The 140,493-nt window shown below is 56.8% G+C and overlaps 2 protein-coding genes and 1 long non-coding RNA gene across 6 annotated transcripts in view; all 3 read right to left on the bottom strand.

Moving 5' to 3' along the window:
- Positions 1-6,565, bottom strand: part of LOC106732325 (uncharacterized) — a 6,667-nt gene extending 102 nt beyond the window's left edge. The window contains exons 1-3 of the long non-coding RNA XR_016347098.1: positions 6,192-6,565; positions 5,550-5,675; positions 1-3,651 (exon numbers count right to left, since the gene is read on the bottom strand). The exon at positions 1-3,651 is cut by the window's left edge and continues 102 nt beyond it. This is a non-coding gene — a long non-coding RNA (uncharacterized LOC106732325). The remainder of the gene's footprint in view (positions 3,652-5,549; positions 5,676-6,191) is intronic.
- A 41,598-nt stretch (positions 6,566-48,163) lies between these two features.
- On the bottom strand, positions 48,164-98,848 carry PPP5C (protein phosphatase 5 catalytic subunit). The gene is made up of 13 exons (XM_075915268.2): positions 98,635-98,848; positions 82,148-82,389; positions 77,816-77,963; positions 72,427-72,548; positions 71,993-72,058; positions 69,345-69,443; positions 68,576-68,681; positions 64,927-65,069; positions 64,555-64,642; positions 54,094-54,134; positions 52,898-53,076; positions 51,787-51,868; positions 48,164-49,447 (listed from the first exon to the last, which is right to left on the bottom strand). Exons 1-13 carry the CDS (start codon positions 98,753-98,755, stop codon positions 49,385-49,387), a joined length of 1,500 nt encoding a protein of 499 aa, XP_075771383.1. The 5' UTR covers positions 98,756-98,848; the 3' UTR covers positions 48,164-49,384.
- Positions 98,849-103,560: 4,712 nt separating this feature from the next.
- On the bottom strand, positions 103,561-125,691 carry HIF3A (hypoxia inducible factor 3 subunit alpha). Of its 4 annotated transcripts, XM_075915266.2 has the most exons (16): positions 125,562-125,684; positions 123,861-124,105; positions 115,754-115,947; positions 115,223-115,359; positions 114,821-114,905; positions 113,984-114,093; positions 112,950-113,161; positions 112,371-112,477; positions 111,681-111,828; positions 111,040-111,200; positions 110,605-110,828; positions 109,512-109,589; positions 108,951-109,321; positions 108,571-108,682; positions 108,258-108,354; positions 103,561-107,514 (listed from the first exon to the last, which is right to left on the bottom strand). In XM_075915266.2, exons 2-16 carry the CDS (start codon positions 124,004-124,006, stop codon positions 107,363-107,365), a joined length of 2,334 nt encoding a protein of 777 aa, XP_075771381.2. In that variant the 5' UTR covers positions 124,007-124,105; positions 125,562-125,684; the 3' UTR covers positions 103,561-107,362. The 4 variants fall into 4 exon arrangements, 3 of the variants coding, with proteins under 3 accessions (XP_075771381.2, XP_089626055.1, XP_075771382.2); XM_089769929.1 differs by lacking the exon at positions 123,861-124,105 and having other exon boundaries at positions 125,562-125,691; XM_075915267.2 differs by lacking the exon at positions 109,512-109,589.
- Positions 125,692-140,493: the final 14,802 nt, after the last annotated feature.

Here is a 140,493-nt window from a genome sequence, read left to right as displayed (position 1 = left end):
ACTGGCTTACGTGAGGAGCAATGCAACCTGTAGGACCCTGAAAGGGCGTTGTGGTTCGGAACATGGACATGGCCTTTTAAAGGGGCTACATCAGGGGTGGGCAATCATTTTTGGAAGGGGGCCACTTCACACATTTCTGAAGTGGCCCTGGAAGGGGCGGGGCCTCGTGCAGAAGGGGCGGGGCCAGGAGACTGCTCCTGATTGGCCTGGGGGGTGAAGGAGCACATAAAGTCTTTCCCTCCCCGCCCCGGTGCCTAGAGAGAATCACCAGCTGTTTTAAAACAGCCAGCGGGTCCCTCTAGGCACCGCAGCGGGAGGAGACCTTGTGCACGCTCCCTTCCCGCAGGCCAATCAGGGCCGGCGGGAAGGGGAATACGCAAAGTATCTCGCCTCCTGCTGGTAGTTCCCCTCTGATGCTGTGCGCCCTATCAGGGGGCGGAGACTTCGGCAACTTCCCCGTCCCGAAGTCTCGATTGGCCTGGGGGCGGGGCCGCTGCAGGGCAGCCGTGGGCCGGATCTACCGGCTTGGTGGGTCGAATTCGGCCCATGGAGGTTCCTTTGACCACGCCAGGCTACATGCTTTATGGCCGAGCCAATTGCTTTGGGCAGATTGCATTTTTACCCAAGCAGGAGCAACCCCGCTTGTTCAGAGATGACTTCAGTTTGAATCCTAAGCGATGTTACCAACAGACGTATCATAGAATACTAGGACTGGAAGGGACCTCGAGAGGTCGAGTCCAGTCCCCTGCCCTCATGGCAGGGCCAAATACTGTCCAGACCATCCCTGATAGACATTTATCCAACCTACTCTTAAATATCTCCAGAGATGGGGATTCCACAACCTCCCTGGGCAATTTATTCCAGTGTTTGACCACCCTGACAGTTAGGAACTTTTTCCTAATGTCCAACCTAAACCTCCCTTGCTGCAGTTTAAGCCCATTGCTTCTTGTTCTATCCTCAGAGGCCAAGACGAACACGTTTTCTCCCTCCCCCTCAGGACACCCTTTTAGATACCTGAAAACCGCTCTCATGTCCCCCCTCAATCTTCTCTTTCCTAAGCTAAACAAACCCAATTCTTTCAGCCTTCCTTCATAGCTCATGTTCTCTAGACCTTTCATCGTTCTTGTCGCTCGTCTCTGGACCTTCTCCAATTTCTCCACATCCTTCTTGAAATGTGGTGCCCAGAACTGGACACAATACTCCAACTGAGGCCTGACCAGTGCAGAGTGGAGCGGAAGAATGACTCCTCGTGTCTTGCTCACAACACACCTGTTCATGCAGCCCAGAATCCTGTTTGCTTTTTTTGCCACAGCATCACACTGCTGCCTCATATTCAGCTTGTGGTCCACTATAACCCCTAGATCCCTTTCTGCCGGACTCCTTCCTAGACAGTCGCTTCCCATTCTGTATGTGTGAAACGGATTGTTCCTCCCTAAGTGGAGCACTTTGCATTTGTCCTTATTAAATGTCATCCTGTTTCCCTCCGACCATTTCTCCAATTTGTCCAGATCATTTTGCCGGGAGAGGCATAAGGATCTTGAGCAAAAAGAAAACCCACACGGCTTGTTTTTGCACAAAACCGGCTCGAATAGATTATGCAAATTAAGCATGACAAAATGCTAATCACCACTTCATTTGCATACTCCCTGCTGGCAAAAGCCGGCAATGTAGCCAACGGCAGGTTTTGGAAAAGCACCAGCAAACATTTGCCAAGACTTAGCCAGCTCATCCATGGTCTTTTGGCAGCCTGGGACAATTCAGTTGACACTGGGCCCGGTTTCTCCAGACTTGGACAGTGCTCACCCTACAATTTTACTGTGTGTCAATGGAAAGTGTGAGGAAGCCTGGCCAAATGAGTTGTCATGTGCCCTAAGGGTGCGTGCGTGTCAGGCCCACCCACAGGGATGAGAGGGGAGGGATAGCTCAGTGGTGTAGTTTGAGCATTGGCCTGCCAAACCCAGGGTTGTGAGTTCAATCCCTGTGGAGGCTATTTAGGGCAAAAATTTGTCAGGGATGGGACTTGGTCCTGCTGTGAAAGCAGTGGACTAGACTTGATGACCTTTCAAGGTCCCTTCCAGTTCTAGGAGATACACAATCTCCCTTAATTTAGGGGGAAGCAGGCACAATCTCCCTTAATTTAGGGGGAAGCAGGGCAAATTCGCCCTGGAGCACTGCTCCACAGAACTCTGAGGACTTGGAAGGAAGGGCCCAGAGTCACACTCTGGGTGGCCCCTAAGGGCTGACTGCCCTTGGCCCATCCCCTGAGGCTCTGCCCCTTCTAGGAGCATGCAGCTGGCTCTCCCAGGCCTGCGGTGGCTGCCAGCCCTGCTGGTTGGTGTATATCTGTATGCTGATATAGGTGGTATACAGATATTTGCAGTAAAACAATAGTTTGCTTTAAGCAGAAACGTAATGACTCCAAATTTCCCTGGGCTAGTAGATTATTGCCTAAAATAACCCCAACTTTTACGTTAATTGCATGATTGCATGATCTTGCCTCACAAGGAGTTTGTTTTGTGTTTACAGTGATGAAGAGGATCCCTTTGGACATGTGTTCTCTTGTAAACTGAACAATTTCGGCTGTCAATCATTTTTTAAAACAAAGAACAGGACTATGTAGCACTTTAAAGACTAACAAGATGGTTTATTAGGCAAGGAGCTTTCGTCACCTAATAAACCATCTCGTTAGTCTTTAAAGTGCTACATAGTCCTGTTCTTTGTTTCAGCTAGACCAGACTAATACAGCTACGTTTCTATCAGTAATCATTTTTTAAAAGTGTCTGTCAGTATCGTCATGTAGGGACCAGCACTTCCGTGCTGTACCAGGTTACACTGTGCTCGGGTTTCTCAGCGTGGATTTTCTGTATTAATACAATGCCCATGCGAAATTTCCAAAACATACCATTTGAAAAGCCAAAGTGACTTTGCTTTCACTGGTGGAAATCACCAGCTTAGCAGCCATGCGAATGCACAACACGGTTGTATTACTTTCGATGGACTATATGGGCCAAGGGAATTGACACAACCAGTGACTATCCAGCATTAAACAGTTTGCAACAAGGTGCAGAGCTGAGTAGACATCCGTTTGCACCTGCTTCGCCTCATGCCGTTCAAAAGCCTTGTAACCGTGTATTGAAGATAAAGAAAAGGAGGAAAACAAGCTGCAGCATTTGCCACGTCAAGTATGGACTTCGGTTTCGTTTGAACGCCGTCCCTAGTTCCCGTGAGTGGGAGAGAGCTTTAGAAGGAAATATTCCCTCATTTGAAATCCTCTTCCAGTGTTCGCAGCCGTGTTGTGACTTGCTCGTGCCAGGATTCGAGAGAAAAACGTGGATGAGCTCACAGTTTCTGTCGGTCCAATAAAAGACTTTATTTAACCTGTCTTGTCAGTCTCTTGGATGATACTCAAGATAACTCTCATGTGGGAAAAGAGAAGTTAGTGGAAATGAGCCAGAGCTACTGTTTCATTCCATGTCATCTCAAGTTGCGTGTAGGCTTCATCCGGGGCCAACAGGGGTCACAGTGTCATCTGGATCCTTCTCTCTGGCCTGGTCTGTTTCAAATATGTTGGAACTCAGGGTGACAAAAGTCCGGGGTCCCAGGAACCATGGTGGGGGCAGCTGCTGGTCTGGTGTTCGACTGCTCCAAAGGCTGTTGTAAATAAAAGTTGGCAAAAAGTTGTTTTCTCTCGTGGCAGAGGGCAGGACAAGAGGCAGGGGGTTCAAACTCCAGCAGGGCGAATTTAAATTAAATCTCAGGCCAAACTTCCTAACCGTAAGAAGAGCAGCAGAAGGGAACAGATGCCTCAGGAGACTTTGGAAGCTCCTTCGCTGGAGGTTTCCAAACAGACGCAGGAGCCGTCTGTTTTGGCTGGTTTAGACCCAACAAATGCGACACCTTGACAGGGGGGTAGATTGGGTCCCTTCTTGCTCATTCCAGCAGCTTCCACCTGTGCTTTCTTAGGGTCTGGCTACACTACCAAGTTTTGTCAACAAAAATCTGCCTTCTGGTGACAAAACAGCCAGAGCGCACACACTGACCTGCGACTTTTGTGGGGAAAACCACGGGTTTCGGCAACAAACAAACTTCCACCCCTACCAGAGACTTTTTCTTTTCTTTTCCCCGCTCTGTACTGTCGACAAAGAGCCAGTGTAAACCCTGTTGTCTGTTTTGTTGACAGAACCGGCTTCCACCAGCATCCCACCATGCCTGCCCTGATGACTCTACTCAGTGTTCTGTGATCTCTGCTGCCCTGCAAGCATGTGCCCCTCCCCTTTCAAACTTCCAAGAAGTGTCTGGCAGCTAAGTGAGCTGCTCCCTTTGGGGAACAAACAAAACAGAGCAAATCACTGGCATGCTCCTGATCTGGCCTGCCCTAGGAACACAGCAGCAGGCAGATGGCTGTCGCAGGGGGAGGGGGACAGATGCTGCGCTGCTCTGGAAAGTTCACCGAGCCACTAAGACCTCTCCCAGCAGCGGGGGAAGAACTCAGAGGGAAACCCAAGATGCGTAGGGATCCGCTCTGCCTCCCCACAACACTGCACAGTGGGATACATACTCACAATGCCTTGCTCACACTGTCAATGATGGCACTCTCCCTCCCCCACAACTTGGATGTGACCTGTTCACAGAAGGAACAAGTGTGAACGCCCTCCGGCGACTTTTGTTTTGTCGACTTCTGTGCATCGACATAAGTTTTGTCGACAAAATTTGGTCGCGTAGACATGCCCCCAAAGTCTCTTAAGGATCCCAAAGTCCCACCAGGGACTCACAGTGGGGCAGAATTTCTGACTCACTGAATTAGGTCCATTGGTTTCCGGGACTTACATGTTCTTGTTCATCAGGAACAAACTTAACCCAGTCCCGGAGTTCTAACAGGAGCTGGTTTGTGTCGGCCAGTTCTGGCTTTCTGTCTCCTTGGCACAGCTCTTCCCACTGGCTTTTCATCATAAGTTACTAGGACTTCTCCTGCTTTCGACAACTGTGCTCCGTTATAACAATGCCCCATTGCCCGTGGGCTACCGTAATACACAGAAAAGCTCTCCAAATGCACTGGGCCTAGCACAGTGGCTTGCTGGGCCATGACCTGGGTCCCCGGGCACTACCGTAATAGACCTAATAATAAGCAATGCTCACGGCAGGGGACAAGGTATGTCATTTTGTTGCTGCCGGCTGTCTCTCTGCCCTGGGTGAGGGCAGGCTGGCCTCAGAGCGCTATTTTTTGGGTGAACTGAACCATGAGCAAAAGTGTCAAACCCAAGTAATTTTGTCTGCCGTTCCCAGAGGCGTTTTCCTCCCCTCGCAGCCCCTCCAGGACTCTTGCGAGCACACCCTTGCCCCTGCCTGCCTTAGCCAGCTGCCCTCCTGGATACCCCCAGGCTCCTAGCCCCACAGCCTCAGTTCGGAGAGAGCGGAGAGGTCCGGGGAGGGGCTGAGATCATCTCCCCTTAAAGGGCCACTCAGCCTGTGATATAGTCTCCTCCTTTGCAAGTGCCTTCCCCCCCCCTCCCACCCCCCGCACTCCCTGCCCAGGATGCTCTCTCACTCACGCAGTAGCCCAGGGTCTCCTGCTCCTCCTTTCCAGCCCTGCTGGGGGATTTCAGTCCCAAACGCAGCCAGCTCTCCGCTGCACTCAGTGCTCCGTGTGCTCCCCCTCCAGTCTGCCTGCTCCAGACCTGCACGGGGAGAAGAGGCGACCGACGGGGGCTCATGTAGCGGGTGGAGCTGCTGACGCGTGGGGAGGTATCCAAGGCCACTCGTCCCCACCCTCCTGGCTGGGGCTACCCGCTCCCCCCTCCACCCCAGCCAGGGCAGGCCTCCCACCCACCTCCCAGAACTCCAGGAGATCCCCGCAGACTGTCCTGCCTGTGCCGGGGACGGCAGGCCGTGCCGTCCGTCGCAGCGCTGCTGCCGGGAGGGAGAGCTGGCACGGCAGCCAGAGATGCTGGGACGGGCGAGGTGCTGGGGTGGATTGGGGGGCAGGGCTTGGGGCCTGCTACCCTGCCCTGGGAGGACAGTACAGCCAAGCTGTCCCTCATGGAGAACACCCGGCCAGCCGCTTTCACCCCACGGGGCTCCGGCATGGGAGGGGGCCTGGAGGAAGAGTCTGTCAGCCAGGGAGCTCCGAAGCCACTTGGGTCTTTGCAGCCCCAACCCGGCAGAGAGCCGCTAGCCCAGAGGCATCTATTTACCCAGGGAGCAGGTTCGGCACAGGCCGGGCACGTCGCAGGCGGCACCCCCGTGGGAAGGCTGCAGCACATCTCTCAGCAGCGCCGTCCGGTCGCTGCCTGTCAGGGGCTGCGGGTCTCCAGGCTCCTGCGGGGGCAGCGGCGCTGTCTGGTTTCACACGTGGAGCTGTCTCCGTGAGCTCAAGTCTCCGCAGGAATGTCCTGGAGCCCAGCCAGCAACCGCAGGGCCGCACAGAGCGAGCCGGGCGTGGGGCCGTTGGCTTCCAGTGTTATGGGAGGAGGCAGAGGACTCGTCTGAGACCAGGGCCCCGACATGCCAGGCGCTGCCCTGACCCCGACCGAGACCAGGGCCCCGACATGCCAGGCCCTGCCCTGACCCCGACCGAGACCAGGGCCCCGACATGCCAGGCGCTGCCCTGACCCCGACCGAGACCAGGGCCCCGACATGCCAGGCGCTGCCCTGACCCCGACCGAGACCAGGGCCCCGACATGCCAGGCGCTGCCCTGACCCCGACCGAGACCAGGGCCCCGACATGCCAGGCGCTGCCCTGACCCCGACCGAGACCAGGGCCCCGACATGCCAGGCGCTGCCCTGACCCCGACCGAGACCAGGGCCCCGACATGCCAGGCGCTGCCCTGACCCCGACCGAGACCAGGGCCCCGACATGCCAGGCGCTGCCCTGACCCCGACCGAGACCAGGGCCCCGACATGCCAGGCGCTGCCCTGACCCCGACCGAGACCAGGGCCCCGACATGCCAGGCGCTGCCCTGACCCCGACCGAGACCAGGGCCCCGACATGCCAGGCGCTGCCCTGACCCCGACCGAGACCAGGGCCCCGACATGCCAGGCGCTGCCCTGACCCCGACCGAGACCAGGGCCCCGACATGCCAGGCCCTACCCTGACCCCGACCGAGACCAGGGCCCCGACATGCCAGGCGCTGCCCTGACCCCGACCGAGACCAGGGCCCCGACATGCCAGGCGCTGCCCTGACCCCGACCGAGACCAGGGCCCCGACATGCCAGGCGCTGCCCTGACCCCGACCGAGACCAGGGCCCCGACATGCCAGGCGCTGCCCTGACCCCGACCGAGACCAGGGCCCCGACATGCCAGGCGCTGTCCTGACCCCAACCGAGACCAGGGCCCCGACATGCCAGGCGCTACCCTGACCCCGACCGAGACCAGGGCCCCGACATGCCAGGCCCTGCCCTGACCCCGACCGAGACCAGGGCCCCGACATGCCAGGCCCTGCCCTGACCCCGACCGAGACCAGAGTCAGACCCCGACATGCCAGGCGCTACCCTGACCCCGACCGAGACCAGGGCCCCGACATGCCAGGCGCTGCCCTGACCCCGACCGAGACCAGAGTCAGACCCCGACATGCCAGGCGCTACCCTGACCCCGACCGAGACCAGGGCCCCGACATGCCAGGCGCTACCCTGACCCCGACCGAGACCAGGGCCCCGACATGCCAGGCGCTGTCCTGACCCCGACCGAGACCAGAGTCAGACCCCGACATGCCAGGCGCTGCCCTGACCCCGACCGAGACCAGAGCCCCGACATGCCAGGCGCTGTCCTGACCCCGACCGAGACCAGAGTCAGACCCCGACATGCCAGGCGCTGCCCTGACCCCGACCGAGACCAGAGTCAGACCCCGACATGCCAGGCGCTGTCCTGACCCCGACCGAGACCAGAGTCAGACCCCGACATGCCAGGCGCTGCCCTGACCCCGACCGAGACCAGAGCCCCGACATGCCAGGCGCTGTCCTGACCCCGACCGAGACCAGAGTCAGACCCCGACATGCCAGGCGCTGCCCTGACCCCGACCGAGACCAGAGCCCCGACATGCCAGGCGCTACCCTGACCCCGACCGAGACCAGAGCCAGACCCCGACATGCCAGGCGCTGCCCTGACCCCGACCGAGACCAGAGCCAGACCCCGACATGCCAGGCCCTGCCCTGACCCCGAGTAGGAGACAGTCCCTCCCCCAGAGAGTGGGGACAGATGGGGTCCTCTCCCCACTCCCGTGGTTGCCATGGAAACAAACCAGGAGAGGAATGAGCTGTTCCCCTTCTGGCTGTTTTCCTGCCTTTCCCCTTCATGCCAGGGGTGGGCCCAGATGTGCGGGATAGGGGTTGGCCCAGATGTGCAGGAAAGGGAGGGGAGCCCGACTCCCTGCCTAGTCCCTCTGGGGAGCTGCCAGCCTCTCTTCCGGGGCCGATACTGTGAGCTCATCTCCTGGCTGGGACCTCTCCCCCCCCCCCCCCGCCCCAGGGGCACGTTTTGTTTCCCACCTTGCAATGGGGCGTGGCCTCGTCCCACTCTGCCGCATCCTGTTGGCCCAGCTGGGGATCAGCTCACCGGTGGGTCTGATGCTCATCCCCTCGTGCAGTCTGGGTGCAGCTGTAACCCACACACCTAGTGGGCACTGAGGGCACAGCAACAGCTAAGAGCAAGGGAACTTACAGCACCAGCTAGCTTATAGCTCAGCAGGTAGAGGCTTCTCTACTGAGCTCCAGAGGGCCCAGGTTCAAATCCACATCAGGATAGTTACATAGCCTCTGACCTGGCTTAACTGTTGCAGAGTGGGGTGTGTGTGGGTGGGTGGGTGGGTGAATGCACTAATTCCCAGCCCCAACATGACTGCCTCACATCACCCAGGAGGGGTGTAGAAGAGGAATCCTTGTCCTCACAGGTGGAGGAAGAGGTTGGCTTCTGTCCAGGGCAGTGAGTGAGTGAATTGGACAGCAAGTAGCCAGGGAAATGTCAGCACATGGGCTCCTTCAAAGATAGCAGCAGAACTGGTGTTTCTCAGGACAGGTAGAGCCTCCTCCCCAGTCTCTGCTTGTCAGTGGTGATGCTTCTCTAGAAGTTTCCCTGATGACCTAATACTTTAAGGAAATGGTTAGCTAAGGAAGAGCTAAGCAGGACTCAGGTTTCACTACAGAAATTGGGGTGCAAGAAGAAGGGATGTAAAATCCAGTTTAATCAGTTAAATGTTATGTTTAACCAGTTAAACACTTAAGCAGGGGCAGGTGGGATGGAACAGCCCCCTAACCACGGCATACGGGGGGCTGCTCCAGCCCCCACCAGTTAACCATAGCTGGTACCCAGTAAGGGTGATGCTTACTGGTTAACCTAACCATTCACTTCCCTAATGACTTCATGTGAGAAAAAAATAAATGAAGACAATTGATAAGGGAAGCTAAAAGCATACATGGCCAGAAAGGTTAAGGATAATAATCTACTACATATTTGAAAGAGTTTGTCTGTGAGTCTGTCTGTCTGTTCGAAAACTCCTCCTAATCAAGGAGACCGGCTAGGAAAGAAAGGAAAAGGAGAAGAAAGCTCACCTCTAAGACGTAGCCCGATATCAGAGTTGGGTATGGACACTTCTGTGACCCTCTCCGGGTACCTCACCTTTGCCCTTCTGTGGATTCAAGGCACAACCTGTTTAATTTAGATGCCTCCATCCTTACCCAGTTCCTAGAGCTCTGGGAGGAACCTGGTTAATTCCAGGTGGCTTTGCCAGGCCTTTTCCCAAGGAAAGTGCCTTACTCAGTGACATCGCTAACATCTGTTGGGTAGCAATCCCCAAGCAGAACACACGCGCTAAGCGCACACTGCTATGCTCACGCATCCTGGCCATGCAGGCAGACTGCTCTGGGTGGCCAGGCAAGGTGGGTCTCCTTCGGGCTCTGGCCACTGCACTTCTGGAAGAGTGTTCTAGCAGCTCTGAGTTTGGGCTGTGTCTTACTCTGAGTTCTCCTCCTCTTCCTCTTGTCCTTTCTTTCCCAGCTGGTCTCCTTCCTGGCCCCCAGTTTATATAGTGAAACTGGAAGACTCACCCAGTGTTGCCCAGATCCGGCCTAGGGGTGAAAAGGGGGTCACAAAGCAGGGGGACTGATGGGCTGTGTCTAGACTGGCAAGTTTTTCCGCAAAATCAGCTGCTTTTGCGGAAAAACTTGCCAGCTGTCCACACTGGCCGCTTGAATTTCCGCAAAAGCACTGACTTCCTACTGTCTGAAATCAGTGCTTCTTGCGGAAATACTATGCTGCTCCTGTTCGGGCAAAAGTCCCTTTTGCGCAAAGCTTTTCCGCAAAAGGGCCAGTGTAGACAGCTCAGATTTGTTTTGCGCAAAAAAGCCCCCATGGCAAAAATGGTGATCGGGGCTTTTGTGTGGGAAAGCGCGTCTAGATTGGCCACGGACGCTTTTCCACAAAAAGTGCTTTTGCGGAAAAACATACGTGCCGATGTAGACGCGCTTTTCCGCAAATGCTTTTAACGGAAAACTTTTCCGTTAAAAGCATTTGCGGAAAATTATGCCAGTGTAGACGTAGCCAGGGTGCTTCCTGGGCCCAGCCCGGGGCAAACTTCCCACTGGCAGGGTGTGTGTGTGTGTGCAGGCCAGCCCTGACCCAGAGGGTAGTGGTGAGGGCCACACAGGTTGGCACTGGTGGCACTCCCTGGCCTGGCCGAGGAAGGGAAGGTTGGGGTCCACACAGACCCCTGCAGGAGTGCTTAGGAGGTGGGGTGTGGCACCTGCAGGAGGGGGATAAATGGGGATGTCAGGACATGGTAGTGCTTGGAGGAGCGGGGGAGTGGTCCAGCCCTGGGGCTGAGGGCTGGAGGAGGCAGGGTTTCGGGCAGATGGGCTAGTGGTGTTGGTGAGCCCCGTCCTCAGCTGTCCACGCCCTTTCTGGTGGGGCTGCCCCCTGTCATCACTCTGCAGTATCGCATCCTTCCAAACAGGCCCCTCCCTTTCCACGTTATGGAACACAGTCGAATTCCAGGCACATCCCATTGTCCTGGCACAACCAAACCCCGACCTGGCTTTAAGTTAGGAGAAGAGGAAGCTGCAGAGCAAAGTTGGTGGTCCTAGCTCTCACCATTTAGGAAGAGTTCTTGAACAAATGGACTTGCAGGCAGACAGACGGACTCACAGACACACAAATCTCTAAGAGATAGATAGACAGATAGACAGACAGATTAGCTAGATAGTGGGGTATGTCTACACTACAGCACTAATTCGAACTAACTTAATTCGAATTAGTTAATTGAACTAAGCTAATTTGAATTAGCTCATCTAGACCTAAAAACTAATTCAAATTAGCATTTTGCTAATTCGAACTAGCGTGTCCACACTGATTGGACGCTGGGTCGCATTTAAGGGCAGCTGAAACCAGGTCCGGCAGGGCATCAGGTCAGTAGTTAATTTGTGTGGCTGCTGTCTGAGGCTATCTGAGGCTCGTGCTTAAAGGGACTCCCCTGGACAGCCGGTTCTCAGCTTTTCCGCTTGCTTGCCTACCTCGCCGAGGGACAGCAAAGCGTTTTTCTCTCCGCCTGCCTGTGTCAGTAGTTCCCATTGGAGACACCGCCACATTTGGCACTATGGAGCCAGAGCTCGCATGCTGCTCCAGTTTTTGGACGTGCTGCTGCAAGCCTGCCAGGAATGGCTGGAGGCTGCCTTGCACCATCTGGTGCACATCAGCCCCCTGCCTCTCCCCCTGGCCTCCCTGGGGGTTGTGGAGGAGTGGCAGCAGCGCCCAGACGCCAGCATGCCTCGCCACATCTGGCGTCTGGACACCAGCAGCGACTGGTGGGACCGCATCATCCTGGAGCGCTGAGGAGACAGACAGTGGACCCAGAACTTCAGGATGAAGAAAGACACCTTCCTGGAGCAATGCGAGTGGCTCGCCCCTGCTCCACGGTGACAGGACACTCGCATGAGGCCCACCATCCCCCTCCAGAAGCGGGTGGCCATCGCCCTCTGGAAGCTCTCCACGCCGGACAGCTACCGATCTGTCGGGAACCAGTTCGGCGTGGGGAGATTCACCATCGGAGCATTGCTCATGCAGGTACAGCACCCACCGGCCACTGGGCCGGGGGGGGAGAGGGGCTGCAAGGAGGGGATGGGCCGCCCCAGTGAAAACGGGGGGTAGGGGAAGACGCAAAAGTGCCCCGCCCGGGAGGGTCTGGTCTGTCCCAGCCGTACTACACGCCGCCTGCGGGGGTTGCTTCTGGGAGTGGGGCGCGGGGCACTGCCAGGGCACGAACACTCCCAGCCACCCTGGTGCTCCAGTGATTCGCAGTTTGCTGTGTCTCTCTGCAGGTGGTCAAGACCATCAATCGGTGCTGCTCCGCAGGGTGGTCCGCCTCGCCGACCCAGACGCCATCATCCGGGGGTTCGGCGCCCTCGGCTTCCCCAATTGTGGGGGGCCCATCGACAGGACACACATCATCATCCGTGCCCCGGAACACCAGGCCTCCCAGTACGTCAACAGGAAGGGGTACATCTCTGTGCTCCTGCAGGCCATGTGTGACCACCGGGGCCAGTTCACGGACATTCATGTGGGCTGGTCCGGCAAGGCACACGACACCAGGGTGTTCCAGAACTCCTCCATGTGCCAGAGGCTGCAGGCCGGGACCTTCTTCCCCGACCGCCACATCAGGGTCGGGGACGTGGACATGCCCATCTGCCTGGTGGGGGATGTGGCCTACCCCCTACAGCCTTGGCTAATGAAGCCCTACATGGGACACCTCAACCCCTCCTGCCAGGCCTTCAATGCCAGGCTCACCAGGGCCCGCATCGTGATCGAGGGGGCCTTCGGCCGACTGAAAGCCCAATTTAGATGCCTCCTCACCCGCCTCGACCACGCCGAGCACAATATCCCTCCCATGGTGGCAGCATGTTGCGTGCTGCACAATTTGTGCGAGCGGAAGGGGGAGGCTTTCCTGCCAGCTTGGATGGCTGAGGCTGACCACATGGCTGGCCAGTACGTGCAGCCCAGCACCGCCGCCATCTGGGAGGCCCAGCGGGGGGCCATCCAGATCCGGGAAGCCCTGTGGGAGAGCTTCCAGGTGGAGGAGGAGGACTGAACTCTCCCTGCATGCCCCACTGGAGCCTTCTTGCACCCTCCCCTCCTTCCCCTTTCCCCTTTGCCAACAAAAATCTCTCTTTATTGTACATAACTGGGATGGGGGAGGGAGGAGTGAGGGTGGGAGAGGGGAGGGAAACCTGGGAGGAGGGAGCTGGAAAAGAGTGGAAGGGGAGGAAGGGAAGGGAAAGCTCAGGCTTGGGGGTCCTGCTGGCTCTCCCGTCTCACAGCACTGCGGGTGTGATGGGCGTCGGGGGCAGAGTGGGTATGGAGGGTGGGGCAGGAGGGATGGGGGGTGTGGAGAAAGCGGGAGGGGGAGCAGGGGTGGGAGGAGGAGTGAGAGCTGGGGCGGCCGCAGGGTCTGGAGCAAGAGGAGGCAGGAACCTGTCCACCAGGGTCTGGAGGTGACCTCTGAGGGCACGGCCCTGCTCCTCCAGCACCTCCAAGCTCCGCTACCTCCCCTCCAGCACCTCCCAGACCCAGTGCTCCTAGATGCGGTGCTGGTGCTCCAGTAGCCGCAGGTGCCGCCAGTGGTAGTCCTCCAGGTTACGGGTGCACCTGCTGGCCTGGGTGCGGGTGGCTGTTGCAGGCAGGGTGGTGCGCCCTGCAGTCCCAGGTGCTGTGGCTGTTCTCCCTGGGAACACGGGTCAGCATGTGGGAAACGGTCCAGGGCCCCTGAATGACACCCAGCTGCTGCTCCATGGTGGGCAAGGCCCAGGCACACGGTCCCTGGGCTCCCTCTCCCCTCATGCCCCCCATACACATAAGGGGAGCATGATGGCACTCACATGTGGAGCCCTCCCCAGCCTCGGACAACACAGCCGATGTGCTCTGTGGGGTGCCTCGGGGGTCCTGGGTCCTGGGCAGGCTCCTTGCAGGCTCCTGGCTCTTGGCATCCTCCTCCTCCTCCTCCGTGTCAGGGACGGCACCCTCTGCCCCGGAGTCGATCACCACTCGGGGGGCATGGACGGCGTGAGCCCCCAGGATGCAGTCCAGGGCCTCAAAGTGGGGGCAGGCCTCCGGGTCGGCCCCTGGTTGGGAGGCCCTGGAGTAGGGCTGCCGCAGGTCCTTTATCTTGCAGCAGACCTGCTCCCAGGTCTGCATGTGGCCTCTGGTGGCCAAGCTGGCAGCCATGTTCCTGTTGTTAGTGTGGAGATCGTGGATGTTGGAGGTCTTCCCCAAACCTCGATGAAGTCCACGATCTCCGCACTAGACCAGGCGGGCGCCCGCCTCTTGCAGCCATGGGCAGGCTCCTGGGAGCTGCCAGCCTGGTCCTGGGAAGAGGGGGAGGGCTGGGTGGCAGTGGGTGGCTGGCTTATCTTGTGCCAGGTGCAGGGGCTGCTGGCTGGGTGCTGGCAGGCTTACAACTGGCACAAGCACCGTAGCCAGCCCGTGCCCTTTTAAGGGCTCCGGGGCTGGGAGGGGGGCAGAAGAGTTTCCCTGGTTTGGCCCAGAGTGGCCCCCAGGGCAAGCTGGGAAGGGCTAGCCTCCAGCTAGTTCGAATTAAGTGGCTACACAGCCATTAATTCGAACTACTTAATTTGAACTAGGCGTTAGTCCTCATAGAATGAGGTTTACCTAGTTCGAATTAAGCGCTCCGCTAGTTTGAATTAAATTCAAACTAGCGGTTTGCATGTATAGCCACTATTAAAGTTAATTTGACTGTTAGTTCAAATTAACTTTGTAGTGTAGACATACCCCTAGATAGATAAGGGTGTGTATGGGAATATATAGCTAGACATGGGGATCTATAGGGGATCTATAGCTGGATAGATTGACGGATATATAGCTAGACATGGGGATCTATAGGGGATCTATAGCTAGATAGATTGACGGATATATAGCTAGACATGGGGATATATAGGGGATCTATAGCTAGATAGATTGACGGATATATAGCTAGACATGGGGATATATAGGAGATCTATAGCTAGATAGATTGACGGATATATAGCTAGACATGGGGATCTATAGGGGATCTATAGCTGGATAGATTGACGGATATATAGCTAGACATGGGGATATATAGGAGATCTATAGCTAGATAGATTGACGGATATATAGCTAGACATGGGGATCTATAGGGGATCTATAGCTAGATAGATTGACGGATATATAGCTAGACATGGGGATCTATAGGGGATCTATAGCTAGATAGATTGACGGATATATAGCTAGACATAGGGATACTGTATATAGAGGATATATGCTAGATAGATTGATGATTTGAGTCCTGCTTAGCTCCACCTTAACCAATCATTTCCCTAAAATGTTACAGACTCATTCTGGGACCAACCCTAACATCTTGTGAAACAATTCTTGAGCCAATCCTATCCGGCTATCCCCCTTGTGTTGATTTAAATCTCACCAAATTATTTGTGCCACAGACCAACAACAAACGTGCTCACCAGAAACCAGCCCCATCCATTCCTGAGAAGCGGGGTCCAAACCAGTCCAGCATTAGAGGTTTCACAGTCACACCCGCTGATCCGCGACTCCTTGCCAGCCCCGATTCCATCCAAGAACGTTTTCTTGAACTATCTGAAGCCCCGTTTCCTCCGGCTTCCGTCTGATTCTTGCTGCGGCGGCGTTGTGTGCTGATAAGGCAAAAGCCTTCTCACCAGCCGGGTGCTACATCGGTTTGATGTAACTGAGGATGAATGTGAGGATGTGACTTTTTGCTTTTCGCCCATGGCTGCTGCTGTCCTCATGCGGCTGCAAAAAAAATTCTCTTCGCCTCACACGTGAGACTGTTTTGTCTCTTGGGGACCATCTCAGAGGGACAGAGATCCAGCCAGCACCTGTTCGTGTCTGGGACACCCAGCTGAAGACACCTGATTCTCCAGACGCAGAAAGGACCCACCATGGTGAGAATCAGGCTTTTTTCACACAGGTCAAGTGGGGGAATCTTCCCAGACGGGAAACACCCAACTTCACAAGCTGCCTATTAAGAATCTTGGCTGCTCTTAACAGAACAAAGTCCTGGGAAACAGCCGTGGAAAAGTCCATCGTCTGGTCTGGAATTGCTCTAGACTTTGCAGGATGTTTGTTCCAAGGCTTCCCTTGGGAAGGCTGCTCCCGGTGAAAACAGCCACTAATGAAGTGGGGAACTTTCCTCCGGCACTCAACTAAAATTCTTGCCATACTACAGTGCATTCCTCTGCACCCACTTGCATCTGACCTACACATGAGTGTTCCTTCAAAGCTTCCAGGAATTTGCAGATGTCACATTATTTTTAGAACCTTTCCTCCGCAAAATACCCTCCACATTCTGCTTCTGCCCCAGCATGGAGGGGTGTGTGTGTGTGCGTGTGCGTGCGCGTGCACCTCTTGGCATTGATATAATCTGCAAACACTTGGAAGATAATAAGGTGATAGGGAACAGCCAGCATGGATTTGGAAAGAACAAATCATGTCAAACCACTCCGATAACTTTCTTTGATAGGATAATGAGTCTTGTGGATAGAGGAGAGGCGGTGGACATGGTATACCTAGACTTTAGTAAGGCATTTGATATGGTCTCGCATGATCTTCTTATCAATAAACTAGGCAAATACAACTTAAATGGGGTTATTATAAGGCAGGTGCATAACTGGCTGGATAACAGTTCTCAGAAAGCAGTTACTAACGGTTTACAATCCTGTTGGACAGGTATAACAAGTGCGGTTTCACAGGGGTCTGTTTTGGGATTGGTTCTGTTCAATATCTTCATCAACGATTTAGATGTCGGCATACAGAGTACGCTTATTAAGTCTGCAGATGATACCAAGCTGCAAGGGGTTGCAACTGCTTTGGAGGATAGAGACATAATTCAAAATGATCTGGCCAAATTGGAGAAATAGTCTGAGGTAACCAGGATGAAGCTTAATAAGGACAAATGCAAAGTGCTCCACTTAGGAAGGAACAATCAGTTTCACACATACAGAATGGGAAGCGACTGTTGAGGAAGCAGAAAGGGATCTAGGGGTTATAGTGGACCACAAGCTGAATATGAGTCAACAGTGTGATGCCGTTGCCAAAAAAGCAAACATGATTCTACGATGCGTTAACAGGTGTGTTGTGAGAAAGACGCGAGAAGTCATTCTGCCGCTCTACTCTGCACTGATTAGGCCTCAGCTGGAGTATTGTGTCCGGTTCTGGGCACCACATTTCAAGAAAGATGTGGAGAAATTGGAGAGGGTCCAGAGAAGAGAACATAAGAACATAAGAACGTAGGAACGGCCGTACTGGGTCAGACCAAAGGTCCATCTAGCCCAGTATCCTGTCTACCGACAGTGGCCAGCACCAGGTACCCCAGAGAGGGTTGACCGAAGACAGTGATCAAGCAATTTGTCTCCTGCCATCCCTCTCCAGCCTCTGACAAACAGAGGCCAAGGACACCATTTTATCCCCTGGCTAATAGCCTTTTATGGACCTAACCTCCAGGAAATTATCTAGCTTCTCTTTAAATTCTGTTATAGTCCTAGCCCTCACAGCCTTCTCTGGCAAGGAGTTCCACAGGTTGACAACACGCGGTGTGAAGAAGAACTTTCTTTTATTAGTTTTAAACCTGCTCCCCATTAATTTCATTTGGTGTCCTCTAGTTCTTCTATCATGGGAACTAATAAATAACTTTTCTTTATCCGCCCTCTCTACACCACTCATGATTTTATAGACCTCTATCCTATCCCCCCTCAGTCTCCTCTTTTCTAAACTGAAAAGTCCTAGTCTCTTTAGCCTCTCCTCATATGGGACCCGTTCCAAACCCCTAAAAGAGCAACAAGAATGATGAAAGATCTAGAGAACATGACCTAAGAAAGAATACTGAAAGAACTGGGCTTGTTCAGCTTGGAAAAGAGAAGATTGAGAGAGGACATGATAGTGGTTTTCAGGTATCTAAAAGGGTGTCACATGGAGGAGGGAGAAAAATTGTTCTTCCTGGTGTCTGAGGGTAGAACAAGAAGCAAAGGGCTTAAACTGCAGCCAGGGAGGTTTAGGTTGGACATTAGGAAAAAGTTCCTAACTGTCAGGGTGGTCAAACACTGGAATAAATTGCCCAGGGAGGTTGTGGAATCCCCATCTCTGGAGATATTGAAGAGTAGGTTGGATAAATGTCTGTAAGGGATGGTCTAAACAATATTTGGTCCTGCCATAAGGGCAGGGGACTAGACTTGACCTCTTGCGGTTCCTTCCAGTCCTAGTATTCTGTGATTCTATGATTCTAACCCTCCCCAAACCAGAATGGTTGTGCTATTTTCTCTGTACCGTGTGACAGCTTTCGAGTAGAGAGCAAACCTTAGCCAAGCTAGCTGGGCATCTTTTGTCTGATCGCTTCTAATCTTCTAAACTACGGGCAGCTTTGAAAGAATCCTAGAACCCTAGAACTGGAAGGGCCCAGTCCCCAGTCCCGTCAGCAGGACCAAGCACTGTCTGGATCAGAACAAGAGCCAACAACAGTGCTGAACAACATCCGTCGTGGGGGCAGAAATCTTACACAAAAAGCCTTGGCCATTGCTTCAGTAGAGGATACTTGATACCCACCATGCCCAAAAGATACATTTGTTTACCCTCCACAGCGTCACACACCTGAGAGAAAGCTCATTCAGGTAATAAAAGTTCAGGCTGTAAAGGGAAATGAAAGATACAATTCAGAAAAGTTTCACGATCCAGTGTGTAATGTAGGGAAAAGAGAAGTTAATAGCAATGACCAGGGCTTGACAAACTCACCTGTGGCAAGTAGATTACAACCCGGAAGAGCCGAGTTTGGGCGATCTGAGCATGTGCAGATCGCCGGCCAGCGCAGCCAGCGAGCGAGGGTCTCTGCAGTTCGGCGAGCCCTGACACTGACTATTAGGGATGTAAAATCCTGTTTAACCAGTTAAATGTTATGTTAAATACTTAAGTGGGGCAGGTGGGTTGGAGCACCCTCCTTCCCATTGCTGCCCCTGCTGGGCTGGAACAGCCCTCTGACCATGGCACACAAGAGCTGTGCCAGTCCCCACCAGTTAACAGTGACTGGTAACCAGTAAAGATGATGCTTACTGGTTAACCTAACCATTCACTTCCCCAATGGCTACATGTTAGAAAAAATTAAATGCAGACAATTGATAAGGGAGGCTAAACACATACATGAAAACCCTATGGCCAGTAAGGTTAAGGATAATAATCTACTACATATTTGAGAGTTTGTCTGTCGGTGTGTCTGTCTGTCTGTCTGTCTGTCTGTTTGAGAACTCCTAAACAGTAAGGCTACGTCTACACTGGCATGATTTTGCGCAAATACTTTTAACGCAAGAGTTTTTGCATTAAAAGTATTTGCGCAAGAGAGCATCTACACGGGCATGTGCTTTTGAGCAAAAGCATCTATGCCAGTGTAGATGCTCTCTTGTGCAAGAAAGCTCCAATGGCCATTTTAGCCATCGGGCTTTCTTGAGCAAGAAATGTATGTTGCCTGTCTCCACTGGCCTCTTGCGCAAGAGGGCTTATGCCTGAACAAGAGCATCACAGTTCTTGCGCAAGAAGCACTGATTTCACACATTAGAACGTCAGCGTTCTTGCACAAGAACTCCCCGCCAGTGTAGACAGGTAGCATGTTTTTGCGCAAAATCATGCCAATGTAGACACAGCCGAAGAGCTCGGACGACCAAGTTCAGTATACAGTTTCATAGAATCATACAATCCTAGGGTTGGAAGAGACCTCACGAGGTCATCAAGTCCAACTCCTTGCCCAAAGCAGGATCAAACCCAGCCAGGGCTTTGTCAATGATCTTGGTAACTAATTGACCATTCATTATCAGTGGGAAATAGGTCAATGGAGGGATGATAGGAGTTACTATAGAGAACTTTCTGGGTGTCTGGCTGGTGAGTCTTGCCCACATGCTCAGGGTTTAGCTGATTGCCATATTTGGGGTCGGGAAGGAATTTTCCTCCAGGGTAGATTGGCAGAGGCCCTGGAGGTTTTTCGCCTTCCTCTGTAGCATGGGGTACAGATCACAGCTGGAGGACTCTCTGCATCTTGGGGTCTTCAAAGTATTTGAAGGCTTCAATATCTGAGATATAGGTGAGAGGATTATTCTAGGAGGGGTGGGTGAGATTTTGTGGCCTGCACTGTGCAGGGGGTCAGACTAGATGATCATAATGGTCCCTTCTGACCTTAAAGTCTATGAGTCTATGAGTCTATGAGTCAAGCCGGGACTTAAAAACCTCTAGGGATGGAGATTCCACCCTCTCCCTAGGGAATCCATCCCAGTGCTTCCCCACCCTCCTAGGGAAAGAGTTTTTCCTAATGTTCAACCTAAACCTTCCCTACTGCATCTTGAGTCCATCGCTCCTCATTCTGCCATCACTGAGAACAGCCTCTCTCTATCCTTTTTGGAAACCCCCTGTAGGATGTCGAAGGCTGCTCTCAACCTCCCCTCCTCACTCTTCTCTTCTGCAGACTAAACAAGCCCAAATCCCTCAGCCTCTCCCCGTAGGCCATGTGCTCCAGCCCCCGAATCATTCTGGTCATCTCAGCTGGACCCTCTCCAATGTGTCCACATCCTGTCTATAGTGCGGGGCCCAGAACTGGATACGACGCTCCAGATGTGGCCTCCCCAGCACCGAATGAAGGGGAATAATCACTTCCTAGTGCTGCTAGCAATGCTTCTCCTAACACAGCCCAATATGCCTTTGGGCCTTCTTGGCTGCAAGGGTGCACTTCTAGATTCTCACCCACTGCAATCCCAGGGCCTTTCCTGGCAAACAGCTGCTTAGCCAGTCGGTCCCCAGCCTGTAACAATACTCGGGATTCTTCCGCCCCAAGGGCAGGACTCTGCACTTGTCCTTGTTAAACCTCATCCGATTGCTTTTGGCCCAATCCTCTAATCTGTCTAGGTCACGCTGGACCCTATCCCAGCAAAGTGGTTCACTGAATCATGAATGTGGGTCTCTGACAAATTTTGGAACACCGGAGAGATTTTGGAAAGTGGTCGAGGGCCACACTCTTCCAGGATATTCATGGAGGAGGTGTGGAGCCTGGCAGGGAGGTTGGGAGCAGAAGGGAGCTTGGGGTAAAGGATTGGGGTGCAGGGGGGTGCGGTCTGGGAGGGAGTCGAAAAAGGTAATGGAATATCCTAAGCAGTTTTAGGCCATTTAGGTTCACATTGAGCTCTGGCAAAGTCATGGAAAGGCTGACACCGAACGCCGCCAGGAACGCGTGATGGCGTAGTGAATGCCAATCAGCTTGGTTAATAGCAAATCGAGCCTGTCAAAGCAATTGCGTGTTGATTTCGGCTGTGAGCGCAAGTTGGGTGGATCAAGGCCACTGCCTGGATAGAATGTACTGCGAGCGCTGTAACAGGAGAGGCTCCGTCCTGTGTGAGATTTAAATGAGAAAAAAAAATTGTGCAAAATCAGAGTAACCCATGTGACGTGGCTTGCAAATGGGTTAAATACAGATTTCAGAAAGGAATCCTAATGGGAGGAGGACTGTCAGCTAACGGGGTGTTTCCAGCAGTGTTCCTTCTCATTGTCTCCAGCCACGTGCAGAATACATTTTGTTCAGTGCGCCAAAGCAGGTGCGGATGTGCACCACCAGTAAAAACACATAGGGGTGCTCTGCTAATCAGCAGGGTGGCATTTGACTCTCTCCAGGTGCTCAGCTTACAGGGAACACTGATTTCTTTCCGGCTTGCCAAAGCCAGTCCGTAGCTGGGTGAGGCACACGATTCCTGCAAACATACCCACCACCTGGGAACATAGCGCAGGTCAGACCTTGGCTGCCCATGAGGGTCTTGTGTACCTCTCTGGCCTGCCCCCTTTTCCGGGCCTGCCACACCTCCCTGCCTTCTGCCACGCAGTAACCGCAAGCTTCCAGACACACACACACACACACACACACACACACACACACACACACACACACACACACGCATGCTCTGTTGTCAAATTCCTGGCTTATACAAGCCCTTCCAGTTAGTTTCTGGCTGTCTCCGTCGCCAGGCGCAGCCCTGACTGTTAATTGGCTGGCCTGGCTGTCTTAGCCCCTCGTGGGTCTGTGTGGGGCGGACATCCCATCGCAGCCTCCCCCTCCGTAAGATCGGGAGCACCATGACTCGGGGCAGAGAATCATGCAGCAAATGCCGGACAAATGCATGGGGGGCTGCCCAGGAGAAATGAAAATCATGAGCAGAAGACTTCTGAAGAGCCGGCCGGCCGGGGGGTTCCCAGAAGAGAACGCCGGCAGACAAAAGAGCTTGGCTAGGACAGGAGCTGCTGTGTCTCTGGGTAGTCTGAGAGGCCAATTCCCAGCATGGACTGGCAAGACAGATGGGGCGGAGGAACCTCCGTGACCCTGTGAAGCAGAAAGCGTTCCAGGAAGGAGAGGCTGATGTTCGGGCACTCACTAATGGGCCAGGGCATCGTCAGGAGCCAGACGCATACCGAGGCTGCCGGCTGGCCCAGATCTAGGCTGTGGGTTACCGGGAAAAGGCCTGGGCTGGGTGAGGAGGCAACCCAAGGAGTGGGCCGCATACTGGAACGGGGAAAGGAGGAGGGGGTTAACTTCTCACAGGCAGGACTGAAAAGACAACACAGCCAAGCTGCTTCCAACTAAAGGGAAGAGGCAAGAGCGAGTCTCTGGGGGAAACTTCCTTAATGTTATCCCTTATCCAGCTGGCCAAGCCAGGGATGGCTTGCAAGCATCTTGAGAAAAGGCTGCAGCGCTAACCACTAGGCAACTGCAACAAAGGCCATGTTTCTGTGAGCTCTCCATGCACCTGTGGCTTCAGTCCCCTTTGGAGAAGGAATGGATTTAGCCCCAGGCATGGGAGATCCAGACAAGGTGTCTGGGATATGTAGTTCCTGAGAATACGTCTCCCCTGGCTGGCACAGACCAGCTGATTCTAGTTGAAGGATAACCACCATGAGGCAGATTTGAACCTGTACTCTCTGGAGCTCAGGGTAGGCGCCTCTGCTGCATGAGCTATAAAGCCAGCTGGCTTGCCACTTACACTGTAGAGTTCTCTTGTTCTTAGCGCTCGCTGTACATGGTCTAAGTGCCACTGCATGGGACAGTGACCACGCTAGGTGTGTAGGTTACATAAGAACATAAGAACGGCCGTGCTGGGTCAGACCAAAGGTCCATCTAGCCCAGTATCCTGTCTGCCGACAGTGGCCAGTGCCTGGTGCCCCAGAGAGGGTGGACCGAAGACAATGATCAAGCAATTTGTCTCCTGCCATCCCTCTCCAGCCTCTGACAGACAGAGGCCAGGGACACGATTCCTTACCCCCTGGCTAATAGCCTTTTATGGACCTAACCTCCATGAATTTATCTAGCTCTTTTTTAAACTCTGTTATAGTCCTAGCCTTCACAGTCTCCTCTGGCAAGGAGTTCCACAGGTTGACTGTGCGCTGTGTGAAGAAGAACTTTCTTTTATTAGTTGTAAGCCTGCTACCCGCACGGGATCTTTTCCGCCTTTATTGAAAGTACAGAATGGAAAGCGGCATGTGCATTCGCACACACGGGTCCTGCAAATGGGGCGTAGCTCCCAGGCCGCCCCAGACGTGGCTCAAGTCTGTCCTACTGGCTGGGTGAGGCGTCGGGGTCTTTCGATCGCAATTCGAGGCTCCTCTGAGACTTGGTTTGCAGGACCGAGCTACAGGTCCTGTTGGCAAGAACCCACCCCCCCATACGCGTAAGTTCCCATGGGAGTCTGGGGGGGTGCAGTGTCGGGCTGCAGTCCTTCCTCCTCAAACGGGGTTAATTTCAGCCCTGTGACGGCTGTTGTCAGGTTGCCCAGCGTTGTCTGTTTGTGTCTCTCTCTTGGGGGGGCTCTGCCTGTCTCTAGGCCCCTCTGGCTCCTAGGTGGGGGAAGGGAGGTGGAGTCTCCACATGTAGCCACCTCTGCAGCTCCCGTTGGCTGCAGTTCCCGGCCAATGGAAGCTGAGGAGTTGGTGCTTGGGCAGGGAGGGGGGTGCGATGTGCAGACACCTCCCCCGGGAGCCTCAGAGGGGTCTGCCATCGTTTTGGGTAAGCACTGCACCCTCCCCCTCTCCCTCTCTCTCCCTCTCTCTCTGCCTCCCTCCCTCCCTCCAACCCCCTGGCCCAGCCCAGAACTTGCACCCAAACTCCCTCCCAGAGCCCAACGCAGCACCTGTTGCTGCACCCCACCCTCTGCCCCGGCCAAGGAACCTCACTTAATTTTCATTGGCTTCCTTTGTATCTCTAGATAGTGCGAGAGCGAGAGCGATTTTGAGAGAGTTTGTGCATCTGTCTGTCCATCTTTCTGCCGCACCCCTCTCCCCAGGAGCTGATGGCCAGGCAGCTGCGGTGCCATCGTCACTGCCACAGGAGGCCCCAGTGAACCCCCCAGATCTGCCAGCCCCCGGCCCTGACTCCTGCACCTCGCTCCCTGCCCTGGGCCCCCCCACACCCAACCCCCTGCCTTGAGCCTCCCCACTCATTCCTCTCCCCTGATTCCTGCACCCCCACACACACTGCCAGCTCCCTGCCCTGACTCCTGCACCCCGCTCCCTACCCTGGGCCCCCCCACACCCAACCCCCTGCCTTGAGCCTCCCCACTCATTCCTCTCCCCTGATTCCTGCACCCCCACACACACTGCCAGCCCCCTGCCCTCAAGGGCCCAAGCAATGCCGGGTAAGGAAGAGCACAAAGAAAAAAGCATGAAAAATTGGGAGAGGCGGTGAGAGGAGAATGTGCGTTCTCAGGGCTGGGTCCCGGGGGTGGGGTGGGCCAAAATTGAAGCTGGGCCCAGGGCTCCATTTACCCTAAACCTCCACCCACTGTTCCTGGCAATGTGTGTGAGAGAGGTGCGAGTGCCTGTGCATGAGCGTGTGGGTCTGTGTGTGTGTGTGTGTGAATGTGTCTGTGTCTCTGTGTGTGAATGTGTCTGTCTGTCTGTGTGTGTGTGTGTGTGTGTGTGTGTGTGTGTGTTTGTGTGTTGGGCTGTGTGTGTGTCTGTGTCTCTGTGTGTGAGTGTGTCTGTGTATGCGTGTGCTTGTCTCTGTGTGAATGTGTCTGTGTCTGTCTGTCTGTGTCTCTATGTGTGTGTGTGTGTTTGTGTGGTTGTGTGTCAGGCTGTGTGTGTGTCTGTGTCTCAGTGTGTCTGTGTATGCGTGTGCTTGTGTCTGTGTCTCTGTGTGAATGTGTCTGTGTCTGTCTGTGTGTGTCTCTGTGTGTGTGTTTGTGTCTGTGTGAGAGTGTGTGTGTCTCTATGGGTGTGTCTAGACTATAGGATTTTGTCGACAAAAGTGGACTTTTGTCGACAAAACTAACCTGTGTCCACACTGCCTTTGAGTTATGTCGACATAACGTCGACAAAACTCAGCAGTTTTTTCGATGTATGTAAACCTCATTCTACGAGGAATAACGCCTTTTGTTGACAGAGTTCTGTCGATAGAAGGCGTTATTGCATCTACACTGTCCTTTGCGTCCACACTGTTATGTCTACAAAGCGGCTTGCTTTGTCGACAGAACTGGATGTCGTCTAGACCCTCTTTGTCGACAGAAGCTTTGTCGACAGTATCTGTCGACAAAACTTCTATCGACAAAACCCTGTAGTCTAGACATACCCCATGTGTCTGTGTCTCTGTGTGGGTCTCTGTCTCTGTGTACGAATGTGTCTCTGTGTGTGTCTGTGAGTATGTGTGTGTGTGTCTCTGTGTGCATGTCTGTGTGTATCTGTGTGTATCTGTGTGTTTGAGAGTGTGTGTGTGTCTGTGTGCATGGTTGTTTGAATGTGTGTCTATGTGTGAGAGTGTGTGTATCAGTCTATCTGTGTGAAGATGTGTGTGTGTGTGTGTGTCTCTGTGTGTATGTCTGTGTGTATCTGCGTGTGTGTGTCTGTGTCTGTGTGTGAGTGTGTGTATCAGTCTATCTGTGTGAAGACATGTGTGTGTGTGTGTGTGTGTGTGTGCGTGTGCATGTGCGTGCGCGCGCACCTGCAGCATGTGGGTGTGAACCACATGTGCCGGGTAGCCTGGCCATATGGTGCTGGACTTCCAGTAAACGGTCATCAGTCACCTCTCCCCCCGCTTGCGCAAGCCGCTCCCTCCGCAGCAGAGCCAGACGTGATGCAGAGCGAGGACACGTGACTAGGGGCATTTGGGGGGCTCAGGGACTAACCCCCCCTTTGCATCTTAGGGGTAGGGAAAACCATGGAGCGGCCGAGCCCTGGAAACTAGCCAGCTATGGGAGAGAGAGGGTAGGCCAGCGGCTTGCTGGACCAGGAGAGCCAAGGGCGTGAGCATCAGGACTCCTGGGTTTTTTGCCCAGCTCCAGAAAGGGAGTGGGGGCTAGTGGTTAGAGCATTGGCCAGCGCATCCATCATGCAAATGTGTTTGTGGGATCTGCCTGCAACCGCTGGGCTGGGATTCAAACGAACGTCATCATGACGCACCACTAGTGGCTTGCGACATGCCTGGCGGGCAGCCACGAGGCATGGCCTCCGCACATTAACCCTAACAGTCGGGATCCTGTTTATCTCGCCCGTATCGTCGCTGGACCGCCTGAGGGCTCCCAAAGGCTGTCGGGAACGCCATGTCTTTGTCACAGACGTGGACACTGAGGCACGGAGCCAGGCTGTGTTTGGCCCAGGCCCTCCAGAGCCAGTAATGGAAACCAGCTGCTAATCGGCCAGTCCTAAGGGGCTGTGGGTTTGTTCTGCGTTTGTGCAGCGCCGGGTACCGTGGGGCTTTGGCCATGACTGGAGAGCCTCCCTAAATTAAATTAATGGAGGTTGGTTATCTCCTAGAACTGGAAGGGACCTTGAATAGTCATCAAATCCAGTCCCCTGCTTTCACAGCAGGACCAAGTACCATCCCTGACAATTTTTGCCCCAAATCCCTAAATGGCCTCTACAAGGATTGAACTCACAACCGTGGGTTTAGCAGGCCAACGCGCAAACCAGTGAACTATCCCTCCCTGCTACTGTAATGTACCTAATAGCAATAAAAAATGTACAGCACCTGGCACGATAGAGGCCTGGGCCACAACTGGGGTGCCAAGGTGCTACCGTAGTTCACTTAATAGCAATAAAAACACCCAGCTCCCCCAATACAGTTGCTGCCTAGACCATGACTGGGGCTCAATGGCAGTACTGTAATTCACTTAATAGCTCCCCCACCCCCCCCCACACACCTGGTATAGTAGTGACCTAGGCCACTACTGGGGCTCCAGGTTACTACCGTAATCCAACTAATAGACCCCCAACACAATAGCAGCCTGGGCCACAACTAGAACGCCATGGTACTATCATAATCCACCTAATAGCTACTCCAGCACAATAGAAGACTGGGCTATGGTGTGCCATCGCTGCTCCCGTGTGAACCATTCACAGCCATGGTCGCTGAATCTTGGATGCAGTGTGGGCAGGCGCGGCAAAGGGAGCCGATGGCTCCGGAGGCCCTGCCTGGCTACCGGGGAGGGCTGCTTGCCCGAGGCACCGGCAGGACCCAGGCTTGTCCAACAGAAAAGCTTGAGGGCAAAAGGAAAAAGCAGCTGCTCTGCCTAGCACAGGCTGCGACCCCCAGAAGCACCCTCATCTCCAGAGATCATCTGCTAGCTACCACCCCACACACACACCCAGCACACAGCGGGGATTGTCCCCCTCCACACGTGGATACACACACACAGCAGGCAGCTATGAGTGTCTCTCTCCAGCAGGGACACACACACACACATATAAGCAGAGTAGAGTTTGCTCCTTCCAGCCGGACGAGGACACACACAGCCGGATGAACGCGTGAACACACACACACACACACACAGAGCTGGGCTTGTCCCCTCCAGCCAGCCAGGGACACACTCACACGCACCTGCTCACGCACATTCACACGTGGAGCGTACATAGCATGGGGCGCGGGCCCTCCAGCCAGACAAGGACACACGCCGGCAGGTTTCTTTCAAAAAGGCCTGTCAACATTTTTCTGTTTAATTTTTTGGAGTAATTGTTTTTAAACGGGACTCCCCTCCAGTGTATTTTTTCCTTCGTCCCTACAAACTTTATATCATTCGCTGTGGTTTAACAAGGAAGGGCGACAGTCACCGTGGTTTCCAATCACATTGCCTCCTAGTTTTCCAACCCCAAGCATTGCCGTAGCGGTGCCAAAACAGAGCACTGCTCCACATGTCTCCCGTTGACTCTCTTTTCTGGACCGTCGATGGAGAAGCAATCCTGCTGCGGCTTCAGCCTATTTTCCTGGCTCCTCTTGATTGAGTCTCTTTCAATGTTCGCTCAGGTACGTCAGATCTGAGGCCTCAATGGGACCTGGTGTTTCTCTTGACGCTGTTTTGTTTGATGAGAAGCAGTCCCATTCCTGGCACGCCTCATTGCCCTGGCACAGCCAAGCCCTGTCCTGGCTTTAAGTTATGCTGAGAGAAAGCTGCCTGCCAAATTTGGTAGTTCTAGCTGTTTAGGAGGAGTTCTTGAACAAACAAACAGACAGACTCTCTCAACTGCATAGAAGAAGAAGAAGAAGAGGAGGAGAAGAAGAAAGAGGAGGATGAAGAAGAATAAGGAAGAGGAGGAGGAGGAGAAGGAGAAGAAGAAGGAGGAGGAGGAGGAGAAGGAGGAGAAGAAGAAGAAGAAGAAGAAGAAGGAGGAGGAGGAGGAGAAGAAGGATATCAGGAGTGGAAGAAGAAGAAGGAGAAGGAAGAGGATGAAGAAGAAGAAGGAGGAATCATAGAATCATAGAATCATAGGACTGGAAGGGACCTCGAGAGGTCATCGAGTCCAGCCCCCCGCCCTCAAGGCAGGACCGAGCTCCGTCTACACCATCCCTGACAGATGTCTATCTAACCTGTTCTTAAATATCTCCAGAGAGGGAGATTCCACCACCTCCCTTGGCAATTTATTCCAATATTTGACCACCCTGACAGTTAGGAATTTTTTCCTAATGTCCAATCTAAACCTCCCCTGCTGCACTTTAAGCCCATTACTCCTTGTCCTGTCCTCAGAAACCAAGAGGAACAAATTTTCTCCTTCCTCCTTGTGACACCCTTTTAGATATTTGAAAACCGCTATCATGTCCCCCCTTAATCTTCTTTTTTGCAAAGTAAACAAGCCCAGTTCATGAAGCCTGGCTTCATAGGTCATGTTCTCTAAACCTTTAATCATTCTTGTCGCTCTTCTCTGTACCCTTTCCAATTTCTCCACATCTTTCTTGAAATGTGGCGCCCAGAACTGGACACAGTACTCCAGCTGAGGCCTAACTAGTGCAGAGTAGAGCTGCAGAATGACTTCACGAGTTTTGCTTACAACACACCTGTTGATACAACCTAGAATCATATTTGCTTTTTTTGCAACAGCATCACACTGTTGACTCATATTCAACTTGTGGTCCACTATGACCCCTAGATCCCTTTCCGCCATGCTCCTTCCTAGACAGTCGCTTCCCATCTTGTATGTATGGAACTGATTGTTCCTTCCTAAGTGGAGAGAAGGATGAAGAAGGAGAAGAAGGAGGAGGATGGAGGAGGAGGAGGATGAAGAAGGAGGAGGAGAAGGAGGAAGAAGAGGAAGAAGAGGAGGAGAAGGGTATGGTTAGGTCCCCTTTGCACCAAGATTTTCCAGCTGAAAACCAGGCACCTAGTGAGACTTTGCTGCAGATGGTTCAGGGCTCAGCCCAGGCTCCGGGCTTCCGGCTTGCTCCCTGCTGCAGCGCCCAGGGCCACGTGGCTCGTTTGTTCCTCCCAGCAGAGCCGAGACACCGTGTCCCGGCAGAGGATTCTTTCCCAGACGTCTGGCCGATGGGTCTCACCCACATGCTGAGGATGTAGCCACTGTTTGGGACATGGAAGGAATTTTCCATCCGCTAAATTGGCAGAGATCCTGGGATGGGAGGAATGTTGCCTTCCTACGGAGCATGGGGTCATGTGCAGGGCTCAACCCAGGGGTGGGCAATAATTTTGGATGGGGAGGGGGGCACGCCAAGAATTTGGAAAGTGGTCGAAGGCCACTCTCTTCCAGGATATTAATAGAGGAGGTGCGGGGCCTGGGAGGGAGGTTGGGTGCAGAAGGGAGCTTGGGGTAAGGGATTGGGGTGCAGGAGGGTACGTGGGTGACCCCTGGCCAGCAGCCCAGCACGTTTCTCAGGAAGCCGGCCTGCCCTGCCCCTGCAGAGGCTGCAGGGGCCAATGTGCGTTGGCAAACAAGAGCCGGAGGGGCGGGGGGAATGGTGCGACACGCACTGCCTGGTCTTCAAACCGGCAGCTCCCATTGGCCAAAAATGGGCCAATGGGATTGTCCTGGGGGCGGGAGTAGCGCATGAAGCGCCACTCCTCCCTCCCCCGGCTCACAGACGAGAGAGAGAAACGGCCGCGGCGGTGGGAGGGGGGCCAGGCAGGGAGTCACATATTTTGCCCAACCACGGTTTGGGGGTTGGGTAGCTCAGCCAGCGCTGGGGGTGGGTCTGTCACGGGCGTGGCTGCTGAGGCTCCGTGGCCTGCGATGGGCAGGAGGCCAGGCGAGATCAGGGTTAAGTGAGAGAGTGAAGCCCCCACTTTGTCCTGGTGGCTGCTCTGGCAAGTCTCCAAGCCCGAGTCCCGCCGCCCTGGGAGGAACAGAGCCGGGGCCCAGGCCTGAAACTTTACACCTGCCCCGGAGCCTCGTGGCCCGAGTCAGGTGGGGGGGCTGGAACCCAGAGCCCCTCCAGACCCAAGAAGGTGGGTCAGGAACTCACCGGCTGCCTGCAGAGTGTGGAAGGTTCCTCCCCCACCCAACACACGGTGACCCCTTGTGTCTACCAAGACCCTGCCCGGAGCCTGCAGGAGGCTGCACAGTGCAAGCTCCGGTCCCCAGGTGGGACTTTGCCCCCCTCTTGCCCCGATTGCTACCCGGGGTGAGCTGCCCTGCACCTGCCTAAATCTTAGCTGCTCCTAGGGGGAGGCCGCTGCTCTGGGGGGCCCCAGGATCAGCTGGGTCGGCTGTTGTTGGGGGTCCCGCTACGTCACGGAACCACGACAATCCTGGTGCAACTTTAAAAAGCCCCGGGGCACGGCCGTAGCCCCACAACAGACATAGGCACGACCTCCCACCTGCTCGGACCAGGGCCGGGTCCTGTGACGTAGGGGAGGGTGCTGTCTGCTTTGCAACCGGCTGGGTTGCTAGTGTGTGTGATTCCCAGTGACTCACGCCACGTGGATTGGCCCAGACGCCTAAGTCTCAGCCTGAGCCGACAACAAGGCTGTTACAAGAGGGGGAGATCAAAGAAGAGAGACTCTGATTCCGGCCAAGGGGATTAGCAAGGAAAGACTCCAGGCAGGTGGTTTCTCGCGCTGTCGTTCCCCCAGCTGGGAACCGGGAAGCGTGTTTTGTTCTGTTTCAGGGGCTCCTCGTAGCCCTAGTGCTGTCCTTAGTGTGTGCCTTAATCCAGCCTTGCCCAGCTGGTGAAATCCTCGTCCTGGGAGCCAGAGGAGAATTTGGAAGCCATCTGAACAGCAGGGCGTCTCTCAGCTTCCTGATTTCCTGGCATCCTCCGCTGGCTTGACTCATGACTTCTGACTCCCTGTGTCCAGTTTGCCTCCTGTGCCTGCCGTGCCAGTGTCCTGCCTTGTGGTCTCCAGGGAGAGGGGGAGGGCGGGCGCCCCCCCCTCCCCCCATGGTGCGTGCGAAGGGTCCGAGCAGAACGGTTCTCTTGACAGTTGACCGTCAGATGCATTTTCCCCCCTCGGTCAGTTTCCTGCAAGGTCCCAGCAAGGGTGGAAGGACCCAGGCAGGCAAACAGACCCGGAGGCCTGCTAAGCATCTCCCGACCGACAGTCTTTCTAAATACAGACGCGTGCGTAGGCCTCTTGTTCTCGGAAATGCCTTCTCTCCGATGTTCAGCCGGGGAGCCCACGCAAGGCTGCAGGCAGCTTGGGCTGCCGAGTGCACCCAGCCAGATGGCAGCCGTCCGGTCAGACCTCCTGACACGCTGGCAGAGACGGGGTTTCACTGGGAAATCCCCACGGGAAACAGGGGCCAATCCCTAGCCCCGGGATGAGTGTTTAGCAGAGGAGAAAGTAAACAGGTGCGCAGGGACCCGGCGTGCACCAGGAAACGTCACGCTGCTTTCACTGCCGGCTTTCGGCCGCTGTGTTGCCGGGGGCTTGTCTGCATGCCAGGAGCCGGCGTGTGAGCACGTGCAGCGCTCATAAAAGCAACGTAACACCCAGCGCGACCCTAATCCCTCCTCTGCTGCCGGGGAGAGGGGGTCTCATTTGGCGGCTGCCAGCCAAGAGAGAGGGCTTGGTGCCATCGTGGGGAGGTCTCCGGAAACGTCTGCCCTGCCCCATGCAAAGGCGTTCCCATGTTTTTACCATGTCATGCTCTGAATCGCTGCCCTCCTCCAGCCCCGCCCCTTCTGGTGAGGCCCCGCCCCCTCCCCGCCTCTCCCTTAGGGAGTGTCTGGGCACATGCCCACCCCAGCCTCCGTGGCCCGGCTGGTAGAGCTTGTCTGCCAGGGAAGCTCTTCTGGCCTGAGGGAGGGAGCGAATTCATTGGGATAAGGGTGTTGGGGGGGGGGTGCCTATTCCAGAATGCTTTATACAAGGGCTCAGAGCCAGGGACCCCCCCGGGAGACAGCCAAATGCTGCCCAGCTGATTAGCTCAGTGCCCACAAGAAGGGTGGTGCACATCCGCACATGCCTTGGTGCACATAAAATTTATTCTGCACATGGATGGAAAAGGTTAGCGGGAACCTTCCTCAGCGCCCTCCTCTGGGGGCATGCAAAGAGGCTAAATTGATCCTTGTCCTCAAAACGCCTTGTAAGAGCCAAGGATGATAAATATCGGTTCATTGGCTAGTCGATTAACCTCATGAATTCTGAGCGGTTACCCGACTAGTCTATAGTCCCTGGGGGCAGGGGTGGGAGCCAGTGTGCTCCAGCCCCACTCCTGAGGAGCCCCCTGCCAGTGTATCAGAGGCAGCAGTGCGGGGGGCCAGGCGGGAGCTGGTCCATGGGGGGAGCCAGTTTAAAAACCAGGACCGGCTGCCTGTCACCCTCGTGCTGCTGCTGCGGATACAGAGGTAGCAGCAGCCCCCGTCTGGGAGGGGTCTGAGTTCCCAGACCCGGTGGAAACCAGAACTGAACCGGGCTGCCTGCCCACCTGGCTCCCAATACACTGTAAATGCAGAGCCGCAGCAGGGGTAGGTCCCGGACCCGGTGTGAGCCAGGACTGAGCCGGGCTGCTGGCCAGCCAGCTAACAATGTACTGATGGAGGGTAGAGAGGATAAAGCGACTGGGACTTTTCAGTTTAGAAAAGAGGAGACTGAGGGGGGATATGATAGAGGTCTATAAAATCATGAGTGGTGTGGAGAGGGCTGATAAAGAAAAGTTATTTATTAGTTCCCATAATAGAAGAACTAGAGGATGCCAAATGAAATTAATGGGGAGCAGGTTTAAAACTAATAAAAGAAAGTTCTTCTTCACACAGCGTGTTGTCAACCTGTGGAACTCCTTGCCAGAGGAGGCTGTGAGGGCTAAGACTATAACAGAATTTAAAGAGAAGCTAGATAATTTCCTGGAGGTTAGGTCCATAAAAGGCTATTAGCCAGGGGATAAAATGGTGTCCTTGGCCTCTGTCTGTCAGAGGCTGGAGAGGGATGGCAGGAGACAAATCGCTTGATCGTTGTCTTCGGTCCACCCTCTCTGGGGCACCTGGTGCTGGCCACTGTCGGCAGACAGGATACTGGGCTAGATGGACCTTTGGTCTGACCCAGTACGGCCGTTCCTATGTTCTTATGGTAGAAAAAAACCAGTGTGTGTCTTGAAAACTGTAGGTCCTGGGGGGATTCATCTTTTTTTTAAGGGTACTTTCTAAAACAAAGGGTGAGAAACCCTGGCCTACAGCATTAACCTTGTAGCTTTTGCTTGTCGGTTAATCGACTCCGCTATTACATCCCCAGTAAGAACATCAGAACGGGCAGACTGGGTCGGACCAAAGCTCCCTGTAGCCCAGTGTCCTGGCGGCCAAGGCCAGGTGCCCCAGAGGGAAGGAACAAAACAGGGAATCACCCAGGGGTCCCGCCCCCGTCGCCCATTCCCAGCCCCCGACAAACAGGCTCGGGACACCATCCATGCCCAGCAGGGCCGGCTCGAGCCATCCCTGCATCCCGGGCAGCAAGCGTGCGATGCATGCGTGGCCCCGCCCCCGGCTGCATGGCGCATGCGTGGCCCCGCCCCCGGCTGCATGGCGCATGCGTGGCCCCGCCCCCGGCTGCATGGCGCATGCGTGGCCCCGCCCCCGGGTGCATGGCGCATGCGTGGCCCCGCCCCCTGGCTGCATGGCGCATGCGTGGCCCCGCCCCCGGCTGCATGGCACATGCGTGGCCCCACCCACGGCTGCATGGCGCATGCGTGGCCCCGCCCCCGGCTGCATGGCACATGCGTGGCCCCACCCACGGCTGCATGGCGCATGCGTGGCTCCGCCCCCGGCTGCATGGCGCATGCGTGGCCCCGCCCCCTGGCTGCATGGCGCATGCGTGGCCCCGCCCCCGGCTGCATGGCACATGCGTGGCCCCACCCACGGCTGCATGGCGCATGCGTGGCCCCGCCCCCGGGTGCCTGGCGCATGCGTGGCTCCGCCCCCGGGTGCATGGCGCATGCATGGCCCCGCCCCCCCCCGGTGCCCTGCGCACCTTACAGCTGCAATTGGGCGAACGGCACCTGATAGCGGCTCTAAGGGGCGCTACACGGTTCCCGGCCCCGGGCGCGTGGTGCTCCCTACAGCTGCCATCAGGCGCCCCTCGTAGGTTGGCATCCTGGGCAGCTGCCCGGGTAGCCCCCCCCTTAATCCGGCCCTGCTGCCCAGCCTGGCTAATAGCTCTTGATGGACCTCACCCCCAGGAATGTATTGTCACCGAGGGGGGGTCCCCAGGCCCTGCACCCCCATCCACTGTCGGCCGGCAGGCAGCACAGAAGGTTTATTCGTTGACGGGACACAGCGTAGTTCAGCCCGATTGCTACAGGAGCCGGGAGCCGTCAGTACAATCCAGGTTCAGGCTTGTCAGGCGAGGGGACTTGGCTGGAAGGGGACAATCGCTCAGTGAGCAGGGACACAGGACACGCAGGGAAGAGAGGAGGGAGACAGGGGGAAGGGGGTGGAGTTTGGGCTGGGAAGGGGCGGGGCCTAGGCTGGGAAGCTATTGCCTCCCCAAGGGGACGCTTTACCAACCACCCATGTCCCCCCCGAGCCAGCTACATGACAGCTACAATTGCCCGAACCCCTGCCCCATGGCACCTTCCCACAGGCCTGATGGTTTCTGCCCCTCCCCATACCCCAGCGGCGCCTCCCCCCAAACTCCTTGCACGTCCTGAACTAATTCAAGGGCAGCCTTTTAAGCCAGTACTAGCCAGTTCTTAACTGGCTCCTGATGGCCTAATTAGCCTGTCTGAATTGATTCTGGCAAGTTCCTAATTGACTCCAGATGTCTTCATTGGCTTGCTTGCCTTAATTGATTCTAGGAAGTTCCTGATCGCCCCTGTTGGCTTACCCGGGGAAATAGGACATGCTGCCTCTAGGGCTAATGGACCTGTCTTTGATCACTCTCTTGTAGCCATTCGGTCTGGCCCTGTCTCAGTGCCTCTGTCACGCAAGCCCCTGAATAGCGGGACGGTCCCCAGGAAATCGGGGCATCTGGTCACCCTGCCTGTTACAGTCCTGGCCTTCACAACATCCCCTGGCAAGGAGTTCCACAGGTTGGCTATATTCTTAGATAAACATCTGGTCTAGCTGGAGCTTGGTCCTGCCATTAGTGTAGGGGCCTGGATTGGATGACCTCTCGACGGCTCTTCCCGTCCTATGATGCTAGGATTCCTTTTGCGTGTTTTAAACCTGCTTCCTGTCAGTAGCCTCCGGTGACCCTTCATTTTTGTGTGCTGAGGAAGAAATCCCTGATTTACTTGCTCCACACCAGTCATGACCTCTTCTCATTTGTGTGGCCAAGTTCACCCATCTGCATATTTAGCTGTTTAGCGTCTGTCTCTACGCCCTTCCAAAACGGTCACTTCTTAGCTGCCGGCGCTTTTCGGGATGTAGCTCAATGCGACGCTTTCGTTTGACCTTCTCCTCAGCTCCTTTGGATAGTTTATCGTCTTCCATCCTCTCCTTGTGAGGACAGAGAATCCGCAGAGATGCTCCCACTGGGGTGTCTCTGTCCGAACCTCTGTACCTGTCGGTTCCCCCCCGAGCTTAGTTTACAAACTGCTCTAGGACTTTTTTAATTCTAAGCACCTGGTTCCATGGTGGTTTAGGTGCGGCCCAACCTCCCCGAACAGGCCCCTGTCTCCTAGTGAATCCAACCCCCTCCCCGCTACGCCTTCGTCTCATCCATGCAATGAACCCCTGCCGTTTGGCCTGTGGACCTGGGAGCATGTCAGAGAACGCCCCCATGCTCATTCCCCCATGCTCATCCTGGGCTATAACTAAATTAAATTTATGGAGATTGACTATCTCCTAGAACTGAAAAGTCATTGAGTCCGGTCCCCTATCTTCACTGCAGGACCAAGTAGCATCTCTGACAAATATTTGCCCCCAAAACCCCAACTGGCCTTTGCAAGGATTGAACTCACAACCCTGGGTTTAACAGGCCAATGCTCAAACCACTAAGCTACCCCTGCCCCCAACATAGCGTCTTATATTGGCCATGGGCAGGGCTCCGTCACCTGGGGGCTCCACCCCTGCAGCTCCCATTGGCCAGAAGTTGTGGGCGTGGCAAGATCCACACCCCGCCCCTCCATGCACCCTGCCACGGGGAGACAAACCCGCCCGCCCACGGGGGGATGGGAGGGAAGGAGTGTGGGCACCCCCGAAGGAGGGTGGGGTGGAAGAAGACTTATCAGACCGGCGGCAGCAGCGGGTGCAGGGCCTCGGGGAAGCGGCAGAGCAGGGAGGGGGAAGGGACGAGGCCCGTCTGGCGGCTGCCCCTTCCCAAGCCCCGTACACCCGCTGCCCCCGATTTCTCACCCTGAAGATCTCAGAGCATCGTCATGGCAGCGGGCCCGGCTGGTGCCCGGATTGATGGGGCGCGCTTAGCGCCCCCTGCCCCTCCCATAGCTAGAGGATAACAGCCTACTCCTGCCACCGCCCAAGGGAGCCCCTCCGATAGCCTCGACGGGGCCGGAATCCCGCCCAGGCGAGAGAGAGGCAGCCCGGGGAAGTAGAGGCCTGATGGGGAGAGCGGTTTCTGGCCCAGACACTGACCGGCCGGTGACCCGTCCTAGCCAATTCCCGTCATGTCCCCTGCCAGGACCCCTCCCTCCAGCAGCTTGTGGCGTGAGAAGCTTCTCAGGGTGAAGAGACCCTAGTAATCGCTGCTGACTTCTCGTGGGATGAGCTGCGGGAAGGCCGGCTGGGGGTGCATGCCAGGGGGTGTACGCTGGGGGATGAATGCCGGGGGGTATGTCACTGGGGGAGGGGGTATATGCTGGGGGATGAATGCAGGGGGGTGTATCTCACTGGGGGGAGTGTATGCTGGGGGATGAATGCTGGAGGGGGGTATGTCTGTGGGGAGGGGTGAATGCTGGGGGGGGTGAATGCCAGGGGGGATGTATGCTGGGGGATAAATGCCGGAGGAGGTAAGGTCTCTGGGGGAGTGTATGCTGGGGGATGAATGCCGAGGAGGGTATGTCACTGGGGGGGGTGTATGCTGGGGGGGTGAATGCCAGGGGGGGTATGTGACTGGGGGAGTGTATGCTGGGGGGGGTATGTGTATGTGGGGGGGTGTATGCTGGGGGGGTATGTGATTGGGGGGTGTATGCTGGGGTGGTGAATGCCAGGGAGGTATGTGACTGGGGAGGTGTATGCTGGGGGGGTATGTGACGGGGTGTGTATGCTGGAGGGGTGAATGCCGGGAGGGGTATGTGACGGGGGAGGTGTATGCTGGGGGGGCTGAATGCCGGGGGGGGGGGTATGTGACTGGGGGGTGTATGCTGGGGTGGTGAATGCCAGGGAGGTATGTGACTGGGGGGGTGTATGCTGGGGGGTGTGCCAGGGAGGTGTGACTGGGGGGGGGGTGGGGGTGTGTATGCTGGAGGGGTGAATGCCGGGAGGGGTATGTGACAGGGGGGTGTATGCTGGGGGGGTGAATGCCAGGGAGGTATGTGACTGGGGGGGGGGGTGTATGCTGGGGGGGTGAATGCCCGGGGGGGGGGTATGTGACGGGGGGGGTGTATGCTGGGGGTGAATGCCAGGGGGTATGTGACGGGGGGTGTATGCTGGGGGGGTGAATGCCCGGGGGGGTATGTGATGGGGGGGTGTATGCTGGGGGGTGAATGCCAGGGAGGTATGTGACTGGGGGGGGGGTGTGTGGGGGGGGTGCTGGGGGGGGGGTGTATGCTGGGGGGGTATGTGACGGGGGTGTGTGTGCTGGGGGGGGGAGAATGCCCGGGGGGGGTGATGGGGGGGTCACTGGGGGGTGAATGCCAATACCGGGGGGGTATGTGACGGGGGTGGGGGGGGGGAGAAACTGGGGGGGTGAATGCCAGGGGAAGGATGTATGCAGGGGGGTATGTCGCCGTGGGGGGGGCTGGTCTAAAAGTGGGCGGGTGTTTTTTCCGAAAGCAGGAGCCCGGGGGGGTGGGGGGGAGAAGATCCCAGAGCATCTTTGGTTTCTTGTTCGTTTACTTTTCTTTTCTTCCCCGCCCCGGGAGAATGTCCCGTCGCGCCCCCACCCCCGCTGCCCTCCCTTCCCCCTTTCTGGGAATCCGCTCCCCCCTTGCTGCAGCTGGGAGAGTGAACATCTGGCGGGCGAGGGCAGGCAGCCCCCCGAGGGGAAGCCCCCCGAGGGCAGGCAGCCCCCCTCTTCCGTTGCTCCGGGTACTGTACTAGCAACCTGCAACAGGACCCCTGCTGCTCCCCTCTGTAGCTCTCACTCAACCCTGCCCCATCTCTTCCCCCTCCTTCCTGTTTCCTGGGCTTCCAGACTCCCCCCAGCCAGTGCTCCTAGTTCTAAGAATTACAAGCAGCATCTAAAACACCACATCCCCTCCTTTCTTAAGAAGCATTCCCGATTATAAAATAAACATTGTTGTTCTAACCACAGCAACAAATGGAACAAGCCACTAGACCGATGGCAGAAATATTACACTGAAACCTCTGTCAATACGACATAACACAGTCTCTAGTCCAGACAGGTGGTCGTCTGGGTCTGACAGACTGTCTCTCAAACCCCAGTTCCAGTGCAAAGTCTTGTTGTGTTGGTGCTACGGCGAAATCAGACAACGCAGACTGGGTGTTGGCTTCATCTCTTCGTGGCGCATAGGCAGGTGCAAGATCAGAAGCATTCCATACCCGCCCATCAGAAAGTCGACAGGTGCAAGGTCCTTTCTTCTCTATGATTTTAAGAGGAGATGTGAATGTATGGTCCCCTTTGCGTAAAATTCCAGGTTTTCTTACTCTAACGAAGGAACCACACTCAAACTTTCACCAGGAATCCTGTGGCACCTTATAGACTAACAGATGTATTGGCGCATAAGCTTTCGTGGGTAAAGACCCCCTTGGTCAGATGCATGGAGTGGAAATATCCAGAGGCAGGTATAAATATGCAGGCCAGGATCAGGCTAGAGATGAGGAGGTTAATTCAATCAGGGAAGATGAGGGCCACTTCTAGCAGCTGATCTGGGCTGCATGAACTGGAGTGTTGTGAGCAAGACACGAGGAGTCGTCCTTCCGCTCTACTCTGCGCTGATTAGGCCCCAGTTGGAGTCTTGTGTCCCGTTCTAAGTGCCACATTTCAGGAAAGATGTGGAGAACTGGAGACGGTCCAGAGAAGAGCAACACGAATGATGAAAGGTCTAGAGAACATGAGTTATGAGGGACGACGGAGGGTATGTCTACACTACCACCCTAGTTCGAACTAGGGTGGTTAATGTAGTCATTCAAAGTTGCAAATGAAGCCTGGGATTTAAATATCCCGGGCTTCATTTGCATCTTGCCGGGCACCGCCATTTTTAAATCCCCGCTAGTTCGGACTCCGTGCCCGCGGCTATACGCGGCACAGAGTAGGTAGTTTGAATTAGGCTTTCTAAATCGAACTACCATTACTCCTCGTGGAACACACTGACACATACACAGAGACACACGCACGCACAGACACGCACACGCACAGACACGCACATGCAGATACTGACACGCACATAGACACAGACACACACTAACACACTGACACACACACAGACACACATGCACACGCAGACACTGACGCACATAGACACACACACACACACAGACACACACACACGCACACAGACACGCACTGACACACACACACACACGCACATGCAGACACTGACACACACAGACACACACACACAGACACACACACACACAGACACAGACACTGACACACACACACACAGATGCAGACACACTGACACACACACACAGACACACACATAGACACACACTGACACACACAGACACACACACACACAGACGCAGACACACTGACACACACACACAGACACGCACATGCAGACACTGACATGCACATAGACACACACACACACAGACACGGACACACACACATAGACACACACACAGACACGGACACACACACACAGACACACGCATGCGCACACACCAGCCACACACACAAACATTTGATGACATACCCTGTTCTGGGACCCTAAAATCCTAGAATCCCAGGGCTGGAAGAGACGTCAGGAGTCACCGAGTCCAGCCCCCGGCCCAAGGCAGGACCAACCCAACTCAATCAACCCAGCAAGGGCTTGGTCAAGCCGGGACTTAAACCCCTCTAGGGATGGAGACTCCACCCCCTCCCTAGGGAACCCAGCCCAGCGCTTCCCCACTCTCCCCCGGAAATAGTTTTCCCTAATATCCAACCTCGACCTCCCCCACTGCAACTGGAGCCCATCGCTCCTCGTTCTGCCATCAGCCACCCGAGAGCAGCCTCTCTTCGTCCTCTCCGGAACCCCCCTGCAGGGAGTCGAAGGCTGCTCTCACATCCCCCCTCGCTCTTCTCTTCTGCTGATGAACTAAGCCCCAGTCCCTCCACCTCTCCTCATGGGGCGTGTGCTCCAGCCCCCTCATTGTTTCTCTTGGCCTCCATGGGACTCTCTCCAATGCCTCCACATCCCTTCAGTAACAGGGGGTCCAGATGTGCAATACTCCAGCTGTGCCGACTAGAGGGGAACGACCACTTCACTAAATCTGCTGGCAATGTGCCTCCTAATGCAGCCCAATGAGCCGTTGGCCTTCTTGGCTACAAGGGCGCCTGTTGACTCATCTCCAGCTTCTCATCCACTGGAATCCCCAGGTCCTTTTCTGCTGAACTGCTGCTTAGCCAGTCGGTCCCCAGCCTGTAACAATGCTGGGGATTCTTCCGCCCCAAGGGCAGGACTCTGCACTTGTCCTTGTTGAACCTCATCAGATTTCTTTCGGCCCAACTCTCCAATTTGTCTAGGGCAACCTGTTCCCGGCCAAGCATTGGTTTGCAGACACCAGTTCAGTAGCGCAGGGGCGGGGGAAGGGGTGTGCTGAAACCAGCTTTTACTTTTTACCTCTTGCCCCTTCTTACCTCTGTCCATGCCCCTCCCCATCCCCTAGAGCTGGGCGGGGGGAGCCGGACAGGGGTTCAGACCAAAGGTCGGAGCGGGGGCCGGGGGCCGGGAACCGGGCCAGGAGCCGGGCACAGGGCCAGCAAACAGGACCCCACGTGGGACCAGGAGTAGAGACCATGCGAGCCACAGCCCCGGGACCAGAGAGCAGGACCAAGGTGCAGGACTGGTGGCCAGGACCTGCGCCCCATGCACGGGGTGGGGAGCAGAGCCCCGGACAGGGGGCCCACGGCCGGGGAGCGGGGCTGGGGCCGGAAGCTGGAGTATGAGTCCTGGGCCAGGCAGTAAACCCAGATGCGGGGCCAGTGACCAGGGCCCTAGGTAAAACCTGGGGTACCGCAGTGCCCCCCCCTCCACTCCCGCGCCTGAGTTCCTGCTCCCAGTTTGGGCTGGGCGGGAAGTTGGCTTGAGTGGCGGGTGGCAGGGGGAATCAGATTCTGCCCCCGACTTGCTCTGCAGCCCTGGCTGCGGCCTTTCCCCCCCAATTCCTTGCCCCTGCAGAGCAGCGTTTCCAACCGTCAGTAAATTTACGGCCCGGCCGTAAAAAATGAGCCGAAATTGGACCTGTCCGTCAAGTCCGTAAAAAAACGTAGGGGGCTGTGAATTTCATAAAAGTGCAATAACATTTCAAAAATCAGTGATTCGTCTGTAGCAATGAAACGTCTTCTGGGCTGCTTCCGCCGGTTTCCTGCGGCGGACGTGTCCGCTCGTTAGCCCAGTGGTGGAGGTGACGTACCGTGAAGCCCGTGGCTCTGCGACGATCACGTCAGTGACGCTTACCAGATCAGAGTTCGGCTGTCCGCTCACACGATGCAAAACGTCCAGGCCCGTGACTAACTCATGGAAGCGAGCTCGCAAGCGCATTGTTCCAGGGATGTAGGAATGACGGTGACTCTTCACTTCAGGCCGTTTCTGTCGTCGTGACATAGGAGAAAAATTAAGCCCGTAAAAAAATTGGTCTGTAAATGTTTCCCATTTTGTCCGTAAAGAAATCTCCGTGGGTTGGCAACCCTGCTTCGGAGGGAAACCTGGCACAGCCTCTCCGGCCAGCTGCTGCCAGGGAACGTACCTCACGAGCCTTGCCAGGCCCCGGAGGAACCGGGGGGAAGCTGCTGCTGCTGCTTCAGGCCTCAGCCCCTTTTCTCCGATCCTGGTTCCCCAGGCGCACGTATGACTACAGCGGGATTCCCATCGCGGCTCTCGGACAGGCCGCCGGCTCCCCTCCTCTGGGCCTGGCTCTTGTGGCCCTTGCATCTGCCCTGCTGGTACCCCAGGTGGACTCTGGGCTGCGTGGGTCTAACAGGGCTCAGTGGTTTGGGGGGGCACTGAGGACCCCTTAGCTATTCAGAACCAGAGCCCCTGGCACTCGGGGTCGGCCGGTCTCAAGGAGAAATTCAGAAGCACCATGGAAGCAAAGGACAAGTAGCTTCTCATGGGGGGAGACCCAGGGCATGGGGCAAAGGTAACTTCGCACTCAGCCTTGGCCACCTTGGGGGAGGGGGAGTAGGCGAGGGGGCAGTCTCCCCACGGGACAGGAAAGGGCTAAAGTGGCCGGTTGACTGCCTGCCAGGAGCCAGGGACTTGGCCGCCAGCGGGTACAGCCAGGCAGGAAAGCCAGGAAGCCGAGGCCACGGCCAGGAAAGGGGCATTGGAGGGGGCACCCCCAAACGGGGGAAGGGGCCAAGAAGTCCAGGGAGACGAAAGGCCAGAACTGCTGGGTGGGGGGCTGGGGGAAGCGGCCCCAGCTGGGCAGTGAACAGGATCCGGGGGGAGACAGAGATCTGGAGGGACCCAGAAGGGGCGCGTGGTCGTGACCTGCCACAAGGCTGAGCCACCGAGGCGGCTGCGGTTCCCAGAGGACGAGAATGTGGCCCAGAGGGGGGCAGGTGAAGTGTGGTGAGGGGCGTAGGGCAGAGCTAAGCTCCAGACCAGACCAGCGGAGGTGCTATCCAGCAATGAGTACTGTGCTCATGGCACTAGGTCAGACCAAGGGCCCATCTAGCCTAGCGTCCTGCCTTCCGACAAGGGCCACAGAACAATGGACTGCGGTGTCAGGAAAAGAACTGGATCCCAGATGTTCTGAACACTAGTCCTCTAACCACTAGTCTCCATTCCCTTCCAGCCCCACCTTGGAACCCCCGGCATCCTGCCTGCCAAACGCCTCCTCAATCTCTTTTGTCGCACCCCTTCATGCGGCGCCTCAAAGGACCCGCCAGCCAAACGGCCAGGCTGCAGTGGGTTTCCACACAGCGTCGCTCGCCCCGGGGGGAGCAGACCGTGCTTGCTCGCGATTTCACCCCTGGTGCCCGCCGACAGCCCCATGGCAGAGGATGCGTGTGTGTCACTCCTGTAGGCTCAGCTAACCTCAGCAGTAGACAGGGCGTTTGATACACACGGGGCCCTTCCGGTCTTAATCAGATCACAAATGAGGCCCGGACACCTGGCTAAAAGCCATGCAAACCAATCGGAAGCGTTTGTTCGGCAGGGCCGTGGTTGTGACGGGGTTAAGAGGCAGCAGTGCTGGACCAAGAATTCAGACAGAGCTGAAAATCCCAATCCACCCATCCAGAACAGTCAACATTTATTTTCTGTCCACACCTCTCCGCCCAAAATGTTCCTTCCGCAGCAGCCAAAAGCTGGCCTTTTCTAGGAAAGGCTCCTGAAAAATCAGCTCTTTGCAATGGAAAAAATAGATTCATAGACCACTAGAACTGGAAGAGGTCGAGTCCAGGCCCCGGCCCCACACGGCAGGACTCAGTAACATCTAGACTATCCCTGACAGATGTCTGTCCAGCCTGCTCTTAAATATCTCCAGTGATGGAGAATCCACAACCCACCCCCCCCAGGCAATTTATTCCAGTGTTTGGCCACCCTGACAGGGAGGAAGTTTTTCCTAATGTCCAACCTAAACCTCCCTTGCTGCAGTTTAAGCCCATTGCTTCCTGTCCTAGCCTCAGAGGCCAAAGAGAACAATTTTTCTCCCTCTTCCTTGTGACACCCTTTTAGATACTTGAAAGCTTCTATCATGTCCCCCCTCAATCTTCTGCTTTCCAGACTAAACAAGCCCAGTTCCTTCAGTCTGCCCTCATAGTCGTGTTCTCTAGACCTTTCATCATTCTTGTTGCTCTTCTTTGGATCTCCTTCAATTTCTCTGCATCTTTCTTGCAATGTGGTGCCCACCTGAGGCCTAATCAGTGACGAGTAGAGCGGCAGAATGACTTCTCGTGTCTTGCTCACAACACTCCTGTTCATGCAGCCCAGAATCATATTTGCTTGTTTTGAAACAGCATCACACTGCTGACTCATATTTATCTTGTGATCCACGGTGACCCCTAGATCCCTTTCTGCCGTGCTCCTTCCTAGACAGTCGCTTCCCATTCTGTTGGTGTGAGATTGATTGTTCCTTCTTAAGTGGAGCACTTTGCATTTGTCCTTATTAAGCTTCATCCTGTTTACCTCCAACCATTTCTCCAGTTTGTCCAGATCAGTTTGAATTATGACCCTCTCCTCCAAGGCACTTACAGCCCCTCCCAGCTTGGCATCATCAGCAAACTTAATAAGCGTACTCTCTATGCCAATATTTAAATTGTTAATGAAGACATTGAACTGAACCAATCCCAAAACAGATCCCTGCAGAGCCCCACTTGTTATGCCCTTCCAGCAGGATTGTGAACAGTTAATAACTACACTCTGAGAACGGTTATCCAGCCAGTTATGCACCCACCTTATAGTAGCCCCATCTAGGTTGTTTTTCCCTAGTTTATTTATAAGAATATCATGCAAGACAATATGAATTGTTTTACTGAAGGTATACCATGTCCACGGCTTCTCCCTTATTCACAAGGCTTGTTATCCTATCACAGAAAGCTATCAGATTGGTTTGACATGATCTGTTCTTTACAAATCCATGCTGGCTGTTGCCAATCACCTTATTTTCTTCCAGATGTTTGCGGATAAATTCCTTAAATACTGGCTCCATTATCTTCCCTGGCACAGAAGTTAAACTGACTTGTCTGTAGTTTCCTGGGTTGTTCTTCTTTCCCTTTTTATAGACGGGCACTAGATTTGCTGTTTTCCAGTCTTCTGGAATCTCTCCTGACTTGCATGACTTTTCAAAGATGATGGCTAAAGGCTCAGATACCTCCTCTATCAGCTCCTTGAGTAGGCTAGGAGGCATTTCAGCAGGCCCTGGTGAATTGCAGACATCTAACTTTTCTAAATGATTTTTAACGTGTTCTTTTTTTTAACCTACCCCCTTCCCACTAGCATTCATTATGTCTGGCATTCCAACATCAGACTTCTCAGCGAAGACCAAAACAAAGAAGTCATTAAGCATCTCTGCCATTTCCAAGTTTCCCGTTACTGTTTCTCCCTCCTCACGGAGCAGTGGGCCTACACTGTCCTTGGTCCTCCTCTTGCTTCGAATATATTTATAGAAAGTCTGTCTTCCCTTTATGGCTATAGCTCCTTTGAGCTCATTTTGTGCCTTTGCCTTTCTAATCTTGCCCCTGAATACCTATAATGTTCGCTTATATTTATCCTTTGTAATTTGTCCTAGTTTCCACTTTTTATATGACTCTTTTTTTTGGATCATGCAAGATCTGGTTAAGCCAAGGTGGCCTTTTGCCATACTATCTTTCCAATGCAGTGAAATAGCTTCCTTTTGCCAATAACTCTCTGAGGAAAAGTGGTTTGTCCCAGGTTAGCCAATGGCAGACCAGGCAGAGAACCCCAGTAAGCAACACTGTCTCTGTGTGAGAGAGACTTCAAAAGGGGCAGTGTTAAGGTTAAGGAGCCATCCTTAAACTTGGAGCTTGGTAACACCTACTTGCTTGTCTTTGCAGGCTTGGTGAGGTTCATTTTGGGGGATGTAATTAACCATAACAAAAGGAAAAACTGAAGAGGGGCAGGGACTAAAATTCCCCCATCTACCAAAGGAAGAGACCCAAGAGGCAGGTTAAAGGGTAAGGTGGCCATGTTTGTTATGGGCATGGTATCTTGCAGCCAGTAGCTTAGGTGGAGGAGGGTCAGAGGGTGAGGTGGCCATGTTTGTTGTGGGCATGGTATCTTGCAGCCAGAAGATGGCCATGTTTGTTATGGGCATGGGGGCTCTAAAGCCATGAGCTGATTGTTTTCTGAAGCAGATCTACTGAGGAATTACACACAAAGGCATTTTTGCATGTGGATAGCTCAGTGGTTTGAGCATTGGCCTGCTAACCACAGGGTTGAGAGTTCAATCCTTGTGGAGGTCATTTAGGGATTTGGGGCAAAAATTGTCAGGGACGGCACTGGGTCCTGCTGTGAAGGCAGGGGACTGGACTTGATGACCTTCAAGGTCCCTTCCAGTTCTAGGAGATAGGCAGTCTCCATTAATTTTAAGTTTTTTTTTTAATGGCAGCACTGGCCTACGAGTCTGGGAGATCAATTTAGAGCGGAGTAAAAACCCGAGATTTTCAGATCACAAGCAATTCCAAGAAGTCAGGAAATGTCCATGGTACCAAACCCCAAAGGAAAACTTTTGATACTGAAAAGTTTGCAGGGGGCAGGAAAGGCGGGGGGGGGGAGGTTGAGTCAAACGCCACATTTCTCACAGACATTTCATTTTTTCAGCAAAACATAGCATTCACTAATGTTTTTGCCTGCTCTGACCGAATCCCATTACGCAGAGACCTGCTAATCCCGTCAGAGGACCCTTTGCATCTTGCCCTATCATCTCTGAGTCCCTTCACCAACACCAGGAGCGTCTGGGCCATCCGTCGCGGGCTGGACCGTGGCAGCAATGGGGCGGCAGCTCAGCCCCCAGCAAGCAAAACGCTCCTGTGAGCCACCCAGCATGGAGGGAGAGGGTCTCTGGCCCCTGCAGGGGTATCTCGGCTCCTAAGCTGTATGATGGCCCAGATGCTGAGACGCCAGAGCCACGCTACCTCCGTCCTGTGTTGACCCCTCCGAGAGCTGCCGGAATCCCCAGGCAAAGCGCTCGTCAGTTTCAGGCCCCCCTCACGCCTGCTTCAGCCACTGAGCTCCAGGCTTCAGCCCCACGGCGACTCTGGGCTCCAGCTCTGAGCAGCCCCCGGCAAGAAGGGGGCCACACCCCGAGGCTCTGGGTCCAAGGGCCTGGGGAAATGGACGGGCGTTCCAAAGGCAGCAGGACGCCGCGGGTCTCGCACTGCGCGAGCGGCCGAGTGGCTGGGGGCCGCAGGCTGGAGGCCGTGGGGGAGGAGGGAGGCGTTAGCTCAATGGGCAGAGAGAAGCAGCAGCGTACACCAGTGTACAGCCTGCCCCTGCCCCCGCCGGGGAGACCACAGGCACCTGCCGCTCCTGGCCTGTGCCGTGAAACAGCAGCCTGAGGTCCGTGCAGAGCACATGAGGCGCGGCGCCAGCATGGGTCAAAGGCCGAGCTGCTGCCTCAGAGCTGGCACCAATCCCCTGGGAAAGCCCAGCCCAGCTGATGGCCCTGACCACTGACTGCATGAGCCATGGAGGCTGGAAAAAGCAGCGGGGGAGGCACTGGGGAAGCCACCGGCTTGTGGCAGGAGGGCAGGCCCAGCCCGCACGGCTTATAATAATTACTTTATTTTAACATCTTTAATTACAGACAGTAAAACAGCTGGGGGGGGGGGGGGGGTGCGCCGGGAGCCAGCGGGGAGCACGGAGACACCTGACGGCTTTGGACACGGCTGCTGCCGGCTTGCGCACGTGGCCCGAAAGGTTGGTCGCTCCGCCTGCCGGGGGGGGCCTGACGCTCCCCCGGTTGGGAGAGGGCAGAGGGGGGCAGGCAGGGGAAAGCCCCCCAAGAAATCCAGTCTGCTGTCCCCCACTCCCCCACCACCCGCCCCAGCTACACACACACAGCCACACACTCCTGGCAAGAGCACCACTTGAAGGCCAGGCCTCAGCCTGCCCCACACCCGCACACCTATTGCTTCTGTGTAAGGCCCAGGGTAGGGCATGGACCCCAGGCCTTGCTGCAACTCTGAGACATTTCTGATTTCAGCCCGGGGGCCGCAGGGCCCCCCCGCCCGAGTTCTGTCCTGGGGGCAGGCCACGAGTTTCTGTGGGTTTCCGTTTAGTGCCTGCAACCCCACCCCCGCTCTCACTGACCAGAACCGTGACAAAACTGTAACCTGATGCCAGAGCATCTTGAGACTGGCAGCCCCAGGCCTGCAGCCCCAGAGCTCAGAATGCCTCCGGGGAGGTGATCAGGGTCCCCTGCTGGCCACCCATCCCCCTCACCGTGCTACGGCAGCGAGAGCCTGGAAGCCCCGCTGGCCCCCGCCCCCGGTTTGCGACACAGAGGAAGGGGCAGCCCCTGCCCCACCACTTGCTTCCACTCATGACCTGATCCTAACTTCTGCCCCCAGCTGCCCCCTCGCCTCTCCTGCAGCCCCCGAGGCCAGTGCCTGCCTGTCAGAGAGAGGCCTCAAAGCCACAGCACTTGGGAAGAGAGGGCAGGCCCCCACGCTCCACCCCGCAGGCCAAGAACAGCTGCCGGGAGGGAGTGGGCGGCAAAGGGAGCTGGCTGGGAATAAATACAATCTTTCCAATATATTAAAAAAAATACTCCTTGCGCACGCCCTGCCTCCCGGCGGCGCGGCGCCAGCTCACGGCAACACTACAAATGGGCTCAGCCGAGGGGGCAGGGGGCTCCCCCGCCCTCCTGGTGGGCACGCCGGCGCCTGGGCAGCCCGGGCAGACGATGGAAGAAAGCAAAAGGGCCGAGGGGTCGGCTCTGCTGCGCCTGGGGGCTCCCAGGTGGGGGCGGTGGTGACGGGGAGGTTACATCATCCCCAGCTGGAGGAGAGTGTTGGCGTAGGCCATCGGCTTGACGTTGGGGTGAGGCTGAAAGAGAAGAGGGGCTTCGTTAGGCTGGGGGGCAGCACCATCCCCCTCTCCTGGGAGATCTCAGGGGCCACCGCCCACTTGGGGTGGGATCAAACCGAGGGCCGTCAAGGCGCTGGAGGGGAGGCTCTTTCCCCTCTGAGCGATGCCCCAGTGTGCCACGAAGGGGCGCCAGGCTGCATGGAACAAGGTGGAATTTCCACTAGGGGGCGCTCCCCTGGCAGGCGGCCCAGACCCCAATGCCCTGGTGCAGCACTAGGGGGCACTGTGTTGCAGGGAGGAGGAGGGAGCTCAGCAGGGGGTGCTCTCCCCTGGTAGGCAGTGCCGGCCCCCATGCCTGGGGGGGGTGCCCCACTGGACTGCAGGGAGTGGGTTTTGGGGTACTAAGCAACAGTACTTGCTTGGGGGAAGGGGGGGTCAGGGGAAATAGGATCTCCCTTCCAGACGAGAGCCGTGGCATTCGCCTCTTCCCGGGTCAATTCCAACTGGGTCCATGTGTTTCGTTGACCTCAGCCCCACTTCCTGTCTGCTCACTGCCAGCCCTGACCGGGTAGGGGTCTGTGGATGGCTGCACGGGGGGCGGGGGCAGGCGTGGGACTGGCCACACTGCCAGAGACAACGCAGCACGAGGTGCGGTCCCAGCCTCAAGGCTCGCGCCTCTTCACCGGGCGAAGAAACGAGGTTCCTGGGTTGGCTGAACCAAAAAAGGCCAACGCCGTTTCGGCTCAGGATGAGCAAAACCGAACCCAAGGGAAAAAGGGAAAAACTCCGGGTTGGGTTGAACTAACGGCTCCGGCTCCCGGCGCTGCCAGGTTTGTCAAACATGTTTCTACAGGGTTTGGTTCGTCTTTCCAGTGACGTTTATCCTGGACAGAATCACGGGGATCCCCCGCTGCTGCTTTTCAACATTTCCAAAGGGCTGGCATGTCAGGAACGTCCGTTCCCGGGATCCCTTCCGGCCAAACCTAGCAGCCAAACTCGACCTCCGTGTGCAGTTGCCTTCCAGCTGAACCGGCCTCTCTCAGCAAAGGAAGGACGTGGCAGGCCAGAGCCTCTTGCTCTTCTGAGTGCCGCACTGGGCCCTAGATCACTGGGCACCTTGGCACACGTCTCTTCCCTGACCCGTTCCTGGGCACTTCCCTTTCATGGAGCAGAGGCTGCCCAGCTGTTGTAAGAATCGGGCCCAGTCCTCAGTGACAGGGGTGGGGGAGAGGGGATTTAATAGTTTCCCAGTGCTGGTCCGGGACAAGGTGGCCCCACCCCAGTACAGCTGGTTTCACTGCATCCAGACCGCAGGAAGGGGGGGAAGGGGACACCTTGCAGGGAGCATAAACAGCTCCTGGCATCCAGAAACTGATGAAACCCGTGTGCAATTCCTGCTCCCAGGGAGGAGGGGCCGCGGGCGAAGGCCAGGCATGCGCAGCAGCCGAGGGACGCTGCCTGTGTCCGAGGCAGCAGGGCTGGGCAGACTCCGTGGGCCGGGGGATTCGCAGGGGTACAGGGTGGGCCCGTCTGGGGACACAGAGCCCCGATCCCAGCTCCTCCATCCCTGTCACTGGGGAGGGCAGGGCTGGGGGGCTTCAAGCCCCCTCTGTGCTCCCCACATTCTGGGCTTGGTGTAAGAACAGCCCTGACGCTGCTGTAAGTAGCTAATGCTTTGCCCCATGGGCTGGGAATAGCCACAGCACCATGTGTTCTAGCCCTGCCCCATGGACCTGGGGGGCAGGGAATAGCCACAGTGCCATGTGTTCTAGCCCTACTCCATGGACCTGGGGGGCAGGGAATAGCCACAGCGCCATGTGTTCTAGCCCTGCCCCATGGACCTGGGGGGCAGGGAATAGCCACAGCGCCATGTGTTCTAGCCCTACCCCATAGGCCAGGAATAGCCACAGCGCCATGTGTTCTAGCCCCATGGACCTGGGGGGCAGGGAAGAGCCACTGAACAGGGCACTTCGCACACCAGTCTGGTCTTTCTCCTTCGCCACTCCACACCCGCTGGGGAGCCCCTATTGTGTGTGCGCTAGGGGGTGGGGGGATCCTGCTTCCCACAGAAGTCTCTTCATGCTGGTGTAGCTAAGGAGGAGCAGCAGTACCAGGGCAGGACAGGGCAGAGCAGGGTGGGACAGGACAGGCGCACCCCAGAGCCAAGAACAAGCTCAGAGATTCCCCAGCTGCCCCGACTCCCCTGCCCAAGGGGGGGGTGCCCGATGCGCGGCCTGGCTCTGAACGGGCAGGGAACCCCAAGAGGCAGCGGAAGGAGGAGGACTGTCCACCTAGCCAGGGCCTGTGGGCAGCACGAGGACCAGTTGGGGTTGCTCATCACTGAGCCCATCACTCACCACAGCTGTGAACTGGTGGAATTCGGGGCGCAGGTCCGACCCTCGCAGGTGGATGTAGGAGCCTTTATTGCCCATCTGGTCGCTGGGGAGAGAAGGCAGAGGGCTGGGCGCATCCCGCGAGGGACAGAGGATTCCTGTCCCCCGCCCAGGGACCTTCCTTAGCCAGCAGGCCCCACTGCCGCCGTGTGGGGAAAGCAGCCCCGAGAGCAGGGTGAACCGGGAGCCTCGAACGCTTCACCGGCCGGCCTGGGAAGACGGCGACCCCGAGAGGTAACACGTCCCCGGCACTTGCTGAGCAGGGGATAAAACCCCAGGGTCCTAACTCCCAGGCTCCTCTCCTGCTCTAACCACTAGACCCCTCCTCCCACAGCCAGGGGGGAGAACCGTGGAGTCCTGGTGCCCCATCCACAGATCCCACTCCCCCGCCAGGGCAGGTCCAGGAGCCCTGCTGTTCTAGCCACCAGCCCCTCTCCCCTCCAAGAGCCAGGGAGGGACGCAGCCTGCCAGCCAAGCTGCTGCCTTGCCCCAGCGATCTGCCCTTCCCGGGGGCCCAGGTAGGACGTGCAGGCGCTACCCCAGGTGGCCTTGCTCCTGTCCCCTGAATCGCACCCGAAAAGCTGGGCTAGCCCTGCGCTGTACCACGAGTCCCAGAGAAACCCAGGCACGGCTGGCAGCGGGGCACAAGTCTCAGCAGGGGGCGCACTCCCCTGGCAGTCGCTGTGCTGCAGGGACAGGGGCTCAGCAGGGGGCGCTCTCCCCCCCCCCCCCCACAGCAGTGCTGGGGGGGAGGGAGGAAGTGTGGGTAAGATCTAAGGCCAAGAGCCCGACTTCCTCGGCGTCGCTAAGAATCGCCAGCACTTCTCACAGGGGAGCGCAAAGCTCAGCTGCTATTACCCGGGGCGGGCGCGAATTGCCCCAGGCCGCAGGATTCCTGCCCTGCCCTTGGCTGTTAAACAAGTGCCCCAGAGGGGCTGCCTCTCAGCGGGTGGAGGGAGGGTGGGTGCACCGCTCGCTGGACCCCCCACTGCCCCCAGGGTGGAGGCCTGATCTGCCTGCAGCCGGCTGGACCAGCGGCGGGGCGGAGAAGCTAGAGGGGCTCCCCGGCTCTCACCAGTAGTTGGGTGCTGAGAAGACCGTGATGCACTTGCCGTCGTGCGTCACCTCGTAGCCCTCGGCCTTGACCTCGTGGCTCCGGATGACGTAGTCTAAATGGTTCCGCTCCAGGAAGCTTTTGGTGACGTCGGGCCCGAACTGACAGCTCACGCCCCGCTTGCTGACCGACCGGCCGTTCTGGAAAGGCGGGGAGGGGGATCCCGATGGAGTCACCGGACGGAGTCTGCGCAGGGAAGGCCCCTCCCCAGCCCACAATTCCACCCACCTCCGCTGCCGCCAGGAGCCCACCACATGCTGGGGTTAGCCAATGCTCTGTCCCCCCCCACCGGCTGATCGCTCGCCCCACGCCGGGCCCTGGCTAACCCCGCTGTTCCAGTCCGATCACTTGCAGAGGCCCCCATTCCCCCGCCCCATGGGTTTGCCTGCACTGCCCGCTATGCCCAGACTCCGACTCATGTCCACTCCAAAGCAATGGGATTCAGAGCAGCCCCAGCCCTGCTGGAATTCCGGTCCACGCTCTGTCCGTGCGCGGTGCGGACACAGCGCGAGCCTCAGTCCAGGGCCTGCGCGGACGGGTTAGCTACTGAAATAAGCCCAGGATCACGCTGCCATGTGGACACTCCCCGTGGGTCCTGCCAGGTCCCGCAGACCCAGGTTCACGATACAGAGCGGATACCCCTGGCTCCCAGGTTCCGGCAGCTTTCCTCTCTCCTGCCAGCCAGAGCTGCGCTGGCAGCCAGTGCTACGGACAGCCCAGGGCATCTCCCTATCCACTGCCCCTTTGTCCCCGCCCCAGCTAGACCTCTGGGGGCAACGGGGGTCCAGTCTCCAAGGCTCAACCCTCCCTCAGAGACAGGCAGGACCCTGCCATGCATCTGGGCAGGGGGCCCCGCCAGAGGGTGTGGCTGACCCTGAGCGAGCACCAAGCAGAACAGCCGATGGGTCCCCACCCAATGAGCTGTCAGCTGGGGCAGAGCGCCAGCATCAGCTGCCAGGCGGCGGAGGGAACACCCTAGCGAGCCAGCAGAGGGCGCTCTGAGCCGGCCCCTCAGCCCGGCCTGCGATCAGCGCCCCCCAGGGGGGGAGAGGGGGACAGAGCTCAATGGCGCAGCCCGCACCGGACCGGGAGCTGAACCAGCCCTGCAGAGACACCACAAGAACCCCCCGGGCTGGGGGATTTCATGTCACACTCACCTGAGGCTGCGGGTCCGACCAGAGCAAGTCGCACATGGGACCTGCCAATGAGGAGAGAGTGTGTCACTCCCAGGGGGCATGGGGGGGGGGGGGGTGACACCCTCAGGGCCTGTCCTACCAGAGCCATTGGCTGTGACTGTGTGAGCTCCCCCAGCCCAGTGTCCCCCCAACAAACACACTCCCCGGCCCAGACCTCTGGGCCCTTCCAACCCAGAACCTCTCTCCCCCACCAGCCCAGCGCCTGCCCCCCACCCAGCCCAGTTCCCTGGGCCCATCCAGCCCAGCGCCTGGCCCCCCACCCAGCCCAGTTCCCTGGGCCCATCCAGCCCAGCGCCTGCCCCCCCACTCGGCCCAGTTCCCTGGGCCCATCCAGCCCAGCGCCTGCCCCCCCACTCGGCCCAGTTCCCTGGGCCCATCCAGCCCAGCGCCTGGCCCCCCCACTCGGCCCAGTTCCCTGGGCCCATCCAGCCCAGCGTCTGCCCCCCACCCGGCCCAGTTCCCTGGGCCCATCCAGCCCAGCGCCTGGCCCCCCACTCGGCCCAGTTCCCTGGGCCCATCCAGCCCAGCGCCTGCCCTTCCTTCAGGGGAGGACTTATGGAAGAGGGCATCCCGCAACGGCTCTCCACCTTCCCAGATTCCCGTCCTCCTTTCAGGAGCCTGGTCCTTCCTGCGCACCCCAAGTTCCACCTCCCTTGAAAACCACCGGCTCACACACTCAGAGATGAGCGCACAGGAGTCCCAGCGCACTGCTACTGACCCAGGGCACCTTTCGCCGCTAACCGTGCCCTGGATCGCCGGGGACACAAACGGTGCCCTGCCATTCCAGCACGATATCCCTCCCCCCCCGCTCTCCGCTTTCCCCTGGCCTTCCCGGGTGGGACAAGAACACCGTTTGTCGCCACCCACTCGGCCTCGACAGCAGCCGTAGCACAGCGCGCGCCGAACGGCAAGGCCACATGCAAGGCTCCCCAGTCGGCGTCCTCTCGCCAGCGCGGGGCGCGTCATTACGCTTCCTTCGCAGACCGCAGGTTGAGTACGCCCCCCGGCCAGCCAGCAAGGCCCGGCTGCTAACATCGGACAAAATGAAGGGTTCTTTACCGAGCAGAGTTGGGTTCCATGCTGGAGGACTCAGCCATGTACAATTATTTCTTTAATTGTGCTCGGCTCAAACTCCTCCTGTGCAGAGGCCAGTGCCACAGGCCAGACGCGGGGAAACCAGCGGCAGTGACCGTGTCGACCTCAAGACACTCTGGGAAAAGCATTCATCGGCACGGCCCCGCGTGGGCGAGCTTAGATCTTTCACCTCGCGAGCGCGCCGGCCAACGGAGCTGACCACAGCAGCGTGCAACTCGGAGGCAAGAGGGATGAATGATCCGCAAGAAACGTGCAGTTTCAGTGCGTAACTCAGCCTCAAGTTCTTTCCCACTTGCGAGCCAGCGGCCCTCCCTGCGAGGCGAGAGTTGCGCATGTTCCCACTCCAGCGCTTTGGAGAGCAAAGGGAACACCGAGGAGCCAGGACCTGAGCCAGCTGACAGCTTGGCAGGCTCCCTGAGAGCTTCCTGCAGCTCAGGACCCGCTGGTTTTGGAGCAAGCGCCCAGTGCACGCCCTGCAGGGAAGAATTTCCCGTCCTGTGCCAAGCACGGAGTCCACGTGCTCCCTGGCAATTGCAGCAGCCTGGAAGGACCAATGCACCCGCATTGATTCCAACCCAGCGCGTGTTCGGGGCAGGAAAAGTCAATTTCTTTAAACATCTCCTCTCTGGCTGAGGCCAGCTTCCTCCTTGCCCCCTTCCACTGAGGCCCTGCCTCCTCCTGCCAGCTGGAGCTCCAAGTCTCCCGCCCCCTTCACCCCTTTCCGTGGCTAGAGGAGCCCCAGCTTAATGGCCCAAGCCCCTGGCCACCAGCTAGAACTGAGCTTCAAGGGAATAGAGGAGTGAGTGCAAGGCTTCGGACCGGAGCACGCTTGGGGCCATGGACTAGGGTAGGCTCAGACTCCCCTGCCCTAGGATACCCGCCGTGGCCTATGGAGTTGGCCGTTATCCTTTGGCAAAGCAGCACGTGCTTGTTGAGATCAATGGCCTCCCGGTATCCAGCTGCGGCGCTTCTCCACCGATCTCCGTGGACTGGTCACACCGACGAGGAAATGCTTTGCCGGGAGGCACCATATTGCCAAACATTTCCATGGCCCACAGCGTCATTCCGTCAGGTACTTGGCGCATCTCGGCTGATTTGTTACCACGTACATTTCTGCTCAGCCACGGCCGCAGGCAAGTGTGGCCAGTCTCCTGGAGTTTGCTCCCAGAAGCAGCCCATGCTGTCTCCCTTCGAGTGCGTCTGGAGAAAGAGGTGAAGCTTTTTTCCACTTTGTTAAACCGGTGAGTCCAGACCTTAGAAGGCTTGCTTTGAAAAAAATCCCGCCGGTTTACCTGCATGCACAAGGCGTCGCTTCTTCCAATGTCAACTGATTGGCTGAGCCTTGGTAGGGGGAGGGACTTTCAGGCAGTCCAGGGCTTTATAAAGCAGTGAGCAAGCGACCAAGGAGCTTGCGAACAGGTGAGTGCTAATAGGGAGTTTAGAGAGGGAGTTGGGAAGGGCGCGAGGTTCTCTTGCCTTTCTTTTTAAATCCTTTCTCCAGGACAGTAGGGATGGATGGCGATAGGTCTGCTGTTGTTACCCGCACAGCGTGTGCCATGTTTGTCTTCCTCCCGGAAGAAAGAACGGATTTCATCTGCACTAAGTGCAAGCTGGTCGCCATTTTGGAAGAAAAAATTAGAGGACTGGAGGCCCAAGTGTCGACCCTACGCTCCACCAGAGAGGATAAAGCCGTCCTCGATAGAAGGCAGTGTTCAATCCTGCAAGCACGTCAGGCGGAAGTGCCAGAGAGGGCAGGACGGGACCAGGAAGAGAACTGGCAGCATGTAACTTCTAGAAGGGGAAAAAGGCCAGCACAGGAATCCCCCAGTGCTATAGAGGTAAGTAATCACTTTCAGGCTCTCTCCATAGGCTCTGCAGTGGTGAATGCTTTGGAAGGGACCTCACAAGGAAGAAACCACAAGGGAACACCATCTACTGGAAGGCATGGGATGTGTAGTCAGCAAGTTTGCAGATGACACTAAGCTAGGGGGAGAGGTAGATCCGCTGGAGGGCAGAGATAGGGTCCAGAGTGACTTAGACAAATTGGAGGATTGGGCCACAAGAAATCTGATGAGGTTCAACAAGGAGAAGTGCAGAGTCCTGCACTTGGGACGGAAGAATCCCAAGCATTGTTACAGACTGGGGACCAACCGGCTAGGTAATAGTTCTGCAGAAAAGGACCTGGGGATTACAGTGGATGAGAAGCTGGAGATGAGTCAACAGTGCGCCCTTGTAGCCAAGAAGGCTAATGGCATATTAGGTTGCACTAGGAGGAGCATTGCTAGCAGATCCAGAGATGTGATTATTCCCCTTTATTCGGCTCTGGTGAGGCCACATCTGGAGTATTGTGTCCAGTTCTGGGCCCCCCACTACAAAAAGGATGTGGATGCATTGGAGAGGGTCCAGCGGAGGGCAACCAAAATGATGAGAGGGCTGGAGCACATGACCTATGAGGAGAGGCTGAGGGACTTGGGTCTGTTTAGTCTGCAGAAGCGAAGAACGAGGGGGGATTTGATAGCAGCCTTCAACTTCCAAAGAGGATGGAGAGAGGCTGTTCTCAGTAGTGACGGATGGCAGAACAAGGAGCAATGGGCTCAAGTTGTGGTGGGAGAGGTCCAGGTTGGATATTAGGAAAAACTATTTCCCTAGGAGGGTGGTGAAGCACTGGAATGGGTTCCCTAGGGAAGTAGTGGATTCTCCATCCCTAGAGGTGTTTAGAGGCCTCCATAAACTACATCAAACACGTGTCTAAATCAGTGCCCACTGCATCACCATCACAGAACTTAGAGCAGTTATAGCTTGCACAGACTTTGCTAGTGATTTTTTAAACAGCCTGCTAGGAAACTCGGCAAATATCTAAGACTGGACGGACCCCCGGAAGACCTCTGCGTACCCCAGCGGTATACATACCCTGGTTTAGAACCGCTGCTCTACATCCTAGTAAAGAGGAGAGGGTAGAAGTTGGCAAAATATAAGTACAGGTTGAACCTCTCTGGTCCGGCAGGATTGTAGTTAGCCAGAAGGGTGTGGCCAAGTTTCCCGTGGTCCCATAAAGTTTGTTTGCAGCCACCAGGCCTGGCTCTCAGGATTCTGTGTTATTTATCTCTAATTTATCCTTAAGTGCCTTCTAAGAGCCCCATAAGCAGTGGAAGTTTTGGCAATGCTGCTAGACAATATTGACCTCTCATGGTCCAGCAAATTCTCTGCTTTGGCCCTGGTCAGGTCCTAAGGGTGCCGGACTAGAGAGGTTCCACCAGCAGGAGCTGAAGAAAAACAATCAAACCAAAAAGTCCCATTCAATTCCATCTCAGAAGAAAGACAACTCAACACTGACAAACTTTGTAAGTGCGTCTCTACCTACACTAGAAGTCGAAATACTAAGATGTGCAAATTGGAGGGCCTGGCATTCAGTGAAGATATTGCTGTAATAGTCATCACAGAAACTTGGTGCAACAATCAACTGGACTGGGTCATACCAGAGTACAAAATACAGAGGCACGACAAAGTAAGTTGCATTGGTGGGGGAGTGGGACTGTATGTGACAGAAAGCAGTCAAATATAGTAAAAAAAAAATCGGAAATGTATGAGATACCGCAGAATCTTCGGAGAGAAATTCCATGCTCTAACGATGACAGTGTAACACATCAACCATCTGACGGGGATGGGGATTGTGAAATGCTCCAGGAAATTAAAGCAGCTACAAAAACAACAAATTAAGGGGAATTCCAGTTGACCCCTCATGAACTGGGTACAAGTCATTTGAAAGAAGGATGTGGAGGCAGAATTTCTAGATACCATTAATGACTTCTTGGGCCAGCTAGTCCAGGAACCCACCACAGGAGAAGAAATTCCTGATTGAGTCCTACACAGAGCACATGATCCAAAAGATCAGCTGAATCATGCAGCAGCAGCAACCATAAACGTAGTACTTGAACATACTTGAATAGCAGAATAAAAAGCAAAAAGATACCCTTTTTTGGAAGTCAAATCCCCATCAGCAAAATACAAAGGAGCAAACTCTGGCAAGCCAAGTGCAGAAGCACGACAACGCAGGCCAAGAAAGAATTTGAAGAGCAAGTAGCAAAACGCGCAAAAACTAGCAGTGAGATTCGTTAAGTACATCAGAAGCAGGAAATGGGCCAAATGATCATTGGAGAATTGAAATGCTAAAGGAAGACAAGGCCACTGAAGAGATGTTAGATGGATTTTTTACATCAGTCTTCATGGCTACAGATGTGAGGCAGATTCCCACACCGGAACCATTTGTTTTAGGTGACTAATCTGAGCTGTCCAAGACTAAGAAGTCTATAGATGAGGTTTCAGAACAAATGTATAAACTGAACAGTAAAGTCATCAGGACCAGAGGTCTGAAGGAACGCAAGTATGAAATGGCAGAGCCCCTCTCTGTGGTGTGGAACCTATTGCTTACATCAGCCTCTGTATCAGGTGCCTGAAGAGGAGTTAGTGTAATACTAGTTTTTGAAGAAGGCTCCAAAAGCAATCCTGGCAATTGCAGGCCAGGGAGCCATTTTCAGGACAAATTTTGTCATTTTCACGCAAATTGGTTGAAACTACAGTAAAGAACAGCTGAGGAAGAATCAACAAGGCTTTTGTAAAGGGACATCATGCCTCACCAATCTACTAGAAGTCTTTGAGGGGTCAACACACATGTGGACAAGGGTGACCTGGCTGATATAGTATACTTGGACTTTCAGAAAAATCTTACAAGGTCCCTCACCAGAGGCTTAAGATGGAAGGGCCTTTCATGGACCAACGAGTTAAGATGACAGGAAACAAAGAGTAGGAATAAATGGTCAGTTTTCACAGCGGAGAGAGGAAAACTGCTGACTCCCCCAAGGATCTCTACAAGGACCTGGTGTTTAACACATCAATAAATGATTTAGGAAAAGGGGTAAACAGTGCGGCAGCAAAATTTTCAGACAATCCGAAGTTACCCAAGAGAACAGTCAAGTCCAAAGCAAGCCACAAAGTTACAAAGGGATCTCGCCAACATGCATGACTGGGCAACAAAAAGGCAGATGAAATGAAACGCTGATAAAGGCAAAGAACAGGACACTGGGAAAAAATCCCAACTATACATACAAAATTATGGGGTCTAAATTAACTGTTATTATGCAAGAGGGCTTGGAAGCATCATAAGTTCTTTGGAAACATCTGCTCAACATACAGCTAACACAGTGATAAGAGCCATTAGGGAAAAGGGACAGACAAGACCATATCTATCATAATGCCGCTATATAAATCCATGGTGTGGTCACACCTTGAATAGTACACGCTGTTCTGGTCACCTCCTCAAAAAGAGATACATTAGGTCTGTGAAAGGTGCAGCGATGTGATTAGGGGGTTGGAGCAGGTTCTATAGGAGGAGAGATTAAAAAGTCACCTTAGAAAAGAGACGCCTACGGGCTATAGAAACACGACGGTGTTGAGAAAATGAATAAGGAAATGCTAATTGCCCCTTGGCGTAACATAAGAACCGGGGTCACCCAAAGAAACCAATAGGCCGGTGGTTTAAATAAACACAAGGAAGTATTTTTGCATAAAGCAGAGTCAATTCATGGAGCTTGATGTTGTGAAAGCTAAAAATGTAACTGGGTTCAAAAAAGAATTCGAGCAGCTCTGGAGGAACAGTCCAGCAACGGCTATGAGCCGAGGTGGCCAGCAATGCAGCCCCATGCTCCGATGTCCCCAAACCTCGGTCGACTGGGTGACACGAGATGAGTAATTCGATAAGTGCCCTGCTTGTGTTTATTCGGCACCAGCTACTGCTGGAGAACAAGGTCCTGGGCTAGATGGACTGCTGATCTGCCGCATGGCCACTCTGACATTCCTATGTTCTCCCCCCCTCCCCAACAAATATTGGGATTCCATCAAAAAGACAAACACTTTGGGGTTTCCCCATGAAGATTTCCCAAGTCACTTCACCGCTCCATCCAGCCCAGTATCCTATCTACCAACAGTGGCCAACGTCAGGTGCTTGGGGGGGGGAAACAAATCAGCACAGTTGAAGTGATGCGCCTGCTTCCCCCTCCCAGCCGCTGGCAGTCAGAGGTTTAGGGTTCTGCCCCACACCATCTCGGCGCAGAGGAAGGAGAGCCCAGCGGCTACAGCACTAACCTAGGAGCTGGGATACACGGTCAAGTCACTTATCTCAGCATCTTACTGCCAACTGTAAAATAGGACAACAGCGCTGCGCTGCCCCCGGGGCATCATGAGAATAAATATGAGACTGGGGGTGCTAGGGACCAGAAAAAAACCTCAGCATGGTAGTGACTTCCTAGTACAGGTTGGTCTTCCCTGGTCTGGCACCCTCAGGACCTGACCTGTCCTGGACAGAGTTTGCCAGACCTGGGACAGTCAATTCTGGCCCCTCTACTGCCAGCCTCTGAGTTCCCCTTACGGCCGCTGACCCCAGGCACCGGGCTCCCTGCCCCTGGACTGGTTCTGCTCCTGGCTCCTGCTCCTAGCCACTGGGGCCGTCTGGTCTAGCAACATCTGTGATCCTGCTGGGCGGGGATGTTGCTGGACCAGAGAGGTTCCAAGACGTGTGGTGCTCTACGGACACAGAGGTGTTTTCAGGCTAAACAGAGGAATCGGCAGGGGGTCAAAGGGCAGGAGGGAGAAGGAGCCAAGAGTTACACAACGTGCTTTTCGAGCGTGAGGCCACCGGAAGGAAGCTAGGAACAAGGAACAAAGCATCAGGTGACGTGGGGCTCGGGGACCACGTTCTTAGCATGCCCAGCCAGCAGCGAGTACGAAAAGGAACAGGCAAGATCCACACTCAGCACTGTAGGCAGCCAAGCGGGGGGAAGTAACAGTTTAACAGTGGCTGCATATGGGGAGCTAACTGGAACTACTACCCGAGCTGGAGTGGAGCCAGAACACCCTTGTTAAAGAGGGAAAAGCTCAGGAAAAGTTGTGTCCTTAAAACAGTGGTCTCCAACCTTTTTAAGCACAAGATCACCTTTTTAACTTAAGTGCAATCCAAGATCTACCCGAAACCCAAATCCCCTTGTCCTGCTTCCTTTATGCCCCTTCTCTGAGGCCCTGCCCCTGCTCACTCCATCCTCCATCCCTCCCCCCTTACTTTCACCAGGCAGGGGGAGTGGGTTGGGTTGAAGGTTCTGGTCTTGGTTAAGGGATTTGGAGTGCAAGATGAGGCACTTGACAGCCTCTTGGCCAAACCAGTCAGGATCACCTGTCAGAGGCTCTAAGATCTACCGTAGATCCCGATCGACTGGTTGCTGACCACTGCCTTAAAACAACACGTCCTGCAGCACGGCACCCCCTACAGCTCTGCTCCTGCAGTACCAGCCCCACTGCCTGCAGCACGGCGCCCCCTACAGCTCTGCTCCTGCAGTACCAGCCCCACTGCCTGCAGCACGGCGCCCCCTACAGCTCTGCTCCTGCAGTACCAGCCCCACTGCCTGCGGCACGGTGCCCCATACAGCTCTGCTCCTGCAGTACCAGCCCCACTGGCTGCAGCACGGCACCCCATACAGCTCTACTCCTGCAGTACCAGCCCCACTGCCTGCGGCACGGTGCCCCATACAGCTCTGCTCCTGCAGTACCAGCCCCACTGGCTGCAGCACGGCACCCCATACAGCTCTACTCCTGCAGTACCAGCCCCACTGCCTGCGGCACGGTGCCCCATACAGCTCTGCTCCTGCAGTACCAGCCCCACTGGCTGCAGCACGGCACCCCATACAGCTCTACTCCTGCAGTACCAGCCCCACTGCCTGCGGCACGGTGCCCCATACAGCTCTGCTCCTGCAGTACCAGCCCCACTGCCTGTGGCACGGCACCCCATACAGCTCTACTTCTGCAGTACCAGCCCCACTGCCTGCAGCACAGTGCCCCCTACAGCTCTGCTCCTGCAGTACCAGCCCCACTGCCTGTGGCACGGCACCCCATACAGCTCTGCTCCTGCAGTACCAGCCCCACTGCCTGCGGCACGACACCCTCTGGAGCTCTGCTCCAGTACTGACTCGGGGTGGCCACCTGCCACCAGCCCCACTTCCTGCGGCACAGCGCCCCCTACAGCTCTGCTCCTGCAGTACCAGCCCCACTGCCTGCGGCATGGCGCCCTCTAGAGCTCTGCTCCAGTACTGACTCGGGGTGGCCACCTACCACCAGCCCCACTTCCTGCGGCACAGCGCCCCCTACAGCTCTGCTCCTGCAGTACCAGCCCCACTGCCTGCGGCATGGCGCCCTCTAGAGCTCTGCTCCAGTACTGACTCGGGGTGGCCACCTACCACCAGCCCCACTTCCTGCGGCACAGCGCCCCCTACAGCTCTGCTCCTGCAGTACCAGCCCCACTGCCTGCGGCACGACACCCTCTAGAGCTCTGCTCCAGTACTGACTCGGGGTGGCCACCTACCACCAGCTCCGCTGCCTGCAGCACAACAGGGCTCCCTTTCCCTAGTTCTCGCACCCAAGCACTGACAGCACATGGCTCTCCTTCGCTGGGGCTGGGGTGAAGTCATCCTACAGCAGACAGTAGAAATCTAAGAGACTGGCTCGCTGACACTTTGAACTGATGATTCTGTCCTGCTGAAGCGGCAGGGTCCCCTGGACTCCAACGCAGGGCGCGTCATGAGCACTGGGGCTGCCCTGGGTGACTTCACAGGAGCTGGTGGGTTTGAAGGCAGAGATCAGTTTGGCCCAGAGTGTGACTCCAGCGCTGAATATCAACTCACCCCAGTGTCTGATGGAAAACACTCCACTTAGTCACCCGCCCCTTGCGCAAACAAGCCCTGGAAAGTATTCGTCATGTGTGCTCACCCTCCAGTGCGGAGTCACTCCTCAGTCTGTGTGTTCTCATATTTATTCACCCTTGTTTCAATGAGCCCAGCTGTTGGGTTTCCCTCTGCAGCCTTGGACAGGGGCCATGTTATCTGGCCAATCTTAATTCCCTTGCGCTCCTCAGTCCTGCCTCTGTAAACAGTGCGGTACTTCCTTCCCACGTACACCCTGAGCTCGGTTTCCAAAGCATGCTCCAGCACCCCACACCAGCAGGCCTCTAAGCCCGGGCCCATGGGATGTAAAAAGTGGCAGGGGAGGAGGATCTGGTGGAACCAGAGGAAGGGGGAGGGGCAAGGTCCAGATCGCCGAACGGGCGAAAACACCAGTTGATGAGGGGCGAGATGGATTTGCCCCGGGAAGGTGCCCATGTACTGCAGGGACGGTGCCTCAGGATCCCACGGTAGAGCACCACAGTCACCAAACGGGGTCTGGCTGGGATCAGGAAACTGTCCCGCCTCCCCACTCCTTCCCCAAGTGCCGGGCACGCTTCCCTGTGCTGACCTGAATCCGGAGGCTGCCGATTCCTCTCGATCTTCCGGATGTCGTCCAGGGTGACCCCGTCTTCGCTGAAGAGCCCGCCGTGCATGATCTGCCAGGGAGCACAGCGCAGGTGAGGGCTGGGGAGAAGGGCTTGTGCAGGGCAGGCCAGAGCAATGAACCGGCCCTAAGCCTCCACACCCCCTACTAGGAACAGCCGGGAAGGGGAGCTGGAGCTGCACGACTGAGGGGCACTGAGCAGGAGTGCCCGGCCAGTTCCCTGGGAGGTAACGGTGGGACTCAGCTAGATCTAAGCCATGGAGGCGGCCAGGGTTACACACAGGGACTCGGGCGACTCTCCACACCCCCCGCCCTGGTGCTGTGCTCAGCTCTCACCAACACTTTGCCATTGATACACTGCGCCAGGGGCAGCCACTCAAAGACCTCGCTGAACAGTGCAAACATCTGGGCTGTGTATTTGGCTTTCACCTCCCCCTCGAACCCGTAGATCTGGTTCATGTTGTCCGTCTCGTGATTCCCTGGGGGCCAAAGAGACGAGGAAATTAAAAAGGAGGCGGCTAACGGGAGACCGGCTGAAGAGGGGAAAGCCGCCCTGCTCCAGCTGACGGCCCAGCTGTTGCCCCTTCCCCAAGGCGGGGGGGCAGTGGGGTCTGAGCCATTCACTGCAACACGGACCCCCGAACCGGGGTGAAAGGGTCAACGTGGCTGATCCCCAGGGGTCTGTAGGTAGCGGCCATATCTCCGGTCACTGCCGGGGCTCGCGGGGGCTGTTCTCAGGCACGCACATGGGCTGCGCCCGGCCAGCAGACCCAGCCCGCATTCACAAGGGGAGAGGGGTGTTCCAAGGCCAGACTCCAGCAGCGCAGGCCAGAGATCACCCGCCAAACAGGGCAGCTTAGCCATGCACTCAGCCACTGGCTGGATGGCCCTTGGGGTTCATGTTGTCGTCAATGCGCGGGAGGGGTGCACCTCGCCAGCCCTGCACTGCCCGTCTCCCTCGCCTGAGCAAAATTCATGCAGTGGCCGTGAAATCTGGCCTCCCTCACGCCAGTACCTGAGTGCCTCCTAGCCCTGAACACAGTTATCCTCACAGCCCTGCCACGGGGCCAGGCAGGACCAGTGTCGTCTCTCGCAGGACAGGCCCCAAAAGATCGGGGGACTTGCCCAAGGACACAGAGAGTCTGTGGCAGGCTGGGCCTCGAACCCAGGTCTACCAGCTCCCTAGACTTGTGCCCTAAACACTGGGCCGTTCTCCTTTCCTCACAGCAGACTCTGCCAAGTCCCATCTGGCTTTCCTGAGTTCATAGTGATCAGCCAGGACTGGAACACAGGACCTACTGCAGCCAGGGGCAACTTAGGAAGAGCACCGCGTGAGCAGCCTTCTTCATCCCAATGGGCCGCAAGATTGTGGGAACCAAGGTGGCCTCCCAGAACGGGGCATTTTGCTAATGGCGCCAACATACCTAGAATTTGTGGGGGCTGCTGAGAGAACCGTTTTGATTGGACACAGAGGGAGCTCGTCCAATCAGCACGCACCTCACAGCCCGGGACCCCGGTGTTACGTGCGTGTCACGTTAGTAACACCAGCAGGGAAAAAACGACGTGGACAGAAACCAGCGGCATCTGGCAGCCTTGCGTGTGGGCAACAGGACACAAAACGTCTCGCGGGCCACACACAGGACCCCGGTGGGAGGCCCGTGGCCCTCGGGGGACAGGTCGCCCGCCGCTGCCCTCTGGGGAGCAACTCCAGAGTGCCCCCGCCGGTCAGCTGAAAGCGAAAGTGAAGGGGCGACTCCAGCACAATTGGTCAGCACCCAGCCGGGAGACAAATATTTAACCCAGGGCTCGTCAGCCAGGCAAGGGCCTGACAGGAGCCCCCGGTGCAGCTGGGGCGAGACATTCCCACCAGAAACATGGCGCTAGTTTGGAAGGGAGTCGGCCCTGGCCCCAGATCCTGGGGGATTCTCCAGCAGTGGCTTTTTTAGAATCAAGCAGGATTGTCTTTGAAGGGATCAGCTCGGGCCCCACAGGGGTTGCTCCGGGCAGCCCTCTGGCCCATGCCCTGCAGCAGTGGTCACCAACCAGTCGATCGGGATCTCCCGGGAGATCTTGGAGCCTCGGACAGGGGAACCTGACTGGTTTGGCCAAGAGGCTGTCGAGAGCCTGCACTTCTGCAGCTCTTCCCCCCACTGCTGTGCACCTCCTACCCTTTGCCTTGCAGCTGCCTCCGCTCCCCGCCCGGAGCCTCCTGCTTGCTGTGCAGAACAGGGAAGGGGGGGGGGGGCACTGATGTCACGGTGCCCCCCTCCCGCCCTGTATCCTAGCTCCACAGAACGGATGTGGGGGGGTGCAGGGCTTGGGATGGAGGGTGTTTGCTGGCTGCTTTTGGGAGCGGTGCAGGGCCAGGGCAGGGGGGAGCCTGCCTCAGCCCCACTGCCCACCCCCTAGGAGCCACCTGAGGTCAGCAGTGCCCAGCTGGAGGCAGAATCCCAAATCCCTGCCCCACTCATGAACCCTCCCCTGCACCCCGAGCCCAAGCCCCTGCCCTGAGTTCCTGGACTCCCTTACAGAGCCTGGACCCTGAACCCCCTCCTGCACCCCAAGTCCCTGCCCCAGGCTCAGCTCAGAGTCCCCCTCACACTCCAAATCGCTTAGCCCAAGACCAGAGCCTGCGCCCCAACCCTCTGCCCCTGCCTGGTGAAAGGGAGGGAGGATGGGGGGGATGGAGTGAGCAGGGGCGGGGTCTCAGCGAAGGGGCACAAGGGGGTGGGGCCAGGGTATTTGGGTCGGAGGGAGACCCTGGGTTGCACTTAAATTCAAGATGCTCTAGAGGGAGGCAGGCCGGCCGGGCGATCACAGCTCCCCTAAGCTTCCCATGAAGCCCCACACGAGGGCTCAGCGCTGCAGCAGGGAGCCATCTCTCCCCCAACCCCACCTCAGCCAGGCGCTCCTCCCAGTCGGCCCAGCAGAGCCGCCCAGGGAAGCCTGAGCCACAACCCCCGGCCCACCCTGAACCCCCCAGTTCTGTACCCCCAGCCCATAGCTCCGCCCCAAACCTGGAGCCCTTTCCTGCTCCCCAAAGCCCTCAGCGCCAGCCCCACTCCAGACACTGCACCCCCAGCCAGAGGCCTCACACTCCTGCACCCCAACTCTCTGCCGCAGCCCTGAGCCTCCTCCCACACTCAGAGCCCCTTGGCCCCACAACACAACTTTTGTTGTGCGCACCAATAGGAAGGTGACGTGTGTGTCAGCCCCTCCACACTGGTGCACATAAGAAAATTCATTCCGCACGGGGCAGGAAAAAGTTAGAGGGACCACCCCAGGCCCTGGAGGAACTTGTCATCGGCCTCCCAGCTGCGCCTCTCACAGGCGTCTTCCAGCGGCCAGGCTGGCTGGCGAAGCGCTGCTCCTCAAGCAAGCGTTTAGCTGGGAGGGTGTGCGTGGCAGCACCTGTGTCTTGCTCCTGGCAGGGAAGTGGTGAATACAGCTGTTCAGCGGTGGCAGTGACAGCGGGGCCACTGGACAGGGGGTGTCAGTTTGTGGGTTTAACACTTTCCCCAGGCTGGGCAAGCAGATTTTGCCATTGAGCTGGTGGATTTTTGGGCCCGTTTGGCTGGGCGGAGTGAGCTTTACAGGAGGGTGCACTCGGGTCTTTGCAGCTAGAACTAGGCGATGCAGCGGCTCGGAGACCGACCCAGCCCCAGACCAACGGAGAGGGCCCAAGATAGCTGGGAAAGCGGAGGGAAGACGCGAACGCCCGAACATCCAGGAAACGCCGCATTTCCACGAGGAGTCCCGAGAGCCTCTGCCACGGGAAAATCCCAGAGACAGAAGGTGGATCTGGAGAGGCCAGCTCTGCTCAGCAGGAGAACTCCAGGCCTGGGTCTCTGCCCCAGACCAGCCAGCGGAGGGGGTAGCTGGGGAGTTCTCGTCCCAACTGGAGTATAACGCGGGGCTCTCCGGTGGCTTCTGCCTCCCTCCCCCCCCCCTTCCCCCCCCCGAGGTGGGATGGGACTGCACTTACCTCGGAGTAAGTGGAAATGATCTGGATATAGCAGCTTAAAACCGAACAGCGTTAGTATCACCTCCACCGAGAAGGAGCCGCGGTCGACGAAATCCCCATTGAATATCTGCCGAGGGGGTTGGCTCAGGAAAAAGGGCGCGTGCACACACACTTCTGACCTAAACCTAGGTCTCCAGCCCCCGGCCGGCAGCCCTAGCCCCCAGGCCAGTCTGCCTTCGCTCCCTTTCCGCACAAGAGCCCCCTGCCCAGTCCCACTCAAAGGCCTGACCGATGGCCCCCTGAAAGCATCTGACACACCCCAAGGACAACCCCAGCACCCCCAAGATGTAGCTTTCTCTCAGTCCCAGACCCTCCGAATCAGGCCTCCTGCTCAGAGAGTTCCCAGCTGCCCCCCCCCCCTTTCCTGCCTGCTTCGGGGGACTCTGGCTTCCCTGGTTCAGACGGGATCACTAGCCAGGAAGTGCAGCCAGAAGCTCCCCCGCGGCAGGTACCGATGGGTCTGACCCACATCGAAGACACAGCAGAAAAGGCTCAAGCCAGGACAGCCCCTCTGCTCTCAGGGTCGATCAAGGAAGGATCCGCCTCCTGTGAAATCTTCATGGCAGTCAGGACCGTACCGCGCATGGTACAAAGGGGGAAACTGAGGCACAGGGAGGGGCAACAATATGGTCCAGCACTGGAACCTAGGCCTGTCTCCTCCTGTCCTTACAGCGCGCCTCCGTCCATGCACATCCCATGCTGGCTGCAAGGGGGAACCCGCCAAGGATACATAGGGGTTCGTTTCAGACGGCAGCCCATTTAGTTCAAATATATTCAGCAAGTCGTAATACTGGCCGTGGGTGTCCCCGCAAATGGTGATCTTCTCGGTCTGGGAGGAGAGAGGGGAGACAGGAGGAAAGCAAAGCCCTAGTCAGACAGAGCGCCTCTCCTGGCAGGATCCCACGGTACTGAGCCAACGCTAGGCACAGAAGTGTCAGAAAGTTGGCCTAGCTGGTGGGCAAGTGAGGAGAGGAGGGGCTACTCCGCTCCGCACACCCTGCCAGGGTCCTTCAAAAGAGGAGAAAGCTGGCAGCCTTGGGGACAATTTACCAAGGGGAGTGGGGAGCTCTCTATCACCAGCATGTTGAAAACAGGAGAGGGGGGTTTCCCACAGGAGCCATGGGGCATGCCGGGCGCCAGACTAGACAGCCCCAGTGGTCCTTTCTGGCCTTGGACTCAATGAAGTGCCACCTGGGATGCAAGGCTTTGTCCTCCCAGCCCGGGCCTTTCCCTTCCTAACCTTATTTCTTCTCTTTCCTCTCTCCCTCCTTTCTCTTTGTCTAGTACAACGCAGGCTTAGCCGGCCAAGACTGAGCATTTTGCGACCCTGCTGTAAGCCTGGACCAGAAAGAGGCAGCTCAAAGCAAGACTGCACAGCCTGATGTTATGAGTCTGTCAGGTCTCAGAACTTCTGGCTCCATCTTTCTCCGGCAACGAGGCTGCAAGTGAAAAATCCGCCCCAGCAACAGAAGGTGCCTTTTCTGTTTTTCCTGTTCTCTGCTCTTCCCTCTTGCGGCTCTTTGTCGCTTCCTCTTCTCTTCTAACAGCAGCAGCAGCAACTGGGCAAGAGCATCTCAGCTACCTGTGTCATTTTCCCCAGAAGAACTACCAACCCTAATCCCATCTACAAGACAGTCAAGACGGGCAGTTTCTCAAATCTGTCCCGCTAAAGGGAACGGGACCAGGGAAAGCCTGACTTCGTACTTTGCATTTCAAGTGCTCAACCCAGTTCCTTATTTTCTGTCTCTTTAATAAAAGATTGAAATGATAGGATATGACAGAGGTCTAATTAAATCACAACAGGTATGGAGAAAGCAGACAAGGAAAAGGTATTTACTTGCTCCCAGAACGTAAGAACAAGAGGTCACCCAATGAAATGAATAGGCAGCAGGTTTAAAACAAACAAAGTTTTTCCTCACACAGCGCACAGTCAACCTGTGGAACTCCTTGCCAAAGGAGGTTGTGAAGACCAGGACTTTAACAGGCTTCAAGAAAAAACTAGATATAGTCACGGAGGTGAGGCCCATCAAAGGCTATTAGCCGGGCAGGGTGGGAAAGGTGTCCCTGGCCTCTGTCCAAGGCTGGGAACGGGCGATAAAAGAGGGATCGCTTGATGATTCCCTGTTCTGTTCACTCCCTCTGGGGCATTTGGCCCTGGCCACTGTGGGAAGACAGGACACTGGGCCAGAGGGACCTTGGTCTGAGCCAGTCTGGCCGTTAGGATATTTAGCGATGCGTTTGGTGAGCACTGCTGGGGTCCCCACACGTTTAATGTCAGACAGTTGCAGGGATGGGTTAATACTTTTGGCTCACTGGGCCCATATGCTCCATGTAAATGAACCCATCAGCAGTGGAATGCAAACCTCCGGGGCTGGACGGGCCCCAGATGCGGTTGCACCACTGCACGCCCTCAGGACACAAAGGTTACATCTACACTGCACACTTTTCAAAATTGCTCGTAATAATGGTGCAGTGTAGATACACCCAAATGGAACACTGGGTCCAGGGGGACTGGCAGGAATTTAGGGAGCCAAGGTGGGTGAGATGGTAGCTTTTAATGGGCCATCTCACTCCTCCAGGATCCTGGCCCTATATGGCCCCAATGACACTGCAGCCAGGAATTTAGGGAGGCGGGCTGGGATGGCACACGCCCAGATCTGCCCTGGACCTCCACGAGAACAAGCCTTACTGTGGTGAGGAGTCTCGCGGGTTCCCTCATCACCATGCAGGAGAAAGAGGGAAGCGCTTAGCTAGAGGGGAGAACAACGCTTATTTCAAACCACCCGCCCCTTTGTGGGCTCTGGCCCTGGTTCCTACAGACATGGGGGGGGGGGGGAGGGGGCTGGTTCCTAGAGCCAAGGGGGGGCCTGGTTCCTACAGCCATGGGAGGGGGAGGGGGGCTAGGGAGGGGGCTGGTTCCTAAAGCCAAGGGGGGGCCTGGTTCCTACAGCCATGGGAGGGGGAGGGGGCTGGTTCCTACAGCAAAGCACAAACATGCTTCTAAGCCTCCCACTCCAGTCCCGAGAGGCCCTTCCACAGCAGCTTGGACACTCTCCCCTGGGGAGAAGGGCTGGACACCGAGGGAGGGATCCATGCGCAGCAGCAGAGCACACGGGCTGGCCCAGGGCCAGTGCAGGTTAGGTGGGGAGTCCAGAAGGGGGGGGGGGACAGCGTAGGGCTATGGCTCTCCTGCCCCGCACAGCTGCTCCTGGGGAGCGCCGGGGCGTTCTGGCCCCCAAGTAGCCTTTCCAGGGAGGGGGATGAAGCCACCGGAGCCTCCGCTCATGCAGCACTGCGGGTGTGAGAGGCAAAGCCACCTCCCAACTGTACCAAGCTCGGCCTGGGGCCAGGCCCCCCAGCGCGGAGAGGGAGACCCACCTCTTTCAACGTGGTTTCTACTAGAGTGGGGAGTTTGAAGAGCACCTCCTTCACCTGCACCAAGATCTGCCCAAGGGGAAAAAGGGAAAAGTTAGCACGGGCAGGAAAGGAACGACACCCCTCCATCTCCAAAGGCAATGGGCAAGTCCCTGGCCTTGGGGTGGGGGAACGCGGGTCCCAGCATGCAATGCACCGCCTTGCCGGCACAGAAGCGCTGCATGCTGGGACGTGTAGTCTTGGTGGTCCCTTCTATGTTACAGGGTGGCAATGGAGGCAAGCCAGCTCCGCTTTACCCCCTGCACGTCTGGCCCCCTGCCGCAGCCGTTCTTGCCAGGAAAGAGGGTGACAGCTCCTTCCGAAGAGGGGGCGAAGGGCTCCCCGGGAGACTCAACCCCACAGCAGGGCAGGGCAGGGCAGGGCAGGCAGGCGATTACCTGATAGGCACATTTCCTGTGGAGTTTCTTTTGATCCTTGTACCACTGCATTAATTCCTTCATGAACGCTAGCGTCACCTTCCCGCTGTGCAGCTTGGGGCCGCTGTACTCGTCCTCAATGGCTGGCAGGCAGAGACGAGAGGCAAGCAGGATCACCTGTTAGCAGCAGAAAGGCACCCAACCACCCGGAGCCCTGTGGGCACTGCCCTCAGGCCTCCACGGCTTACACCGGCTGCCTGCTTCCAGCCAGCTGTGCAGGATTCTCTCCTTAGAGCAAAGGCTTCCCAGGGCAGCGTCGTCAGGGGCCCGCTTCCCGCCCCAAGGAGCGTTTGACACCTCCTGGGAGGAAGCTCCATTGGCTCAAACAGGCCCTAGAACCACGAACTCCCAGCTGATGAGGAGACAAGCCACTGGCGGAGGAGACTGACCTGCGACCCGGGGAGCCGACAGCCTCCACGGGCCCCTGATAAAGGAAGCGGGATGGCTCTATGCCCCTGGAAGGGGCGGGGCCTTGGACAGAAGGGGCGGGGCCTTGGACAGAAGGGGCGGGGCGACCAGCCTGAAGTGTCACTCAAAGTACACCGCGCCGGCCCCCAGGTAGCCGCACGGCACCCCCCTCAGCTTTTAGTGCTGCCCAGTGGAGCACGCCGGTGGCAAATTAAAGAGGCTGGGGCTCCAGCCGCTGCTGTGGTGACAGTTGGGGCCCTGGGAAACTGCCCCCTTTGCCCCCCACACCCCCATGGTCAGCAGGCCTGCCTGGGCCAGGCAGAGCAGTAGATCGGGGGCTCGTTTGGGGCACGGGGGCTGCTCTCGGTTAGGAAGCACAGAGCTGAGCTGAAGTTAACAGGTGGGCGGATGTGCCTGTGGTTGTTTGTTTGGTATGAAACTGGCCCCTGGATTCTTTAAGTGCTCCTCTCCCCTTTTCCCAAATGTCGACCAGCGTGGGCAAGTAACCGCCAGAACCTGCTCTCGAGAGAAGGGGTGGAATCCCCGTCTGCTCCCGGCATCAGATCCAGACCCCACATCCTGCGGGACAAGATGCGCAGCCCCGCACAGGTCAAGGGGCTTACCACAGCGGTATGGGAATGGACTCCGTGCAGCAGGTGAAACAAGGACTTTGTGATCCTTCCCGGCAATAAAATCAAGGGGTTTTTAAAGGACCCCTGAAAAGGTCCGAATTTCCAGAGCTCTCCCCTCCCCGTAGCAGGAGAGTTTCACAAAGTCTGGCCTGGGTGATGTTTCCCTAGGACTCTTGAGTCACCAACACGGGGTTCCCTGCAATCTTCCAGCTGGAGAGCTATTTATAGCCGTGCTGGGGAAAAGCTGAGCTGTCAGCAGCTGCCTCCCAGCTACTGCTTGGGCTTTCCCTGTGTTATTATGTGTGTGACTGCAGCTCTGTGGAGCCCAAGCCAGGCAGCCGGCATGGCAAGCAGGAACGCCGGGTCTATTCCAAGCAGGGCGTGTCGAATCGACACACTCCATGACTCCTCACTGACCCGCATGAGCTGTTTCACCTCCGGGCGAGGGGGCTCGCTACAGATTGCAGAGTCAGGTCTGACTCAGAGGGCCACAGAGTCAGCGTGGAGAGCCCTGGTAAACCAGAGCTAATCAGCGTCTCTCGGCCAGCGAGAGGGCGCCACGGTGTGGGGCAGGGGAGGGCAGGCTATCTACCTCGAAATGCTGGCGAACGCTGTGCCAGCCCCCTTAGGCAGAAGGGCCAAAGTGATGTACAGGGAGCTAAAAGGCCCAGATCCAGCCAAGCCAGGACTCTCCCCGGGGCAGGCACTGCGGAAGACAGTGGCTGAAACTAAGCGACTTAATGATCCCTCCCGGCAATAAAATCAAGGGATTTTTAAAGGACCCCTGAAAGGGTCCGAATTTCCAGAGACCTCCGCTCCCCATAGCAGGAGAGCTTCACAAAGTCTGGCCTGGGTGCCCAGAGGGCAGCCCCCAGGCTAGCTAAGACAGGCTGCTAGGGCATGTCCTGCCCAGGAGCACCGCAAGAGCAGGAGGGCACAAAGTGGCTTAAAGCCACCATGGCAGCCCGCAACTCTCAGCAGCATTCCTCCTCCCCGCACCATGGCGCAGACCACGATGCACGTGGAAAAGGAGTCGCCTACTCCTGCCAACACCAACCCCCTGGCCCATACCCCACAGCCCTCTCCCCCCCACCGCACCCGAGGAAGGACACTCTCAAGAAAGACCCTAAAACGTCACAGACTGCACAGGGCTGACACTCCTGTCACACTGGCTGATCAGGTTAACCCGGGGTCAGGCTGACAGGCAGCAAGGAGGAAGCGGTGAACAGCCCTGCTCTTGCAAATCAGACGTAGGACGTTAACATGCATTTAAATAAACAAGCTTGTAACCACTCGGCTTCGCTGGAATCCTGCGCGTGCATTCCTCTCCAGCACCGCCCATGCCGCTGCACAATTACACACAAGCGGGGTGCGGGATTGCAGTGTGAGATCACACAGAGCAGAGGCAACACAGAGGTCACATCTCGGAAGCTGTAGCCAAGTGTGCAATTATGGCAAGCTGGCCACGGGAAAGGAAGCAGCGTAGGATCACGGTCTCGGAAAGAGGCAAGTCTTCGGGCTCGAGGGTACGCGGTTTAAAGGCAAGGTGCTCACAGGGCAGGCATGGTAGAGAGTTAATCTGTGCCTGTGCCGCCCTGCCCTGCCCGGTATGTAACCGCTGCAGCCTCCCCTCCTCGTCTTTGTGCGGAACAGCGTGAAGCCCCAGGTGCCGGGCGCCGCTTTGCAACATTTGTCATTCTTCATTGTTCGCAAGCTGCAGGCTCCCCTGCGGGCTGCAGCTGCCACGCACCTTCCCCACCAGAGCCCTCAGCTAGTCCCCTTTAGGGAGGTAACTGGTTAATCAGCTAGGTTCGAGCAGCGCCCCCTCCCCCCCAGCCATACTGCAAGCTGCTACAGCCTGGCCATGCCCACCGTACCAAGCTGCAGGTCGCTTCAGCTCAGCCGCGCCCACCGTGCCACGCTGCACGGAACAGTGTCTCACTCCAGCCCAGCCAGGGCCACCCCGATTATGGGGCTAAACAGGATTTTATGTCCCTGGTTCCGTTCTGTAGCCTTATGGCACACCCGGAACCCTAACTTCTCCTCCTCTTGCAGGCAAACCCAGGCTCCTGAGGTTAGCCCCTCCCCAGGCCCAGGCCTCGCTAAGCGACCTTAGGCCAGCTGGGAGGCGCCCCTCACGAAGCGCCAGCCAAAGGGAACGACCTGGCAACGGGGTCCCTCTCCATGACCCAGAAGGCGGGTTTCATCGACAGCTGGGAGCAGTCACGCTGGGCTCCCTCTGGCGTCCCTCGCGGCGACAAAGGCTGACAGCCGGGGGGAGGCTGCGATTCTGTCCCTGTGCTCACACTCGCGGCCTACAGCAGGGGAGGCCGTGGCACTAGGTGTTCAGAGCCAGGGCAGATGTCAGAGAACCTGGTTTCTAACTGTAACTCTATCCCCCGCCCCACACAGGCCCTCTGGCGTCTGTGGAGCAGGGAGGGGACACGGCAGCTGTAGGGAAGGCCCTGTGGTTGCAGTGGGTTTGAGTCACCAATAAAACCTGGACTCGGCCAACAAGCAGTGGAGGAGCAGCCCTTGGCCCGTGGCCCTCTCTCTGCAGGGCACCTCCCCTCGGGGGAAAGCCCGGTTCCTATTAAAAGATGTGTCAGGAATCCAAGGAGGAAGGACCCGGGAGAGATCTCTCTGGCCTTCTCCATTCTCTACCTGCTGGGATCCTATTGCCTTTACACAACGGGGAGGGCGGCTACAAAACCCTTTCTGCTCATCGCCTTGGGGACGAGGGAGCCGCTCCCCTGGGATGCCATGAGCAGGAAGGAGCCCCGAAGTCCGTTGGCGGCACAGCTGAGTTTTGGCATGGACAGGGGGCTCGCTCCTCTCTCCACCCGATTCCCGGCGTTCCCAGAAGCGCTCTCCCCCAAACTCCTCCAGCCTGCCCTGCCCGAGGACACTGGGCGTGCTACCAGCTGACGGGGAAGGAGAGGAAGGCAACAGGAAGAGGGCTGGATTTTCACTGTGCATTTCCACAGCAAGCTGCAGGGGCTCTCCCCAGCTGGCAGGGGGGCTGTGAGGAAATCTCTGCCCTCGTCTCCACCGGATCTATTCTTGGTTACTCCGGGTTGTGCTGCGTTAGCTTTACCAAGAGCTGAGTCCCGGTCACGAGCTGTTCTAAGCGTGGGGACGAGCTGCCCTGCACCCCGCTGGAGCCACGAACGGGACTGGGGAGTCGGGAAATTGGGTTCTGTGGCCAGCTCTGGAGAGAGGTGGGATGCAATGCTTAGATCAGGTGACAGAGCTGGGACTCCTGGTTCTATTCCCAGTGCTACCACAGACTAGGGGACCAAAACCAAGAGCCTGTCTGTGCCTCAGTTTCCCCCATACCTCTGAAGCCACAGATACTACCTTCTTCTCAGGGAGCTGGGAAACTAGTGTCTGATGAGCACTTTTGGATCTTCAGAGAGCAGTATCGGGACAGCGAGCCCAGGGAGGGGCAGAGCCTACCTAGGAGGCGGCTCAGGAATTGAACCCAGCTCCCCAGTCCTGAGCTTCAGCCTCCAGCATATTGGTGCCCCATAAAACAAAGCTGGGAACAAGGGCCTGTCTCGTGCCCGAGCCGTTTGCTTCGCCGCCAGCGAGCGCACCGGGACGCCAGGTGCCGAGGAGAGAAACTGGGCAACGTGGATACCAGCCACGGGGAATCAGCTTCAGAGCCGACAGCCTTTCAACCGCTGCCTGATCCCTAGCGCAGCCCAGATGGCCAAAAGCCCCCCAGTCGGACTTGCACAGCAAAGGCCCTGCACTTGTGTGCGACTGAGACGTCGGCCCGACCGGGAAAACGCACCACTCCCCCGGCGCTTTGTCCCCTGGTTAATCACCTGCACTGGTCAACACTTGGGCTCTCTCTCCAGCTGGAATTTCTCCGGCTTCCCTGCCAGCCATCGGTTCCGGCCTGCCTGTCCCCGCAGACGTCAGAGCCCTTCACTTCCAGGGCCATTTCAGGCCCCTGCTGTGCTCTCAGCCAGCATCTGCCCGGAGATCCTACCAGACACTTCTCCAACAGGTTCCCTGGCTTTTTCCATCCCTTCGAAAGTTCTGCAACATCCCTTTTAAAATGCAGCACCAGAGCCGGCCGCACGGTCCAGCAATGGCTCACCAAGGCTGGGTACGGAGGGAAAATCCCCTCCCAGCCCTGCTCACTATCCCCCCCGTTGCGACATGCGGGGTCCCGTTAGCTCTTTGGGTCTCATGGCTGCTGTGGGACAGCTCCTCCTCCAGGCTAGCCAGCTGTGCCCCAGCCCCTGTGGAATCCCCCTGCCCAGAGAAGCCAGGCCCCCGGGCCTGAGCCCACTCACTCATGCTCTCTATGTCCAGGGAGTCGACCACGGAGCGCTTGTGCTCCTCGCTGGCGATGGCGCGCTCAAACGCCTTCTGCTTCACAATCTTGTTGCACTCCTGGTACTTCATCTTGGCATCTTTGTCGTTGGGCTTCACCTTCACCACCTGGGAAGGGAGAGCACAGAGTTGCTCACAGGCCCATGCCAGGCAGGCAGGAGAAAGGGACGGGAAGGCCGACAGAGGGCTGCCAAGGCAGGGCACCGGGACACGCAAGGCTTGGCATTAGGCTAGTGGCCAGACTCGTGGGTTCTACTGCTAGCTTTGTAGCGCAGGGCACACTGCTTACTGTCACCCAGTGAAATCACAGCAAACCCCTTAATTGGCCCCATCATTATGGCTTGGGAGAGCCGAGTGGCATGAACAACACTGCTGGGGAGAAAGGGGGGGTCATGGAGGAGCCACCGTCAGACTAAGCCAGGGAGAGGCAAAGACCACTGGCATTTAGGAAGCAAGCACACAAACTATTAATGCCCAAGAGGTACAATCAGCCAAGCCCCCACCTCTCCCAACTACATCCTGTACTACATCCCTCCGGGGGACCTCACAGACACCCAGGAACCCACAAGGGTGATGTCATGCTCGAGGTCTACTCCAGACCACCTACCCAGGAAGAAGAGATGGATGAGGCATTTTTTTAAACAACTCACAAAATCATCCAAAGCGCAGGATTTGGTGGTGATGGGGGACTTCACCTACCCAGACAAATGCTGGGAAACTAACCCAGCAGGGCACAGATCATCCAGTAAGTTCTTAGACTGCACTGGAGACAATTTTTTATTTCAGAAGGTTGAGAAAGCCACTGGGGAGAGGCTGTTCTACGGTTGATTTTAACAAATAGGGAGGAACTGGTTGAAAGTTTGGAAGAGGAAGGCAGCTTGGGTGAAAGTGATCAGGAAATCAGAGTTCTACCATTCCGTAGAATCACGAAGGGAGTACAGCAAAATAGAGACAATTAATTTCAGTAAGGCAGATTTCAGTAAACTTAGAAAGCTGGTAGGTAAGGTCCCATGGGAAGCAAGACTAAGAGGAAACACAACTGAAGAGAGCTGGCAGTTTTTCAAAGAGACATTATTAAAGGCCCAAAGCAAACTATTCCACTGCGTAGGAAAGACAAAGTATGGCAGGAGGCCACCTTGGATCAACCAGGAGAGCTTGCTGATCTAAGCATCAAAAAGGAGTCTCATAAAAAATGGAAACTTGGTCAAAGGATATAAGCAAACAACGCAAGTATGCAGGGGCAAGACTAGAAAGGCAAAGGCACATAATAAGCTCCATCTAGCTAGAGACATAAAGGGTAACAAGACGACATTCTACAAATATGTAAGAAGCAAGAGGAAGACCAAGGACAGGGTAGGCCCTTTGCTCAGCAAAGAGGGAGAAACAATAACAGGAAACGTGGAAATTGCAGAGGTGCTTAATGACTTGGTTTCGGTTTTCATCAAGAAGATGGATGGTGACGAGATGCCTAACATAGTGCATGCTAGTGGGAAGGGGGTAGATTTAAAAGTTAAAAATCACTTAGAAAAGTTAGATGTCTGCAAGTCACCAGGGCCTGATGAAATACATCCTAGAATACTCAAGGAGCTGATAGAGGAGGTATCATGGAAGTCAGGAGAGATACCAGAAGACTGGAAAAGGGCAAATCTAGTGCCCATCTATAAATAGGGAAATAAGAACAACCCAGGAAACTACAGCCCAGTCAGTTTAACTTCTATGCCAGGGAAGATAAATTCCTTAATTTCTTGATCCATTATCTGCAAACACCCGGAAGATAAGGTGATAGGTAACAGCCAGCATGGATTTGTAAAGAACAGATCATGTCAAACCAGTCCGATAGCTTTCTGTGATAGGATAAAAAGCCTTGTCCATAAGGGAGATGTGATGTATGTGGTATACCTAGACTTTAGTAAAGCAACTGATATGGTCTTGCATGACCTTCTTATCGATAAACTAGGGAAATACAACACAGATTGGGCTACTATAAGGTGGGTGTATAACTGGCTGGATAACCGTTCTCAGAGTAGTTATTAATGGTTCACAGTCATGCTAAAAGGATATAACAAGTGGAGTTCTGCAGGGGTCAGTTCTGGGACTGGTTCTGTTCAGGACCTTCATTAACGATTTAGATATTGGCATAGAGAGGATGCCTATTAAGTTTGCAGATGATACCAATCTGGGAGGGGTTGCAAGTGCTTTGGAGGATTGGGTCATTACTCAAAATGACCTGGACAAACTAGAGAAATGGTCTGAGGTAAATACGATGAAGTGGAATAAGGACGAATGCAAAGTGCTCCGCTGAGGAAGAAACAGTCAGTCTCACACATAGGCTACGTCTACACTGGCCCCTCTTCCGTAAGGGGCATGTAAATTTCAAGAGTCGTCGTAGGGAAATCCGCGGGGGATTTAAATATCCCCCGCGGCATTTAAATAAATATGGCCGCCGCTTTTTTCCGGCTTTTAAAAAAGCCGGAAAAGAGCGTCTAGACTGGCCCCGATCCTCCGGAAAAAGCGCCCTTTTCCGGAGGGTCTTATTCTTACTTCAAAGTAAGAATAAGACCCTCCGGAAAAGGGCGCTTTTTCCGGAGGATCGGGGCCAGTCTAGACGCTCTTTTCCGGCTTTTTTAAAAGCCGGAAAAAAGCGGCGGCCATTTTTATTTAAATGCCGCGGGGGATATTTAAATCCCCCGCGGATTTCCCTACGACGACTCTTGAAATTTACATGCCCCTTACGGAAGAGGGGCCAGTGTAGACGTAGCCATACAGAATGGGAAGCGACTCTCTAGGAAGGAGTCCTGCAGAAAGGGTTGTAGTGGACCACAAGCTAAATATGAGCCAACAGTGTCACACTGTGGCAAAAAAAGCAAACATGATTCTGGGCTGCATGAACAGGAGTGTGGTGAGCAAGACATGAGAAGTCATTCTGCCGCTCTACTCTGCACTGGTTAGGCCTCCGTTCGAGTGTTGTATCCAGTTCTGGGCACCGCATTTCAAGGAAGATGTGGAAAAATTGGAGAAGGGCCAGAGAAGAGCAACAAAAATGGTTAAAGGTCTAGAAATCATGAGCTATGAGGTCAGACTGAAGGAACTGGGCTTGTTTAGTTTAGAAAAGAGAAAACTGAGGGGAAATGATAGCGATTTTCAAGTATCTAAAAGGATGTTACAAGGAGGTGAGAGAAAAATTGTTCCCCTTGGCCGCTGAGGACAGGACAAGAAGCACTGGGCTTAAACTGCAGCAAGGGAGGTTTAGGTTGGACATTAGGAAAAACTTCCCACCTGTCAGGGTGGTTAAACACTGGAATAAATTGCCTGGGGGGTTGTGGAATCTCCATCTCTGGAGATATTAAAGAGCAGGTTGGATAGACATCTCTCAGGGATGATCTAGTCGGTGCTGGGTCCTGCTGTGAGGGCAGGGGACTGGACTTGATGACCTCTCGAGATCCCTTCCAGTTCTACAATTCTATTTTATGATCTCCAGTGCCAGGATCTGCCGCATCCCTTCTAACCCAGCCCCCAGGCTCCGCACAGCAAGGGCAGGTCCCTCGACAGAGTCAACGGCTTTTGAGCCTGGCCCGATGGAGCCTGGGGTCAGTCTGTCAGTGATCTGGACCTTTGAAAGCACAGCAAGGATGGGACATAAATGAACTGTAATGGCTTAGGGAGGGGCGTTTCCATCCCGCAATGGCTGACTCCGGATTGCCAGCTCCAGTCAAAGGCGGAGAGGCAAGCGTGCTTCCAGCCAGCCGGACAGGTATCACACCAGCGTCTTACAGCACAATAGCAATACAGCCCTGCAGCGAGCTCAGGAGGGGGTGAAGAAATGGCCCCTATCTCTGCATCATGCAGCAAAGTAGGGTGTGGAGCGCCATGGGCACGGGCCTTGCTCTCAGCTGCAAAGAGCAGGTGGGACGTGGGCACATGTAGGGGAAGAAAGAAGAAGGCGCAGGAAGCTGTTTTTCTGGCCTTCAGGGCACCTTTGGGAGCCAACCCACGGGACTGCCACCTTTCCCCAGGGAGACTGTTCCACAGCCTAGCAGGCCTGACCGATGGCAAACATGCCCCAGGACGGGGGCTGAAGAGTCCTCGGCTCAGTTTCATCCCACTCCCACCTGTGCCCCACCCCCATCCTTGCTACAGATGCCCTCCAAGGCTCTTTCTCCTCTCAGCTGCACCCAGGTGACTCCCAGCACTCTGGGGTGGGCGGCCAGGTGTCACCACAGGCAGGAGGCACACGGGGCGTTGTGAAGTCGGAGGGAACCCAGAGCCCCGCACCGCCCCCTGCTCGCACTCACCGTCTCGTAGTCGCGCAGGGCCGCCTTGAACTTGCCCAGGGCCATGTTGCTGGTAGCCCGCCGGTAGTAGCCTTTGATGTACTTCTTGTCCAGCTCGATGGCCTTGGTGGCATCGGCCAGGGCGTAGCCATAGCACTCTGTCCGCAAGTAGGCCAGGCTGCGGTTGCCGTAGTAGATGGCATTGGTGGGATTCAGGTCGATGGCCTCGCTGTAATACTTCACAGCATTCTCGTAGTCCTTGCCTGGGGGAGCAGGGCAGAGACGGGGGGGAGGGGTGTCAGTGGGCTCTGGGGTGAGTAGAACCGAGCTGCACTGAGGGACTTGGGAGACAGGAGCATTCTCGGGGGGTAACAGATCCATTCGGGGGCAGCCATGGCAGGAAGAGGCTGCCCACAGCTCCCAAGCGCTGGTGGGGGTCGAGGACACGAGTCAGCAGAACTGAGGTTCCCCACCAGCCAGGCTTCCAGAGGGCGTCCCCGAGCACCTTTCCCTCTCCCGCAGCGCCGCCCCACTGTGAAGTTGGCAACTAAGGGCCCATCATAAGCCCCAGGACTCCCCACAGCCCTCCGGGACCTGCATTTCTCCAGCTGTGAAGCCCGCCCCCCAGAGCTGGCTCCCCCTTCACCCGCCAGCCCGACGGCTTTGCCAGAATACGACCAGGGAGCCCATCCTACCCCACCCCCTGAAGCAGAACCACACAATAGCAGGCTGGTTGGCCCCGCTCCGCAGAGCTACACCGGATCTCAGACAAAAAGATAAAACCTCTGAGTCTTCATCATCTGCCCCCTAGCCCCTCAGAGAGGCATTCGGGGGCACCGTGGAGGAGAGAGAGAAAGACCCTGAAGCAGAGAGCCAGGGGCCAATCAGCAAAACCAGGCCATGCTAGGAGCCAGAGTCGGGCCCTGTCTTCCAGCAGTCCACAACCCTGGCAAAGGCACTAGGTCGGGGTGGCCAACCAGTGGCTCCAGAGCCACATGCGGCTCCTTGCACAGGTACCAAATCCAGGGCTGGAGCTACAGGTGCCAAGTTTTCACTGGGCCAGAGGGTGCTCACTGTTCAACCCCCAGCTCTGCCCTAGGCGCTGTTCCCCTCCACCCTTTCCCCCCCAGGACTTCCGACCCTCTCCACTGAGCCTGTCACACCCCTGCTTTCCCCTTCCAGTATCTCCCACTGAGAGAGAGCGGATCCCAGTGGGCAGGAGGAAAAGGAGGCAGCGGCGCTGACCGGTGGGGCTGCCCGTGGGCAGGATGCGCTGAGAGTGGTGTGGGGGAATTAGCAGGGCTGGTGACAAAGAACTATTGCTACTGGGCAATGTGCATCGGTAAATTCTGGCTCCTTCTCAGGTTCAGGTTGGCCACCCTTGCACTAGGTGTTCATGTAGCCAACCCTAGGTCCAGCCCAACCGAGCACAAGAGAAGATGGTCCGACAGAAGGGAAGGTAACAGAAGTTTAGTTTCATCCCATAAATATCGACACAGTTCCCCTTCTTTGTACTGGTTTAGGGACTTGAAATTGAATGTGCCGGTCCCTTGCCGTCAGCATGCATGCTGGGCCCCCGTGCAGTGTATGGGATGCTGATAACATGATTTGTAGACAATAAACCTGGCCGAGCCTTTCTGCCACTGAACCTAGCCTCCGGTCTTTCCACATAGCGCCACTGAGGTCCGCTGAAGTCATTCTGTGTGCAGAGCAGAGACAGCACACAGAGAACACACATGTATGCAGGCGTGCAAAGCGAACACAGGTTCAAACAGGGCAGTGGGGAAACATCTGGAATCTGTGAAGGAGGCTAACACGTAAATGTTAACGGACTAAATGCTCTCATGGGAGCCATCAGAAAATGTTAACGAATTTTGCTGAGGATACAAGCTGTGGGAAACCATTTGGAGGAGGAGCAATTGCTCTTTTTTTTTTTTTTTTAATACTACTAGACTTTGAGTACCCACACAGTTGGGGCTGATTATATTGTTGCTCAAAAGATCACTTGGGTAACTCAAAACCATTTTCCAATGATCTTCCAACCTAGGAACATCACAGGGAATTGCAAAACTCCCTGGAGAGGCCCCGGCCCAACAGGAAGAAAGGATAAAACCTCCCGTGTGTCAGCAGAATGTGGAGAGACATAGCAGGTGTTTTTGAAGGAAACCATGTTGCAGTTATGGTCTTTGGGCGTGGCTGAATGGGTATAAGCTTGGTGTGAGGACAAAAGCGGACACATGCCTTTGAATGGTTGGGACACGAAGAATCAGCTGGGAAGCAGCAGGAGGAACGGTCTATGAATGAACGGCGAACGCAGCTGGACCAGAGGAAATCTGAGGGTCTGGAATATACTCCCTGACGCTGGGGCTGGAGGAATTACGGAGTTAGCAGAGGCAGACGTGCAGAAAAGGAAGGTGGATGGGAGCCGTGTAGCTCTGCAGAGCTGGGCCAACCCAAACTGCTGTGGAGGGTGGTTCCGCTTCAGGGACAGGTGTGCTGCTGAGGGAAAAGTCACAGTCTCAGAGGAGAGGCTGAAAAGCTGCAGGCCCAGTTACAGACAGGCATACTCGACAGAGCCAAAGGAGGAAGAAAAAGCTATGAGAAAGAAGCCCATAACTGAAGCTGCTGCATTCACAACCAGACTTAGCGAAGCCCTGGCAAATGAAGGATGGACAGCCCACCCCGCAATTCAGAACGCGTCTGTCAACAAGCCAGGAACGTGGGTGTTTGCAAGCGTCCCCACAAGCGCGTCGGCGAGGGCCTTGTTCATTTTCTAGACACGGAATCCCAGTTGTTCCAGGTAGATATTGAAACTACCTGGTGAAAGATTCCCTACCAAGACAGGGTCTATCGGGGTTAATACACAATATGAAGCAGCGATGCTACCTCTTGAGTTTGGCATCTAATTGGGGCAAACTGTAAACCAACCAGAAATCATGACAGATTTCCCGACCACACCTCAGGCAATGTCCATAAAGGAGGGAGTTGAAGATGGCAGTCTGATCCTAGCGACACAAGCAGTTACGGCCATCAAACTAAAAAGCAACTCTTCCCACCGGAGGGATGGAAAGCATGGGGGACTGAAATACCAGATAGGTGGGCTAAAGATCCCCTAACCATAGGAAAAGAACAGACCCTAGTTATATTAGAAGGAGATATTCCCCCCCAATACATTAAACAAGATCTGATCCCCCAAGAAGCAAAAGAATCCTTACACCAGGACACAGAACTGGAAAAACGAGGGCTTAGCGGAAGCTATTCAACCATCTATTGCTGCCCCCATCTGGCCAGTAAAGAATCCAGGCGGGACATGGAGACTGACAATTACCAAAAACTAAATAAAACAGCCAAGCGAGGGGCTCTTGTATTAGCAGCTTAACCGGTGCTGCTGCTGTTAACCACCCCCCCCCCCCAAAATAAAGTGCTTCCCTGTATTTGACACAAGAAATGATGCTCAGAGCTTGCCCTGATCCCAGATTCTCTGTCTCAAATCCCTTGTGTGTTTCAAGCACCCCCGTGTCGTTTTACCTCCGGCTATGATGACGATGCACCGACCAGACTTCATACGGCGATGAGAAAAAGAGACTTTCACAAACCGGGCGAACACTGCAGCATGCGCATTGGGTCTTAGCAGCAAGCGGGACAGGAAAAGACTGTGAAAACTTAGTGCAGCCTTTGCTGCTGTTCTGTCAAGCACCAGACCTAAAACGTAACCTTTCGAAGTCCCAATTACGAAGAAACGGGGACAGTCCTTGGGAATTACACGCAATAGAGCAGGTGGATCAATTGCCAAAGAATAAGTGGGATGTACTGTAACCCTTCCCATGCCAATGGACACTGAATCATGGCAGGGCTTACGCATTTTTGTTGGGTGTTTATTGTAGGATATGCAGAAAAGCAGGACCTTTGTAAGAGAGCCTTAAAAAAAACCAGTGGACATGCAAGTAATACCTGGGAAAATTTAAAAAAGAGCATTAAGAGAGGCTCCTGTCTTGCTGCTCCTAATAATGATCTTTCCCAGTGTACAAAAAATTCTGCCTTGTCAGTATGATTACACTGGACACAGGGAGAAACTGCTGGACACAGGGAGAACCCACTAGCATGGTATTTAACAGCCCATGAAAGTAAATAGGGAATATGCAACCAAGCCACTTTTGCTGCCTACTGGACATTGCAGAAAGCACAAGCAATCGCAGGAGTGAGCACAATTCTTCTTAAAAGCCATGGTGCCTTAGAGAAACTGATAGAAATGTAGCCGTGTTAGTCTGGTGAAGCTGAAGCAAACTACAGGACTGCGTAGCACTTTAAAGACTAACAAGATGGTTTATTAGATGATGAGCTTTCCTGGGCCAGACCCACTTCCTCAGATCCACTATTTGATCTGAGGAAGTGGGTCTGGCCCACGAAAGCTCATCATCTAATAAACCATCTTGTTAGTCTTTAAAGTGCTACATAGTCCTGTATTTTGCTTAGAGAAACTGGTGAGTCAAGAAAACTGTCTGAAGGAGATGAGAGTGCGAACAAGGCTATATTGTGAACAAGTTCTAATAGGGGCAATTGGTTGCTTTCAAAGACTCTCAATAGAAGGCGTGACCCTAACTGGCCAAGAGCAGGTCTGTGAACCCCACAAAGTATTAACAGCACATCCTATTTTCTAAACCGCCCCTGTGGAGCAGATGAAAGGGGAAACCATCTGGTTTATGGACTGCAGCTCATACTATCAGGAAGAAGAGTTCTGAGATTTGCAGGGACATGCAACTTGCAAGAGTATTTTCAATTTAAGTGGGAGACCACAGTTTGCAAAAGCAGCCACACTCATACTACTGCTAAAACTGATGCAAGGAAAACAAACTAAATAATTATCAGAACCAATTTGGACTGTGTCAAAGGCGCTAGAATTCCCTGGTGGAGTATAATAAACTTTACCGGCACGGACAGGTCTGAGATTAAACACAAGCTACTATAGCAATGAGGAGAGAAGCTGGCAACTAATTATAACGATCAGAGTGGTTAAATAAAGCCTCATTGCTACAGTGGTAGAAATGAACATGAAGATACAGTAGCCAAAACAGCAATTGAGGATCCTTAGTGGGAAGCCACACCTGCAGCTGTAACCATCATTGTGATGCAAGAGAAGAATGAGAGAGAGAAAAGCAGGGAGGTCAATGAATGCTGCAGAAAACACAAGGAAAAGATGACTTATTACAGCAACGGATTCCAGAATGCCCTTCAAAACAGAATTATTATTATAATAATTTAAAAGAAACTACTCTTGCCCAATCCAAAGAACGACTGGGTTTTAGAAATTCCACACCAACTGCAACATTTATTTGTGGCTGGGCACAGGAATCTCTTGGAGGGGAACTACAGAAAAAAATTAAAGGGTAGACTGCTGGCCACGGCTGAGGGAAGGCAGAAGTGCACTGATACCGCTGCTTCACACATGCGGAACAAAATCATTCAAACAAATGCATCAAGCTTCAAAGTGACCGTTCCAGGGCATACAGGCAGATATTGGAGAGATACTGCCTGTAACATCTAGGAAGAACCAGTTTGTGTTTTTCACTGTTGGGGAGTTTTAGTAAGGGGCAGAAGGATTTCTCAAAAGAAACCAAGGTAGCAATGTCACCACAAACTAGGGATGTACATTAAATGGTTAACTAGTAGGGGCTGGAGCAGCTCCCACCTCACCCCAGGCAGGGAGCTGTTCCAGCCTCCTGGGGCCACCTCAGGCTGCCTCTCAGCCAGGTGGCCAGAGCAGCCCCTGTCTGTGGCGGGCCTGACCCGGCTGGTGCACCCCTGCAGCAGGTGACAAGCTGGCTCCTCTAGGAGAAGCTGGCTGCAGAGCCTGAAGCGAAACCTCCTCCATGGGAGCAGGGCCAGCACATTTTACATCCCTACCACAACCCTAAATGCGAGAAATATTTCCCAGGTGGGATTTACCTCACTGTGTCAATTCTAATAACGAGCCAGGACTTATTGACCACGTGTACCAAAGCATGGGAACTCAGGCTGGTATTCCCTCACCACTGGACGTCCCATGCCACAGGCTGCAGGACAAGTAAAAAGAATGAATACAGCTTTTCAAAGTGGGTTATGTGAGTTATGTAATGAACTAGGAACACACTGGGATCCGGTTTTCCCAGGGATGCTCATGAGAATTTGCAGTCACCCAAACCATAGCTGGGGTTAGCCCACATGAAACACTGTTTGGAAGGCCTATGGCTAGATGGGAAAATCGAGTCTATCCCCCCCGATGGGAAAGCTATTGCAGCACTGGCCCCAAAAAGCAGGATAAACAGCTTTAAATATTGGCTGGGCACAGCCCATGGGCCAGCTGCAGTACAAACTGGGTTAGGGTTAGGAAAAGCAAAAATGAACCAAGTCTTTGATGAAACCAGTAATATCCAGCCGGGGACCAACGAATGGTTAAAACTGTCCCATCGCCCAAAATTAAATGCCTCGAGGGGGAATGGCTCAGTCCACATTAGATTATAAACAAACTGGGGCCACTACTGTACCTGATCAAGAGAGAACCCAGCCTCGGTGGAAAAACACCATGCTGTTAAAGGAGGTTTGGGCTTGAACTGTGTTACATCTCTTGGGCTTTTTTGTGTGTTTGTTTAAATACAGACTCTCTCAAAAGATAACCATGTGCAAATGAAACAGAAACTTTTCAAATTGGTATGGAGAGTTACTAAATTTGGACCTACAGTCCATATCACCCCATACATTGATACTACTACCCTGGAACCGAATGACCACCTTTGATTTCAGTAGGTCTTAGCCTGTCTGACAGTTAATTGGAAAAGCATGAATATGGTGGAATACACGCAATGTTCTGTTTGGTGATATACTAAATAGCCATCAATGTGGAAAACGGAGCAAGAAGGAAAGAAACATTCTAGATGCTGAGCCCAAAGGTCAGAGAGATAATCCAACCAAACACTCGACTGTGTGTGGGGGGGGGAGAGGGGGGGGAAGAATCCCAGGAGAGAGGATGAACTTTTCTTGGGGTTGGATTGGAATACTGACTGGCCTTTGCGATAGAACCAAGGGCGTCCTTTCCAATGTAGAGCCATCAAACATAGTTTACAATTACACAGCTTTAAAAAAAAAACGGAGAAGCAATTGGGAAGGGGGGGTTCCCCTACCAGGACACAAAATTAATCAGAATACAAGCAGTGCTGAGTGCGGGGGCAGTGAGCCAGCATGCAAGAGGGACTGGCTAACATCCAAAAATAAACCAATCGTGTCTTGTGACCAGAGGCTTTAGGTAGAAATTTCAAATAATCCCACTGTGCTGGAAGCAGCCAGCCAAGCTCATTCCACAGGGACTGTTCCGAATGTAAGGAGGAGGAAGACGGCCATCAGGCTACGCTGTCCAAGCAGCACCCTACCCCTAAAAGTGCATGGAGCTGCACTGCTCCGGCCCTAAGCCGTGCAGAGAACGTTCCCAATCAAGCAACCAACCATGTTCATTGGGGAACTGAAAGAGGGCTGATTATAAGTAAAGAATCAAGGATCATGTCAAACTGTGATCGAGCCTGAACAGAACCTGAACTATTGCAGAAAACTGGCACACCTGCAATTATCTTCCCCATTGTAAATGGGCCCCCTGCGAGCTCAGGAGAAGGAGGCAGGAATGCGAGAGAAGGGGCAAAGCTCAGTTATAACACATGTAAGAGTGGAACATCCAATGGCAGTAGTAGTGGGAGATAACCTTACTCTGCGTAATACACTTGATCTCAGCCAAAAGGCCGAGAAGCGATCAGACCCATGGGAGCAGTCAATTGGCTGAAAGCTGTCAGCGCACTAATTAGCCACATGGAAAGAACCATTCAAACATACAGGGTAATTTTTATCAATGTAGAGCAGAGGTTCTCAAACTGTGGGTTGGGACCCCAAAGAGGGTCACGACAACCCCATTTTAATGGAGTCATAAGACCTGGCTTAGACTTGCTAGACAAGCTCCCTCTACTTGGGATAAAAGCCTTTGGCTTTGGCCTTCCTACACACATCAGTGGGGCTTGGGTTTTAGCTCCCCCTCCAAACAAGACAGTGGGGATCGGGCTTCAATCTCCTCCTCCCGGAGTCGTGCAGTAATTTTGGTTATCAGATAGGCTTGCAATCCAATGAAGTTGGAGAATCTCTGCGGTAGAGGGTACATGCATTGCATCCATTTGCATTCATTATCTCCAGTTGGAAGAAGGCCTCATGGACGGGAACTGGGTAACGGCGCCAGGCATTAGCGAACGTATGTATCATGTGCGGTTGTTACTGACACATCCAACCATGTTACTGACCTTATCGCCACAACTTACTCTACTACTAGCACTGCTCTGTCAGCAGAATGCCCACATTTGCAAACATGGCCCGAATTGGGCATCTTCCTACCTGGGATGTTAAATTTAGATTAACTGGCAATTTGCATTGACTATTTGATCAGTCCCTAAGGGCGCCTCCGCCTTTGAAGGCAGAAGCACTTCATAGGCGAAAGCATTGTGGGGAGCATGGGCCAGCGGGGGACTTAAGCAATCCTCCGCTGGCCCAGCACTTCCCGTGGCATTTCAAAGTGGCAGCACCACACGGAGCCCAGGGTCAGCTGGGGACTCAGAGTCCTCAGCTGACCCTGGGCTCCATGTGGCACTGCTGCTTTGAAATGCCGCGAGGAGTCTGGGGTCTGGCCTCAGATTCCACACGGTGTTGCCAGACCCCTTCTCTCCCCCGCTCCTTGCTGCCTCTTTCTGATAGAGGCAGCAAAGGGTGGGGGGGAAGCAACTAGTTGACTAGTGTGTCAACTATTCGATAAGCATTTGCTAATCGTATAGTTGACTAGTCGTTCACATCCCTACATCCTAACGCGGAATACCTGGAAAATGTGGGATGGACGTGCCACACAAATTACATTTCACCAGTAGGGCTACACCCGTGCAATGCCCCCAACAACTTGACTGGGATTAGGGTACAGTTATAGCATTGGAAGGATTTTCAAAATCCTTTAAAGTAACAGGGATGGGAAAAAAGTTTCACAGGCGTCTTGGGAAGCTCCACCCTTGGCATCCCTGTATGGAATACAGGATATATTGAAAACCTACAATTAAAAACAAACAGCAACATCAATGGGGTAGGAAAAGCAGTGAAAACATGGGGGCATATTAGCCTGTTGCTTAACCAACATGCAACAACTGTTGATAACATACTTCTGATTACTCACTGGTCCAAACACCTCACCACCACTCCTTTCAATGATCAATAGTTTAGAAAATAATGATGTTTCACTGGCAGCGTAGGGGGACGGGGTAATTGAAGTAATCAAACAAAGCTTGTTACAAAAAAGGCTACATAATCTGCCCACTTTTTAAGTGGCACAGCTTTTATAACACAGGTTCAGGAACTGCCCCAGATCTCTTACAGTTTGCTAAATCTGACAGGGTGCTAGTCATGGACAGCGGGAAGAGTAAAAATATTCAAATTTGGATGGTTATCCCAAGGTGGACCCAAGCTTAGAATGGTACATTAAGCCAACGGTGCAGGAAAGTTAGTAAACAACACTTAGGGGCAACACTAGCCTGATGCGTTCCTGGTGACAGAAATGGGTTCTGAATCAGCCAGGCCTGTGGCACAGCTGTGTGACAGCTACCCGACTACTGACATTAACCCAACAAAAAAGGGCCAGAAAGAACTGGTCACGGAGGTGGTACGAGTAAATGATTTGGTTTGTGCACTGGGATTGTCTAATTTCCCAATGCATGAACAAGCCTGCCCTGGGTTCTGCGTAAAGGTAAAGAACACAATGCAAATCGGGAAACATGCTCTCTGGCCAACCAGTGGCTTAAGCATATTCACGGAACTCATTCTTCCTGATAGCATCAATGATGAGGTTATTTCCCACATTATGCAATTACATTTGCATACACAGTAGCACAGAGGGTGCTTTGGTAGCCAGGGCTAATCTAATTCAACAACCGTTAGAGGAGATAGAATCCAAGAGGAGGTAGAAACACCTTAGCGGGCCTTCCAGAGGGTGTCACTTCACAACCTACTGCCCGAACACTCACGCTAATCCTCATGACTGTGCAGGAGGTCACCGTCATGTCCCTAATGGAACAGTGCTGCTGGATGCGTTATCAAAGAAAATGGCAAAATGACAGCAGCAGACTGGAAAAGGTTTGGCTTGACTATCAACAAAGCCGTGGTAATAGACAAGGGTTAGATACTTATCACACAACCGTGGGTGATTACTAGGTATTCTTATGTTATTCCATATTCCATAAAAGTAAATATTTTAGGTATGGGGAGTCCCTCCAATGCTCCATCATATTATTACATCCTTCAGTCACAGGTCCAGACCTAACATTCCCAGGCCCACCCTATGGAAACTAAATTGGAAACTAATACCTGTCTACGGCTCATATGTGGGACTGTGAAGACCAAAGGACAGATGGGACATGAATCTGCGAATGGGGACTCCAATCCATGAATTATGCTTTTCTGGAATGATGGATAAACATCCCCCCAAAATGAGAAAAAGCAGGGGAATGAAACACAGAGAGAGAGCGCCTCTGCAGCATGGGGCAAGACCTCAGAGGCCAGGTCTACACTTACCCCAAGATCGACGCTCTTGAAATCGATCTTCCGAGGTTCGATTTAGCAGGACTAATAAGGATCCACTAAATCGACTGCTGGGTACTCCACAGGGTGACGAGGAGTAAGGAAAGTCAACAGGAGAGTTTCTCCCATCAACCTCCCGCAATGGGAATGCTGCAGAAATTCAACTTAAGATACATCGACTCCAGCTATGCTATTCTCGTCGCTGGAGCTGCGGATCTTTTAGGTTGATTTTCTCTGGTAGAGCTCCTGGCCTGAGAGCTGGACCACGGTAAATAAAACCAGGCCACGCTAGGAGCCAAAGACTGATTTTGTCAACAAGACGGGGCTTGCTCACAAGTTCATCATCCCACATGAACTTGGCAAAGAAACAGCTAGTGTGGCCAAGACACAATACTCCGAGAGATCACAGGCTCTCGAGAGATCATCTAAGACCAGCGATGAGTGCAGGGGACTTGGATAAGTAATATCTAGTTCATCCCTGACAGGCGTTTGTCTAACCTGCTCTTAAGTATCTCCAATAATGGGAGATTCCACAACCTCCCTGGACAATTTATTCTAATGCTGAACCACCCAGACAGGTGGAAGTTCACGTAAACATCCCAGAAAGCTAGCCTAGGTCAACCCCAACAGAGCATATGCTGGTTAACAGAAGGGATAAAGGGGGATGTTTTGTCTGAGACAACAGGAGCAAAGGGGAGGTAACAAACAGATGTCCTGAAGCACAGAAGGGCAATATGTAAGTTGCTCCACCCCATAAATATCTGATTCTTTGTAGGGAACGTGTTGATGTTGAATGTGCTGGTACCTTGTCACAAGCATACACGCAGTGCACCTAATCAGCGTAAGAGACGCTAATTGGCCGAGCCTTTCTGCCACTGATCTGAGCCCATGACCTTCCTGCGGAACCAACTATCTGCACAGGGCTGGGACAGCATATGGAGAAAGCACACCCATTTGCCTGCTGACAACACACAGCATGGTTGCTATGCCCACTAACTCCATCTCATGCGTCGACCACTTCTGTCAGAGAGATCCTGCTGAAGCCACCACACAACAGTCCCCCAAAATACCTGGCAGAGCCTGGAGTGCCCAGAGCTAGAGAAAAGCCTGGAGACTGTGTCCCTTGCTGAGGACTAGGCACCCAGCCAGAGCCCTGGCTGGCTGTTGCTTTCCCACAGGATTCAGCAGCTGCTATATTTGAAACACTCGCTGGCTGGCTGGCATCCCCTTCCACGCAGAGCAACCTAGCATGGACACATCCCTGGGCACTCCCATCCCCCTAGCAATCCCCTTTTAAATGAGGTCACTGATCACCATGGAGGTCAGTGAAACAGTGAAGAGCACTAGGGACGTCATGTAGTCGAACACCCGATTAACCGATAAGCCTGGGCTTATTAGTTAATCTTATCAACATGCTCACACATCCCTTGCTGCCTCTATATCAGAGGGGGAAGCTGACTTTCAAGCCAGTTCCCTGTGTGTATCAGCGCACACAAGTCGCTTCTCCCTCCCCCTGCCTGTGCTGCTGCTTCTCTATCAGAGGCAGCAACATAGGGGAGGGGGGAGCCGATAAGCAGGGGGAGCCCGCTTTCCTGCTCTGCTGAACTACCTGCCTCCCCCTTGTTGCCTCCCTCAGGGTGGCAGGGGGCTCCCCAGGAGTGAGGCCAGAAGCACACTGGCTGCCGGCCCCACCACCAGAGACTATCGAATAGTTGTGTAACGGATCATATTTGATGATGTTACATGACTATTGAATTAACCACTATCTAACATGCCTAAAGGGCACAAGCTTCTAGATCTCCACTGAATCCACTACAGGGCACAGGCTGTCCCTTCACTACGGTGATTACTCCAGGACTTTGTCCAGGCCCAATACAATTTTCTTTCCTTCCGTGGGTTGAGATCCTGTTAAGTTCAACTGCCAAGGGCAGAAATCTTCACCCTGATACTCACCCCTTGCTTTCTTTCATCCCCTCTTGTTGCAGTAACATCCTCTGCCATGGACTCCACTAGGTAATTATGCACCGCCCCCAACCTGTCAATTGGTCAAATTAGTCAAGTTTCCCTCTCTAATTTGCCCCTCCAGGCCCTTGACTGATTTTGTGCTTTTCTCTGAAATCACTGACACATTCGTAGCAGTGAAGTCTCCAGAAATTAATTCTGTATAGCTTAAAGGCCTGCAAAGGAAGCCCCTAGTGGCAGGTTTGTTACAAATCACAGACCTGAAGTTGTATCAAACCCAAAATACGAACCTGCATAAGAGGCTGGATACCTTCAGGACTGAAAATCAATTACTTAATTTTACCTTTAAGATGGGATGATGCATCTTCCCCCCTTCCTCTCCCCGAAACACTAAACAATACCATTACACGTTAACTAGCCACCCCTTGGAAGCTAGGGCTCTGATCCTCTTGGCACATGGTAATACCTCTCTTCCTGGTAATACCTTTTATCCCTAGATTTCAAAGCACTTCCCAGTCTTTAGTTTACATACCCTCACAATCCTGCAATGAGGCACAGCTGTGCTCATTTCCCCACTAGCATGGAGACACAATGTGTGAATCTCAGTCGCTACAGTACTAAACTAGAGAACCATGATCACTGGGTCATCTTTCCACCACACATTTAACTTCAGTCTTTATGGCAACTCCTTTGAACAACCCGGGAGCACTCACAACTCATGCGTGTGTGTGCATGTGCGCGTGCAAAGGGGCTGCAACTCTTGCACAGACATACCTGATCACTCGCTCTCACTATACACTAAGCCAGGGAACAGCATCTAGATAGAAAAACTTCTCTCTCTCCACTCTTTGGTAAGGCTGGAGTCAAAAGATCTGTAGAAGTGCTATGAGCCTCTTGTTTCAGGGCAAGAGCCAATCGCTAACAGAGAGGGAAGAAGTCTCTGTTCTGATCAGGTAATTCCATCATTGTATCTTCCTCGGAAACAACTGATGCTGAGTAGGAATGTTAAAATGCAGTTAGTTATGTAATCGTATAACCGTGCACACCAGTTCCTGCCTGCCCTCCACGCTGCTGCCTCTGATTCAGAGGCAGCAGCGCATGGAGGTGGGGGAGCTGGGTGTAACTGTGCATGTTAACCAAAGAGCACAGGCTCATCAGTTAACTGTGCACCTGGAACACTTTCACATTACCAGCGCTGACCACTGTGGAGAGATGGGAAGCCGGAACTATCTCCCACTGGGTCCGACTCAGTCTGGTACGTCCTGGTTCCCCTAGCGGGCAGCGATGCCAAGTTTTATGTACATTCCAGGACAGGAAGTGCAGATTTCTTCACAATCCTCCCTCCTGCTTCAGTGGGATTATATCTAAAGGTAAAAGCGGTGCCTGAGGGTTGGGCCCTGGCTTCCAGGCTTTCCAAGATGGGCTGCCTGCAGAGTGAAGGGTTAAAGTGAAAAGAAACGACTGACAAAGAGCAAGGAAGAAAGGAGGCTCTCTCCTGCTGGAAAGCTTTCAAAGTTGGGCTCTCAAGATGGGCTCTTTTTACCAGAAACTCCCATGGACACAAGACACTCAGGCCTAAGGACAAGGGGCCTTAAAGAGCTCACACACAGGGCCACTTCCAAGAAGGCCATGTCGGCTTTTGGACTGTACCGTACAGCAGGTGTCTCTTAAGGCAACTCCCGGAGGGCAGGACACAGACAGTCGCTAGAGAAATCACTTGTCTGCACATCCCTCCCAGGAGAGGCCAGGCCACTCCCAAAGCCTTCAGAGCCTATGGGAACCAGTACCCTATTTGCAACACGCATCCGCAAGGCCTTCCTTCTCCTGCCAGTAGCTTGCTCCACTGATTTATTTCATCTCATTCGCTATTATCCAGCCCTGAGGGAATATGTCCTCTGTTGCATCAGACAGTACATCCCTCACCTCAGGACTTGTTTCCACATGAAAGTTACTTTAGAATTAGGTAGGGTGTAAATTTAAAGCAGAGCAGCCATCCAGGAATAACTCCATACGTGCGCCCACTATTCCTAGAACAAGAGGGTCTTGCTGCGGCTTGGCCTAAGCCCGTTCCAAAAGAGATCAAACTGCTCTGGAAAAAGGCACTCTCTTTTCAGAATAAGCACTTATCTCCACAAGAACTTCAGAATAAGGGAGGATGTGGATTTAAAACAGAACAGCGAATCCAGAATAACTGTGTGTGAATGATTTTAATCTGGAATAAGGATCTGTCTAGACAAAAATGTTGCATTGGTTAAAGTTACACTGGATACCAATGTAGTTAAACCCATGCACACTGCTGTGTGGACACTTGACCTAAGAGGGCCTTGCTTCTGGTTAATTTAATCTGATTCGTAACCGATCTAAGAACAGCTGAAGTGACCCTGGCTTGAATGGAAATAAGAGTTCATGCATGAGGTTTGCACTGGTTTTGGTTTTGTTTTAAACTGATTCCACTATACAGCTATTCCAGATAGCGCCCTGTGTAGAAAACCAATCCCTCTGACAGACCAACATCTCCTCTAACACTAACCCATCAACAGCTCACTATGCTGACCTTGTTCCTCCATCCCCCCTCCACACCCACACATCCTGAGGCCCTTTCCTAGCTTGGCCCCTTTATTCTGATTTACTAGCCCAATGATGAGTATTATCAAAACTGAATCACTTCAAATGTACCAGCACTGTTAGAGCAGCACAACCCCATTTACAAAAAAAAAAAAAATCACTTCCTGAGTCACAATAATGGTAACGGTAAAACGTTCAAGTGCAGAGCAGGCCTCCGTGATTACAAGAGAGAACTTTGCACTGGAACTCCTGGGTTCTACTCTCTACTTTGCTACAGACTGCCTAGGTGACCCTGAATAAGTCACTTCCCTCACCCTAGGGCGATGTAGCAGCTAATTAACAAATCTGCAAACGACTTGGATATCCTGAATAAAGAGCAACAGAAGGGGAAAGCATTTGCTCTTAAGCCATAATGCCCTTCCTGTTGCCCCACTTCCCTCGCAAACGGAGTTCCAAAGGGGCCAAGTCTCCACTGCTTGCATGAGGCCTCTGTCCTGAGCGCAACAATCAATAGCGAGGATGAAAATCTTGAGCTCTTCGCTAGTGCTTTTCATCAGGAGCTCTCAGAACACTGTACTAGGCAGGTCAATATCATTAACCCCATTTTACAGATAGGGAAACTGGGGCACAGAGCAGGAAAATTTCCTGTCTATGGTCACCCCACAGGCCAGTGGCACAGCCAGGAACAAAAACCAGGCGTCAGTCCCCAGCTCTAATGACTACACCCTACAATCAATCCCCCAGGTTTAAATCAAGATGGGATGGGTTTCAAAGAGATCTGCCCTAGGAATTATTTGGGGGTGGTTCCCTGTCCTGTGCAATACGAGGGGTCAGGATACTTGTTCCCAGGGGTCCCTTCTGGCCTTGGACCCCATGACTAGAGCACACACTGTTCTAACCACTAGGCCAGGCTGCCTCCGACTACCTACCATCTTCTCTGCTTGCCCCCACAGGGCTCATTCTCTGGTAGCCCTTCCCAGCTGGCAGGGTCCTCGCCCAGTCATCCCTGCCACATAGTCTCTGGGTCTCCATCTAGGGGTCCCTTCCCTGACTCCCCCCTCCAATGGCTCCCCATGTGGCAGCCCCTCCCCCCCCACAACTCCCCATGTGGCAGCCCCTCCCCCCCCACAGCTCCCCATGTGGCAGCCCCTCCCCCCCACGGCTCCCCATGTGGCAGCCCCTCCCCCCCACGGCTCCCCATGTGGCAGCCCCTCCCCCCCATGGCTCCCCATCTGGCAGCCCCTCCCCCCACCGCTTCCCGCCCATGGCTCCTATGTGGCAGCCCCTCCCCCCATGGCTCCCTATCTGGCAGCCCCTCCCCCCACCGCTTCCCGCCCATGGCTCCCTATGTGGCAGCCCCCCGCTACCTTTGAAGTACTCGTTGGCCTGGCACTTGAGGGTCTCCGCCCGCTCCGGCGCCCCTGCCTCCCCCTCCCGGGGGGTCCGCCCGGGGCCTCCGCTCTGCTCCGCCCGCTCTCCCTCCGCCATCGCCGGGCCGTAAAGCGACCCTAGCAACCGCGCGCGCCCAACCGCCCCGGCGCCGAGCGCTGCCGCAAACGCCAAGGGGGAGGGGAGGGGCTCGCGGGGAAGGTCGCAAACGCTCCCCCGCGCGCGCGCGCACTGAGGAGGAGGCGGGGCCCGGGGCCCAGCCATAGAGAGGCTGGGGAGCGCGACTCTGCACCATAGAGTCCCGGGAAGGGAGGCTAGAGTGGCCATGCCCCCCCCCCCCAAGGCCCCATTGGGCGGTGCCACGTTGGAGGAGATTAGCTGTCCCTTGGGCTGGGGGGCGGGGCATGACTGGGTAGTGGCAAAGGGAGGCACGTGATTGGACGACAGCAGGGTGGGGCATGATTGGGTGGCACCCCAGGGAGATGTGATTGGGTGGCACCAGGGGGAGGAGGTGTGATTGGGTGGCACCAGGGGGAGGAGGTGTGATTGGGTGGCACCAGGGGGAGGAGATGTGATTGGGTGGCACCTGGAGGAGGAGGTGTGATTGGGTGGCACCAGGGGGAGGAGATGTGATTGGGTGGCACCTGGAGGAGGAGGTGTGATTGGGTGGCACCCCAGGGAGGAGGTGTGATTGGGTGGCACCTGGGGGAGGAGGTGTGATTGGGTGGCACCAGGGGGAGGAGATGTGATTGGGTGGCACCAGGGGGAGGAGGTGTGATTGGGTGGCACCAGGGGGAGGAGGTGTGATTGGGTGGCACTGCAGGGAGGAGGTGTGATTGGGTGGCACCCCAGGGAGGAGGTGTGATTGGGTGGCACCTGGGGGAGGAGGTGTGATTGGGTGGCACCAGGGGGAGGAGATGTGATTGGGTGGCACCGCAGGGAGGAGGTGTGATTGGGTGGCACCTGGGGGAGGAGGTGTGATTGGGTGGCACCCCAGGGAGGAGGTGTGATTGGGTGGCACCTGGGGGAGGAGGTGTGATTGGGTGGCACCCCAGGGAGGAGGTGTGATTGGGTGGCACCTGGGGGAGGAGGTGTGATTGGGTGGCACCAGGGGGAGGAGGTGTGATTGGGTGGCACCGCAGGGAGGAGGTGTGATTGGGTGGCACCAGGGGGAGGAGATGTGATTGGGTGGCACCGCAGGGAGGAGGTGTGATTGGGTGGCACCTGGAGGAGGAGGTGTGATTGGGTGGCACCAGGGGGAGGAGATGTGATTGGGTGGCACCCCAGGGAGGAGGTGTGATTGGGTGGCACCCCAGGGAGGAGGTGTGATTGGGTGGCACCTGGGGGAGGAGGTGTGATTGGGTGGCACCCCAGGGAGGAGGTGTGATTGGGTGGCACCCCAGGGAGGAGGTGTGATTGGGTGGCACCAGGGGGAGGAGATGTGATTGGGTGGCACCCCGGGGAGGAGGTGTGATTGGGTGGCACCCCAGGGAGGAGGTGTGATTGGGTGGCACCTGGGGGAGGAGGTGTGATTGAGTGGCACCTGGGGGAGGAGGTGTGATTGGGTGGCACCGCAGGGAGGAAGTGTGATTGGGTGGCACCAGGGGGAGGAGATGTGATTGGGTGGCACCCCAGGGAGGAGGTGTGATTGGGTGGCACCTGGGTGGGGGCGCGATTGGACAGTATCAAGCTGGGTGGTGGTGATTGGGTAGCACTAGGGACTAGATCAGAACCTGTGGCAGGTTGGTTATGATTGGGCAGCAGCAAGAGACTATCCCTGAGCCAACATGGGGGGCCCAGTCTTCCAGAGTCCCATCCTGGGGTGCGTGGCCGTGGGGTCACAGGACCTCAGCAGGGGCAGAGAGGTACGGCCCCATCCCAAAGCTCCTGGCTTTGAGGAGTGCCGTGGGCTCTGAGCTGAGGCAGGACGGGGCATGTGGTTGTCATTCCCCACATCAGACCCCCAGCTTTGGGGAGAACATGTGGCTTAGCTGAGCACTGCAAGCCCCGCTCTGAGGCATGGGATGGCTCCCCCACAGCATCTAATCTGGAAGAAGAATATCATCCCTGCCTCTTATCTAGTGCTTGTCACAGGTACAGCTCAAAGCACTTTGCAGAGATCAAATATCCTTATTTTACCGATGGGGAAACTGAGGCTCAGAGTGAGGAAGTGACTCGCCCTGGGTCACCTTGGAGTCAGGAACAGAACCCAGGCGCCCTGAGTGGTCTCAGTCCAGTGCTGTACATACTAGGCCACGGTGCTAGATTTTGCTGGAGCTGTCCCCATGGCTGGAGGAGGCCATCTGACTGCAGACGGTTGGCTTTTTCCAGCCTTTTCCAGCATGTGATCATCTAGACCCTCTACAAGGGCAGCCTGCAATCGCTCCCTGGGTCAAACCTGCATCTTGACCCATCTCTCCAGGAAAGGGCCACAGCTTGGGTCATTCGTCTAGGGCAGCGATTCTCAACTGTGGGTCGGGACCACAAAGTGGGTCATGACCCCATTGATATGGGGTCACGAGGCCTGGCCCGAGCCCCACAGCCCTCGGCCAAAGCTGAAGTCCAAAGCCCCCTGCCCAGGGCCAGAGCTCCAGGCCGTTAGCTCTGGGTGGTGGGGCTCAGCTTAGAGGCCTCCCACCAGGGCTGATGCTCTTGGACTTTGACTGCTCCTCCCGTGGCTTCGACTTTGGCCACCCTGCACAGGCAGGCAGACTCAGCCTTCAGTCCCACCTCCGGGGATCCTGTCGTAATTTTCATGGTTGGGGATCATGGTACAATGAAGTTTGAGCCCCCCGGCCCAGGGAATTGAGATCCCAGAGCTGGTAAATGGCCAGATTTATGCTGGGAGAGAGAGACGGGGGCTGCACAGTCAGTGCCCAAATGGCAGGAGCGTAGCCACGGGTGGGCCTGAGTGGGCTGTGGCCCACGCACTTTGCACCCAGGCCCACCCCCCGCAACCCTCCACAGCTCTCCCCACCCTGCGTTCCAGCCAGGGAGCAGGAGGGAGAGCGAGTGCTGCTGTATCTGGTGCTCCAGCCAGGGCCCCTCACTTGTAAAAGTGCCGTGGCTGCATGTGAGAGCCACGAGGGTGAGCGAGGAGGGGGAGAGGAGCGTGTGTGGTGGGGGAAATGTCAGGGAAGAAGCAGGTTGGAGGCAGGGCCCTCCAAGAATGGGTGGCATGAGGACAGGACCCTCCAAGAATGGTGCAAGGGTGGGGCCCCGCCCAAGGAGAGGAGGTGGGGCCTCAGGAGGAGGGGCCGTGGCTCTTTTAGGAAGCGTCTGCTGCTCCTGGTACAGCTGGGTCACTGCATCACTTGAGTATAGATGGAAGTCTAGGTGCTGCAGGAAGCCAGCTAGGACCCAGCAGGGGGCACTCTTCTCTCACTCTCCCACTGCTGGGGGGGGGGGGGGTTGTGCCATGGGTGATGCAGCAGGGGGCGCCCTTCACTCTGTTTAGTAGCCAGACTTTGCTGGTCCCCGCAGATGCAGATGTACCTCTAGGTACAGGATGAACAGATGCGGGGACTGTACCCCCCTCGAAGTGCTCTGATGCCCCCTACTGGCCGAGAGGTAGGTGAGCTAGCCCAGCACCTGGGGAGTGGCAGGTTCAAGCCCAGTGATTTTCTGGGTCCCAGAAGGGCTGATTCCAAGCACCTTGCATCACCCATGGCTTGTACTCCAGCAAGCAGGGATAAAACCCCAGCCAGGCTAAGGAGGGAGCAGGCAGTGCCCCGTTCCTCACCAGGCCTGGCTCCAAAGGATGCTGGAGTCTGCCCTGGCCGGAGGGGTGAGCTTGGCCGGCCCTTTACTGCGCCTCCCCTCAGTGCCCCCTATGGGCACCGCCTCCCTCACCCCTGGATCCAACTGCCTGGGTAGCTCCAGCCAGCTGGGCCGTGCACGGCAGCAGCAGGGCCTGGGGCTGGCCTGGAAGTGGCCCGAGAGCCCATGACAAGCCTGGCGGCTCTGTCTTAAGGGGCCCCTGCCCCCTTAGGAGAAGCAGGGTTTTGCCGCTGCCTGCCGTGCCCGGGGGTGCATACGCTCAGCCGGCAGCTGATTATCGGAGCGGGCGATGGGGGGGGTTCACCCAACAACCTCACCCCTTTCTCCACATGCTGGCAATGCAGCCTCCCACCCTCCTTACAAGAGGCAGGCAAGATGCACACAAGGCATTTAGCAGGTGTTGAGGGAAACTGAGGCACAGAAAAGGGGGTGAGCTGCAGGTCATAGAGCACGGCCGTGGCAGAGCTCCTAGAGCCTCAGTTCTGGTCCCTCACCTCACTCCCTCCCCTTCCAGCCTGGTTGGGAATAAACACCTGGCATCCACACTCCTCTTACCCCCACTTCTGAGGGGTTCTTCGTCCAGACTGGGCCTTCGGTCAGAACATGCGTGAGTTAGAACACAGAGGGGCAGGGAGCCAGGACTCCTGGGTCCGATCCCTGGCTCTGGGGTCTAGTGGTTAGAGCCAGAGGGTACGTCTACACAGCAGCATTATTTTGGAATAACAAAATGCGCATCTACACTACAAGCCTTTATTTCACCGTACCGTCAAACGGGAGGATTTCTTACCCCGACTCCTGTCACTCTCATTTCACGAGGGGCAAGGGGAGGGGGAGGAAGAGTGGTTTCCCTCTTCCACTTCCTGCTGTGCAGGCAGCACCAAAAGCCAAGTGAAGCTCTTTCGACTTCAGCTACGCAATCAACACAGCCAAAGTTGCGCAGCTTATTCCGACTTTAGCCCTGCTGCGTAGATGTGCCCAGAGAAACGAGCCACTTCCAGGTGCCAGTTCGCCCCCGGCTGATTTTGTAAGAGCGCCAATCCAGCCCTCCACCCGTAGGCACCGAGAGCTCCCCTTTCCTGTGGTCCCCCCCCAGGCCCTGCAGCCAATGACAAGGCAAGCCGAGGTTTGTTACCAGACATGTTTATAGCTCACGACAGCGATAGGTCCAGAGGGGGCCAGAGGAGAGTCCAGCCCTGAAAGAAACCGGACGCACACGGGGACAGACGACAATAGAAAAAAAATACACACGCCCCAAAGCCTGGCACCAGGCAAACCCCTCTGCCCCACTCTGGGGCTGCCCCCCTCACCAGAAATCCTTCCTCTGGCAGCCCGGTCCTGAGCTCCCATCACAGCTACGTGGCTTTCAACCCCACTGGGATCCCTCCTGATTCACACCAATTCCACCACCAGAGACTACAGCGGGGTTCCCGCCTGCTTCCCACTGCATCAGCGGGATCAGAATCAGGCCCCTCCCGCCCTTACCCCACCCCCAGAGTGTTAGACCCTGGGCTTCTGGGCCCAGAGGAAGGAACAAAGGCGGGGGGGGGGGGGAGAGGGACTGTGAGGACACCAGGCCAAAAGCCCCCCCTCAATGCAAGAAACTGCTCCGTTGTAATGCAAAACAACTGGGGGGGGTGACGCTCTACAGGAGTAATCCCATTTCCCCATCTTCCACAGACCGCCCCCCTCCCCAAATTACAGGAGGGCCAGAGCAGATCCAAGTACATCTCAGCCACAGCAGTTTTAACCCCCCCCCCCCAATTAAGAAAGGAGTGGTCCTAAAAGAGGGTTGCCCCGTTGTGAAATAGCTGCCATGGGGTAGGATAAATACCCCAGGAATTTGGGGGGGGACTAACTTGGATCCCCATTGTCATGCATCCTGTCTTCCAACAGCAGCCAATGCTAGGTACCCCAGAGGGAATGAACAGAACAGGGAACTCACTGCTGCCACCCATTCCCTGTCCATACCCCACTGGAAGAGAGGAGGGTGGAAAGAGGGCGTCATACACCCCCAATGGCAGGGCTGACGAGGGGGTGCCAGGCTTTGAGGCGGAGTGCACGCGTAACAACCCAACAACAGGGAAAACGCTAACCCTACAAGAACAACAACAACAACAGGAAGAAAATGAGCACCACAATCTCGGAAAATGAAATCAACGAAACAAAACCAAAACTGCCGGCGCCGGGATGGCAGGGCGGGGCCGTGGCCGGAGAAAGGGGCACGCGGCCCTGCCCCCCAGCCCTGGGCACGTCCTCCCCCAGGCTCGGAGAAGGCCTTCGGTCTGTGCGTGTGGCCATGTGCGGCTCTGAACAGCTGCCTGGATGGGCGGAGCCCGTCTACAGATTGTGCGTGTGTTTTGTGTGTGCGCGCGTATGCGCTGCGTTCGCAACGCAATTAACAGTCAGTATTGAAACATGGCGGCCCAGGTGGGGCTCGGCTCAGCCCCCTCTTCTCCTCCCTCTCCCCATTTTCCACTAGGGTTGCCAACCATCCAGGATTGTCCTGGGGTCTCCAGGAATTCAAAATTCATCTTTAATTAAAGAGTATGTCACGTGATGAAACCTTCAGGGACACATCCACCCAAAACTGGCAACCTTCCTTCCCAGTGGCTGGCATTGGAAACTGGCAGCTGGAAAATTAACGCCTGGGGGACAGGTCCCCCAGGGAAATACGGGTAGAAAGGGGAGGTAGAGGAAACATGTCCATCACTGTTTAAATGGGCATCTGGGAAAAAAGAAAACCCACAGCCATTAATGGGAAAAAATTTGATTCACCCCGTGCAGCCATCAATCCTGGTGCCCAGCTAGGAGTGTAAACTCTGCGCAAGCACAAGTGATGGCACAAGGAACCAGGGTGGACATATCGTCCACTATCCCACTGCTGCCACCATCCCTATTGTGGGCGAGTCCAATTTAATACCACGCGAGAGATTTTCCACTGAAGCAAGTCCCCTCCTCTCATTTTGGTAAAGACAACTCAAGGAAAATAAAACCCCAACTTCTGTTCAGTGAATTGAAATAATAGTGAAACTTTCCCACGAAGTGGCTTGGAAAAGGGAGAAAAGTGGAAACTGGGATTTTGAACATAGATCTAGTTCAGTTTTCCCTGTGGGGAATCAAACCCCACCGGGACAAGGCCTGGAGAAGCGCATCTGATTGATTAGCTAGGAAAATGGAGGATTATGTCACACAAGAAATGCTCCTTCTTAACTAGTTAATTCCGTACAACACCTTTTGGGAGGGACCAGTCATCCCAGGAAAAAGGGGTTTATCTTGGGATAGCTTATTCCTGTATACGCAGGGAAATAAGCTACATGGGTCTAATTTTATCCAAGTGTTTCATCCACATTTGAGGTTGGCCCACCAGTAAAAACACAATCCTGACGTAAGGCCAGATAAGAATGCTGTCATTGTTCAGTGGTTTTCAACCTTTTTTCATGGGCGCCCTCCTAACACGCTTCAAATGGTGGTACGGACCCAGTCTGCAGAGTCCCGGGAGCAGGTGAACCACAGGCTGAAAACCACTGATCGATTCTGCCCTGTTTAATTCCAGAGCATGTAGGAAAACATCCCAGTGCCTGAAAAATTTGTTCAAACTGGGCTTGAGGAATGAGGATTCCCCCTAGCCAAGTGGAAGGAGAACTGGGGATTGAAGAAAGAATAAAAACATGGAGGGGGGGAGAGGGAATCCAGGGTGGTTTTGAAACCCTGATATGGGATTTCTCTAGGAACAGGATAATTTCCCCTGCCTACGATGTCCCTCCTCATGCATCCTACGTTCCTTGTGGGCCAGGTTGGAGATGCTCTTGTTCCCGAAGCAACCAGAAACAAAGCTTAAAAACAGCCCATTACATGGGATCTTTCTGCCTCCTCCCCCTATTTCTCTGCTCAGACAGGGCCACAGGAGGCTTTGGAAACAAGCTGCCGAGAGGCTGAAAGACGGGGGAGAGGGGGAACTGCGTCCCCGCTTCGTTGGCCTCTGCAGCATTTACGCCGTGGCTACCAAAGCCACAGTTTTGGCCACTGCAAAACAGAGAGATTTGGGCTTCTGGCCAAATAGCTGCCAGTTGGCGACTGACGGGGTGTCGTCCATCAGTCCTCCCCCCCCCCCCCCCGGCCCATTGTGCTCCCTCCCCCCTCGGGGGCAAGAAGAGAGGGCATCGCTGAGGTAAATGTGGCAAGAGGCACCAGGAGGATTCTGGGTAAGGATGGGGGGAGAGGAGAGGGGGGGATGAGCAGCCCCACCCCCTGGGTGGTCCCAGCTAGGACAGGGAAATGGGGGGGGGTCTGGTGGAGTGGGGGGAACAGAATAGAGGGAGAGTCAATCCTGACCCTCCTCCCGACTGGACGGGCTGAAAGTGACCCCACCCTGCACCACCACCCCGAGCAGGGAGGATGGGGGGGAGGGGCGTCCATATCCCATCGTCAGCCCAACTGACGTCCCCCCCGCTCTTGGGGCCAAAATCCAGCCAGCACAACAGCCTGGTTCCCTGGTCCGGATGTGGCTTCAGAGCACCAGTGGGGGGAGGAGAAAGAGGGCGGGGAGGGAACTGCCCCCTCCCCCATTTGGTTGGCTTATATTGCAATCCCCAGCATCGCCCCTGGGGGCAGCATTCCCCTAGCACCATTAAGGGGTGACCAGCATTAAAGGGCCCGCCGCCATTCCCCAGGGCATGGCTGGCGAGCTCCCCTCCCCCATGCACCCCAATATTTCCGGGGGGAGGCCTAAGGAACGGAATGCCCAGGGGGGGCAGGGCTGAGGTAGGTAGCATTCTCAGGGCCCCGGAGGGGAAGGCGAGCAGGTGAGTGTTGCTGGTGGGGGGTGGCGGGGAGAGGCAGGCGCCTCACCCCGGACAGACTGGGGTCGGGTTTGGTTCCGTTTGTCCCATCTGCAGAGTGGGAGCGTCAGGTGGGGGGGCCAGACCATCAGGTGGCCTGGTCCAGCTCCCCCAGGAGTTCCTCGCCTGGCTGGAAGTGCCCGCCGCTCTGCTCCAAGGCCTCGTCCTCGCCATCATACAGGGCCAGCTGAGAGAGCACTGGACCATCCACCACAAAGGGCAGCATGTCTCCCAGCAGGGCTGGAGGGAGCGGGAGGCAAGTATGTGAAAGGTAACAAAATGGGGGTAGAGAAAAAAAGGGGGGGGAGAAGAGAACAGAAAAAAAACCGAGGAAATTAATTTCATGTGGTGGGGAGTTCCACTGGTTCACAAGACAGGTGTAGCAAAGGACGCCAGCAGCAGAGCTAGCCAGTAAGTGTGCTGCTGCCCTCTGCTGGATGCAGCCAGAACTGATCAGTTCTATATGCCCTGCGCTGCTAGTTGATTCTCCCAAAGCCCCAGAAACAGGACTCCAGGCTGGGCCCGGCTGCCAGCAGCATTTACAGTGACCTCAGCTAGGTCCCTGCCCTCATGCAGGGGGCTCAGGAAGGAAACCCCTCCCAGGGTGCCTGCTGGGGAGACAAGATCGGCTGTATCCCGGCGTCCCCCACCGTGCCTCACAGGCTGTATCTAGACTGGCAAGTTGTTCCGGAAAATCAGCGGCTTTTCCGGAAAAACTTGCCAGCTGTCTACACTGGCCGCTTGAATTTCCGGAAAAGCACTGACAATCTCATGTAAGATTATACTGTAATCTCATGTCATACTATGCTGCTCCCGTTCGGGCAAAAGTCTTTTTCCGAAAGACTTTTGTGCAAAAGGGCCAGTGTAGACAGCATAGTACTGCATCCTGCCAATCTGGACGCGCTTTTCCACAAATGCTTTTAACGGAAATCATGCCAGTGTAGACGTAGCCACAGTGAGCTCCCCGGTCGTGTGGAACTCACCCATTGGTTCCTCCAGGCCCAGCGTCTTCCGACCTACCACTGTGCTGCACCGGGGGGCGCCAGCTTCCAGCCCCTCCTCCACACTCAGCAGGAAACCCTGGGGGTGCAATTGAGAGCATCAATCAGCCCTGCCTCCCCAACTCCTCCAGGCTGTCCCCTGACCGAGTCTCCTCCCACTCAGCCCCCTGGCATTCCCTCAGGCTAATCCACATCCACCCTACCTCCAATATATCCTCCCGCCCCATTCCCTCACCCGGCCCCCTCCCTCCGTCCTTTCCCTGGATCTGCCTGGCCTGGCCCCCACCAGACGTACCAGATTCAGGGAAGGCAGCAAGAAGCCATCAGACTCAGAACTGTGGGAGCGCTTCAGGGGCACCACCTCCAGGAAGTCAGTCCCTTCCTCCTCCAGGCTCAGCTCCAGGGCCCTGCAGATCAGAGAGGTAACAGGGGGGTAAAAGGGGCATGGAAGGAATTGGCTGACCCACCTCACTACAAGAGGGACCCAGGGCAGGGCAACCACAAGGCTGACAAACGTCACGTGGGCCAAAGGAAGCAAAGAATGTACCGGTGGGACTCCCTGCTGCAGGAATTGACTAGGGTTAAAAATTGGACAGGGGTGCCGGGCTACATGGGTCTGATTGGGGGTGGCTGGGATGGGTCATGGCCCCAGTGGTTCATACCCCACCCTCTCACCTCTTCCTAGCCCCCATGTGGGAGGCACGGTAATCCTTCTGGTTGCCTCCTGGGGGCACCATTGGCCCCTCCAGGTCCATGGGCTCCTCTTCCGGGGGCTGAAGGGACCGGGTCTGGCTCAGGCTGGTCTCGCTGCCCCAACGGAGCAAGCCGGGCAGGTCAGGTTCACGGCCAGACACCCCATGGAAGCTGCTGGAGCGGGGCCGTGGCGGGGGCGAGGCCGGTGGCAGCGGGGGGCCCTTTCTCCTGGCCGCAGCAGGATCGCCCCGCTTCTCGGCCAGCCAGGGGGGCTGCTCGGTGCCGCTGAGCTGGAAATCGTCGTCCATCGAGATGTACGGAGCCAGCATCTCCAGGTCGAGCGCCTCGTAATCCTGCAGGGGCAGCCCAGCATTAACCCCCACCCTGCCCCAAGATGCAGCCACCTCTGGGGCAAGGCCCCTGGGGGCAAGACCACACGTATGGCTCCAGGAGGCAGGAACCGGGGCCGGAGGGAGAAGGGAGCTGGGAGCCCTGAGGGGACAGAGTCCCTGGGCAACAGGGGTCACTGGCCCCCCCCAGTACCTGCAGCGCCGTCTCCACGGCCTCCTGGGTGGAGGCGAAGAGCTTCTGCACGTCCTGCATGTCGAAGGGCAGCTCGGCCTGGGGGCGACGGGCAAAGGGACGGAGCACGGGCCACGTGGGCACCCTCTCTTCATGGCTCCGGCCCCTGCTAGCCCCATTCCCACAGGCCCCCAGCCCCTCCCCCTCCCTCCCCTGCTGCCCCATTCCCACAGGCCCCCAGCCCCTCCCCCTCCCTCCCCTGCTGCCCCATTCCCACAGGCCCCCAGCCCCTCCCCCCCCTCCCCTGCTGCCCCCCACCCCTCCCCCCCCCCCTACCCCCTCCCTCCCCCTCCCCTCCCACAGGCCCCCAGCCCCTCCCCCTCCCTCCCCTGCTGCCCCATTCCCACAGGCCCCCAGCCCCTCCCCCCCACTCCCCCCTCCCCCCCTCCCTCCCCCTCTCCCCTGCTGCCCCCATTCCCACAGGCCCCCAGCCCCTCCCCCCCACAACCCCTCCCCCCTCCCTCCCCTGCTGCCCCATTCCCACAGGCCCCCAGCCCCTCCCCCTCCCTCCCCTGCTGCCCCCACAACCCCTCCCCCCCACAACCCCCTCCCTCCCCTGCTGCCCCATTCCCACAGGCCCCCAGCCCCTCCCCCCACAACCCCTCCCCCTCCCTCCCCTGCTGCCCCATTCCCACAGGCCCCCAGCCCCTCCCCCCACAACCCCCACCCCCTCCCTCCCCTGCTGCCCCCATTCCCACAGGCCCCCAGCCCCTCCCCCCACAACCCCCTCCCTCCCCTGCTGCCCCCATTCCCACAGGCCCCCAGCCCCTCCCCCCACAGCCCCCACCCCTCCCCCCCCTGCCCCCAGGCTCCCCTGCCCCCCCCCCCTGCTGCCCCCATTGATGCAGCCCCACCTCCTCTTCTCCCCACTATATTGACAGCCCTTCCGCTGCCACCACGGAGAACATTCCCCTCAGTGCAGCCCCCAGCCCCCATCCCCCTGCTATCCTCCACCCCGCCACGCACAGACCCCCTCTCCTCCCATGGACACAGCTCCCTGCTCCCCCTCCCCCCATAGCCCAGCCCCCTCGCTGCCCCACAAGAGGTCCCTTACCGGAGCAGTGCCCTTGGCAGCATCCTGCGGCTGCGGACCGGGCTCGGGGGAGGGCCGTGTGCGTGGGGCGGCCCCCCCACTGGCCCGGGCTCCAGGCGGGTCGAAGATGGGCCCCAGCAGCCGCTGCAGGTCGGGGCTGCAGAACCGGCGCGGGTCACGCTGCAGCTCCACCTCGCTCACGTGGGCCGGGCGCAGGAAGGCCAGGAGCCGGGGACCCTGCCGCTCTACGGGGACCAGCGTCACGGGGGTGAGTGACATGGACACAGCTCCCCCCCCAGCCCAACCCCCTCGCTGCCCCTCAAGCGGTCCCTTGTGGGGGGTCCCGCCAGCCCCCGACTCTCCGCCCTGCCCTGGGACCCGGAGATCTGCCCCCACCCCTCATCTCTGCCACCCTACCCCTACCCTCGACTGGCTCCCTTTTGCCATGCTCCATACCGAAGCTGAGGTTAAGGATGGTCTCCCCTGTGTCCGGGTCCAGTTCCTCGGGGCTGCCGTTGGCTTGGCTGGCTGGGTCAGGATCTGGAGGCAAGCGCCGCCCCTCACCCTGGCGTTCGGTCTGCTCCAGTGACAGCACCACACCCATCTCCTCCACCTGGCTGTAAGGGGAACAGGATGGGGGGAGGGAGGAGTGAGGGGAGGAGCCCTGTTTCCACAGGTGTCAGGGGCCAGCAGCTCACACCAGCTCCAGCACTGCAGGATGCAGTCGGAAGCGCTCTACTGTGTGTCATGGCCCCTATACTGCTGTCAGCAGATAGGGATTCTCCTTCTACTCCGCTGGCGCAAGACAATCTGGGTTCTGTGTGGGATAGGCTGAGGGGCCAGAAAGCCCTGGGCGCTGTGGATTTCCCACAGCTCGGCTCTGCCAGCTCAGCCAAAGGATACGGAGCAATTTATGCCCATTGTCACCTCCCCAGCAAAGCCCAGCACCCCCAAACCAGCGGGGCCACACTGAGCAGGAGTGGCCAAGGGCCAGTCTGCTCAGAACGGCTGCCCATCACGGAGAGGCCTAGGACATGACTCCTCCCACTCACAGAAGACAAGCCCCGCCCACTCCCCAACATCCCGGCCCCCCCCACCTGAGGACGAAGTGGACGCAGACGACACTCTCGGGCTGGGAGTTCTTGCTGTTGGAGATGACGGTGGCCTGGGTCTGGGCCCACAGGTAGCCCCCGCTCTTGGCCAGGAAGCGGTACTGGCCTGTCACCGCCTGCCCTTTGCTCAGCACTGCGGGGAGGAGCGGAGGGGTCAGAGCCACCCACGGGATGGGATGGGGCAGGAGACAGAGACGGCACGGGACACGGCGGGACAGAGAGACAGACAGAAAAGCGGGGCAGAGAGAGAGGGCCCGGGTGGACACAGAAAGAGAGAGAGGACGGACAGACGGCCTGAGGAACGGCACAGACGGACGGGATGGCCAGAGATGGGGGGCAGTAGGAAAGGAGGCTCTTGCACTGGCGCGAGGCAGCGGTGGGGATGGGAGACCAGGCTGGAAGGCCATGCTCTGCATTAAGAGGGGGTGTGCACCAAGCGAGACAGATCGCCTCCCATAGAAAGCAAACACACTGGCTAGGCGGTGCATTTTCGCCCCCTGCCAGATGCACTGGGAACTGCTCCTCCGTGTGTCATAGCCCCAGTACTGCTCACAACGAATGGGGATTCTCCTTCAGCAGCAGCAGCGGGTGGGAAGGCTTTCAGAGCAGGGAGATCTGGGGGGCTCTCACTGTCGTTGCAGAGGATGGGGAAGGGGTGCCCGGGGGGTTACTTACGGGTGTGGATGCTCTTGCTGACGGAGTCGGAGTCCAGGGCATGGATGTACTCGTAGATAGAGCAGCCCAGCAGCTCTTCGGGCGTGTATCCTGCCACCTCTGCAATCCTGCCCAGGAGACGGGGGGAGGGGAAATCAGCAAGGCATCCTCCCCCCCCCCCCACTCCAGTATCGACCCTCCCCCTCCATCCCAGCCGGATCCCACAAAGCTCGGAGTACCCCCGCGAATCCTGAGCAACGTCAGGCCAGCCAGTGCCCCAGTGCCCACTCCCAGAGTGTCAGAGTGGGAGGGGGGACTCAGGCTTCAAGGGGGAGAAAGGAGGGGGTCCTGTGGGGGAGGGGATGAATATACAGCAGAGCAGAGGGGAGGGCCTATGAGCAGCGTGGGGTGAACACAGGGCACCCCAGGGAAGAAACCCCCATGAGAGCAACGTAAAGGAGAGGGAAGGGCGGGGGGGTACGCTGGGGCTGTGCCCTCGCTGGGTGGGGAAGGGAGCTGGGAGGGCAGGGCCCCTGGCGGGGGTGGGGTGAGGGTGGGGACCCAGTGGGGGCGGGGCTCCCATTAGCCACGCCCTCTCACCTCTCGTCGCAGTAGGTGAACTTCATGTCCATGCTGTGCTGGCTGAGGAAGGTGCTGCTGTCCAGGGGGGTCTCGATGTTGGCCGGGTGGGGGATGGCCTCGCAGATCAGCATCAGGCAGCGCAGGGGGGGCTCCACGTACCCCCCCTCTGCCTCCTCTGGCCCCTCCCGTGCCGGCGTGTAGGACCGCATGTGGCCAGCACAGTGCAGCACCTGGGGGTGGGGGGGGGCAGTCAGATCCCTCCCGCGCCCGGCTCCACATCCGACACCTCGCCTGGGATGCCATGCCAGAGGGGTCTAGAACGCCGTCTCCATGACAACCCGCTCACCCGTTCCAAAACCCTTCCCCCCCCGCTGTTCTAGAACTCCGTTGTCATCCTAAACCCCCCCATTCTTTTCTAGAACCCTGTTTCCATAGCAACCCACCCGCAGCTGCTCCAGAAGTTCACGTCCACACCCTCCGCCCGGTGCTAGAACCCATATCCGCGCTGCCCCCTGCTGCTCTAGAACCCCCGTTTCCTAGCAACCCACCCACGGCTGTTCAGAAATCCGTATCCATGCCAACCTCCTCCCCTCCCCGTTTCAGAACCTCCTTCCCATGATGCACCCGGCAAGTTCTCTAGAACACGGTTTCCATAGCGACACACCCACCGCTGTTCTAGGACCCTGCTTCCGTTGGGCTCTCCCCCCCCCCCTGCACTGTCTCCAGAAGACTGTCTCCATGCCCATCTCACCCCAGTGCAGCTTGGGAACCTGTATACAAGCGCTTCTGGAGCCCGGTTTCCATAGCAACCCACCCCGGCCCCAGGCCCACACAGCCACCCAGCTCTAGAACCCCATTGCCTAGTCGCAGTCCTAGAACCCCGTTTGCACAGCCACTCGGACGCTGTCTCCATAGCAACCCCTGCCCACGCTGAGCCAGGGCAGAGTTCCAAGGTGCTCTGGACTGCTCTAGAACCCATTCCCTTCCCCCCTCCCCCATCTGTTCTAGAGCCGAGGGCCGCCCCGGCTGCGGCCATCTCCCCTGCGCCGGACCTTCCAGGTGGCGGACTTGAGGTTGACGGTGCGCCCCCTGCTGGTCAGGGTGCTCTTCATGCGCAGGGAGAAGCTGCGCTCCGTCTTCACCTCCTTCTTCTTAGAGAAGCCTGCGGCAAGGGAGGGGGCAGGACAGCGTCAGCGGGTGCCCCGTGGGGGAGAGGGGCAGCGGAGGGCGTGGGACTGAGGGGAGGGTAATCTCGAGGGGCGGTACAGGGCCTGCATGTGACACGGGGGGGGGGCTGCTGGAGGGGTACTGAGTAGATGGGGCGCATCTGGGATACAGAGGGGTTGAGAGGGGACTGACATGGGGACCTGGGGAAGGTGGGGGCTGGGGGACCACTTGCCCTGCAAAGGGGGCACTCAACCTGGGGGGGCAATAGGAGGAGGGATGGGGGGTCACGGGGAGAGTGCGCATCCTGCTAGGGGAGAAACTAGGGGTGGAGCGTAGGGGAGCACTTACCCTGGAGGGGGGCTACAGGGAGGCACTCAGCTTGCCAGGAGCAGGGAGGTTGGGGGGGGACATTAATCCTGCTAGGGGAGTTGGGGGAACTGGGGGGGCACTCGCCCTTTCGGGGGGGGGTTAAGGGGGAACATGGGGGGCTCTCACCTTGCCAGGAGGATTGGGGGACCCATGGCGGGTGATCGCTCTGCCTGGGATGGGGAACTGGGGGACCCGCAGAGGGGAAGTCTTCCTGCTGGGGTAGGAGAACCACAAGGGAGTGCTCCTCACCCTACGGGGGGGGGGGGGGGGGAGGGAGGGGCTCCCCTGCCAGAGGGAACCGGGGGGGCTCCCCCTGCTAGGGAGGGGTTGGGGGAACAATGGGGGCCACTCACCCTGCCGGGGGCTCAGCACATCCTGCAGCTCTTCCTGGTCACAGGGGTGGATGAAGTCGAAGACGCTGTGCCCGATGAGCTCCAGCTGGGGGGGGGAGGGGGAATCACAGCCAGTGTTGGAAGTGGGGGGGGCACCGTACTGCCAGGCCTCACCCCCAGCTCCATCTCTGCACCAGCCCCATGCACCCCCGATCCCTAGGTACTGGAGCAGGACAACCAGCCGACGGATTAACCACCCCCGCCAGGCAGTGCCGTGCCCCCCCTTCCCCCCCAGGGCTCAGGAGATCCCGGAGGGGGGCGGGGACCATGGCAGCAGGACGCAGGGAGCCGGGATGGAGCCGCAGGGAGGCGGGAGTTAGCCATGGGGGAGGGAGGCATGGCAGCGGCCCTCTCCCCACTCACCTGGGTCAGGCCCAGGTGTTTGCTGACGTTCTCCGACAGGTAGGCCATGTCACCCTCCTCCGTCAGCACCATGACGAAGCCATCCAGCGCCTTCAGGTAACAGGCGTCCACCTGCTCCGGCTGCCCACGCCACTCCTCTGCGGGCCACAAGCACGGGGGTCAGCCGGGCCCTGCCCAGGCCAGGGAATTCCCAGTATAAACCCATCTGAGAGCAACAGGTTCCAGTGAGCCTGCAAGCTGCCTATATCGGGGGCCCATCCAGCCTGCAGTCCCCCATGGCTCAGAGCCCCCTGCCTGGTATCCGCCCTGCCCCATCCCTCATCCGTCAACCCATCCAGCCAGTGCCCAGCACTAGTCCACCCCGGACGCCCCCAAACCAGCTAAGTCTCCCCCACAGCGCCCAGGCGGACGGAATCCCCTTCCTGACCCCGGCACCCTGAAGCCTGCGATTTCATTGAGCCTACCCGGGTGCTGGGAGCGGGCCGCGCCAGTGCCCCCCGCCGGCACCCAAAGGTGGGGAGGGGGCCTCACCCGAGGTGACGAGCTTGTGCATGCGCAGGTAGCTGATGGTGAGGCGCATGATGGAGGCCTTGTCCAGGTGGGCGCTGACGCCCCGGGCGAAGGGCAGGGTGTGGGCCAGCTGGTAGAACACTTCCGTCTCCTTGCTGCGCCGGCATCGCGCCGCATCCCGCGACTTCTCCTTGCGGATATCCGTCGTAGACCTGCTGCTGGGCCGGCGGGGAGGAGAGCCAGCTCAGGGGACTCGCTCTGTGGGGACGCAGGCCCCCTCCGGCCCCGCGTATGCACCCTCCCCTGGGGCCTAGCCCTGCCTCTGGGAGGGGAGTGAGGTCTAGTGGGCAGAGCAAGAGGCTGGAAGCCAGGACTCCTGGGTTCTCTTGCCAGCTGTGCTGCTGATTGGCTGTGACTTTGGGAAGGGGAGATGGCTCAGTGCTCCAGCCCCACGAGTCCCCCCACCCCCGGACGCCGGACATGGGTCCCCTCACCCCTGACTAGACTCAGACGAGCAGGGTCCCCCTGAACCCCGGTCACCCAGCTCCTCCTGGCGCCCTGCGGAATATCCTAGTAGGGGAAGGGGACAGATCAGGGGACGGGAAAACTCCAGGGGCACCCTCTGGAATCCCCCACACCACCAGGGAGCCCCCAAAACACCCCCCCCCCCCGGCTCCTGCATGAGGTCCTTAATGATAGGGATAGAAATGGGGAGGGGGAAGATGTGGGGAACCCTGAGGAGCAGGCGGCGGTGGGGGTGGGGGGTGTCTAGGCCAACTCTGCATAGGAAAGAGATTAAGAACATTTCTCCCCTCCCATAATTGAAAATCCCCCCCGGCACCCCCCCATCCCAGTGCCCCCTGCCACTCCCCACCCCTGTACCCCCAATGTCCCAGTGCCCCCTGCCGCTCCCCACCCCTGTACCCCCAATGTCCCAGTGCCCCCTGCTGCTCCCCACCTCTGTACCCCCAATGTCCCAGTGCCCCCTGCCACTCCCCACCCCTGTACCCCCAATGTCCCAGTGCCCCTGTTTGTTCCCCACTCTTATGGTCCCCAATATCCCATTGGCCACTGCCTGCTCCCCACTTCTGTACCCCCAATAGCCCAGTGCTACCTGCCCACTTCCCATCCCTGTACCCCAATATCCCAATGTCCCCTGCGCACTCCCCACTTCTGTACCCCAATATTATAGTGCTCCTGTTTGCTCCCCACCCGTAGCCCAATATCCCAGTGCCCTTGCCTGCTCCCCTCTTCTGTACCCCCAATGCCTCAGTGTCCCATTCACTCCCCACCTCTGTCCCCCAATATCTCAGTACCTCCTGCCTGCTCCCCACTTTTGTACCCCCATGTCCCCGTGCCCCTGCCCGCTCCCCACTTCTGTACTCCCCAATATCCCAGTGCCCCGCCTGCTCCCTCCCTGTGCCCCCAGTATCCCCATGCCCCTGCCTACTCCCCACTCTTGGTCCCCCAATATCCCACCCAAGCGCCCTGACTATTATGGTGCCTGCTGCTCCCCCCAATATCCCAGTTTCACTCCCCCTCCAGCTCCTACCCAGACCATCTCCTGTCTCTGCACCCCCGGCATCACCGGCTCCTTTCCAGCCTGGCTCGGGCTGCTGTGGCCAGACCCGCCCGTGCTCCTGGGGCCCAGCTGCCGAGCCCGACCCCTCCTCCCTGCCCGCCAGAGAACAGCCTGTTCTGCCTTTGTCCTTGGCCCGTTGCCCACTTCCCACCCCACCCTGGGAGCGGGCGTTTGGGAGAACATGGGCCTTTGCCAGAGGTATCCCGGCATCTCCGCCGGCGACGCGCCACGGGAGGGGGGCTCGGGGCCAGTGGAGGTGGGAACCTGGCAAGGGGGTGGGGGCAAAAGCTAGCCCCAGCTGGGGTGCTCCAGTGGGGAAAGGTCTGAGCCGTGGAAGGGGATGAAATCCGGGCACCACAGCAGGAAGGCGCAGACACACGGAGGCAGCCGCTCACTCGTGCCCTGAGTTGCAGAGTTCTCTGTCTGATGGGTGCTGGGGGATTACGGCCGAGGGAGACCTGGCAAGGCTGGCGCAGGGCACGTGGGGGGCAGCAGCAGGAGGGGTGGCTGTGAGCTTCCTCAATGCAGTGCCCCAACACCTGCCTCAGAGCAAGCTTGGGCGGCGGAGGGAACAACGCTGTGTTATGACGGCAGGTGGGAGCTGCGCAACGAGCACCCGAGAGCAGGTGGCCGACCCCTGGGAACAAACAGCTCAAGGCCAGGATGCCCCTTCAGCCCCCAAAACGTGCGCACCCCCTTTGATTTCACCCCCCTCCCCCGATGCAGGCCAGGGTTCAGCTGGCAGCTTTGCTTCTCAGCTCGAAGGGCTGAACACCGGAGCTGCGAGCTTCCCCGGAGCAGTGCCGTGCATCGCACCCAGTGTGGGACCTTAGAGCTGTGAGCTTCCCTGGAGCAGTGCCCTGCCTAGCACCCAGTGTGGGACCTTGGAGCTGTGAGCTTCCCTGGAGCAGTGCCCTGCCTAGCACCCAGTGTGGGGCCTTGGAGCTGTGAGCTTCCCTGGAGCAGTGCCCTGCCTAGCTCCCAGTGTGGGGCCCCGGAGTTGTGAACTTCCCCGGAGCAGTGCCCTGCCTAGCACCCAGTGTGGGACCTTGGAGCTGTGAGCTTCCCTGGAGCAGTGCCCTGCCTAGCTCCCAGTGTGGGGCCCCGGAGCTGTGAACTTCCCCGGAGCAGTGCCCTGCCTAGTTCCCAGGGTGGGACCTTGGAAGTTGTGAGCTTCCCCAGAGCAGTGCCCTGCCTGGCACTCAGAATGAGACTCCTCCATGGGTGAGTTAAGCCACTTTTCCATCATCTGTCCATGAAATACAGAACCTCTGCCCCCGCATCCCCTCCCCACCCCGCAGCGAGGGTCCTTCACTCTCTACAAGAGAGCTCCAGCTTCCCAAAGGGTCTCTCACATCTCCCCAACATCACAAACATCCCCTCGGATCACATCACCCCTCCCCCTTCAGCAGAGACCCCCCCCAGTCCCTATTACACCCCCCATTACACTCCCCCTTTCCTATAGGACACAGACCCCTCATCACACCTCCCTTCCCCCGCACGGCTCCCCTCCCCTCTCTTCCACCGTCCATCCCCCTCTCCCCCCCCGGCCTGCCGTGTCCGCACGTGCGCTTGGCAGCCAGTCCAGGACACCGTGTTCTGCACACCGGGCTGGGTGCCAGGCCTGGCTGCCTGGAGCCGCGGGAAGGCCTGGGGAGGGGAGGGGAGGGAGCCGTCAGCCGGCCCAACCACTCACTAACCGCCAGCCCTACCTCACCCACCCCAGCAGGTCCCATCCAATCCGCCCCCCCCCAGCCTGCTTGGCCTGGGATGGGGGTCCCCAAGCTAGGGCCAGGGATCCCCCTTCACCTGCCCCCCCCCCCCCCATCAACTCCTGAACAGGCCAAAAGCTCATGCTCCTGGCTCCTCTGGGCTGGGGTGTTCTGGCCCTGCTGCCCCCAAGGGGGGGCAATAGCCCCCTCCCCTGCCCTGAATCCCCCTCCATGCCAGCCCCAGCCCCTCCCCCAAAGAGCTGGGAGCAGCAGGGAAGCATGGGATGGACATGGACACACTCGCACACTTGACATGGGTGGAAGGGGAGAGGTGATTCCTTGGCCAGCGAGAGAGTCGGGGGAGGAGGAAGGCCCCCCCCCCCCCCTGGCAAAGGACACATCCACTGCAGAGGACGGACCCTTTTCCCCTGCTCCGAAGGATAACGGAGACTCCCCGTCAGCTGGGAGCAGTCTAGGGACTATGACACACGGCTGCGCAGTGGTACACACACATGCACAGCATTTCGAGGACTGGTTGGTGCAGGGACCCCCACATGAAATGCAGCCACCTCTGGGCTGGGGCTTGGCAGCTGTAACTTCACAGCAACCTGGCCGGGGAGGGCACTGGGGCCAGCATTGACTGAGAGGGGAGAACCCTCCTCCTGCACCTGGCTCCCTCCAGCACAGCGCCCCCTAGTGTCAGCACCCGCTGCCAGGGGAGAGCGCCCCCTGCTGAATCAGCAACACTGCACCGGCGCAGGCCACGGAGCACTCCCAGCCCCTTCCACGCCCAGCCCCAGGCAGCCCATTCCTGGGTGCCGAGCCAACAGCACGAGCCGGGATGGCCGAGGACCAAGCTGCTCAAGAGCCGGGGGGCTGAGACCCTGGCAGGCTCCCCCCACCTTTCCTCCTCGCGATTCCCCGGCCCAGAGGACGGCGCCAAGAACACCGCGCCCGCACGGAGCCAGTCCCCACCAGACCCCGTGGAAAACAAGAGCCGAGCCAAACCGGGATCCAGCCCCGAACGGAGCGAGCCCCGCAGGGGAACTACGAGCACCAGGGCCGAGCCAGACCCCACCCCACGGCTAACGCCTTCTGGATCCCAAACCCGGCGAGCAGCCCAAGGGGTTAGCTCTGCTCCGAACTGGCCACCCAGCCGTTCACGGCGCCGCAGCCAGGGCCTCCGGGCTGCCCCAGCTCGCCCGCAGACGAGACGGGAGCGGGGACTAGTGGTTAGGGGGTGGGAGTCGGGACTCCTGGGTTCTTTTTGCTGTGACCTTGGGCAAATCCCTCCCCATCCCACGGCCCAGCCCCCCTTCCCAGCCAGGGGTGCCCTGCATCCAGGGGAAGGAGGCCTGGGCAGAACGGGGCTAATCCTGGGAAGGAGAGAGGGGGGGCTGACGGGGACGCAGGGTGGAGGGGGACTAACCCCTGGCAGGGCAGGGGGCCAGCCCTCCGGGCCCTGGTGGGGGGGAGGGAGAGCGTTAACCCCCCCTCCAGCCCTTGGCAGGCGGCCCAGAGGCCCCTCTCCGGCCTGGCTGGGCCTACGTGAGCAGGGTGAGAGGCGGGGGAAGCAGCGACCAAGCCGGGCCTTTTCCTGTTTGCTGCTCCCAGGGCCTGGCTAATTTTGGCTGGAACAAGACGCTTCCATGGGGCGCCACAGCCGGGCCCGGGGCCCGCAGCCTCTGCCCCCCATCCCCCACCGGTTCGCCCTGCTCCAAGGAGGGGGGTGGGTGACAGCCAGGCGGGGATCTGCCCATCTGTGAAGGGGGAGGGCAAGACCCTTTGCTGAACTCAAGGGACCCCCCCCCCCACCTCCCGGCTGGATTATGGGGCACCCACTGAGCATGTGGGGACACCGGGGTAGGGGGGCTGAGCCCTAGGTCAGAAGGGGGGGGTGAGCTGGCAGAAGAGTAACCGGGGACTGAACTGGGGGAGGGAGCAGGAGCCATGTCACCTCCCAAAGTCCCCCAAAGTGACTCCCCCACCTCTGCTGGGGTCCCGGGACAGAGCAGGGAGGGAGCAGAGTCTGACCCCGCCCCTCTCCTCCTAGCCCCGTCTCTGCCCTGCTGCTCCCACCTGCCGGTCCCTGCCTAGCTCCCTGCTCCACGCCTGGCCTTCCCCAGCTCGGAGCAGGGCCCGGCCAGCTGGCGTGGATGCCAGGCACTGGGATAAATGCTGGGAGTTGGAGGTGCCAGTTTATGGAAACTTCACCTGCAGAGATATAGGGGGGTAGGGATGGGAAAGGACCCAGCTGCCCCACAACCACAGACACGTCCCAGCCACACCCCATCGAGCTGAGGGGTTCCTGCGGAAAAGGGACCCTAAACAACCCCGAACATTTCTTAGCGCCCGTCCGCCCAGGACTCCCGCTCCGCGGTACAGGGCTGTAGGGTGATCTGGCCTCGGAGACCGGGCACCTGGGTTCTAGCCCCAGAACAGGGAGGGGAGAGGGGATCTAGTGGCTGCAGTAGGAGGGCCAGGTGCCAGGGGTCTATTCATCACTGAGTCCTCTCCTGCCTCTGGCTTCCCAGCTGTAAAATGGGGCTGAATCAGCTTATTCTTGTGCAGGGAAAGCTGGATGGGCAAGGTACACGCACTGACACCAGCCCACCCTGCGGTGACCCCCTGCTGCTGTCTCTCCCCTTTTAGCCACCCGCGTGCTGAGAAGCCGCTTCCCGAAGACACAGAGCCCTGCGCAACCCCAGCAACCCGATCCCCGTAACCTTTCCGCTAGGAGCCGTGATCTGCCGCGTCAGGAGAGCGGCACCGCCAGGGGATGGGAACTGTCCCAACGTTACATGGCAGCAGAAAATAGACCCCAACCTCCCCCCCCACACACACACACACACACCTGCTCTAACCACTGGACCCCACTCCTCTCCCAGAGCTGGGGTGAAACCTCTGGAGTCCTGGCCCCAGGCCCCCTGCTCTAACGACTCCCCTCTCATCCAAGGAGAGAATGCAGGAGTCCTGCTCCCCAGCGCTCTAACCACTAGACCCCACTCTCCCACCTACTCCGACAGCCAGGCTGTGTCTACACTTTATCCCGGAAAAACTCCACCGCGTCCAGGGAACGCATCCGCTCTTCCGCTTCTTTTGGGCGGACGAGCAGACGCGCTCTTTCGGAAGCCCCGTCTTCCTCCTCCCACGAGGGCGACGGGCTCTTCCGAGAGAGAAGGCTTTTCCGAAATCTGGCCCGCGGCAGAAGGGCCACATCTCGGAAAAGCCGCTTCCGACAAATCCATCAGGAAAAGTAGGCGAATTGCGGCGCGCTGTGGGCGTACCTGTCTCGGATCGATCAGCGTAGTGTAGACACAGCCCCCGAGAAAAGAGCTAGCAGAATCAACTGCCGTGGCATGACACGCCATCCGGACAGCTTCCCAGGCTGGGGTTGGTCACAGCCGCAGGTGCGGGCATGATCTTCTGCGTGGTGCCCGTAACTCAGTCGGCAGTGCTCCAAATGCATGCCAGGGGGTGAGGAGAGCCCCCCCCAAGTGCTTCTTGCTCACCCATGCTAGGCTACTGCCCGCTTGCTCACCTCCCAGCTGAGCAGGGCTCCGAGCATGCCACCAGCCGGGACAGTGGCATGACCCCAGCTCGGAAGGCAGGGAGGTGCCTGCCAGCGCCAGGAGGGGACCCAGCTAACAGCAAAGCTGGGGGCCTCCGGCAGACAGAGACGGGGGGCAGGAAGGGACCGGGAGGGGGGCAGAGAGGCGAGGCAGGGGATGGGTGGGGAAAGGAAGCAGGGGAGAGCAGAAGGAAGAGGTTGGCGAGACGGGCGAGGGGGTGCCGGGCTCTGCCAGCGCGACTCACCCCACGAGCGCCACGTCCGCCGGGCCCACATCCCGCCGCGTCGCCCCGCCGGCCCCGAATGCCAGCGCCTGCCGCCCGCCCCCGCCCCTAGCCCCGGATCAGCGCCGCCCCGAGCAACAGCAGGACTTGGCTGCTCCATACGGCACCAGAGGGCGCAGCCCCTCCCCCCCGCCCCACGTCACAGCTTGGCACCGGGCTGGAACATGTGATGTACACACACACACACGTGGCGCGCTCCCCCTGTCTCCCCCCCCCAAAGCACCCACGGGCAGCCGGACGGCTGCGTTACTCTGGGGAGGAACCCAGCAGGGAGAGAGTTAGTTGGGGGGGTGGGCAGGGCGGGGGCTGGGCCAGGCTCGGTGCCAGGCTGGGGCGCCCAGCAAGGGGAGGAGGGAGCTGTGCCCAGGGGGATAAATGTCCAGCCGTAGCACTGACACAGCAACCCAGGGGAGCACTGCGGACCGGGAGCGCCCCCGTGCCAACCTCCCAGCACGGAAGGGCGGAAGAACCGGGCACCGAGGAAATATCTCCCAACCCCGTGCCGAGCATGTGGGGGCTCGGCACGGAGACGGACGGCGGAGCAGCCCGTGGGCAGCGACGGTGCCAGCCGCGAGAACAGGGGGAGGATTTCTGCGCGTGCCAGCCCGAGCTGGGGAATCCCTGTTGCCGGCTGCCAGGCTGAGCAAGGCAGGGAGCAGTTCCTGCCCTGGCCAAGAGGGGGCAGCGCAAGAGGAGAACCAAGTTTCTGGATTGATACCCAACCGGCTGCTAGCCCACAGCCAGTGCCCAGCAGAGACGTTCCAGCCACCGGGTCTCAGCCCCAGTCATCACCCGCACCTGGCAGAGCAGCGGTTCCTTGCGTGCCCGGAACGCCAGAGTGGCTCGGATAGACACCAGATCCCTCGCTGGGGTAGACCGGCCCTGCCCCAGTGGCATCAATGCCCCCCGAGCTGCGCAGGCCAGAGCAAACTTTGACAAACCGGAGGATCCCAAAGAACCAAAAATCTGACACACCCACCTGGCGCTCAGCCCGCTCCCAGCGCTGCCCGGCGTGGCGGGCCCGACAGCCGCCTTTGGATAACTTTGTTCATTAAACATCGGGGTGGTTGGAAGGCACACTCCAGGGCTGGACGCCCCCCACTCGAGCCCCGGACTGGGTCTCATTTCCCTGTGCAGCGGAGACCGTCCCGGGACGCGATCCCCGCACCAGAGATCCAAGGAAAGCTCCGAACGTCTCCCCAACTCGCACCCGCCGGCCAGTTCCTATAACAGCGAGGAAACCAGACACCCGGCCCCTGAGACCCAACCCACCCACCACACCCCCGGCGGTTCTGATCCGGATGCTCAGAGAGGCCTTGGTGATGAGCGGGGTGTGAGAACCCAGTTCCCTCCCCCCCCCCCGCACACGCACAAGTGGGGATCAGCCCCCGGGGGGTTAGCCGCCCCTTTTCTCAAGGGCGTGCCAATTCAAGGGCAAACTGCTCCCCCAGCCCCCCCCCCCCCGAGCTCGCCGGAAAGTTCAGATCTAAGTCCAAACGCCCACTCCTGTGCAGGAATCGGATGCCAGCCCAGCTCAGGTGGATTCCAGCCCCACGGCGGCTGGCAGCTGGATGGAACTCGGAGGGGTTGAAAAGTCCAGCAAAAGTCAGCCCCGGGGTCCCCCACCGGCGTGTCTAGACGCAGCCCCTGCCTGGCACCACCCTGGCACCAGCCAGTTCCCTGCGGCCATCAGAAATCTGCCCCTAAAACTGTAGGGGAGGGCAGAGCAGGTTGCATTTCCCCACCCCCGCTCCCCCCTCCCCCCCGCTCTCTGGAAGGGCCCCAAATCCGATTACCCCAGTAGGGGCGGCTCATGGAGACACTGGGAGCAGGATGGTAAACAAGGAGAGTGTGTGTGGGGTGGGGGTCTGCTCACACCCACTTCCCCCCCCCGCCCCCGCTCCCTCCCCCGTGGAACTCTGGCCTGGCTGCCAAAGCTGGCCAGCATGGCCTTGGAAATGAGTGGGGGGGGGGGGTCTTCCAGCCCTCCCCCCCCCCTCCAAAATTACAGCCGATCAGACGTGGCACTGCTGTCGCTTCTGCCCAGCTGGGCGCAGCCTGCACCCCCCCCCCCAACCCCCCTCCCGCCCCCGCGTGGAATTCACCGCTGACGTCACAAGGAGCCAAACTTTGGCACTAGCGAGCCATCGCCCCTCCCCCACCCGCAATCGACCTCGCCTGCAAAGACCCCCCCCTTGGCCCCTCCGAAAACAGCCCCCGGCCTCAATGCAAGCCAGGGGGCGCCCGGTGACCGCTGCCCCCCTCCTCGCACAACTCGCGGGGAGCGTCTCTCGCCAGCCCCCCAAATCCACAAGCCCCTTGCCATGGGGGGGGGCGATTTCAGAAACATTCCTGGGGCGGGGGGGGCCTATATTGTACCAGCCTCTAGGACCCTGCTCGCTCCTGCACAGTGGGGGGGGGGGGACTACAGAGCTATTAAAAATTCGGGGGGGCAAACCAAGACCCCCCGCAACCCACAGCAAACACGCCCTGCTTGGGATCTTGCTGACTCGGCAGCTCCAAGACCCCCCAGGGCTGGGGGGGCAGGGGCTGGACCGAGCCAGCCTCGCCCGGCTGCAGCCTGGGCATCCCCCCCCCTCCACCCACTAGGCCCCGGGCCCCCAGATCTCCCCGCCTCGGGCGCCTCAGGGGTTAACTCCGGCGGGGGGGGGGACAGTACCTTGCACACTGGAGGCTGCTCTCCATGGCTCGCTCCGCAGCGCTCCCGGTGCACTGCTCCGCGCCCCACCAACTCCCGTGAAACCCCCTCCCCTGCAAGCTACTCCCCCTCCGCCGCCCCTCCCCCAGCCGTGCCATTGGCTCCCCCCTCCCCCCACAGCCCGGGCTTTCCCCCACCCCCCGGGGCCCCCTCCCCGCCATGGAGCCCTTGCAAACCCGCAGGCCCTTTGTGCTGCTGCGCGTGGGGATTGGGCGGCCGGGGTGTCACTCCGGGGCCACACGCGTCCCCCCCCCCCCCCCAGCTGGCAGATGGCTGGCCTCGAGAGCCCCTCCGCGGCCACTGCAGGGAGCTGCGGGCCACAGACTCGGAGGGATCCGGCCGGCCCCGAGCCAATCCGGAGTCACCCCCGATTGCGTCGGGGGTAGGACCGGATCCTGATCTCAGCTCTCCTGGCGCCAGTCCGGAGTCACACCGTCCCCCGAATGCAGTGGGGACATGGCTGGATTCTGACCTCAGACCCCCATTCCTCCTTCCCCCCGCGTCAATCTGGAGTCACCCCATGATTGCAATAGAGTCAGGTCCCGCACTGATCTCATCCCCTTGGGTTAATCCAGAGTCACACCGGACTGCAAGGCAGGCAGAGCTAGATTCTGATTTCAGCTTCCCTGGGGAATCAGAGTCACTCTGGAGTTACTCCCAACTGCAGTGGGGTTTAATGGGGCCAGATTCTGATCCCAGCTACCCCAGGGTCAATCCGGAGTTACCCCCGGATTGCAGCAGGGTCAGGCCAGGCTCTGATCTCAGCTCCCCCAGGTTTGTCTACACCTAAACATTAATTCGGATTAAGGTAGGGTGTGAATGGAAATAACTCCATGTGTGGAGGCTCTTATTGCAGATTAGGAAGGCCCTTTTCTGGTTTAACTGAATGCGCTTCTGAAGCCAATGATGCTAAACCAGAACAAGGCAGGACCAAGATTGTTCCCATGGAGTGGTTCTGGATTAGCTCCCTGTGTAGACAGCTCTTTGTTGTTATTATTAGTAATCCAGTTTGTTCTAGCAGTGCCTTGGAGCCAGCCAAGGTTCGGGCTCCAGACGCAGATTCTGCTGTGTTACACTGGGTTACATCTGGCTATGACCCAGTTTGGATCTCAGTTACACCACCTGGCACTCGTGCAGGAGAATTAAGGCTAAATCCTCATCCGATTCTTGAGAGCCTCTCAATCCAGATTGGCTCCATAGACTTCACTGCTATTTGGAATCGGTTCTGACCAGTGATCCCCAGGAGCTGAGCCCTTGGGCGACCACCCAGGAGAGAGTCAAATGCCGCCCAGTGGATTAGCAGGGCGCCCACAACCGGCAGCCTGTGTTTCTACTGGTGGTGCACATCCGCCCCTGCCTCGGTGCACAGAACAAAATTTATCCTGCACGTTGGTGTTAAAAATTAGAGAGAACAATTAAAATAACGCACATTGGAAAAAATAACCCCTAGTATGCATATATAATATGATGGGGGCTAATTTAGCTACAACTAATCAGGAAAGAGATCTTGGAGTCATTGTGGATAGTTCTCTGAAGACGTCCACACAGTGTGCAGCGACAGTCAAAAAAGCAAACAGGATGTTTGGAATCATTAAAAAAAGTGATAGAGAATAAGACGGAGAATATCTTATTGCCCTTATCTAAATCCATGGTACGCCCACATCTGGAATACTATGTACAGATGTGGTCTCCTCACCTCAAAAAAGATCTACTGGCATTAGAAAAGGTTCAGAGAAGGGCAACTAAAATGATGAGGGGTTTGGAACGGGTCCCATATGAGGAGAGATTAAAGAGACAGGGACTTTTCAGCCTGGAAAAGAGGAGACTAAGGGGGGATAGGATAGAGGTCTATAAAATCATGAGTGGTGTGGAGAAAGTGAATAAGGAAAAGTTATAATATAAGGACTAGGGGCCACCAAATGAAACGAATGGGCAGCAGGTTTAAAACAAATAAAAGGAAGTTCTTCACACAGCGCATTGTCAATCTGTGGAACTCCTTGCCTGAGGACTTCGTGAAGGCTAGGACTATGACAGGGTTTAATATCTGTGATGTAGATATTGGGATAGAGAGTACGCTTATTAAGTTTGCAGATGATACCAAACTGGGTGGGGTTGCAACTTCTTTGGAGGATAGGGACATAATTCAAAATGACCTTAGCAAGTTAGAGAAATGGTCAGAGGTAAACAGGATGAGGTTTAATAAAGAGAAATGCAAAGTGCTCCACTTAGGAAGGAACAATCAGTTCCATACATACAAGATGGGAAGCGACTGTCTAGGAAGGAGCATGGCGGAAAGGGATCTAGGGGTCATAGTGGACCACAAGTTGAATATGAGTCAACAGTGTGATGCTGCTGCAAAAAAAGCAAATATGATTCTAGGTTGTATCAACAGGTGTGTTGTAAGCAAAACTCGTGAAGTCATTCTGCAGCTCTACTCTGCGCTAGTTAGGCCTCAGCTGGAGTACTGTGTCCAGTTCTGGGCGCCACATTTCAAGAAAGATGTGGAGAAATTGGAAAGGGTACAGAGAAGAGCGACAAGAATGATTAAAGGTTTAGAGAACATGACCTATGAAGCCAGGCTTCATGAACTGGGCTTGTTTAGTTTGGAAAAAAGAAGATTAAGGGGGGACATGAGAGCGGTTTTCAAATATCTAAAAGGGTGTCACAAGGAGGAAGGAGAAAATTTGTTCCTCTTGGTTTCTGAGGACAGGACAAGGAGTAATGGGCTTAAAGTGCAGCAGGGGAGGTTTAGATTGGACATTAGGAAAGAATTCCTAACTGTCAGGGTGGTCAAATATTGGAATAAATTGCCGAGGGAGGTGGTGGAATCTCCCTCTATGGAGATATTTAAGAACAGGTTAAATAGACATCTGTCAGGGATGGTGTAGACAGAGCTTGGTCCTGCCTTGAGGGCGGGGGGCTGGACTCGATGACCTCTCGAGGTCCCTTCCAGTCCTATGATTCTATGATTCTATGAAAAGAGAACTAGATAAATTCATGGAGGTTAAGTCCATAGATGGCTATTAGCCCGTATGGGTCAGGAATGGTGTCCCAGCCTCTGTTTGTCAAAGGCTGGAGATGGATGGCAGGAGAGAGATCGCTTGATCATTGTCTTTGGTCCACCCCTTCTGGGTCACCTGGCATTGGCCACTGTCAGCAGACAGGCTACTGGGCTGGATGGACCTTTGGTCCGACCCAGTCTGGCCATTCTGATGTTCTAACACTGGTTCTGACCTGGCTGGGAAAGGCAATGTGGCCCCATTAACATCACTAGAGCCGGAGCCAGATTCTGCTCTCAATGACCTGGGTCTAAATCTGGAGTGACTCTAGTCGGGGCCAGTGTAAACTGAGAACAGATTGACCCAGGAAGGTCCTGTCCGCAGTTGAATCCCTCCTGGATTGGGGGAAGTGGGTCAAGGAAAATCCCCCGATGGTACCTTTAAAATACACCCCAGTCACTCCGTGCAGCTGAGTCGAACCTTTTCCCTGGAAGCTTTGCGGGGGGGAGGGGGGGAATTGTAGCCCCTGACATAGATCTAAGTTACACCCCTTCAGCGTCACCCCGTCCATGAGACAGACAGGTGTCCAGGCTGTGTCCCCTAAACTAACACACATGGACCTGAAACCCACAGCCCCCCCATGACAAGGGTGTGTTGAATCACACAATGCAGAGGAGACTGCCAGGTTTTAATCACCTGCCCATATGATGATTCCAACATGGCTTGGTCACGCAAGGGAGATCAGGCTGGAGTTAGAGAGCTACCCTTCTTCCTGTGCTGTCATTGCATGAAATGCCAGAGCCCTGCTCCCGTCCCTGAACCAGGGACAGAATCCAGGAGCCCTGCCATCCTGCTCTAACCACTAGACCCCACTCTCCTTCCAGAGCAGGGGGACAAAACTAGAATCAGTTGGATATTTTTCATAGATTTTTTTTGGGGGGGGACTATAAAAAAGTGCCGGTTTTGTTGACATGGGAACTTTTGTAAAAACACGGCACTGCCCATTAAAGGCTGTTTGGGAAAAACGAACCAAAGCACAACAGGAATAAAACCCTGAGTGGGGCAGTCACAGCCACAGGGGCTCTGGGAAGGAACGGAGCCCGCAGCTTCCAAGCCAGTCGCAGCCGGGCAAGTCACAGAGCTCTGCAGCCACCTAGCTCCCAGGAATCAGCCACCCCCTAACTCAGAGCATCAGCTCCCTGCAGTCGCATTGGGAAACTGACACAAACCATGAAATCCTGAGCCCATTCAAGACAAGTTTGGTATCTGGTGGTGAGAGCAGAGTGGAGCTGGGGGCCAGGACTCCTGGGTTCTCTCCCCAGCTGGGGGAGAGGAATGTGGCCTAGTGGTTAGAGCAGGAGGGCTACAGGTCAGGATTCCTGGGGTCTATCCCCAGCTCCCAGAGGGGAATTCAGGTGAGGACCAGGACAGCTAACACCTAAGCCACTTAATTCTCTAAGTGAGTTTAGGATAAGCCACTTCCCTGCCCCGTGCCTCAGTTTCCCCCCCCCCCCCCCATCCCTCATGGCCACTCAGATCCCAAGCCGTTCCTATGGCAGTAATGTGGAGGCCCCAGCAGGGGGCACCGCTGCATCCCACATTACTCTGAGGAAGGGGCGGTCCATTGAGCAGGGAGGGGAGTAGAATTGAGTCGCCCCCTGGTGGATGGCAGGAGGAAGCAAGCACCCTAGCCGCACTCCAACAGCATGTCCACGCTGCTCCCCCCCTTTGCTGGGGGACCCCACAGAGGGGCAAGGGGGGGAAGGGCATTTCCCCTCCCTCCGCCTGAGGCCTTGGGGCTGGCTCATGCCAGCCCCCCCACCCTGCAGCACCTCCCACCCCTTGCTCCACAGCAGGCCTGGCCAGCAGGAGCCGGGCACACCCCGAGCCTGGAGAACCGGAGGCAGAGGGAGTCCAGCCAAGGTGGCCACGTATTGCACAAAACCGAACACCCCTGCCCCACCGCAGCCCTGCCCCTTTTCTGAGGCCCTGCCCCTTTTCTGAGGCCCCGCCCCTTTTCTAAGGCCCCGCCCCCTGCTCACTCCATCCCCCTTCCCTCTGTCACTGGCTCGCCCCCCCCTGCACCCACTGGGTCATTTTCACCAGGCTGGGGTAAGTTGGCAGAAGGGGTGCGGGCTTTGGGGGGAGCTTGGGTGTGGGAGGGACTCAGACCTGGGCCCTCCCCATGCTCTGGGGCCGAGGGCCATGCACCACTCTCCTCCCCTGTGCTCTGGGGTCAGGGGTTGTGCATCTCCCGTCCTCCCCTGTGCTCTAGGGCTGGGGGCTGAGCTCCCTTCTTCCCCATACTCGGGGGCCAGGGAGGCTCAGGCCATATGCTGCCCACCCTCCCTGTGATGGGCGCATGGTCTGAACGGAAGGGGCAGGGCTGGGGTTTGCCTCCCCCAGCCCTTCCTTCACCTGCCACCCATGTGCTTAAGAACATAAGAACGGTCAGACGGGGTCAGACCAAAGGTCCATCTAGCCCAGTGTCCTGTCTGCCCACAGTGGCCAAGGCCGGGTGCCCCAGAGGGAGTGAACAGAACAGGGAATCATCCAGTGATCCCGCCCCTGTCGCCCGTTCCCAAACTCTGACAAACAGAGGTAGCGACTCCATCCCTGCCCATCCTGCCTAATAGCCACTGATGGACCCATCCTCCAGGAATTCATCGAGCTCCTTTCTGAACTCTGTTATAGTCTCCTCTGGCAGGGAGTTCCACAGGTTAACGTACCTCCGGGCGGCTGCCCAAATGTGGCGACATGTCCTTTGGCTCCTAGACAGAGGTGCAGCCAGGCAACTCTGAGCAGCGTGCGCTACCTCCGCCAATGGGAGCGGCAGAACCGGCACGTGGGGTGAGGGCAGCACGCAGAGAGCCCCAGGATGTCCCCCTTCCGGGAGCCGTGTGGAGCCCGTAGGAAGCCTGCCAGCCCTGTGCCAAGCAGCCTCTTCCCGGAGCTGCCAGGGTCCTCTCTCGACTGGGTGTCCCTGTCAAAACCCAGACACCTGGCAACCTAAGCCTGGTCTGGGGCGTGAGGTCTTTGCTGGGTGGGGGGGGAGCTCTCTACAAAACCCTGGACCCTCACCCCATGCCCAGGATCAAACTGGGACTTTCAGCACTGGCAGGAGGAGCTGCTCTGCCTGGGCCCTCCTGAGGAGCAGGGGCCAGCCGGCGGTACAGGGGAATGGCATCTCCCGACCCCACCGCCCAACGCCTGGCTCCCAGGCCGAACTCTGGCCCTGCTGGGAGGTCTGCAGCTGGCAGCGCAGCCAGGGCTGGTCCCGGGACAGGGAATCGCTCCAGCCCCCTCTGGGCCTTGGGACCCACTTGTCCGGAGGGGCCCTGCCTGCCCCATCACTGTCTGCCCCCCCCATCACACGCCAGTCCCAGGCACCTCGGTGCTAGAAGGACAGGGAGGGCCCCAGAGGTTATGGGGACCAGAGACTGCCCAGAGCCAGAGGTGCCCTGGGGCCCGGCCCCAGTGAGAGGGGGCAGAGGGGAGCAGGTGGGAGGGGCTGGGGGCAGAGACTAATCTTTCTGAGCATGGACCTGGCACCATTGTAAACCTGACTCTGTATGCCCCCCATTTCCCCTCCCCCTGCCAGGGGCTCTGCATACCCCCCCCCCAATTTCCCCTCCCCTGGCCAGGGACTCCACATGCCCCCCCATTTTCCCTCCCCCTGCCAGGGGCTCTGCATACCCCCCCCCAATCCCCCCCCCAATTTCCCCTCCCCTGGCCAGGGACTCCACATGCCCCCCCATTTTCCCTCCCCCTGCCAGGGGCTCTGCATACCCCCCCCCCAATTTCCCCTCCCCTGGCCAGGGACTCCACATGCCCCTCCATTTTCCCTCCCCCTGCTAGGGGCTCTGCATACCCCCCAATTTCCCCTCCCCCATCCAGGGGCTCCACATGCCCCCCCAATTTCCCCTCCCCCTGCCAGGGGCTCCACGTGCCTCCCCCCATCCGCCCATTCTCCTCCCTCCCCTTTCGGCACGCCCACACGGCTCAGCGGCTGGAGGGGGGCAGCGCCGAGGGGTCGGGATTGTTTTTCGGGAAGGCGTTGATGGCTGCACAGTCGCAGAGCAGGTGGAAGCTGCCAGCTCTGCTCGCCAGCTGTCGGGGCCTCACGCGGGGCCCCCTTCTGCCCCCTTCCTTTCCCCCAAATCAGAAAGGCTCCAGGGTCCCGAGGCCCGCCGGACCGATCTGACCCCCTGGTCTGCCCGGCCGGGGAAGCCCAGCGCAATCCCTAGAGAAGCTGGCTTAGGGAAGATGAAGGGAAACCCTGCTTCCCCCGTGGGCAGAATGCTGGCAGGGGCCCATAAACATGCGGGCAAGGGAGATCCAGGGGGCAGAGCCGTGATGGGCAGCCAAGGCTAGCGGGTGAGCCGCCTCCTTCATCTCCGTGGGCTGCCAGACGGTTGTAACCAAGACGGTCTCCCGGGACAGGGCAGGTTTGCTCCCGGCGCTGGCGAGCCTGGAACCTGGCAGCCCGGCACGTGGGCAACAGGGAACAAGACGTCTCAGGGGCCACACACAGAGCCCTGATGGGCCGCGTGCGACCCTCAGCCCCTCGGCCGGGCGCTGCCCCGACACGCAGCAGGGACCCGACTCCCTGGGACCCTCAGCCCCTCGGCCGGGCGCTGCCCCGACACGCAGCAGGGACCCGACTCCCTGGGACCCTCAGCCCCTCGGCCGGGCGCTGCCCCGACACGCAGCAGGGACCCGACTCCCTGGGACCCTCAGCCCCTCGGCCGGGCGCTGCCCCGACACGCAGCAGGGACCCGACTCCCTGGGACCCTCAGCCCCTCGGCCGGGCGCTGCCCCGACACGCAGCAGGGACCCGACTCCCTGGGACCCTCAGCCCCTCGGCCGGGCGCTGCCCCGACACGCAGCAGGGACCCGACTCCCTGGGACCCTCAGCCCCTCGGCCGGGCGCTGCCCCGACACGCAGCAGGGACCCGACTCCCTGGGACCCTCAGCCCCTCGGCCGGGCGCTGCCCCGACACGCAGCAGGGACCCGACTCCCTGGGACCCTCAGCCCCTCAGCCGGGTGCTGCCCCGACACGCAGCAGGGATCCGGCTCCCTGGGACAGAAAGTCTCCCTCACTAGCGGGCTCTTCAGCACAGTAAGTTGTCCCGGGACAAGAGACAAGGATCGATAGGTGGTTAAAAGACAGGAAACAGGCGCAGAGCGGCCAGTTGTTACCATGGAGAGACGCGGACAGCGCTGCTGGGACCAGAGCTGTTCAACACACTCAGAAATCATCTGGGGAAGGGGGTGAGCAGGGAGGTGGGAAGATTTGTAGATAACCCAAAATAATTCGAGATCGTTAAGTCCCCGGCGGGCTGCGAGGAGTTCCAAAGCGACTAGGGATGTCAGCGACTAGTCGGCGATCTGGTAAGCAAAAGCGTATCCGTTAGTTGACTAGTTGCTGCCTGTATAAGAGGCAGTAAAGTGGGAGGAAGCAGGAGCTGGCGCTGGGGGAGCTGTCTTAAAAGCTGGTGACCCCCAGCACTCTCCATAGGGGGCAGGGAAGGCAGGGGAGTAGTGGGAACTGGGTGTGAGCCAGGAATCAGCTGATTCCTGGCTCATGCCCAGTCCCAGATGTGCCTCTGCTTTTTAAATGTATGAAGAGCCTGCTGGGAATCAGCTGTCCTGGCTCGCGCTAGGTCCCCCCCCCCCCCCCGCCCCCGCAGCGCTTTAGCCCTTTTAAATGACGGATGTGGAGAAAGCGACTAAGGGAGCATTATGAGGATTCCCTGTTCTGTTTCCTCCCTCTGGGACATCTGGCCTTGGCCGCCGTCGGCCGACAGGACACCGGGCTAGATGGACCTTTGGTCTGACCCAGTCTGGCCGTTCTTATGCATGTGTGCGAGCACAGCCACTTTCAGCTCCCATTGGCTGCAGTTCCCAGCCAATGGGAGCTGCGGGAAGTGGCCACGCCTGTATCAGTGACCTGTCCTCTTCCTTGTTGACCGCCCCCCCCGCTCCAGTTTCTGGATCCTCTGCAATCCACATCAGGTGGGATTTTGCTTGTTCCAGGGTCACTGGTAAAAAATGTTAAATTGTGCAGAGCCAAGAGCCGATCCCCGTGGGACCCCACTGGAAACAGCTGCTCGACGATGGTCTACATACAGTTACATGCTGAGATCAGCCAGCCAACTTAGAATCTCTGTCAGGGGTTCTCCACCTTTCCAGACTACTGCACTCTTCTCAGGAGTCCGCTTTGTTTTGTGTACCCTCACATTTCACCTCACTTCAAAATGCCTTGCTTACAAAATCCGGCAGAATCGACAAAAGCCTCCCAGCTTCCCAGCTCACTGTCACGGAACAACTGCTGACTTCTTCGTTTTAGCAGAATTAGAAAATCAATCATCAGGAATATAAAAGTTGCACTTCCATTTCAGTCTATAGCAGCCTTCCCTGGAAGCTGTGTGCTTGGGCACTGCTGCCCAGGAGCGATTCCAACATCGCCCAGTGCTTATAACTACTCCCACAGCTCGGTTTGTGTTTCTGTTAGTGGTGCACGTTCGCACGTGCCTTGGTGCACATCAAAAACATTATTCCACGCATGGATGGAAAAATTTGCACGTGTGTGGAAAAGATTAGAGGGAACATGGGTGTTATAGCTGTCCTGGCCCCTGTCTTTGGCCCCTTGCTGCCCCCTGTGGTCATTCTACAGTATAACTGGCCCTCTTACCAGACCCCTCCCTTTCCGTTTTATGAGAAACAATCTCATTCTAGGCACATTCCATTGTCCTGGCGCAACCAAACCCTGACCTTGCTTTGAGATAGGATAAGAGGAAGCTGCACAGTGGTTCTCAAACTTTTTGGCCTGCGGCTCACCCTGCTTAATGCAAACCTTTCTGCAGACCACCAGCCAACTGCCCATGATGACAAAATGGGTGCAGGAGGGGGGTAGGGCTGGGTGGGAAGTAGGGTGCAGGAGTGAAGTCTCAGCAGGAGGGGGTGTGTGAGGGGGATGGTGGTGCGGGGTGCTTACCTGGCTCCGTGCCTCCTCCCACTCCCAGACACCAGTCCTCACTGCTCCCATTGGCTGCGATTCTGACCAATAGGAGCAGCGGGAAAAGCCAGGTGAGGAGTTTCCCGTGCTGCTGTTCCTCCATCCAGGAGAGGGAGTCACTTACTTCCCACAATGCCGGATTCGGCCTGTGAGGCTCCCACAGTGGGAAGCCAGTCCTGGCGTCCCAGCCTCACAGGGGGGGTACAAGGCTGGGCCCCCCGCTGCAGGTGGGGGTGAGCCCTGGGCTTGTGGCCCACCTGCAAGATGGTCAGTGGTCCGCGGACCACACTTTGAGAACCACTGGTGTATAGTACCCTGGAGCTGTAGAAACAATCATTATCTGTAAGAAAATTAATTTGTACTGACTTCCGCAGTGCTTTTTATGTAGCAGTAAAACTAGGGCCATAGCTGGGCTGAGGGTCCCCTGGAAGATCTCTGTGCACGCTCCCGCATACGCATACCTCTGGTTGAGAGCCACTGCTCTGTGTAACGTCTGCCACGGGGGCTTCCTAGCTTTTCAAGCACAGCGTTGTGGGGCACCACATCGGATGGCTCTGCTAGAGCGACACTGTTACCTTTATCCACCACACTTGAAAGCGCATCAAAAATCAAATTCGTTCGACAGGATCGGTTTTCCATAAACCCACGTTGATTGGCATGAATTACATTGCTCTCTTTTGGTTTTTGGTTAATCATAGACTCATAGAACGCTAGAACTGGAAGGGACCTCGAGAGGTCATCAAGTCCAGTCTCCTGCTCTCATAGAAGGCCTTGGAACCAGGCCCTCCCCAGCAACTAGGGTCGGAGGGAAGAGAGTCAGGGCCGGGGGAGCCTCAGATGCTCATCAACCCGACCCTTCCCAGCAGCCGGGGAGAGAGCCCGGCTTGTCTTTGGCCCAACCCCTCCCAGCGACTGGGGGAAGAGCTGGGTCTGGTGTGGCTTCAGCTCGGCCCCTCCCAGCAGTTGGAGGGACAAAGAGCTGGGGATGGCCTCAGGGTCAGGGTGGCCTTGGGGCCAGGCCCTCCCGAGCAGCCGGGGACAACGGGGGATCGCTAGGTCCAGGGCAGCCTCAGCCCCGGGGCCCTTCCCAGGCAAGAGGGGGCATTGCAAGTATAGCGAGTAAGGGGCACAACCACTTAGTTGTTCCTAATGTATTAAAAAACCCTCCTTCTTATTGTTGCTAATGCTACAGGATATAGGGGTTACCAAGCTCCTTAGCTTCCCTTATCAATGTTCTACAATTCCAAACTTTGATTTATATTCACTTCTATTAACTTCCCTTTCTTATTTATGTTTATATCGTTTACAGCTTCCTTCACTTCTCCTAAACATCATTCACATTTTTCCAATTAAAGTTTTCCTCCCATCTGATTAGGCTCATACCTGTTTTCAGCTTCGTTAGGCTGCCCCTATTAAAGCACTACCTATCGATCTATCAATCTATCAAAATAAAACATGGACTCTGTTGTGTATGCACACTGCAAATGCGATCAAGTCATGATCGCCTATACCTATAGCTGAGTTTAATTTTTAGTTCTAGGGTCTATGTTTGCAGCATACGCAGTATGTTGGTAATCTGTGGGCAAAGTATGCCCTGTCAGGTACCATTTGAAAATGCACAAATTGCTGAACATTATCGTCTTGGTAAAATATGTGTGGCAACATTGTGTGGGAAGTTATAAGCTTCCCTTGTATGGTGTTATTAATATATGTTCCAAACCCCACACACCTGCTCAGACAGAGTTTGGCAAACAGGTCTGTAGTAAACAAAGAAATGTTTGCTGTGTTTAATTAATATTTAAGCAGTAAGAATCATCGAGAAGGGAGAAAATCAAAGAAAGCTCAAAGAGATGAGAAAAATCCAGCAGGGAACGTCCTTCTACATAGATTCTTTGTCTCCTAGTGGAATGTTTTTCAAGAGGTGGGGCTGAAATGATAAAAAAGAGGGGAAAAACCCCCAGGGATCCTCCCTCTCTCCCTCTCCCTCATTCTCTGCACCCGAAGACGACAAAGGAAGCATTTGTTGGACTCTGGGGCAAGGATCTTTCTGACCTGTGGAGTTTGGTCGGTAAGTCAGCTGAAAGCATGCAGTGAGAAACGCTGCTCAGATCCGCTACAATTTAAGTTTGGCACCGACTAGACAGTGCTGGGTCCTGCCGTGGGGGGAGAGGACTGGACTCAATGACCTCTCGAGATCCCTTCCAGTCCTAGTATTCTATGATTCTATGACAGCATTTTATCAAGACCACGCTTAGGATTTCTGGGGTCCTCCGCCGGACTATTACACTGGTGCCTGATGGCAGCCGGGAGGGGCTGACAATTTTTTGGAGCCGTGATGTTATGACTTTCAGCAACACCCATGTGAAATAGTTCTAAAGCAAATCTTCAACTCTGGCCCCGTTGATTCTCACCGTAAATTCAACAAATACTCTGGTCGCACTTAATAGACTAACAAAGCATGTAGTGTCATGAGCTTGTGTGGGCACAGCCCACTCCTTCAGATGACTGGAGTTTTGAGTTTAGGAGGTGCAGACCCAAAATAAATAGGAGAGAAGGGGGAGGGGGGACAGGAAAAAGAAGGAGGAAGGTGGGAGACAGGGAGCTAGAGGGAATCAGTAAGTATCTGAAGATTGGGTAGTTAAAACGAAGCAGAGAAGAATCCAAGTCAATGGATAGTCTCCTTCCTGACATAGGAATCTACACAAAGAGCTGTTTGCACCTTCATTGACTGTTAAGTTGATAGCGTCCCAGCCGTCCTTCATCATGACTGAGTAAAGTCAGCCACTGACCCTCCGTAGCTGGGGTTAATGTCGGTTAAACCTCCTTCGCAGGTTCCCTGGGCTGCTAACAGCTTGGGCAGGCTGCCTCACTTGTCACTTAACTAGACCCGTGGTCCCCAACGTGGTGCCCACGGGCACCATGGCGCCCGCTGGGGCATTTATGTGTGCCCACGGAGTGATCAGGGCCGGCCCGAGCTATTCTTGCACCCTGGGCCTCAGGCACGTGGTACATGCGTGGCCCTCGCTCCGTGGCCCTCGGCCCCGCCCCCAGGCACCCGGCAGCCCCAAAAGGTTGGGGCCCACTGAACTAGACCCTCTCCGGAGGAAGCTGAGCCACAGAGCAGGGACAGGAAGGGGTGGGTGGACATTAAGACCCAGCGGTGCCCCCAGTCTGGGGTGCCCCACGCAGCAGGGTGTTCTGCCAATGGGTAAGGGCGGGGCTGCGTTTTATCCTTTTTTTTCTCCTGGCCTTCCTCGTTCTTTGTGCTGCCTTGCAAGCTCCCTCTTTGCCAGTTAACCCACTGGTTTTATTGAATCCAGGGAGTTCAGGTGTCTGGGAGATAACGTGATGGCATAGGGTTCCCTTTAAGGCGGGTGGGGAACCTACGGCCCGGGGGCCCGATGCAGCCTCCAGCTTGCCTGGATCTGGCCCCCGAGGCTACGGGCCCCTCCAGCCTTCGGGAGCCCATGCTGGTGATCCAGCCCTCCCTCCCCTGCCGTCCCACCATGGGGCTGGAGCACACAAAATCTACTCGGCCCCCAACTGATGCTTCTGTGGATCAGTGGGCCCCGACCCCAAAAAAAGGTTCCCCTGCCCTGCTTTAAGGCCTAAGGGCTGTAAAATGTTGGGACTGTTCAGAAGAGGGCGGGGCAGCCCAGGACACAGGGTTCCTGGGGAAAACCTGGGCCTGGGGGGTGCACCGGAGTCACCCCCAGAGAGACCCCCCCAGGCTGCAGTTGCACCCCGCCCCTCGGGCTGTGGCCGTCGCCCTAGTCAGGGAGCTGTGCTCTGGTTCCCAGCGTGTAACGGGCGTTCGCAGACACCCCCTCGTGGCCCATCGTGCACTTTCTCGGTTAGGACAGTGATCCGTAAGCACCCTGGCAGCCAAGCTCCGCCCCCTCCACTGGGCGCCTCTGACTAACTCCTCCCTCTCCCTCCCGGCTCCTCCCACCTGCCCCCCACAGATGTTTTGGGGCATTCGGGACACTCCGGGCTGGAGAGGGATGAGACAAGGCAGGACTTTGGGGAAAGGGGAAGTGTGGGGGCGGGGCCTGAGCAGAGCAGGGGCGGGGCCTGAGGCAGAGCGGGGGCGGGGCCTGAGGCAGAGCGGGGGCAGGGCTGAGCCATCCCCCCAGCCGGTGGGAAAGCTGGCACCTGCGAATAAGCATTCGAGATCACTGTCTCGTGCAGGCGAGCTGGCAGGCCTGCCGGGACCCTGGACAGGGGTGGGGCGCCGTGCTCCGGGAAGGGGCAGGCCCCGGCAGTCGGCTCTCAGCACCCCCTGGACCACAGCCCCTGCCCTCGGTGCTGTCCTCACCCGCCCCCCGCCATCGGCAGACCTGCTCTTCTGCATTCTCGTGAGTCGGAGACAGGGAAGTGCCCCTCCCTTCGCCCTCCTGTTCCTTCCAAAACGGGGATGTCAACATTTCAGCCTGCGACTCGCCCCCTTGAGCAAACACATGCTCCGAAACAGGCATTCCCAGTTCTCCTTTGTTACCCAGGGCTCCTCCCATTGGCCGTCCCACTATTGCCTCTCTCCAGGTCCCTGGAGCAATTTTGTTCTCAACATGGGGATTTTGTGCCGTCCGAGGGCTTGGATCTTCCCTCTTTTCTTACCGTCCCATCTCATTACTAGTTTCACCTCCTCCCCCCTACTCTAGCCAGCCTGTCCCCAAGAAGATTGGCCCCCCTTCTGCTGAGACGGTGGCCCTCCAAACCATCTGGCGCCCGCTTCCCCCAGCAGAGGGACCAACGTTCCCTAAAACCCAAACTCTCCTCCGTACCCCCCTCCCCTTGCCTGTGGTCTCCTTCCAGAATCGTCTGCCTTCTCTCGTCCTTCGCTTTGCAAAGACCATCCCCGAGGCGTCACAG

Source organism: Pelodiscus sinensis, chromosome 18 (genome assembly GCF_052426305.1).
Source record: "Pelodiscus sinensis isolate ZL-2025 chromosome 18, ASM5242630v1, whole genome shotgun sequence".
In the NCBI taxonomy this organism is placed as follows: domain Eukaryota; kingdom Metazoa; phylum Chordata; order Testudines; family Trionychidae; genus Pelodiscus; species Pelodiscus sinensis.
Note: the sequence above shows the minus strand (reverse complement) of the source record. Positions and strands in the feature narration are given on the sequence as shown.

Bases quoted from the DNA above. Each gene is read 5' to 3' on its own strand.
- PPP5C (XM_075915268.2), bottom strand. From the start codon at position 98,755: ATGGCGGAGGGAGAGCGGGCGGAGCAGAGCGGAGGCCCCGGGCGGACC. The intron at 72,059-72,426 runs GTAATCGCCTGC...CCCCTTGGGCAG, and splicing joins ACAGGAAATGTGCCTATCAG to ATCTTGGTGCAGGTGAAGGA. The intron at 51,869-52,897 runs GTGAGAGCCGGG...TTCTCTCCCCAG, and splicing joins TTCTCAGCACCCAACTACTG to CGACCAGATGGGCAATAAAG.
- HIF3A (XM_075915266.2), bottom strand. From the start codon at position 124,006: ATGAGACCCAGTCCGGGGCTCGAGTGGGGGGCGTCCAGCCCTGGAGTG. The intron at 115,948-123,860 runs GTGGGTGTGTCA...CCGGCCCAGCAG, and splicing joins GGGAGCGGGCTGAGCGCCAG to CAGGTCTACGACGGATATCC. The intron at 114,906-115,222 runs GTGAGTGGGGAG...TCCCCCCCCCAG, and splicing joins AACACCTGGGCCTGACCCAG to CTGGAGCTCATCGGGCACAG.